General features: G+C 35.3%; 7 protein-coding genes across 11 annotated transcripts; 6 read left to right on the top strand and 1 right to left on the bottom strand.

Moving 5' to 3' along the window:
- Window positions 1-29,757: 29,757 nt before the first annotated feature.
- Window positions 29,758-39,116, top strand: bscl2l (BSCL2 lipid droplet biogenesis associated, seipin, like). Of its 2 annotated transcripts, none has more exons than XM_051127433.1 (8): window positions 29,758-30,597; window positions 32,681-32,762; window positions 33,164-33,307; window positions 34,348-34,449; window positions 34,635-34,732; window positions 35,699-35,828; window positions 36,597-36,678; window positions 37,017-39,116. In XM_051127433.1, exons 1-8 carry the CDS (start codon window positions 30,338-30,340, stop codon window positions 37,277-37,279), a joined length of 1,161 nt encoding a protein of 386 aa, XP_050983390.1. In that variant the 5' UTR covers window positions 29,758-30,337; the 3' UTR covers window positions 37,280-39,116. The 2 variants fall into 2 exon arrangements, with proteins under 2 accessions (XP_050983390.1, XP_050983389.1); XM_051127432.1 differs by having other exon boundaries at window positions 29,892-30,597; window positions 34,315-34,449.
- Window positions 39,117-39,249: 133 nt separating this feature from the next.
- Window positions 39,250-45,803, top strand: si:ch73-22a13.3 (inositol-trisphosphate 3-kinase B). The gene is made up of 8 exons (XM_051127427.1): window positions 39,250-39,611; window positions 39,924-40,813; window positions 41,293-41,377; window positions 41,529-41,742; window positions 43,595-43,799; window positions 44,058-44,159; window positions 44,562-44,633; window positions 45,387-45,803. Exons 2-8 carry the CDS (start codon window positions 40,373-40,375, stop codon window positions 45,603-45,605), a joined length of 1,338 nt encoding a protein of 445 aa, XP_050983384.1. The 5' UTR covers window positions 39,250-39,611; window positions 39,924-40,372; the 3' UTR covers window positions 45,606-45,803.
- Window positions 45,804-46,932: 1,129 nt separating this feature from the next.
- On the top strand, window positions 46,933-63,543 carry nxf1a (nuclear RNA export factor 1a). 2 transcript variants are annotated; one of them, XM_051127421.1, is made up of 22 exons: window positions 46,933-47,267; window positions 48,424-48,480; window positions 48,998-49,193; window positions 49,280-49,397; window positions 50,308-50,391; window positions 50,743-50,847; window positions 51,798-51,878; window positions 51,964-52,033; window positions 52,192-52,280; window positions 54,012-54,119; window positions 54,281-54,390; window positions 58,123-58,159; window positions 58,509-58,577; window positions 58,664-58,719; window positions 58,817-58,921; window positions 60,433-60,491; window positions 60,566-60,681; window positions 60,780-60,822; window positions 60,917-60,989; window positions 61,237-61,416; window positions 62,825-62,885; window positions 63,200-63,543. In XM_051127421.1, the coding sequence occupies exons 1-22, from the start codon at window positions 47,201-47,203 to the stop codon at window positions 63,236-63,238; spliced, it is 1,923 nt and encodes a 640-aa protein (XP_050983378.1). In that variant the 5' UTR covers window positions 46,933-47,200; the 3' UTR covers window positions 63,239-63,543. The 2 variants fall into 2 exon arrangements, with proteins under 2 accessions (XP_050983378.1, XP_050983379.1); XM_051127422.1 differs by lacking the exon at window positions 46,933-47,267 and adding an exon at window positions 47,381-47,516.
- Window positions 63,544-64,662: 1,119 nt separating this feature from the next.
- atg2a (autophagy related 2A) lies at window positions 64,663-97,776 on the top strand. Of its 2 annotated transcripts, none has more exons than XM_051127412.1 (42): window positions 64,663-65,202; window positions 65,825-65,987; window positions 66,085-66,234; window positions 66,928-67,030; window positions 68,904-69,042; window positions 69,291-69,491; window positions 69,676-69,778; window positions 70,373-70,546; window positions 72,496-72,638; window positions 73,078-73,153; window positions 73,256-73,508; window positions 73,596-73,737; window positions 74,751-74,849; window positions 74,930-75,097; window positions 75,229-75,493; window positions 77,936-78,023; window positions 78,161-78,329; window positions 78,425-78,567; window positions 78,775-78,929; window positions 79,610-79,764; window positions 79,896-80,046; window positions 80,166-80,350; window positions 80,455-80,535; window positions 81,808-81,914; window positions 81,997-82,089; window positions 82,172-82,242; window positions 82,327-82,403; window positions 82,655-82,825; window positions 82,901-83,027; window positions 84,936-85,162; window positions 85,394-85,623; window positions 88,233-88,368; window positions 88,448-88,660; window positions 88,740-88,841; window positions 88,934-89,018; window positions 89,919-90,072; window positions 90,166-90,235; window positions 90,421-90,503; window positions 90,587-90,708; window positions 90,903-91,057; window positions 95,671-95,823; window positions 95,952-97,776. In XM_051127412.1, exons 1-42 carry the CDS (start codon window positions 65,032-65,034, stop codon window positions 96,186-96,188), a joined length of 6,090 nt encoding a protein of 2,029 aa, XP_050983369.1. In that variant the 5' UTR covers window positions 64,663-65,031; the 3' UTR covers window positions 96,189-97,776. The 2 variants fall into 2 exon arrangements, with proteins under 2 accessions (XP_050983369.1, XP_050983370.1); XM_051127413.1 differs by having other exon boundaries at window positions 64,664-65,202; window positions 84,939-85,162.
- Window positions 97,777-100,453: 2,677 nt separating this feature from the next.
- On the top strand, window positions 100,454-102,065 carry trmt112 (tRNA methyltransferase activator subunit 11-2). The gene is made up of 4 exons (XM_051127436.1): window positions 100,454-100,679; window positions 101,120-101,221; window positions 101,421-101,513; window positions 101,719-102,065. The coding sequence occupies exons 1-4, from the start codon at window positions 100,605-100,607 to the stop codon at window positions 101,815-101,817; spliced, it is 369 nt and encodes a 122-aa protein (XP_050983393.1). The 5' UTR covers window positions 100,454-100,604; the 3' UTR covers window positions 101,818-102,065.
- Window positions 102,066-109,896: 7,831 nt separating this feature from the next.
- tgfb5 (transforming growth factor, beta 5) lies at window positions 109,897-123,993 on the top strand. The gene is made up of 7 exons (XM_051127431.1): window positions 109,897-111,641; window positions 114,093-114,256; window positions 114,450-114,582; window positions 114,687-114,797; window positions 118,029-118,206; window positions 121,280-121,430; window positions 123,244-123,993. Exons 1-7 carry the CDS (start codon window positions 111,293-111,295, stop codon window positions 123,400-123,402), a joined length of 1,245 nt encoding a protein of 414 aa, XP_050983388.1. The 5' UTR covers window positions 109,897-111,292; the 3' UTR covers window positions 123,403-123,993.
- Window positions 123,994-130,272: 6,279 nt separating this feature from the next.
- Window positions 130,273-143,490, bottom strand: kcnk4a (potassium channel, subfamily K, member 4a). Of its 2 annotated transcripts, none has more exons than XM_051127424.1 (8): window positions 143,394-143,490; window positions 142,187-142,310; window positions 141,587-141,815; window positions 137,589-137,703; window positions 137,347-137,507; window positions 136,991-137,177; window positions 133,801-133,937; window positions 130,273-133,307 (listed from the first exon to the last, which is right to left on the bottom strand). In XM_051127424.1, the coding sequence occupies exons 3-8, from the start codon at window positions 141,773-141,775 to the stop codon at window positions 132,480-132,482; spliced, it is 1,617 nt and encodes a 538-aa protein (XP_050983381.1). In that variant the 5' UTR covers window positions 141,776-141,815; window positions 142,187-142,310; window positions 143,394-143,490; the 3' UTR covers window positions 130,273-132,479. The 2 variants fall into 2 exon arrangements, with proteins under 2 accessions (XP_050983381.1, XP_050983380.1); XM_051127423.1 differs by having other exon boundaries at window positions 142,187-142,293; window positions 143,394-143,482.
- Between the last annotated feature and the right edge of the window lie 689 nt (window positions 143,491-144,179).

The following is a 144,179-nucleotide window of genomic DNA, read 5'->3' as shown; positions in this document are numbered from 1 at the left end:
AGATCCTGCAGGAAATTAATGGTTATGACGGGATGCCCCACAAGATAATCTTGTCCAATTGCGAAGGAGTGCAGCTGAATGGTTTAATTACTTGCCAGTGCTTATCAGCACGGTCCATCTTTTATCGCTCCTTTGTTCATTTCAGCTACCTCATTTAATTTATTGGAGTATCTTGTGTAAATTGGAACTCCAATTATTCAGACCAACTTGGTGATTACTTAAAAGGAAATATGAGGTTTTATTAGAAGATTTAGACTTGAGTAATCTCAGTTTTTTCCTCAGTACAGACCAGGTTGGTCAAAATACAGAATTTATGTAATTTATTTTCTCTTAATAAGCGTCCATCTGTACTGAATTGCCAACACACCCCACAAAATGTTAAAAGGGAACTTGGGTGTTAAGATTTATAAAGCTTAATATAACAAAACCAGCCAACCAACTTGACTGGTTTTAGCTGGGTTTTGTTTGTTTGTTTTGTTTTGTTTTGTTTTTTGTTTTGTTTTTTCAGCAGGGATATGTAAAACCCATGAAAGACTTATATAATGTTATTTAAAAAAATCTAAATTTTAAATATATATATTGGACTATGGGAGGCGCCATTATTTTGTTGATAAAATGGTTGCACTCTGTGAGCTACTGGTGCTACCTGCTATATTTACCGCAACACAATTTAGAAAATAATATACTGATACAATGACCACAGCTACTGAATGAGCTTACAGGGGGCGATGGATATAAGTGTAGGCTTAAAACCAAATGCCATACAATTGTTTTTCCCCACAAGGAGTCTAAACGCGCTAGATATCAGATATCATAAATTTGCACTGAGAAACTTCTTTAGTGGCTGTGGCGTCATGACAAGCATCAGCAAGTTTACATCCTGCCAGGATGGCATCTAGCGTTTCTTGTCTCTGCCATTTGTAAGCTCTTTTAGTAGCTGTGCTCTACTAAAAGCCTCAAAGGCATCAGGGCTAAAGTGGAGAGAACAAAAACGCGGGTTTATAGGACGTTTTAATCGTCCACAGGCATCTTCCCATTCTTTGCTCCTCTTCTTATTGCTAGGAGAGCAGTAAGGATTTACATCACTTCTCTTGCAAAAGCTGCACAATGTGGCATTGCATCAGTATTTCATTTTCCGAGTTGCTTATTCCGAGTTGTGTTTCATTAAAAAGAGCAACCGGTAGCACCAGTAGTTCACCGAGTGCAACCATATGACATAATCAAAATAGTGGCACCCCCCGTAAACCTAAATATGTTCAAACAATGTGGATTTTTTAAATAACCTTAAATCTTTCATGGGTTTTCTATTACATCTTTCAGTAAGAGACATCATTTACTTTATATTAAGCCACACAAATCCTACACTCTTAAAAATAAAGGTGCTTCAAAAGGTTCTTCAAGCAATGCCATAGAAGAACTATTTTTGGTTCCACAAAGAATCATTCAGTCAAAGGTTCTTTAAAGAACCATCTCTTTCTTAACTTTTTGTAATCTGAAGAACCTTCTTTCGCCACAAAGAACCTTTTGTAAAACAGAAAGGTTCTTCACATGTTAAAGGTTCTTTTTGGAACCATTTAGACGAAAAAGGTCTTTCTATATCATCGTGAAGCACCTTTATTTTAGAGTGTAATGCTCCAGGGTTCCTTTAAAGGGGTCATCGGATGCCCATTTTCCACAAGTTGATATGATTCTTTAGGGTCTTAATGAAAAGTCTATAATATACTTTGGTTAAAAATTCTCAATGGTTCTGTAAAACAACACCCTTTTTACCTTGCCAAAATCAGCTCTGCAAAAATCATCTCATTCTGGTGGAGGCTGCTTTAAATGCAAATGAGCTCTGCTCGCCCCGCCCCTCTCTTCTCTCTGTGGAGTGACGAGCCTGTTTACTTTAGCCACATTTAGCCGCGTTTACCTGCTAAACTTGCTAACTAGCACATTATTAGGAAAGATGATCGCAAAGATTCATAAAAAAAAAACCCTTACAGTATACTCACTTCTGCTGTAAGTGAAGCTAGATCAAGAATGATTCGCGCGAACATAGATGTATTTATGTAGATCGGGAGGCGCATTCCCTTCACAAACAAATGTAATCTACTGCATCTTCAGCGGCTCAGATGTCGGGAGTAAATGACAACCACTACGTTCATTTTTACATCCAGCAACACAACACCTCAATCGCTCAGTCGGAAATATTCAAAATATTCAGATTAATCAAAAAGCACTGCATGGATTTTTATCATTATAGGGTAGATTTGTACATACACTGCCAACACACATTAATGTTCAAACAACATGTAAAAGTGAACTTAGCATCTGATGACCCCTTTAAGGAGATGCTTGATCGCTTCTTTGGCCACCAGGACATACAATACTGATACGATCCATCTTCACACTTCTGGAACTTATTTCTTAACTAATATACTATGTTATGTTTACTAATGTATTATAATTAAATGTAATTATTCGTGATCAATAGTTCATATAAATTTGACAAAGAAAACATAAATCATTATTTAGACTAATAGAGCACTGGATCATTTCACTATTTGCACGTTACTTCCAACAGATGGCTCTTTATGGGTGAGTCATTTAAATGATTCGTTCAAAATACTGATTCATTTAAGACCAAAACACCTACAGTTAGGATGTTAGGCCGCTTTGGCTTTGTTTGGAGTTTTTGTCACTGGTTGAGCAAAAACAGACCAAGTAACTGACCGTATAGTGTCTAAAATGTAAGTTACTCAATATTAACTTCCTATTTATGGAACTGTTGCGTAAAAACAAGCAGTAAGTTTTTGACAATTGTGCTGTTGTTTGAATATCAAACACACTCTTGCTCTTGTGATATTACTCAAGTTTAATATTGTCAAAACAGATTTTGATTACTTTAAAATTGTATGCCAATGTGAAGCCATAAATTTAATTGTGCTATAACAATATAAGGGGATTAATCATACCTAACAATAATATCAGAAAAAAATACATCCGTGTGTAAATATTAGAATTCATTAAACAGAAGTTTTGAGAATTTTTAAAAATGTTAGATTTTAGTTCTGTTTTCTTAAAGGGTTAGTTCACCCAAATATGAAAGTTCTGTAATTAATTACTCACCCTCATGTCGTTCCAAATCAGTAAATTAATTTATTTTTGATGAAATCTGAGAGCTTTCTGACCCTGCATAGACAGCAACACAACTGCTACGTTTCAGGCTAGAAAGGTAGTAAGGACATAATTAAAATAGTCCATGTAACATCACTGGTTCAGCCGTAATGTTACAAGGCTACGAGAATACTTTTTGTGTGCAAAGGAAACAAAGATAACAACTTTATTCAACAGTTTCTTCTTTTCTGTGTCAGTCTTCAAAGGTCTTACAGGTTTGGAATGACATGAGGGTGAGTAATTAATGACAATGTGTAAAATCAAAGTGTAATGTATAATGGACTCCTATGGTGTCCTGATTTTGACCTTCCAAAATGCAGTTTGAATGCAGCTTCAAACAATCCCAAATGCGGTTGTAAACGATCCCAGCGGAGGAAGAAGGGTCTTATCTAGCGAAACGATTGGTAATTTTCATTAAAAAAAAAATTCAGTTTAAATACTTTTTAATCTTAAATGCTCGTCTTGCCTTTCTCTCCCTGAACTCTGTGTATTCTGACTCAAGACAGTTACGGTATGTCGAAAAACTCGTATTTGTATCATATTTTCTCCCTCAACTTCAAAAATTATTTCAAAATCATCCTACATCATTGCAGAAGTACCGACCCAGTCTTTACAAAGTGAACATACAAAGAAGATTAAACACCCTTAACAAAAAAGGTAAAACAGCGACTGTCACGAACCGGAAAAAAAAACAAACAGTCCAGGCAGAATAATACAAGGCGAGCGTTTGGCATTAAAAAGTATATAAATTGTATTATTTTTTATTAAAATAATCAATCGTTATGCTAGATAAGACCCTTTTTTCTCAGCTGGGAGCATTTACAATCACATTTGGGATCGTTTGAAGCCGCATTTAAACTGCATTTTGGAAGTTCAAAATCAGGGCACCATATCAGTCCATTATATGGAGAACAACCCTGAAATGTTTTCCTCAAAAAACATAATTTCTTTATGACTGAAGACAGAAAGACATGAACATCTTGGATGACAAGGAGGTGAGTGAATTATTTGTAAATTGTTGTTCTGGAAGTGGACTTCTCCTTTAAGTCACTTTGGATGAAAGCATCTGTCAAATGCATAAACATAAATGCATCTTTTTTGCTCCTTAAAACTCAAGAATTGAATTAGTATTCAATTAAATTTTAAATTGCCTAGAACATACACATCATGTACAACATGCACATCTCCCTGGTATTTGACAGCACTAAAATAAAGACTTTCTCCTGTGACTAAGGAATGGTTACAAATTATGATTGATCAACCTCAAAGCCCTCCATTTTCTAACCTATTGAGTTTGATTTGCATCGCCCAGCTTTCATTCACAGCTGTGACCCATGTGGAAATGAGTGGATCAGCGATTAGCCAAGCGTCCACGGGCAGTGGCCAGCAGGCACGGCAGAGAGGATGCTATGGGTGAGTTTTTTGGGTTTGTTCAATGCATTGCCATTCATCACCTCTCATTACAGGGCCTAGCGGCTGGTGACCCAGCGATTCAGTGCCATAGATACAGAACTCTTCATCCACCCCCATCTGTTCCAGTCCATTAGCCTGGAAGATGGGCCTGAGCCTGCGGTAAATGCTTTCCAGAACATTCTAATCCCACTCATCTCTGTGTCTCTCGTTGCAACGTACCAGATACACCACAGAGATCCATTCCATCCCCATGACAACAGTGACAACATCCCCGCTTCCCGGTTCCAGAGTCGGGTCTGTTCACACATACTGTCATGAATGGGGTGTTTAAAAAGATGTGAAAACTGCAACTTGAAAGCTGCACGCAAAACAGCACGAATTCATAATTATTCTGCAAAAGACCGTGACACGATATGTGACACCGTGGCTAAATCACTGCAGACTAATAAGTGGTATTTTCTAATGGGAGCATTGCTATTTTTGTTGCTCATACTTATGTTAGGGGTTCAAGTATTACAGTTTTAGCAGATAATGCGTCTTGCACAATTTTTGCAAAAGACATGTCTGACTTTAAAAGCTATTAGCAACTGTAAAAATGTTAATAATTAAAATTGTATTAAAATGTAATAATTACAATTTTATTTTAGTAATTTATAATTTAACACAATAGTTTAAAAAAATTAATAAGTTAATTTTTTTTTTATTTAGATGTTTTGTCATATAACAATGACGTATGAGTTTAGACATTGTTCAAAGAATTATACATTGTCTAAAATATATAAAATAAAATGAGAAGTTAAATTGATTTTAATTCAAGCATGGTTATTTCTGCTGCTCATGCCTATGATTATGGGTTTAAGTATTAAATTTTGGTGAATAGTTTGTCCTGCAGCATTTTTATGACACATGACTGACACATCATGCGTTTGCAATTAAAAATGTACAGTATTTTTAGCAGCTGTAAGAAATTAATTCAACACAATATTTAGAAAAAAAAATCTATTAATAATTGAAAATTATAATATTTATCTATGGTCTATGGTTGATTTTGATGTTTTTTTAATAACAGACATGAGTGTCTAAACATTTTTATTTATTTATATTTATATTTATTTATATATAGTATAAATAAATACTATATATATAACAAATATTTCTATAAATAATTGAAAACTAATAAACTTTTCAATTCTAATGTTTATTATGATTTTTTTTAATATAACAAATACATAAGTGTCTCAACGTCATTTTTATGTTTTGAAAAATCTAATTAAATAGTTGAATACAAAATTATGGTATTCTATTATTAAAAGATTATATTATTTATATTTATTATGTATTATAATATCATATATTACTATGTCATTGTATGTTATATATTATTATATTATATATTACTGTATTATTTAATATTAATAAAACTTTTTATTATTGTCCAATAATATAAAAGAGTCTGTTACTAATAATAGTGTCATAAAGTCTTAAGTGTCTAAACTTGTCATTTTTTGATAAAAACATCTAATTAAATAGTTTCATTAAAAAATATTGTTGTTTAATTATTAATAGATTTTTTTAATACTAATTAATACTAATTGAATATAATAATTAAAAACCACATATATTTCCAATTCTGCTGGTTATTTAAATGTTTTTTATATATATATATATAACAAAGACATAATTGTCTAAACTTATGTCATTTTTATATACATTTAAAAAAATTATGGCGTTTAATTATTAATAGATTTATTATAGTATATATATATATAAATTACTTGATATTATTATATCATGGTATATTATATGTTATGTTGTAAATTACTATATAATTTTATATTACTTGTAAGTTGTTATTGTCCAATAATATGTAAAAAAAAAATATATATATATATATATATTAATAATTGAACACATTTCAAAATTCATTGTCTTTTATATATAAAAATGACATACGTTAAGACGTTGCCAAACAATGGTACATTGTAAGAAATGTCTAAAATATTTTTCAATATAACAATACAATACAAATAAATATAAACAGTACTAGTAATGTTATTATAGCTTAAATAATTTATGCTGTAAAGATAATTATTTATTGTATATTAATTGTTCAGACATTTAGTCAATAACTATTAAGATACACAGGTAGAGGCATCATTGTTATATCTGTTTTATCTCTATTTTGTCTGTCCTCAGTTGCCTCTGCAAGGATACATTTTGTCGTCCTCTGAGGAACATGCTGGATGATTCATCTCCCCTCATGTAAGGTAAAACTCCTCAAATACATTCACACGCTTTTATCTATTAACCGAGAGCAGGTTTGGCATTTTCAATAGGCTGTGGCCGTTAATGACACCATTAAGACAGCAAATCTGCTCAGCCCACACTAATTTATTCATGAGCACACCAGGAACTCATCCTTTGAAATGTGCAATTGACCTTTCCACTGGCTTTCAGTACTAAAACAGCCGTTGTTCGACCACGGTCAAGCTTATTACATGTTTTAACACATTGGCTGCTGTTGTTTGGTAAGTGTTCATTCATCATGTGACCGAGCCCTCGCCAGGACCGTGACTAGCAGAATATGCCTGGGAAGGGAGTGGAAAATGATCTGGATGATCTGACTGCAGGCTTACAGATGAACTTTTTGAACAATGAACAACATGAGCACCCTAATGATGCTTTCAGATTGTGTTTGTGAGCAGAATACTTCCACTCAGCCACCCTCTCTCTTCCTGTTTAATCAAGGAGCCAAGTGAGGTGTGCACTTCCCTTTTTAATCTGCCTTCTACCCCAGATAACTCATTTGACTCCCTGCAGACCTTGTGTAGTTTTAGTATGAGCACTGAGAGTAGATTGAGCACATGGTCCCAGCTGGATAAATGCGTGTTGGCTTCTGTTTAAATAGTGTATTGATCATTTAGAGGCATTTTCATGGTTTTTTATCTAGGCGCTGTTTCAAAATCACTCTTCCAAAAGTAATTAGAAAAATATGGAAAAATGTGGTATGTTAATTTAAAACATAATAACTTTAGATTAGAGTTAGGTAGTGTGTAATAGTGCATTGCATTTGTTTAAGATTAGCTGTAGTTTATAGCGCTAAATATAGATAACAATGAGTGCTTCATTTTATGCTCAGTTTAATCAGGGCAATGTAAATGTGTACAGTGTTTGTGTTGCTTTAAAGGATTAGTTCACTTCCAGAACAAAAATTTTCAGATAATTTACTTACCCCCTTGTCATCCAAGTTGTTCAAGTCTTTCTTTCTTCAGTTGTAAAGAAATTGTTTTTTTGAGGAAAACATTTCAGGATTTCTCTCCATGTGGTGGACTTCTCACCCTCAGGCCATCACTTGCTCACCAATGGATCCTTTGCCGTAAATGGGTGCCATCAGAATAAGCCTACAAACAGATGATAAAAACATCACAATAATTTATAAGTAATCTACACCACACCAGTCCATCAGTTAACAGTTATATCAGTTCATAATCCATAAAAATGCTTCCTCCAGAGAAAAGATTCATCCCTTGTTGCCCTCTCACATCAAAATCCATACAACATATTTGTTTAAAAGAGAAGTCCACTTCCAAAACAAAGATTCACATATAATGTACTCACCCCCAAATGCGGTTGTAAATGATCCCAGCCGAGGAAGAAGGGTCTTATCTAACGTAACAATCTGTTATTTTCATAAAAATAATACAAATTATAAACTTTTTAATGTCAAACGCTCGTCTTGTCTCACTCTGCCTGAACTGTTTTTTTCCGGTTCATGACAGTTAGGGTATGTCGAAAAACTCCCATCTCATGTTCTACCTCAACTTTGAAATTGTTGAAGGGTGTTTGACCTTGTTTGCATGTTCACTTTGCAAAGTACTTCGGTACTTCTGCACTGATGTAGGATGATTTTGAAATGATTTTTATAGTTGAGGGAGAATATACGATTCGAGTTTTTCGACATACCTTAACTGTCTTGAGCCAGAATACACAGATTTCAGAGAGATAAAGGCAAGACGTGCGTTTGAGATTAAAAGTATTTAAATTGTATTTTTTAAAAAATGAAAATAACTGATCGTTTTGCTAGATAAGACCCTTCTTCCTCAGCTGGGATCGTTTGAAGCCGCATTTAAACTGCATTTTGGAAGTTCAAAATCAGGGCACCATATCAGTTCATTATATGAAGAAAAATGCTGAAATGTTTTCCTCAAAAAACATAATTTCTTTACAGCTGAAGAAAGAAAGACATGAACATCTTGGATGACAAGGGGGTGAGTACATTAAATGTGAATCTTTGTTTTGGAAGTGGACTTCTCCTTTAAAACTGTTTTGGATGATTTATGCTTGTAAATGGTGCATTTCTATGCATTCTGATCTGTACATATTTCTCTCCTGATTCAGGCAAAATGACTGTATTTTAACTGGAAGTGCCTGTTTGGAGTTAAAATATCTTGATCAATTTGTGATGTAATGTTACATTTCTCCAAATCTGTTTTGGAGATTGATGATGAGAAACAAACTCATCCTGGATGCCCTGAGGGTGAGTACTTCAGTAAATTTTCTTTTTTGGATCAATTATTCCTTTCATCAAAAATGTCCTGACTTGCTCTAAAATGACTTTCCTTATTGTTTGATGTACAGCATGGGTGGAGAAATTAGTCCAACATGTTTCAGGCACTCCTCTCCAGCCACCTGTCTTCTGTGAGCAGTAAGCGCCACATGGAGGTATGTATTTGGCTGTTTTCCTTCTAAACACGTTGTAGAGGTGTAATTATGAGAGAGGTTTCAGTTGTGTGCAGGGTATTTCAAATTTTGGAATCATTCAGGAACGAAGAAACATGAAAGGCAGTGTTCTGAAGCTCTGTGCTTAAAGGATTAGTTCACTCCAGAATTAAAATTTCTTGATCATTTACTCAGCTCTGTGTCATCCAAGATGTTCGTGTCTTTCTTTCTCCAGTCGAAAAGAAATTAAGATGTTTGAGGAAAACTTTCCAGGATTTTTCTCCATATAGTGGACTTCAGTTGGAATCAACGGGTTGAAGGTCCAAATTGCTGTATCAATGCAACTTCAAAGGGCTCTACACAATCCCAGCAGAGGCATAAAGATCTTATCTAGCGAAACAATTGGTCATTTTCTGAAACAGTAAAATGTTTTAAAATGTAAAAAAAAAAAAAAAAAAATGTCATTTTGTCTGCGTTGTCCATGAAATTAGTCATAGCCCACAGCTCCGCAGTGGACATGGAGTGGAGATTTATTTAAGATGAAAATAAGATCAACACTCTCGATCATGTCATGATCTATTCTGTCATGCAGCACTCAAAACTGTGGACAACCTAAGTCAGTTCCACCATAAAATAACTTCTGAATTGTTTTTGAACTGGTTAAAACAATATCGTTTTAACAAACCAGTTCAAAAAACCTTGTAGTGGAAACGAATCAGACTTTTAATCACTAGCGGGTGCATTCTCAAATGTAATGCTGCACCCTCAAACTCAGACGAGCTCAGTACAGACTCGTTTTCATTCATTTTATTTTAGTGAATCGACGTTCAGAGACATTTGTTGATTTAGCAGCCGTGTAGAGCCCTTTGAAGCTGCATTGAAACTGAAATTTGGATCTTCAGCCCGTTAATCCCCATTGAAGTCCACTATATGGAGAAAAATCCAGGAATGCTTTCCTTAAAAAACTTAATTTCTTTTTGACTGAAGAAAGAAAGACATGAACATCTTGGATGACATAGGGGTGTGTAAATTATCAGGAAATTTTAATTCTGGAGTAAACTAATCATTTGAAGTAAATATGAAATCAAGTGGCACTGTTTTAATGCAAATTCTTGATCATATTGTGCATGATTCACTGGTGCATGATATTCCAAATAGAAAAATTGTAATCTTTGTAATCTGTATTGAAAATATTATAACTTGCTCTACCTCTTAAATAACTTTCATTTTTGTTTGACTTCTTGCTTTTCAACACTTTATGATCCATTCATTTCTTAGTGATGTATATAGTAAAAATGTATTGTAGAAAAACAAATGAAGATACATGCCATAGGCTTTTTGTTTTTTTGTTCATGAATTTTACATTGACATTATATTTTTAGTAGGGCTGTCAAATGATTAATCGCAATTAATCGCATACAAAATAAAAGTTTGAGTTTGCCTAATATATGTGTGTGTACTGTGTGTAATTATGATGTATATATAAATACACACAAATTAATGTATATATTTAAGAGAAATATGTTATGTACAAAGTATTTTATTTATATATAATTTTATAAAAATTATAATAAATACATATACTTGTAAATATATACATGAATGTGCTTATATTTATATATACATAATAATTACACACAGTACACATAAGGAATAAAAACGTTAAAGGAGAAGTCCACTTCCAGACCAAAGATTTACAGATGATGTACTCACCCCCTTGTCATCCAAGATGTTCATGTCATTCTTTCTTCAGTTGTAAAGTAAAGTTGTTTTTTAAGGAAAACATTTCAGCATTTTTTCTCCATATAGTGGACTTCTATGGTGCCCCGAGTTTGAACTTTCAAAATGCAGTTTAAATGCGTCTTCAAACGATCCCAAATGCGATTGTAAATGATCCCAGCCGAGAAAGAAGGGTCTTATCTAGCGAAAAAATTGGTTATTTTCATAAAAATAATACAATTTATATACTTTTTAATGTCAAACGCTCATTTTGTCTTACTCTCCTTGAACTCTGTTTTTGTCCCGGTTCGTGACAGTTAGGGTATGTCGAAAAACTCCCATCTCATGTTCTCCCTCAACTTCAAAATCGTTCTATGTCACTGTTTTACCTGTTATGTTAAGGGTATTTGATCTTCGTTGCATGTTCACTTTGCAAACACTGGGTCGGTGCTTCTGCAGCGATGTAGGATGATTTTGAAATGATTTTTGAAATTGAGGGAGAAAATACGATTGGAGTTTTTCAACATACCCTAACTGTCTTGAGCCAGAATACACAGAGTTCAGGCAGAGCAATTAAAGACGAGCGTTTGAGATTAAAAAGTACATAAACTGTATTATTTTTATGAAAATCTGTCATTTCTCTAGATAAGACCCTTCTTTCTTGGCTGGACTCGTTTACAACTGCATTTGGGATCGTTTGAAGCCGCATTTAAACTGCTTTTTGGAAGTTCTAATTCAGGGCAACATATCAGTCCATTATATGGAGAAAAATCCTGAAATGTTTTCCTCAAAAAACGCAATTTCTTTACGACTGAAAAAAGAAAGACATGAACATCTTGGATGACAAGGGGGTGAGTACATTATCTGTACATTTTTGTTCTGGAAGTGGATTTCTCCTTTAAGGGCCAGATTTACTAAACAGGGCAAATTAGCATTAGAGCACAATTCCACGTTAGTAAACGTTAGTAAATCGCATTGCGTGATTCATTTTAATACTCGTAAATTTTGTGTCTGAAAGGGAAACTCCTACAAATGCATATTCAGTAAGGTCACGTGCAAAAATAACTCTGTCCACACCTTTTCAGCACTAATTCTTCACTGCATGTCTAGTAAATCTGCCCGTATGTGTGTAGGTACAATGCATATGCATATGTAAAATTGTTAAAATATCTAGTTTAAAAACAGATCTGTTTAAACACAAGCTGTTCCCTGGTGAAAAAAAACAGCATATGCTGGTAGGTATGTTTTGATGCTGGCTTAAGCTGGTCCTTAGCTGGTTAAAGCTGGTCCTTTGCTGGTTTAATGCTGGTCATGTTGCTAGTCAAGGACCAGCATAAACCAGCAAAGGACCAGCTTAAACCAGCATCAAAACATACCTACCAGCATATGCTGTTTTTTTCACCAGGGTTGTGAAAACAATGTGTTTATGTGGATTTCTTGACAAATTACACCACAGTGGTCAGCAAAGTTTGTAATCAATATTGTATAATTTCAGCAAAAACATTACCTGTCATAATTTTTAAAGCTCTGCTTTTTATCAATTCAATCAAAATTTCACCATATTAGACAGTGTAATCAAGCAACAAATTTCATATTAGAAATGATGCTGAATTCCATTTGTGTGAAGAGAGCAAAAGGGATTAGCATGTGCTAATGAGCGTTTGATGAGCCAAACAGGAAGAACTCAGGCCAAATCATTTGTGCTTGGCATTGGACACGGACGCCAAGCATTAAAACTTAGACGCATATCATTCTAAAACAAGTACAAACGGCCAGTTATGCCATCAGGTCTACTAAAGAGAGCAGAAGAGACAGACTCAGAGGACCCTATAAAATAATAAGTGCTACATGAGTACAGTACATGCCGCAAAATAATATCAGTATCTCCTCTTCAAGGTTTAGTGCTGCTTTGAAGGAGTCCAATCACTCACTCGCTCAGACTGCAACATCAGCTCGTCTATAGGACGACTTCTGAAGGATCAGATGAGAGACAGTCCTTCAGGGTTTGAATGAAGAGAGCGAGAGAGAGAGTGCAATCTGCCCCACCGCTGGTATCAAATGACCTTCACTGCGCAAACATATCCATCTGTTGTGTCTGCAAAGACGATGACAGACAGCCAAATAGTGCCGTATAATTAAGTAAAAATGAAGCAGACATCAAACACTTAACGATCCATCTCCATTAATGTCTGTGCAGGCATTTACAGGATTTTACTAGCAAAAGCTCTTGAAGGACAGACACCCAGCCAAACATCTTTGAGCATTAATAATGTATTGATTGTTTTTTAAAACAAGCCAAAGTACAAGGTGATGTTTATAATGATATATTGGCATGTTTACTATCACAAATGATGAATACAGTAATCTTTTCACATTCTAGCTGACAGTCATAAGAGACACTTTTTGAATAAAAGATTTTGACAAACGATTTCTATAAACAGAAATTCAACAGAATTACAGTTTCTCAGTTCAGCAGAGCTGTCCGTCAAAGTTTAATACAAAGTGAATTGTCTTGGCAAGCTTGAAAAGTCTTTTTGCTTTCACTAATTAGCCAAAAAAATATTGGTGCGGCATGCATTGGCTGATTGAAGTATTTTGATGTTTTTACACAACGATAAAAACACCAAAGAACAAGAACAATTGGCAGTAATTGCCAGGAAAATGAAAGCCACGCTCATGCTGTCAGGAAAGGTTTCACTGTCATTAGGTGGACGTGATGGACGCTCCAGTCAGAGTTGGCAGGGCATTTTATGAAACATGACATATGACCTTTAAATGGGAGCGTGTATTAATCAGAGGCTGAATGAATGCATGTAAACTCATTAACAACGTTTGGCCATAGCTACATATCTGATCCCTGAGCTATTTCTTCTCATATCCATAGGGGCGACGTGTAAACATTAGAAGAATAAATTTGTATAATTAATACCAAATGCACAGCAGTAGATTTTAATGTAGATTAAAGCAGAGAGTATAAGCACAACTCTCTGCATGATTCTAGAGTAGTTGCTAGGGTGTTTTGCCGTTTCTTAAAGGGAAATGAAAATTATGTCATTAATGTCATTAATTACTCACCCTCATGTCATTCCAAACCCGTAAGACCTTAGATCATCTTCGGAAAATTAAATTAAACAAATTAAAATATTTTTGATGAAATCTGAGAAACCCTTTCTGACCCTGCATAGACAGCAACGCAACTACCACATTCAAGGCCCAGAAAAGTAGTAAGGACGTTGTTGATATAGTCCATGTGACATCAGTGGTTCAACCTTAATTTTACAGAGTTATGATTTTTTTTTATAATACTTTTTTTATAATACTTTTTGTGTGCAACGAAAAGAAAAAATTACCGGGTTTCAAGTGCTTTAAGGCATTTAAGCAAATATGGAATAAGAATTATATTGATTAGCAAGTCTGTAACCACCTAAATCAATGATTTAAAGAAAGCTTTTTTGGCAAATACAGGTAATTTGCCATAGAAATATGATGGGTTTTTTATGTTTATGACTGTTATAGTGCCAGCTGTGGTCTGATCTCCTTAAAACTTTACATGCTTGTTGAGAATCACCTGTTACAAGTGCTCACCAGGCTTTGTGAAGTTTTGAGTTTTCCTTTTAATTATTTGTATTCACTCTCCAGAGAATCTTTCTGCACTGGTTTGGTTCCGATCGGATGAAAAACCTAGGAATAGTTCACAAAAGTAGATTTTTCCAAAAAAATGTGAAGTACCCGAAAATTTCACCAGGCTCACAGTCAAGTCTGAGACATGCATTTTGTCCGGTATGAGCCAAGTATTTCGACAACATAAGACACTAGAGCCTGTGACTGACAGTTAAGGAATTTTGAGTGATTTCGTACTTTTGATTGCTGTAGCGCCCCCGTTAGGCCGGGTGAGCCATGGTCACGTTGTAGACGGTGTGAGTAGTACCGTGCTTCCAAGTTTCAAGTGTCTACGACTTTCTTTGTTTGCTCTGCACAATCAGTTTTATGCGGAGATCGCTGATCCATGACCATTCTAAAAATTACAATAGAGTTTCAATGCTACGCGCTTGAACCCCTAATAAGATGTAGAACCCAGATGTGCCTTGTTTACCAGCAGAGGAATGCACACGCATACATTGTGGTACTCTCGTGAATGCACCGTGAAGACTGACATGGAAAAGAAGAAATTTTTGAATAAAGTGAATAGGTGTAGCGCTGAAACCCAATTGTAATTGTTAGAATGCAAACTCCACATTAAACTGATCGGGCAGATCAAACCTTAGTCATAGTGACTTGAAACTTGGAGGGATGGTAGTACTTACACCATGGGTGTCAAACTCCAGTCCTGGAGGGCCGCAGGCCTGCAGAGTTTAGATGCAACCCTAATAAAACACACCTGATCCAACTAATCAAGTCCTTCAGGCTTAATTGAAAACTGTATAGTATGTGTGTTGGAGCAGGGTTGGAACAAAACTCTGCAGGGCTGCGGCCCTCCAGGAACTGAGTTTGACACCCCTGACTTACACCATCTACAACAGGGGTGCCCAAGCCTGTTCCTGGCAATCAACTTTCCTGCAGAGTTTAGTTCCAACCCTAATCAAACACACCTGTCTGTAATTATCATGTGCTCCTTCAGATCCTAATTAGCTGGTTCAGGTGTGTTTGGTCAGGGTTGGAGCTGAACTCTGCAGGAAAGTCAATCTCCAGGACCAGGGTTGAGCACTCCTGATCTACAACGTCACCAATGCTTGCCCCAGTCGGCTTGAACAGGGTGCTACTGTGATCAAAAGTATACGAAATCGCTCATAACTATGAGGACATTTGCATATCACAAAAAACATTGCGGTCATAGGCCGATGAACTTTGAGCACCTATTAGACAATATTAACAGAGGTTAATCAGAATGAAGCTTGGTGGGCCTGTTTGACTTACAGCCCTAAAGGTCTGTGAGAAATTTAAGAGAAATCAGCCACTAGGGGGCGATATTGCATTTTTCAAGGGATTAAACCAGGGGTGTCAAACTCAGTTCCTGGAGGGCCTCTGCCCTTTACAGTTTAACTTCAATCCTAATTAAACACATCTGATCCAGCTAATCAAGTCCTTTAGGCTTAATTTGAAAACTAAATGGTTAGATAGATACGACAGACCTCTGAACAGCTTTGCCTCTAGAACCACTGCTGTCAATTAAAACTCTTTGTTAAATGAGTGAGAAAATGTAAAAAACTTTTGCGAACTAGTCCTATAGGTTTTTCGCTCAATGTGGGGAAAAAACACTGCAGTGCAATTCTGTGGACTCTCTCGACTCAAAATTATCAAAAAAATGTTGAAATTTACCCTTTGGGAGTCATTTAGAAAAGTGACCTGTCCAAAAATACCAAAAAGCCCATAAAGCCTAAATGAAAACTTGCTGGCGCTTATAACAGTCATAAACATTAAAAACATTCTTTCTGGGCCATCCTTTCTGGACCTTTGATTGTGGTAGTTTCGTTGCTGTCTATGCAGGGTCAGAAAGCTCTGAAAGCTCATCATAGATATCTTAATTTGTGTTCTGAAGATGAAGGTTTTATGGGTTTGGAATGACATGAGGTTGAGTAATTAATGACAGAACTTTCATTTTTGGTGAAGTATCCCTGGATATGAAGCCATTTAAGGTATATTTTCTAGACCTTCAGTCAACTTTGGAACCCATTCACTTTTATTGTATGGACATAAAAACGATTGAGACACTATTATTAAAACTATATTCTTTTGTCTTCCACAGAAGGAAGTCATACAGGTTCTGAACAACATGAAGGTGAGTAAATGGTGAATTTTATTTTTTATATATATATATTATGTATTATTTTATATATATATATTATGTATTATTAGTAGTCACAATAAGTGAATCCTATTAGATCAGATACAGAAGAGCGAATCTGCCAGCTCGTAATTTAGTAGATAAATCTACAGGTTTATTCCCCATAGCTGAAATGGTCTTCCTGATGCTTTGCATGAAATATATTTGGTTTGAATAAAGACTGAGCTGCTGGGCTCAACACTTATCCAGAATGATTGACAGCTGTGTTAGCACTGCCCACCCGTCATTTACATTTATTCACTCCCATTATGCATGCCTGTCACTATGCATCAGGCTACAATCAATGCTGTGTGTATGTGTGTGTTTGTTTGTGAGTGAGATTATTATGTGCAAGTATGCATGCATGCATTTACGTGTGTGTTTGTGAATGTGTGCGCACATAGACACTACTTCATCATCGCACAAAAGAGCAACGGATGACTTCTTTATTCAGTGGGAATAACCCAAGACTTGACATGATGTCATCCATCTGCAGGTGGGCGGCATTGCGTCGTTCTTTAAGGCTGTAGATTCACGTCTTCTCCTGTTATTGTCATTAATCCAGCACGGTGCACCGAGCCAAGCTTGCAAAGGCAGAAAACGCGTGTGTGTCTTTGTCTGAGCGTGTGAGTCAGAGCATGTGAGTGTGTCGAGACCATTCTAACCGGCAGATGGCCACCAGGAAGGGCTTCATCTCTGGCCTCATTGGCTGTTCACATCACAGGCATGCTGGGATATAAACACACCTGAGCCAAGATTCTCTCCCCCAGACTGTAGCGAGAACAATTATTGTTTTGCAAACCGCGTTTTTGTGTCAGTATTAGTATTTCTAATGCGCGCGCTTCACGGAATAACAACAAATAAACCCAGTAATCCAGTTAGATTTCTCGTATGAGGTTCGTGTACGTAATAAAAGCTCTAATCACAGATCAGTGGGATAAATAAAAAACCTAGAAATACCCAGGCATATGGTGTTGGCCCGATGTTTATTAGACTGGATCTGCTTGCCTATAATTCTCCTGGAGTTTACAGCACCTTGTTTTGCCTCCCAGACTTATTGTTGAGTATGGAAAGCCTGGTGACACCTGGTCTGGGTGTTTGCTCGCTGGGGCAGAAATAATCAGCATGTTGTCAAGCTGAAGCAGGACTCAGCAGAAAGATCAACATCTTTGGTGTCAGACAGGCGACGAGATACATGCTGTTCCCTTTAATTTGCTTTGTCTAGGGATCTTCTCGGTCTGAAAACCCCTCTAAAAAAAAGAAAAAGTAATCATATTTAATGTTTTATATTGTATTTAACATGACAAATATGTCAGATTTAGCCAAAGTGGCTAATTTCGATCGATAGTTTTGCTCTTTTGATTAATTTGAAATGTTTTTCTGTCTATATACTTTTTTTTTTTTATATATGTCACCCTGGACCACAAAACCAGCCATAAGGGTCAGTTTTTTTGAAATTGAGATTTATGCATCATCTGAAAGCTGAATAAATAAGCCTTTTATTTATGTTGGTAGGATAGGACAATATTTACAGAGAATCTGGAATCTGAGGGTGCAAAAAATCAAAATATTGAGAAAATCGCCTTTTGTCCAAATTAAGTTCTTAGCGATGCGTATTAATGATCAGAAATTAAGTCTTGATATATTTACGGTAGGAAATTTACAAAATATCTTCATGGAACATGATCTTTACTTAAAATCCTAATGATTTTTGGCATAAAAGAAAAATTAATAATTTTGACCCATACAATGTATTTTTGATTATTGCTACAAATATAAACTGCTTAAGACTGGTGTTGTGGTCAAGGGTCGCATATTGTTATATATATAATTAGCAAATTAATTCTGGTTGGATTCTGCAAAATAATTAATATAAAAATGACTACTAATTTGTAGCATCATACAGTATATGCATTTTTGAGATGAAACATTATTAATGATTTTTTGTAAGAAGTCTATTATGATTGCTAAGGCTGCATTTATTAGATCACAAATACAGTACAAAAAAAAATATGTAAAAAAAATGTAATGACTTTACAATTTTAAAATATCTGTTTATTATTTGAATATATTTTAAAGTGAATTTCTGTGATGCAAAGCTGTATTTCAGCATCATTACTCCAGTCTACAGTGTCACATGAGCCTTAAAAAATCATTTAGTTATGCTGATTTGCTGCTCAGAAACATTTCTTAGTATTATCAAAGTTGAAACAGTAGAGCTGCTGTTTAATATGATAGTTTTTTTTATGGATTCTTTGATGAATAGAACACCATTTATTAGAAATAGAATTCTTTTGTAACCTTTTAAATGCCTTTACTGTCACTTTTGATCCGTTTAATGCATTCTTGCTTGTGTTCATCTTTCAAAAAACAAAGTTCTGAACACTAGTGTGCCTTAAAAATGTAAATTAAAAGTTAACCCTAAATAATCTAAGCTTTGGGTTTCCATTTAATCCTTTTTTAAATAAATGCCCTTGTAGACCTGTTCTGTGTGCACACAATTTAATTATGTATTAATAAATATGATTTTAATTGCACTTTAAAAGTGTAAGTCTTTTGTTTAAAGTGCCCCTATTACGGATCATGAAAGGTTCATATTTTGGTTTTGGGAGTCCCTAACAACAAGTTGACATGCAGAAAAACACTTTCATTGTCTTATGATACGCATTTATTTTTACCTTATTTGCTCAACGACTCCCAAACGATTTGCTCAAAGGTTAATTTTTCCAAACCTTTCCTTTGCTTGACGCTAATCTGCAGTGATTGGTCCGATGACCCAGTCTGTTGTGATTGGTCTACTGCATGCAGCGCATGTCGGAAAACAGAACGCCCATCACCATTACATTAAACATCCAAACAGCCATGGTATATGGTATATGTGTTAGCCCAACGCAGAAACATATTGATAAAGCACTGCAGTTTGTACTCCAATGTATTGCTCTAATCTTTCTCATAACTCCAAGTAATAACAACAACAAACATTTAGTATTCATCGACACATTTCTAGACAAACAGATATTGCTGTTAGCCAGGTTAGTCAGAGACCTACAAGCTGCACGGAGCGAACAGAACACACACAACTAAATATGTGTTCTGCATGCTGAAAATTTACTCACCCCCATGTCATCCAAAATATTCATGTCTTTCTTTCTTCAGTCACAAAGTAATTACGTTTTTTGAGGAAAACAAAGGATTTTTCTCCATATAGTGGATTTCAATGGTGCTCAATGGAATGAAGGTTAAAATGCAGTTTCAATGCTGCTTCAAATTAGTCATATTAGTCTAGAATTAGTCTTCCCACAATAATAAGGATATCATATCACAGAAAGTGGCTGAAATCATACCATTTTATAGTATTATAAAAGCTATGTCGATTAGCATTGTATTATAAATATACTTTATCCTTATAAAAATACCCAAGATTGCTTGAAGAACAAGGACAAACCATATATTGTAGCAATCGTATGTTTGTTGTCTTTAAGTTTCCTCAGTTAATATTTCTAAAAATAGGAAAGATAATACTTTTCTCTAAAGAAACAGGGTTTTCCTGAATTATCGTCATTGATATCATTATCACAGTAAACACCAGAAATTGTCGTGATACATTTTTAAGCCCATATCGCCCATTCCTATTATCTAGCGAAACGATCTGTAAATTTATTTTTAAAAAATTATTCTTATTCTTATATAGTTTTGTCAGGCATTCACCACAGCCACCCTCATCTGACACACACCCGGTAGCTCCACCCACGCGTTCACAATCACCCGAATTCTAATCCTTATCACCTGTTGCTCGTTGAGCCACGCCCTATAAAACAGGACTCTCTGCCATTGTCACATTGTCTGGTCTACCGTTCACAAGCCTTGTTGCTCTCTCTGTCGATGCTGTGGCGTGGCTCAACTACTGGACTTTGGGACTACTACATCTGCCAAAACCACTCAGTTAAGAGCCTCATTACTTGTTCGATGCTGTTGTCTTTTTTAAAGACGTTGTTAAATAAATGGTTGAATAGTATTGCTACTCATCTCTCGTCTCTTCCATCCCCTTGTGTGTGCGTGAGTGTGACAAGTTTTTATTAAAGTTTCTGCGCATGCAACAAGTGGGCATGAAATATGCTAATGTTTCATGTTGACATCAACATGAAACAGCTTGGGATTTGTTTTAGAAACGACTCGTTTAAATGATTCAGTGAACTCTTTCTTTTGAGAGACAATACCTTTATGCACGGTGCACTTTCAGATTTAAAACTTTGCGGGATGTTTTTATTCACTTAGAGCTGTGTTACACACTGCATGAAAAGTAATTTTCAAAAATCCATAATAGGGGCACTTTAAGAATCCTAAAGAGCCTGTCAATCAGTGTTTCCAACACTCTGTTCTATTGCACATTTTGAAATATTGCATAAGAAACTAACGGTGGAAACGCCATATTTCAAAAGAAAATCCCTTTATTCGCAACAAGTTTTTGTGCTTGCTTGAGGTGGTTTTTGACTTGTGTGAAAAAGAGTTAATGCGAATAATGGGAGATGGAAACGCATTTACCGAATAAATTCCTCCATGTGCATCAAAAAAGTAATTTGGCTTTGCGCTAGGGGATGGCACAACCTACTAACCAGTGGACTGGTCTCGTTGCACAGCATCTGAAATGTTATGGTCATTCTGAAATGTCTGAGCAAAGTCTGCCGTCAAAGTATATTTGTATAATTGCCTCCCAAAACTGTCTTACATGACTGCGTTCCCACACAGCAGGCATCCACCTCCGAATGACCGCATTTATTGTTTCATCTGTTCTCTCTGAGGAACTTATTATATATAAAAATAATTGTATTCAGTGGCTTCCCCTACTTTTCTTAGTGATATTTATTGCCAGTTTTTGGAAGTGATGATTTTGTTCTCTTTGACTTGTTGGATGGAAACGGTGTTTATTCGTAAATGTTTTCTGCAATATTCCTGGCAGGACTATTTGTTTGGCTGACCAGTGGCAGACTAGTTAGTGCTTGAAATTATTGCAAATCCATTTGAAGCCACTAATGGCAAAAACACAAAATGCGCTTCATCTTTACAGAACACTCCTGTTGAAAGTCCTTTGGTAACGAGAGCAATTGAAGGTTTTGAAAGGCCCAGGTAAGGTCTTATGTAAATGACCTGGCAAGAAATTGCCACCCTGATTCAAACTGATCAGAAATGGCGAAATTACCTCCTTAGGCCCAAAACATACTCTATGCAAGTACGTGAGCGCGAATGCTTCTAGCTATGCAAGCTCAATTTCATGCACCATTGAGTTCTGAAATGTGTCAGAACGCAGTTTATAATGCAACACAAGTACACGTTGCATTCACAGCTTTGCCTCAAAGGTGGCTATTGTGCCGTTTAGCATTTGCGTAAACCGCCTGCTGCTATGGTCAGATTTCTCTTTCAAGAACAAAGTACATTTTAAGTACATAGGATAAGTGAGCTGGCAATACTTCGGGCATGCATTCACGTCTGTGTTTGCTTGAGTGCTTCCTTGCATTTGTGACCCTTCTGATAGCGTTCCCTTCATACAGTGTCCTCCAAGTGCAAGAAAATGATAAAGATACTGGGATTTTGAAATGCAGTGCATTCAGAACAGTAATTGAGCAGATAAAATGACAAAATAACATGTTTTTGCAGGGATTTGAACACACTTTGTTCCCCAGTGTCACGACAGCACAACTGTCAGACAAGGGCTGGTTAATACAGAGGACGGACAGGAGAGAGAGACGGATAGAGAGAGATTATGAGGCGTGGTAAAGAGAGTAGAGGTCACTGATGGCTTTATTACTGTAGTGTAATAAGAAATCACCCGGATGGAAAGAGGACACCTGCCATGGTCTCGTATAAAACCTTCACAAATGCTCCTAAATTACAGTAGTGAATCCAATGCAATGTTGCTGGAAAGAACTTTTGAATAGATTATTTATTTTTTAATTTAAAGAGCCAGTTAAATTAAGTTTATCTGTACTGCATGAAGAATTCGCTGTATCTGTTTTCCAAATGTATGTTATAGATATTGTTGTGAATGATTCATCCATGCATATTGTGTTTCTAAATTTAAATGACCTCATAGAGTTTAATCAGAATGTCATAGCTGGACCTTCTGGTGAAAACAAGCTAGCTTGTTTAATCATTTAGGTCGCTCCTTAAAGGGATAGTTCAACCAAAAATGAAATTACACTATGATTTATTCACCCTCAAGCCATTTTAGGTGTGTATGATTTTCTTCTTTCAGACAAATACAATCAGAATTTTATTCAAAAATGTCCTGCCTCTTTAAAGATTTATAATGTCAGCGAATGGCTGTTGAAGTCCAATAAAGTGCATCCATCCATCATATAAAGTGCTCCACACGGCTCCGAGAGGTTAATAAATGCCTTCTGAAGTGAATTAATGCATTTGTGTAAGAAAAATATCTAATATATCTCTCTATATCGCTCTATAAAATATCTATAATATATATCTCATGAATGTGGGTACGGTAGTTAGCGTAAGCTAGAGATAACGGTATCTAAAGTTGTAAATATGGATATTGTTTTTACGCAAATGCATCGCTTCAGTTCAAAAGGCCTGTATTAACCCCCTGGAGCCATGTGGAGTACTTTTTATGATGGACTGATGGACTTTATTGGACTTCAAAATAGGGCTGTGCGATTTTTTTTTTTCCGATTTTATTGATTCATTCGAATGTAATGCTTTGCCACAGTTTCGCAATTTTGAATAGAAAAATTACCAAACGTTAGAATTAGACACTTCCACAATATTCCAATGATGACAGTAAAGAGAAAAGAATGATTCAACCGCATGTCAGTGCACGTGATTAACTGCTCACGTGTGTCGTGCTCATATCGTTAGGCATGTGCAGTGCGCTTTTGTGTTGACAAAGATGTGATGCAGGCAGTGAAATAGGAAAAACATTCAAGGAGATTGGGAGTGAACTTCGTTTTACTTGAGCGTCGCGTTTTTATAATGCCGTTTCATGCGTGAGACGCTGCAAGAGACGCGAGTGCAACAGTCAGAGGTGTCCATGTTTACATAGAAAAAAATGGAAAAGCAGCACAATTGATTAAAAAAAACCTGTGAAGAACTACTACTGTATGTCTGATATTTCATGTTTGCATCATAGTGACAGTCTAATTGCAGCTGTTCATTGTTTTACAGGAGATTTATAGTTAATAATAGTCTACTGTTCTTATACCTTCAGTCATTTTGAATTTGAATTACCTTGACTTTTAAGATTTTTTTTAAAAGCATTTTCCTTGTATTATTTCTTAACATGTAATGTGTATAAGACAGGTTGTACAAGATGTAGTTGTTCATGCATCTTTTCTGCAAAGATATTTAACAAGTGATTTGTTTAACATTTACATCATTTTGACAACTTGTGGGTTAATAAAGAAAAAGTTACTTCAATCATGTTGTAGTTACATTTTCAAGTTGACTATTTAAAAATTGTAAAGAAAAAAAAAAAACCTTCTGAAAAAAAATCAAGATTTTAATTTTTTGCCATATCGCCCAGCACCTACTGCAAAATCTCAACAGCCATTCACTGCCATTATAAAGCTTGGAAGAGCCAGAACATTTTTAATATAACTGCAATTGTATTTGTAAGTCATATACACCTTGGATGGCTTGAGGGTGAGTAAATCATTGGGTAATTTTCATTTTTGGGTGAACTATCCCTTTAAAATCATATACTTTCATATTCACTTCATATTCATTCATATACTTCAATCACATACGTCACCCCTGCATATTCACATTCATCTACATACATTTTTTATGTGCAGTGCTGACATCTCACAATCCAGCTAAACATTGATGCATAGAACAAAGACTTTTTCAAAAAACGGTTCACTCTGATGTACTCAAAAAAAAAAAAAAAACCCACAATTTGTACAAAAAAAAATACAATTTGTTGAGTCAACATAAAATAATTTGTTACCCTGCAGCCTTAATTTTATGTTCAGTCAGTTTAGTCAGCTTGACATGGTAAGTTGTACTAAGAGAAAACTTAGATATTTGAGTTGACTAAACAACAGTTTGGTTTGTCAAACTTAAAAGCTTGGCTTGTTACCCAGCTGCCTTAAAATTTTAGGTTGAATGAACTCAAATATCTAAGTTGTCACTTAGTAACTTAACATTTCTAATAGACTAAACTTTTTTGAGATGAGTGAACTTAAAATCTTAAGGCATCTAAATAAATTATTTTAAGTTGACTCAACAATTTTTTTTTTTTTACAGTGTAGCCTTCATCTAAATACAGAACAAAAGGTCTGTTTCATTGTGATTTTAAAAATATAAAAATTTATCTTGTTGATTTTTTTAATTGCAGAAAGACATCAAAAAAGAACACTGCATTTGTGAAGTATTACCTGTGCTTTTTGAATTTCATTGTGAAAATTTTGGGTGTAACAGAGACCTCTACAGGTTAATAGAAGTAAAATACATCTGCTTTGTTATAATGACTTTCAAATGAAGGGAGACAGATGCCTATTTTTAACATCTGAGTGCATCAAGGGTGAGATCAAACAGGAGGTACGCTTTGGGTGAAAAGAGTTAGCTAAAACTGATAACAGCGCAGACACCTGTCAATCAAAGGGTCAGATCCACATGTGCGGAGAACACCTGCAGCCGCTACCCTTCAGTTCATCTGAGCAGAACTGTGGCTCTGTTCTAACACCTAGCTGTCTAATGCTTGTAGGCAGCTACTTTATAAGGCAGGATCCTAACCATTTGTTGCTGAGATAATAATGCACTCTAATAGACATTTAAAGGTCGACGTTAAATGGAAAATGCAGTTACCTTGTCTTCCCTATTGTGATGTATGTTTAAGTTTTGAAACAAGAAAATTTGTAAGTTGAGACTTGATTCATAACTGTACAAAAATAATATGAAAATGTTACTTTGCTCATTTTTTATGGATACCTTAAAGGAGAACTACACTTCCAGAACAACAATTTACAGATACTGTACTCACCCCCTTGTCATCCAAGATGTTCATGTCTTTCTTTCTTCAGTCGTAAAGAAAGTATGCTTTTTGAGGAAAATATTTCAGGATTTTTTTCCATATAATGGACTGATATGGTGCCCCGAGTTTGAACTTCCAAAATGCAGTTTAAATGTGGCTTCAAACGAGCCCAAATGCGGTTTTAAATGATCCCAGCTGAGGAAGAATGGTCTTATCTAGCGAAACGATTGGTTATTTTCATAAAAATAATATAACTTTTTAATGTCAAACGCTTATCTTGTCTTGCTCTTCCTGACCTCTGTTTTGTTCCAGTTCATGACAGTTAGGGTATGTCGAAAAACTCCCATTTCATGTTCTCCCTCAACTTCAAAATCGTCCTATATCACTATTTTACCTTTTTTGTTAAGGGTTTTGATCTTCTTTGCATGTTCACTTTGCAAAGACTGTGTCGGTACTTCTGCAGTGATGTTGGATGATTATGAAATAATTTTTGAAGTTGAGGGAGAAAATACAATCAGAGTTTTTTGACATACTTGAGCCAGAATACACAGAGTTCAGGCAGAGCAAGACAAGACGAGCATTTGAGATGACAAGGGGGTGAGTACATTATCTGTAAATTGTTGTTCTGGAAGTGGACTTCTCCTTTAAGACAGTGGTTCTTAACTCCAGTCCTCGGGGCCCACTGAATCTGACACGCTCGGTTCAGTTAATAGATGTTCCTCCTAATGAGCTGATGATCTGAATCAGGTGTGTTAAATGAGGGAGACATACAGAGCAGTGGGCCTCGAGGACTGGAGTTGAGAACCACTGCCTTAAGGTATTAAAATGAAATAGTTATAATAGACATTTCTCTCACTACTTCCTTAAAATCTGTTCAACTGTTTTCTGGAACAGCCTTTGCATCGGTAGTGCACTTAATTTCCCTTAAAATGGTGCCTATGAAGACAGATCACAGTGTGTTTTTCTCCGTTTGAGAATCTGTTACGTGATACCACGAACATTTTGGATCAGAAAAATGCTGCGAGTTTCCTTCATTTCTCAGTCTGAGGGAAGGTTTTTGACATTTTACTGTTACTTTGGCATTTGAGATCTTTGTTAGGCCCAAGACCTTTTTTTCCACCGTGCTGATATTTGAATCAGGCCTATGTTGACTGATGGGAAAACAGAACATGTTCGGCCTTGTTTCTACATGACCTAAAGCGGCTTTGCTGTGCTACCTAGATCTGACATGAATGTATATTGTGTGTCTCTCATAGCTAGATAACAAATTAAAGGCATAGTTCACCCAAAAATGTTCGATCATTAATTACTCACCCTCATGTTGTTCCAAACCCGTAAGACCTTCATTCATCTTCGGAACACAAATGAAGATATTTTTGATGAAATCCGAGAGCTTTCTGACCCTGCATAGACAGCAACGCAACATTCAAGGCCCAAAAAGGTAGAAAGGACGTTGTTAAAATAGTCCTTGTGACATCAGTGGTTCAACTACTGTGCAAAACACAAAAATAATGACTTTATTCAACATTTTCTTTGCCCGAGTCAGTCTGCCTCCACATGTCACATGTACTTGTACGTTCTTACCACATTTCTGTGCCTTGACCATGGTGGGACCCTTGCTGTCTATAGAGGGTCAGAAAGCTCTCAAAATATTGTAAATTGTGTGTAATTTGATCTTACGGGTTTAGAACGACGCGAAGGTGAGTATTTTTATGCCCTTAAAGGCATAGTTCACCCAAAAATGAAAACTTCACCTTCAAAACCAAAACTCACCTTCAGGATATCTAAGATGTAGATGTTGTTTCTTCATCTGAACAGATTTGGAGAAATGTAACATTACATCATTTGCTTATCAATGGATCATCTGCTGTGAATGAATGGGTGCCATCAGAACAGCTGATAGAAACATTAATCCACACAACTCCATTCCATCAATTAACGTCTTGTGAAGTGGGTGGGTTTGTAAGAAACAAATCCATCGAGACATCTTTAAGATTGGAGTATTTTTTTCCCCCAGCTAAAATATCAGACCTCTGTCCACAAATATTGCTTTCTCCAGTGGAAAAGTCATCTCATCTGAATCAGGAGAGAAATATGCACAGATCAAGCACTGTTTACAAGCCCAAAACACATGTGAGTGGACAACAGGGGATGGATTTTTCACTGGTGGAAGCTTTATTATGGATTATTTTGGCCAGGAGCGACGGTTTAAAGTTGTAATACCATAAAGACTGATTCCTTTTATATATAAACAGAGCTTTTCACTTCACAACATGTTAATTGATGGACTGAAGTCGTGTGGATTACTTGTAGATTATTGTGATGTTTTAATCAGCAGTTTGGACTCTCATTCTGACGGCACCCATTCACTGGTGAGCAAGTGATGTAATGCCACAGAGAAACAAACTCATCTACATCTTAGATGGCCTTAGAATGAGTACATTTTCAGCAAAACATATTTTTTTGGGTGGAATATAGCTTTAAGGTAGTCACTTACTGGGCTTTGCCCTTTTGGAGCTTTTTGTACAAATACAAGTGACCTTTTATTAAATGGTCAAAAGCAGCATGAACAATCTTTCTGGCATCTTCTGTTGTTGGTCAGTTCAAATTTCAAACACAACATTTACAATGCAATGACTGACCAGTCAGAATCAAGTAAGAATGATCCATAGAATGACAGTGATAGAACAACGTAATTTCTGTAGTGTAGCAGTAACAGTGCAGCAGCATACTATAGATTTACATAGCTTTAGCACAGCGTATGATTTGCAAATGAGTCATACCAGCATGAGGGAAGGAGGAGGGGATGAAGAACCCTCATCTGCAGTCCAGTTCAGCTACACCTCACTCTATTTTTACAAATTTAATTCCATCTCCATTTAAGTTTCGAGGAGTCATGCTTTAAATTTATCTCGCTTTATCATTCCATCAGAACAAAAGCACTATTCCACTTGCTGAAACAATTTGATTCACCTGCGAGATCCTTTTTTAAATATGTATGTAGGCCAGCAGTCTCTCTTTGGCAGGTCATTCGAAATCATCCACAAAATTTCTATCATCTCTCGCTCTTTCTCTGGCATGTGAAAAATCAATCCAAACATGGCACCTTTTCAAGTGCTCCTCATTTTAGAGAAAAACACTTGCTTTAGGGAAAAAAATACAGACATTTGATACCAGCGTTCATGCTGCTGATGGTAATATAAACTACTACAGTAGATTTTTATATTTTCTGAAGGAAATGCAAGTGCTGTTTGCCATGCAAAACTCACCGCCACAATGCTAGAATGTTGTGAGAGGTTGCTATGACATTGCATTGCAGTTGCTAAGGTGTTTTCGCTTTGTTGCTAGGTAGTTATTTACTGTTCCTAAGTTAAAAGAGCCAATTTTAGGTCTCAATGATGTAGCTTGTGTCCTTGCTTCAATAGCAGACATCACAAATGTATTCCATTTGTCATGATAGCAACGCCACTTTTACTAAAACCAAAAAAAAAGCTTATTTAAATAATAAATTACAATAAAATCTTTCACCATGAACTCTTAATGAAGCTGCTTTACTGTAATACAGTTTGAGTTTGCTCACAAATGCTACTGAAAGGGTATTTAGTGCCATCTAGTGGAAATAGTCACATTACAAAAACATTTAATGGCGACAACAGAGGGCTGTGAACAAAATCTCCTTTATGTTTTTACTTTTGTGTGCAGATATAGGAGTAATTATGTGGGATAAGTTCAACTGAGCTGTAAACCTAAGTCTCATAATAACATGGTGCGTGTGTGTCCTCAAACAGCTAATTGCCTGCAATTTTAAGCATTTATTAAAAACTTTCATTGCCTCGCATTGACCTCGGCTATATGTTCAGCAGCTTCTAAAGTCGCATGTGTCTTGTGTGCATCCAATGGATTTGTGGTTGAAGTGGTTGTTGTGTATACGGCCTTGCAAACCAGTTACATGCATGTGATTCTCACAAAATGATTGTGAGACAACTGTTTTTGCTTGGTTTTATAGCTGTTGCTAATCATGCTGCATTCTGTTTAAGGTCATCCAGACTGAAGATAGAATGATTTGTCTTGGATATTTCATACCCTTTGTATTTCCCAACAGCATTCCTTGTCCTGTTGCCTCACATGCTGGTCATGAGTCCCAGCGTCGTCCCACTGGGGTCCAGCTGTTTCTTTGGACTGGCCGTTTTTTCCAGGAACTGACATTGTCACAGTCCATTACTGCAGAAAGATTCATTAAAAAGGGCTTTTTCATTGATTCAGAACATTTTAGATGAATCAACGTCAGACATCAGTGCTTCAAGGGCAGAGGAAGAAACTCACTCCAAAATTGAAAGATGAGGTTGTGAGAAATTGGCAGCATTTTTATGAGGAATGAGGGAGGTTTGGGTTATTGTGTAGATAAAACAAAGACACCAACGAGAGCTGAAGGAGAACGAGAATAGGCTGTTGAGAAAGACTCTTCTGAAATAGCAGCGCAAGAACACTGGACTGCTTGGAAGAAATAAATCTCAGTAATCATGCAGAGCACAATGGAAGATTTTGATTCGGAGGATTGTGGTGTTCAAGATGTGGGACCTCAAATTTGCGGGCTGGTGGTCCAGATCCTGGAGACGATGGCAGCGCTGCTGGTGCGGGTCAGACAGAAGCTTCTGGAAATGGCGATTCTGATCTGTGTGATTCTGCTGGTGTTCTGGGTGTCTTTATTCCTCTATGGCAGTTTCTATTATTCCTTCATGCCCACAGCCAATTTTATTACACCTGTCCACTTCTTCTACAGGTAAAGTGTTTACAGGTAGCCAACAGAATATGCTACCTTAATCATTTCCTTTTTTTCATTTTTAAACAAGCCTTTCTGAAAAGCATAATTGTGTTTTTTAAAGCATAAACCTCATTAAATTCTTAAATTAATCTTCTTAAACTGAGAAAACTCATTTTTCTTGCCCCATTCACAGAATCTTAATTTATGACTTAAGCTGAACCGCATTATTTATGCGTCAAACAAAAATATATATATTCTTAAACAGAGCTGGGTAGATTACTTACAAATTGTAATTTGTAAGTAATTCCTGTTACTGATTCCAACAGGGTTGCCAGGTTGCCAACAAAACCTGCCCAGTTGCTATTCAAAACTAGCCCAAAGTAGCCCAATTGTGTTTCGAGGGGGGTCCCCTGGGAAAAATTGCTTGCCAGGGGTAAAATACATGTTTTTTTGGCAGGATTTCCCTGGAAAAATTAGCATTGCAGGGGCTAAATATTACATTATTGAGGACCCGCAATTCTTGGGACTTGGCAACACTGGATTCCAAGTTGACAAAAATTGTAGTTAGTAAAGTAATCCATTACATTACACATTTTAGGTAATATAATCAGGCTAATTTTGACTACTTTTTTACTTTTTGTGACCATTACCAACGTCAGAGAACCAATGAACATGCAAATGTGATGCTTAATTATTAAAATATTATTACTTCGAGTAAATATAGGTGAAAGAGGGTCAGATGACAAAAAAGTTTGTGAATTTGTGCATTTTAATGTGTTTGAAAGACAAAAGCCTTCCAATGACATAGAAATACAGGGTTAAATAACCTGATAATTCAAATTAAAATGTATGTTCATCAGCAGTTGATGCAATGTTGAAACACTTCTTAAACCTTAAATGATTTTTGTAAGTCAGTGGTTAAATGCTAAAGACTGATCTTTGTGTGAATGTCCACAAAACTGGAACACTTTCTGAATAGGCAGTACACTCTTAAAAATAAAGGTGCTTCACGATGCCATAGAAGAACCTTTTGTGTTCAAATGGTTCAAATAATCAATCAATTATAAATAATTGTTATTTTGTGAACATGTAATCATGTAATCCTTAAAAAGTAACTGTAGTCTAATTATGAGTATTTTAAAATGTAATCAAATTACAAGTACTTAATTTTTGTAATCTGATTATGTAATCTATTTTACATGTAATCAGTTACTACCCAGCTCTGTTTTTAAAAACACCCGTTGCCTTTTTCCCTATCATGTTTTAGAAATCATAAGAAATTATATATCAGTTCAAAGCTTAAAATCTCAAAATTCATCCTTTGAAAGGCATTTTAAAATCAGACATTGCATTACCACGGAAAATGTACATTAAATTCATATTACAAAATGTTTTCATTTATGAATTATAAAAATTTAAATCTGGATAGTGCATTTTTATGTCTGTGGGAGTGACAGTTAATAGGTTAAACCAGTAAATCGGTCACAAAAATCTTTTTTTTTTTTAAATAGATTAATTTATTGAAACATGAGACATAAGGATTTGCATATGTGTTTTTTGTTGTTGAGCATTTATTTTAAACTTTTTATACTTTTATAGGTAAGATTACATTTAAATGTTATTTTTATTACTTAGATTTTTATGATTTTAAGCACTACATTTTATTGTAGGGCAAAACATATATACTGTAATGCAATACAGCAATGATTAAGAAATGAACAAATAAAAATTCCTCAAAATCCTGATGGATCATATTTGATATTAATATTGTCTTAGAAAAAAAATAGTATTTAAGTAATTTTTTGAATTATACTAAAAAGCCTTTTACTTGCTAAAAACTATCAATCAGATGACAGAAGGCATGTAGCAGATTGTGTAAAACAGTTTTTCAGCAACTTTTTGTTCATGTTGATAATTTGCATGCTTAAATACAGTTAAACTGAGAATCATTGTTAAAAGACATTAGACTTAGATGGTAACAAGATGTAAAATATTAGGACTAATATCACAGAATCAGTCTACGTTCATGAGAGGTTTGACTGAGGTAGTTCTTGCTGTTTGTCACCTGCTTGTTCATGCTGAATGTGTTTCTGACCAGCAGGACTGATTGTCCATCTCCTCATCACTCTATGTGTTCTTTCCTTGTGGCTAATGTCTCTCTACTGAAAAATGGAAAACATCAGGTGACCATCTTTGATCTCATTCTTGCTTAGTTCCTTAACTGAAATTTTCTTTGAAAGAAAGTTTTTTTCACAAGGAAGTTGTCACAAGAACTCACTACATGGCATGTTTATTTCTGCAATTGGTGTCAGTTCTGTTATTAACAAATACATATTTATTTAGCATCTATCCAATTGTTGATGGTCTGATCAAACAATTTTGGAAAAAAAAGATGCTACAAATCTAGGTTGACATCTCTTAGTGTTCTACATTGAGGCATACATATTGTGCAGTCAACAGAATATTTATGTTTAAACAAAGAATATTTGCATACTATGCACAGTGGACATACTTGGTTCAGTAGTATATTATTGCAAGTGCACCCATGCTGTTTTTTTGCTTTTCTCTTTCCTGCCTACTACAGGTAATGACATACGGTCAGCCCTATCAGATCTCACTAGAGCTGGAAATGCCCGAGTCTCCAGCCAATCAGGAGCTGGGAATGTTCCTAGTAAAAATGACTCCCTATTCTAAAGCTGGTCAGACTGTTGACGCATCGTCACGTTCTGTAAGTACACAAATGAGGAGGCAGATACACATAAAAAGCATTTTATGTTAAAAGTGTACCTCAAATGTTTATTTGTATCTGAAATAAGTTATTCAAACAGTTTTCAACCATTTTTTCCTCCAACTTTAAAATCACCCTATATCGCTGTTTTACCTTTTTTTGTAAAGGACGTTTGATCTTCGGTGCATGTGCACTTTGTAAACACTGGGTCGGTACTTCTGCAGCGATGTAGGATGATTTTGAAGTTGGAGGAGAACATGAGATGGGAGTTTTTCGACCTACCCTAACTGTTTTGAACCGAAATATACAGAGTACACGCAGAGCTAGACAAGATGAGCATTTGAGGTTAAAAAGTACATAAATTGTCAACATTTTTTAAAAACTAGATAAGACCCTTATTCCTCGTCTGGGATTGTTTAGAGTCCTCTGAATCTGCGTTTAAACTAACTTTAATTATGTTCAAGTTCAAACTCAGGAGAACCATGGAAGTCCATTATATGGAGAGAAATCCTGAAATGTTTTCCTCAAAAAACATCAATTCTTTACGACTGAAGAAAGAAAGACATGAACATCTTGGATGACAAGGTGGCGAGTAAATTACCTGTAAAATTTTGTTCCGGAAGTGAACTTCGCCTTTAAGTTACAAAGAATAGTTCACCCCAAAATGACATTTCTGTTAGCATATACTCACTTGTACTCACATTATTTATATTAAATTGCTTCAGGAGACTTGGAATATAGCACAAGTCAAATAATCCACTTTTATGGTGCTTTTCCATACAGAAGCAAGTCACAAGTTTTGAATCACATAATAGATTTTTCATTTTCAGACTGCCTATCCTATTAAGTAACTGTTGCAAAATGTAGGTTCACAGAGGCGAGCTTTGTTATCTTTCTGAACTCGTTTAGAACATTTTGTTTTCACAATGCAGCTGCTGTATCTTGTCAGATCAACTCTCTTTCTCTCTCTCTCTCTCTGTCTCTCTCTATCTCTTATTATCTCTCAGGCAATGCTCCATTATCGCTCCTCTCTTCTTCAGGCTCTGGGCACAGTGGTCTTCTCCCCCATGCTGTTAACAGGAGCGTCGGAGCAGAAGCAGTCAGTCATAGTGGAGTTGTACTCTGAATTCAAAGATGATTCTGTGAGTGATGATTCTGAACACCCTAGCAACCACATAGCAACACAGTAAAACACCCTAGCAACTGCACAGAAACTCTATGAAATCCACACAGAACATCTTTAGCAGCCTCATCTACAGTATATGAGCATTTAGACAAAATTTTGGAGCTCAGTTAGCATTATTGTCTCTCTCCATTCTGTGTTCAGTACAAACCCAGTATTGGAGCCATCATTGAGATCCATTCCCAGCATATTCAGATCTATAGAGCTCATCTCTACATCTTTGCTCACTTTACTGGCATCAGGTTTGTGTGTATTCCTTTCTTTTTGCTGTTTCCATATTTGTTCACATATAATGTACTCACCCCCTTGTCATCGAAGAAAACATTTCAGCATTTTTCTCCATATAGTTGATTTCAATGGTGCCCCCAAGTTTGAACTTCCAAAATGCGGTTGTAAACAATCCCAGCCGAGGAAGAAGGGTCTTATCTAGCGAAACAACCGGTTATTTTCATAAAAATAATACACTTTCTATACTTTTTAATGTCAAATGCTCATCTTGTCTCACTCTGCCTGGACTGTTTTTTCTGGTTCATGACAGTTAGGGTATGTCGAAAAACTCCCATCTCATGTTCTCCCTCAGTTTCAAAATAGTCCTATTTCGCTGTTTTATCTTTATTGTTAAGGCTGTTTGATCTTCTTTGCATGCTCACTTTGCAAAGACTGTGTCGGTACTTCTGCAGTGATGTAGGATGATTTTGAAATGATTTTTGAAGTTGAGGGAGAAAATACGATTGAAGTTTTTCGACATACCCTAATTTTTTGACATACCCTAACTGTCTTGAGTCAGAATACACAGAGTTCATGGAGAGCAAGACAAGACGAGTGTTTGAGATTAAAAAGTATATATTGTATTTTTTAATGAAAATAACCGATCGTTTTACTAGATAAGACCCTTCTTCCTCGGCTGGACTCATTTACAACCGCATCTGCGATCGTTTAAAGCTGCATTTAAACTGCATTTTGGAAGTTCAAAATCGTGGCACCATATCAGTCCATTATATGGAGAAAAATGCAGAAATGTTTTCCTCAAAAAACATAATTTCTTTACAACTGAAGAAAGAAAGACATGAACATCTTGGATGACAAGGAGGTGACTACATTATATGTGAATCTTTGTTTTGGAAGTGGACTTCTCCTTTAATAATGTGCTCTCTGTTTGAGATAATCAGCCCACTCAAACATTCATCAAATTTCTCTGATCTGCACAGGTACCTGCTGTATCACTTCCCCCTGATATCAGCACTGACCGGGGTGTTGAGTAACTTTACTTTCCTCAGTTTGATCATCGTTCTCAGCTTCCTGCAGTTTAATCTAAGCCGTCGCACGACTCTTGGAAAGGTGTGCTACTCTAAAATTGAGCATTTAATATTCAATATACAAGACACTGGCTAAGGACATACACTGCAAAAATACACGCACATATGAATGCTTGTAAATACATAATGCATTAATAATTAATTAAGCAATTTAAACCTCCGTACTAGAGTATATATGAAAGCTTGTTTCTGCCACAGGATAAAAAAATTATAATTGTTATTTTTATCTCATAATTCGAACTTTGTTCTCTCAATTCAGACTTTTTTAATATAAACTCAGAACACTGAGATATAAACTTGCGAGATTTTAAATTGCAAGATAAAAACCTACCATTACATTTTTATTCCATGGCAGAAACAAAAAACAGAATTGTAAGATCTAAGTTGCTATTACCATTTTTATTTTTTCATTCTGTGGTGGAAACAAGTGTCCATACAAATGCCGGTACCAATAAGATGTGTTATTATTTAGGCTGATATCCAGTTGACTTGTTGTTGTCAAACTCTTGCTCTGCCATTACAGATGTTGAGCTGAAAAAGAAAACTGACAATTATATTCTAATGCATTATATTCACACCTTTATAAACACTGATAAAATGTAACACGCATTTGCTTTGTCTTACGAAATTACACTAGCAAATATATGGATTGCACTGTGTGAAATCTAGCTTGTGTATTTGCGTTCACAAGTATGCTTTAGCCGTTCTAGTTTTGAAATAGTGGCTTTGTGTTTCTTCTGCGGCTATATAACTACATTTTTCATACTGTACAGTGCTTTCCTTGTTTCAGGCTGTCATGCAACAAGAGGAGAATAATGAACCAGATGACCTGAGTGATCAGTCTGAACCCCAGGATGAAGACAAGGCAACAGGTGAACTCTGGTTTATGCTCTATACTTGTTAGAATCAATGTAGCAATAAAAAGCGTAAAATCAAAAAAATTAATTTTGAGAATTTAGTTTATACTGGAAGTAATATGCATGAATTTAAATGTTATTCATTAAAATTAATAGTTCAGCAAAAAAAGTGAAAATTAGAGCAATGCACAGTGAAACTGAATCAATTTTGTGTTCCAGGTTTACGCACAAGGTGTCGAGTAAATGACAGAATTTTCATTTTTGATTTACCTAGCTCTTTAGGCACTTGCTAAACTAGCTTTTGATAACTTGTTGTTGTTTTTTAATGTGCATTGATCATATTTCCACTACAGCACACTTTTTGGATCCCCCCACTATTACAGAAAATATCGACACCATGGAGTGCAATTCAGCAGAGATGGAAGAATCCATTCCTGACATGGGGGTGGACGAGAGTGACAGTGACTTTAGAGAACTTGCTGAAGATGAACCCATCTGTGAGCCTAGAGATGGAGAAATGATTTTGAGGCACAGGCATTTATCACAGGGCATGCTACAGTCAACAGATGACATAGACAAAACGTACTACCGTGTTGGTATCTGTTCAAGCTGCTAGAGAGGGAATAGAGCCGTCCTCTAAATTAGGGTAAAGTTTATGAAAAGCAAAGGCCACTTGCTGGACTTCATAGATTTGGTAACAATGTCCTTGTTTTAATAATATGAACTTCATGCTAGCCATTATTACTTGTGTCATTATTGTAAAAATAATCAACCACAAATATAGAGTATGATTTTGTCTCCCAAGTATTGACATTTATGATGTTACAGCCTTATGTTAAACTGCTTTAAATGACTTCTTTTCCACATCAGTCTACGCTCCATACAACATAATGGCAAAGCACAAAACAGGTTTGTAACAACTTTGCAAATTTATTAGAAATTAAACTGAAATTATTCCATTGCATAAGTATTCATACCCTTTTCAGGGACACTTGAAATTTCGCTCAGGAGTACTCATATCGCTTGTAGATATTACTACACTTCAAGAGCAGTTCAAATGTGGCAAATTCATTTGAATGAGTATGATCTGGAAAGGCGCATACTTCTCAGAAAAGGTCTAACAGCTGAAAATGCATATCAGAGCATAAACCATGTCCTGAGGTCAAAATAACTGTCTGTAGAGCTCAGAAACAGGCTTGCGTCCCCAGGCACAGATCCGTAGAGAGATGTTCAGCAAAAATTCTACTGCATTGAAGGTTCACAGAAGCATGTAGCCTCCATTATCCATAATGGAAATAAGTTTGGAACAAGTAGAACTCTTCCTAGAGCTGGCCTCCTGGCCAAAATGAGCAATTGATGGAGAAGGGGCTTGGTTAGAGTGGTGACCAAAAAGCTGATGGTCACTCTAGTTGAGCTCCATAATCATATATGCAGATGGAAGAAACTTACCGAAGGACAAACATCACTGCAACACTCCACCAATCCGGTCTTTATGGAGGTGTGGGCAAACTCAATCCACTCTTCAGTGAAGACACATGAAAACCCACTTGAAATTTGCAATAAAGCACCTAAACAACCAAGCATCATGTCAAGGAAACCAAGCACTGCTCATCACCTGCAGAGTACCATCTCAACAGTAAAGTGTGGTGGTAGCAGCCTCATGCTGTGGGGCTGTTTTTCAGCGACAAGGACTGAGGGAGTCGTCAGAGTAGAAGGAAAGCACAATGCACCAAAATATTGTGATAGCCTTCATGAAAACCCAGTCAAGAGCATTCAGAACCTCAGACTGGGCAGAATGTTCACCCACAGCCTTGGCTTGAACGCCCCCATTCAAACTGGCAGAGCTTGAGAGGTGAAGAATGGCAGATAATTGCCAAATGCATATGTACAAAACTTGTCGCATCATACCCAAAAAAGACTTGAGGCTGTAAAAGTGCTTCAACTAAGTACTGACTTAAGGGTATGAATACTTATGCAATATACCCATTGCAGTGTTTTATTTTTAATAAATTTGCAAAGTTGTCACAAATCTGTTTTTGTTTTGTCATTATGGTGTATGTAAACTAATGTGGGGAAAAAGTAAACACATAACAAAACATTAAAAAAATGAATACTTTCACAAGGCACTGTATATCCAAAACTGACTTTTCTAGTCACAGTCTTTGTTGTTATTATTATATTCCACAACACTGAAAACCATGAGACTGTGCCAATAAGTAGCCAAAGGGGGAGAATGTCATTTGTTTGTGGTTTATGTCTGGAAAATAACATTATTCATTTGCATTCATTTACATGTATTCCACTTTTCAAAACGCAGAGACTACTATAGAAATACCCACTTACTGTTGTAAGTAGGAACTAATTACTGAAGGTTATTTGTGGACATTTATAATTATGACTTTAACATGGAAAAATAAATAGAATAAATAAAATTCGAAAATACTTACACGTCATGATATTGGCTGTAGTTTTCATGCACTTTGTGTGTTTCTATACTCATTTTATAAAAAATGTATAATAGTAGAGAGAATTTAATAAGACTCAAAATTAAATAACAATTTGGGGCAAGATGTATATCCACAAGTTTTTTTTTTTTTTATTATTATTATCTGAATCTGTTTACTGTAAATAGTATAGCAATACCAAAGTCGCTGGGTTCAATTCCTGGAAAATTTTGCATGCTGATAAAACAAAATCATCACAGCTGAAATCATCTACCAAATGGAAACACATAAATGACGCGTTGTAATTCTCGACACTAGAGAGTGTGGGCCAGCCTCCGAAAGAGCTCATTGTCAACTATGTTGTGGAAACCATGATGTCACATTATGCAAAGCACTGCTGGAAAACGTTGACAGCAAGACTTTAAACTGGCGTTGAGTCTTTGGCGCTGAACTGCTGGTGGGTTCAGCTTAACACACAGGAGTAATGAGAGATTGGCGACTCGGGTACGTGGGAGTTGGTGATTTTTCCCCCTACAAGTAATTGTTTTGAACTTTGTACCACTTAGCATATGTGGGCTACTTCCTGGACGAGATAATGCTTATTTTTATCTATTTCTATAGGAAACCACCAGTAACGGCAATGTTTTTTACACTGTGGCTTTATATATTTCCAGGAAATCCCCCACATGATGCGTCTCTTTAAATAACAATACTTAATTATTAAGATATCGAATATTGTATTATGATGTCAACTGTCTATTTATATATCTTCTGTAAGTATGATTTATCAACTAATGATTTTGTTTATCTCCTCAGACTCTCTTCTTCTAGAGCTCATAATAAGAAAACCAGAGTTTCGTCCATTTCTGATAAAAATTATTTTCTGAGCGGCTTCATGAAAAACTTGGATTCTCCTCCAGAAGGAATGAGCACATTATCAGAACAGAAGAGCAATGGAAGTGATGGGGAGAGCATCAGAGATGTCATCGAAGAAAGAATTTTTGATTTCTCACCATCCTCGATCAATCAAAGTAGCCATATTAAAAAAACTGGCTTCAGAACCAGACCTAAACTGGCTTCTGCTCACGCCGTCCTTTCATCCAAGCTAGAAGATCCAACAGAAATGGAGACAAATGCTTATGAGGAAGCAGAGGATATGAAACCAGAACCTCCAGAAGGTGTTTTTATGGATCCCCTACCAATACCTGCTGGAGAAACATCCAAGGACAAAGACATAGAAGAGCAGAAAGTGAAAAAAAAGAGTGATGGCAGGTGAAAATCTTGTTGAAGAGGGTTCAAAAGTGGTGCTGAATGCAGCAACCAGGAAAAGCCTGTGGAGAAGCAAGATTGAACTGAGGGAAAGACTAAAGGAAGGGATGAGGGAAAGGCTGGGAGCAAGTTTGGAGAGTATCGATGAGAGCAACGAGGGGGATTTCAGCAACAAACGATTGCACAGGAAGAAGAGTTGGGGTTCGAGACAGAGAAACACACAAACGGTTGGGTCATCACGGGATGGAGAACATAACATGGAGGGAAGTATAGAGAAAGATGGTGCGGAAGAATTAGTCCCACACCCTGTTCTCTCTCGGGTTCTCTTTCACTCCTCAGCTTCGTCCTCTTCTTCCTTTAACAACTCTTCAGCAGAAAGCGATGAGGTTTTCAGTGAAAACGAGGACACTGTTGCCCGCAGGCAGACCATGAAGAAGGTAAGTTGCATTCTGGGAAGGCTTAGAAAGCAGTTTATCTAGATTCTGCAGAATCTCTCAGGTTGGTGTCAGGTTCAGTCTGACCTGTAGACTCACAGAAACGTTCTCTATTTTTTCGGTGCACTGAAATGTATCAGACCATTTGCATGATTCTGAAAGTGTACCCATAACATTGTGTATTTGAATACGCTATTTGCATAGTGCTGTAGACCAAGATAGGGATAGAGTAGCATGGTACTGTCACATTTGCAATACTCCCAAAACAAATTCAGCTCATCTTCAAATAACACACTGAATAAACATGCAATATACCCCATAAAGGACAAGTAGTGAGCAAGTCTGTGGGACTAAACCATTTTCACAATGGGTAGGGTATAACTGTAACCATCAAGGCTAAAAAAAATGGTGCTATTTTATGAACAATTTTGGAAAATGAAACCCAAAAAACTGTCGCTAAATGACTCCCATTTCTTTCCCAGTGTCGATCTTGGAGAACGTTTTTGACCATGATGCAGTGGTCCAAACGTACACAAAGCTCATGGATCCAGCTAGCGGGTCACCAAGGTACGCAGCTCAAATGCACTTTTGACCCCATTTTGACCCTGGCCATATCATTTTTTAGAATTACAATAGGTTTGAACATTTACTTTTGTATCCGCCGTGTCCATCAGCAGTATTTTGAGGACTGAAAATGAGTTTTGTATGTTCTGTCTAGGTAACGTGAGGCTGAGTGAGGGTGGTGAGGTCCTGAAGAGGTTTTGTGAGGTGGAGGCCATCTGTCTGCAGGCCCTCATGTCTGATGCGCTCTGTCAGTTCGTGCCTCATTATTTCGGGCACATCAGTCAGGACAGCGAGCAATACATTCGTCTAGAGGACCTGCTTAGTGGGCTCAAAAACCCTGTCATCATGGACTGCAAAATGGGTGTTCGGTAGGAACCCAACAGCTTTCCTCTAATACTGATTCATTTTTTATTTTATATTTTTAGTTGTGACAATAATCGTTCCTTTAAATGTATAGTTCACCCAAAAATAAAAATTACCCCATGATTTACTCACTCTTAAGCCATCCTAGGTGTATATGACTTTCTTCTTTCAGACAAATACAGTCAGAGTTATATTAAAAATATCCTGGCTCTTAGAAGATTTATAATGGCAGTGAATGGGTGTTGAGATTTTGAAGCCCAATAAAGTGCAATCATCCATCATAAAAAGTACTCCACACAGCTCCAGATGTTTAATAAAGGCCGTCTGAAGAGAATCGACGTGTTTGTGCACCAAAAAAAATCCATATTTAAAACTTTATAAACCGTAATCTCTAGCTCAGCGGTCATCAGATCCGGTCCTGGAGGGCCGGTGTCCCTGCAGAGTTTAGCTCCAACCCTAATCAAACACACCTAAACCAGCTAATCAAGGTCTTACTAGGTATACTTGAAACTTCCAGACAGGTGTGTTGAGAAAAGTTGGAGGTAAACTCTGCAGGACACCGGCCCTCCAGGAACAAGTTTGGTGACCCCTGCTGTAGCTTCTGCTAACTGTTGTACGTAGGACGTTGGTATAGCGTAAGCTCCGGTAAGAAGTGACGAACGCAACTTTGCTATGTGGAAGTATCCTGGATATACAGATGAACACAAAACTAGCATGTTCTCACCAGAGCTTGCGCTACGCCTACATCCTACGTCATTCGCTGGAACGCCACTTTCTTGTGAACACGTGCACGACAGTTAGCAAAAGTTAGAGATTACGGTTTATAAAGTTTTACATATGGATATTTTTCTTACACAAACTTATCGATTTGCTTCAGAAGGCCTTTATAACCCCCCGGAGCCTAGAGGAACACTTTTTCTGATGGATGGATGTACTTACCTGGACTTCAAAATCTCAACACCCATTCACAGCCATTATAAAGCTTGGACATTTTTAATATAACTCTGACTTTATTTGTGACCCTGGACCACAAAACCAGTCATAAGGGTCAATTTTTCAAAACTGAGATAAATACAGCATCTGAAAGCTGAGTAAATAAGCTTTCCATTGATGTATGGTTTGCCATGATAGGAAAATATTCAGCCGAGATACAACTATTTGAATATCTGGAATCTGAGGGTGCAAAAAAAAATCTAAATATTGAGAAAATTGCCTTTAAAGTTGTCCAAATGAAGTTCATAACAATGCATATTACTAATCAAAAATTAAGTTTTGATATATTTACAGTAGGAAATTTACAAAATATCTTCATGGAACATGATCTTTACTTAATTTCCTAATGATTTTTGGCAGAAAGAAAGTCATATATACCTAGAATGGCTTGAGGGTGAGTAAATCATGGGGCAATTTTCATTTTTGGGTAAACTATCCCTTTAAGCCACAATGTTTACCTTAAAGTGAGAGACAATACTTTCAAAAAATGGAATTTGTGGGTATGTTTTATAAAATAGTGATACATTTGCCTGCAAGACTTAATATCAGTGCATGTGCAACATGTATAATCTACAATAGGTCAACATGTCAGCAGTTTGGACACCAACTGGTTTAATGTATTACCTAAGAACACAACATACTGAGTTCAATTACCCATTTTCCAAATTTAACTTAATTTTCTCTGCTTTTCGGCTAAATGAAAACTTGATTTTTGGTTTCAGTGTTTCTGTAATAATTCATTTCAGCACATCACTAGTTCTGATCAACCACTGTGTCCAAATACCATTTTAGTTTGCTACACTACATTGACCTAATATTTGAACAATAATGCAGTATCATCTGAACCTATGGCATTTCTTGCAGGACTTACCAAGAGGAGGAGATCATTAAGGCCAGGAGCAAGACCAGCGTACGCTCTGATATGTATCAAAAGATGGTGAAAGTAGATCCGACAGCTCCCACTGCAGAAGAACATGTGCAGAAAGGTGTAACCAAGCTGCGTTACCTGCAGTGGAGGGATGACAGCAGTTCCACCTCGTCACTGGGCTTCCGTATTGAAGGCATAGTGGTATGAAATAACAATAACTATACATTATAACCATGAATGTACTGCAGTTCTGTTGTCTACAGCTTTAAAGGGATTCCAACAATATCATTCCAACAATATCAGTTGTGGTGTGGGCTCTGAATTTTTTATTTTTATTTTAGAATGATTTTTAAAACTATATTTCATAGTAATCATTCTTGGTGTGAACAGGTCTTGAAGGATTTACAAGAGACCAAGAGAAATGGATGACCATTTATGTTTCTCACCATTTTTTCCCAGATGGAGAACGGTAAAGTATTACGAGACTTTTACAAGACACGCACAGAGGCTCAAGTTACAGAAACACTGTTAACCTTCACCAGGAGGCAGGTTCACATTCTAGTAAGTGCACACCATTTCATACGTGTAGTTTACTATTTATTTTATTCTCAAACAGTCACACAGATATAAATATTTATGTCAACTTTCAGAAACAGCTTCATCTCTGAAGCAATTTTCCTTTCTGACCCTCTTATTACCAAAATAAATAAAACAACTGGCTATTCAGTGGGTTCCTAGATAAAATTAAACCCACATATCCCATGTTTGCATATCTTGTTTTACTCTACTTAAATTTCACATGACATGAAGTAAACTGGGTTGTGAATACGGATTCATGTTAACTTTAATCAGTATATTTCAGTATGCTCATATGACTTCATTATTCTACACAAAATATGCCTGCTTGACAATATAATTGCAATATATCACTATATCCTCCATTTGTCATTTTGTGTATCTCAGGAGGCCTATGAATCCCGATTACAGGCACTGAACGAAGCACTCAAGGAGTCTAACTTTTTCAACAGACATGAAGTTAGTACAAAACTTTAATTTGGTTTCAGTTTTCTTCTATACTACATTACAGTATGTTCAGTTTAAAGCCTTAAAATCAGAAGTGGATTGCCATTTTGAGCTGAGAGACTTTACGTTTTACAATATAAATTATGCACATTTACCTCAAACATAAAATTTAAAACTGTACAGCTCTGTTTTAAAGGGATAAAATTCTGTCATTAATTGCTCACCCTCATGTCATTCCAAACCCTTAAGACCTTCATTCATCTTTGGAACAGATTTTTAATGATTTTTAATGAAATCCGAGAGTTTTTTAATCCTGCATAGACAGCAATGCAACTACTACATTCGAGACCCAAAAAGGTAGTAAGGAAATCATTAAAACAGTCATTTTACTCTTGTCAAAGGCTGACACAGAAGAGAAAAAATTGTTGAATAAAGTCGTTATTTTTGTTTTCATGCACACCAAAAAGTATTCTCGTAGCTTTATAAAATTATGGTTGAACCATGATGTCCTTACTACTTTTTTGGGTCTTGTCAGTTGCGTTGCTGTCTATGCAGGGCCAGAAAGCTTTTGGATTTCTTCAAAAATATTTTAATTTGTGTTCTGAAGATGAACAAAGGTTGTACAGGTTTGCAACAACATAAGGGTGAGTAATCAATGACAGAATTTTCATTTTTGGGTGAACTATCTTTTTAATCTCAGGACACATTTTATGGGAATGTTGTTTCCGCTCTGCCTCTGAACAAACATCATCTCAATTCTCACAGATCATAGGCAGCTCTTTACTTTTCGTCCACGACTCCAACAGCAAAGCAAACATATGGATGATAGATTTTGGAAAGACCATCCCCACCCCAGAGGATGTTCATCTGAGGCACGATATCCCATGGGTGGAGGGAAACAGGGAGGATGGGTACCTCATCGGCCTGACGTCTCTCATCACTCTGCTGGGGGAAGCCATCAAGCAAGCAGGGGAGCAAAGCTGAGAGTGGCCTTATATATATACTTACATGTACAGATGATTTCTTGTTGGATCTCTCAATAGACAACCATCTATTGGGCATTGTACATCTTTACAGGTCTATAAAGCTTTAACAGTATTAATAGAGCACTTGCATTACTATGGTTCTTGTGGAATTTGTTACTGTTTTTTACAATTAAAAGCTGGTCTATTAAATGTTTGATATGCTAAAGGTGTTCCTTGTGTATCTTTCTGTTTGTTTCCCAGCTAACGGTCATCTTAAAGGAGCAGTTCAACCAAAAATTTTAATTAAGTCATCATTTATACACCCTCAAGTTGTTCCAAACCTGCATGAGTTTCTTTTTTTTTGTTTAACACAAAAGAAGATATTTCGAAAAAATGTTATTATCCAAACAGTTGACGTTAGTCATTGATTTCTATGGTATTTGGTTACCGACATTCTTCAAAATATCCTTCCCTTTAATGAGCATCATTATATTTCTTATATTTTGCTACGATCATGCATAATACCTTAAATTGTGCAGCTTGTTGAAGAGAGATGAGAATTTAACAAGCAACTGAACTTATGATTTTTAATTAGCAGAAAACTGAGAACACTACTTAGATTTATTTTGCACACCAATCCCTATCTAGTGACCAAAGTAGCATTTACACTTTAAAGCAGGCTCTTTGGACTTGGATATTTCAGCAACCACCATACCACGTGCTAATAACACTCAAAGACATATTAGCAACCACAGCAACGTCCAAGCAATTAGCCACAACACCTAAAAATGTACTTAGAAAATGGACCATTTTTTAAACGTCAATGCCTACAAAGATGGTTAGTTTATAGTGTTTTCACGACACATCGTCAGTCGGCCATATTGGTGGCACTGTACGTAAACATTGCCATAGAACTGAACTTGAACTTGCAAATTTTGCTGATTATTGCTGTTGAAATTGGTCAATTATTGTCATGTTTTGGGCTATACTAATCGGTCGGACTGGGAAAACATTTGGAGTACTGTCTGAGAACAAAAGCCGTTTGTGGTTTGCTAACCTGAACCAGGATTTACAGGTCAAGAATCTTGACAACATTCATGTTTGTTCTTATAATTTCCAGTCGGGTAGGTGAAATATTAGGCTAATATCTTAATATGTGTATCTTTACCGCTTATTTAGTTTGTCAAACTGTGCTCTTTTCTGTTACTAAGTCCTTCTCTACATGATTTATCAGCTTCCACACGTTTTTTCCGTGGTTTAAGCAGCATAAATTAGCAGAACAACGTATTCAGTAGTACATTAACCATACAATCAATGCTGTCCTTTAATCCGAGCATCGCCAATATGGCCGAGCATCCGGGTAACAGACCAAAACGTGCAAACCCTTTATTAACCCAACTAAACAAATTATGCATGTTATATATTTTAAGATGTCTAATTTATAGATTGGTTAAAAGATGCAACTACGTTGCTTGCTTGTGGATCCACGCGAACTTATGTCTATTTGCTCCTGCCTGTTACAACGCACGTTCCTGTTGAAGATTAAGCACATTTGCACGTGGAGCAGCTGAACGCGTCGCGCTCAATCTTCCAAAACTGCTGAGTTGGTAAAAGATGACTCGATACCGGGAATTGTACCCCAACCTGTCTGTCATAACACGGGTTTGCTCCAGTTCTTCAGGTACTTTGGTAGTTATCATGAATTATATGGTTATGAACAGATATGGTTTACTCTCTCGCGAAACAGAGCTGAACAGAAGTTGCACACCACATGGTATTGATTATGGCAGACTGATTGACACGTTTGATCGTGGTCAGCTGCTCGTCTTCTTTGCATTTTCATTATATCGTCGAGTGGTTTTAATATTACTAACAAACCTTTAGCAAGTCCGTTGGTTATTCGGTGCAAAAATTGAAGCATATGATGATGGTGAGTGATGTCTATGATAGTTTCATGCAAATAACGTTACTGATGAACTGCATGGATAAAATTAAACCTAAATGTTTTAAACAGGATGAATGTGCCAATTGAACTGTTAGAACACATTTTAAAGTTGCATGTAGGAACATGTTTTTCTGGTCATGTAGTATTGTTATTTTACACCACTTTGCGCCAAAGATGAGAAAAACAATCTTTATGTAATATTTTAATGTTGTTGTTATTATCATTTACATTTACATAATGCATTTAGCAAACGTTTTATGCAAAGCTACTTACAAAAGAGGAACAAAAGCAATTCGTCATGGAGCCAGCGGTATTTGTAATATGCAATGTACTGTACAAACGTAATATACAACGAGATTAGGAAGCAAGCTAGAGGAAAAATGTAAAAAAAAAAAAAAGTTTTTAACTATTCTGAAAAAATTATTTTGGACCTACATAATTATCTGCCAAGGCGGTAATAGTCTACCATACGTTTAAAAATATTTTATACACACTGCTAAATATAATTAATCCTTATTTGAATTCGTAGTGTTAAATTAGAAGTAAGAATTCAATTTAATTTTTGGCGTGGAGAAACCTGAATATCATTGCATTTTGGGAATTGTAGTTTTTTAGCAAATTAATGGATTTTCAATGCATTATCGGTAGTATAGTTCAGCAAGATTCAAGAACTGAACTATGACAATGTGATTCTGAAAGCATTTAATCACATTCTGCTATTTATATTAAACACTTAGCATGTTCCCTAAAAGTTCCTTTAAATAATTTTCTTTTCATTAACAAAAGAAAAACGAAGTAATTTTGTAGTTATTATGATTGACGCTGTTACTGCACACAGTACATGAACAACAACAATCTCTGATGCTTGAATTTTTTCCTCCACTTCCCTCAGATCCGAGTGGCTCTGCTGTGGTGAGAGAGGTGTGGAGCACTGAAAGCTCTTTCACAGGTAAAACTGCTCCTTGCTGCTATCTGAACTTAATATATAGACATATATACCCAAAAATATAAGTATTTGGACAATTTAAGTTCAATTTAAGACCATTTTTGTCCATGTATGTCCACAAAAAAGCAATGTATGATAAACAAATGAAATGTTGCCTTTGCAAACATGACCTTCACTGTTAATGTTGTGCATTACTACTTATTTAAATATTAAGATGGCAAATATTGATTGTAACTTAACATGTTATATTTATAATTTCATTATTAAACAAAATTAATTGACTTATAAATATAGTAGGTGGTGTGCTACATTCAAGAAATGTTTTATTTTTGTTATCAAAAACCTGTTTTGTCAGCCTGAGCCAGAGGTGTGTCTTTATTTATTTATATATTTTATTTAATTTGCATGTTTTGTATATTGAACACTGAACTGATACATCTTATGAAATATATGCTGGCATGCTGCTATTTATGGAAAGCCTGTGAGTTGTGTTTGTATGAGTTGTGTGTTTGTGTTTTAGATCATGATGGCCACTGGTTGGGGGTCCGTCAAGGTTGGAGGTCCATCAAGGCTAGTCTACACAATGATTCAGTTCGCTTTCAGCATCGAGGCGCAGCCTCAGGGCAGCTCGGACCGGGACCCCGCATCAGGTGTCAGGACGGCAGTGTTGATGTGTCTGTGATGGGTAGTCAGTATGGGACGTCCCAACAGAGATTGTAAGTGTTTTTGCAAATTATTTTTCTATGTATCCATGTAAGGAATGTTTCATTTAATTCCAAGCCATGTTGTGCTTTTCCTGCAGTATTCCGTATGGACGCTCCGCTCGGAGAGGAGAGATGCGAATAGAAAAGATCAAAGGGGGAAATGCACACAGATATGGAGCAGAAGATGCAGGAGGGAAAGATTGGTTTAAAATTACAGTAAGAGTTCAATTTTATTTTCTTAAGGGAATAGTTCACCCAAAAATGACAGTTTGCGGAAAATCTGCTCGCCCTCAGGCCATTGAAGATGTAGACTAGTTTGCTGCTTTATCAGAGCAGATTTGGAGAAATTTTGCCTCACTTACTTAGTAATGGATCCTCTGCAGTGAATGGGCACTGTCAAATGAGAGTCCAAACAGCTGATAAAAACCGCATAATACACCACACCACTCCAGTCCATCAATTAACCTGTGAAGTGAAAAGCTGTTTTTTGTAACAAATCCATCATTAAGGTATTTTAACGGTTGCTTCCAGCTACAATACGTATCATAATCCATAAAATGTAATTATATTTGCTTAGAATATAATAACATATTAATTCAGAAAGGTTTTACACTGTTTTAACAGTTACTCATCTGAGCATATTTCTCTCCTGATTCGGATGAGACGACTTTTTCATTGGAGAAAGCCATAAAGAGCTAGCGTCTTCTACCCATATATTGGCCAAATGTGCAGTTTACAGTTAAAACACCCTAATGATTTTTTTTTTTTTTGGTTACAAACACACAGCTTTTCACTTCACAAGATCTTAAATGTTTGACTGTAGTCATATGGATTATTGTGACGTTTAATCAGCTGTTTAATATAATTAAGTGGCTACTGTCTGTTTGATTGCCAACATTCTTCAAAATATCTTCTTTTGTGTTTAACAGAAGAAAAAAACTTATGCAGGTTTGAAACAACAAGAGGGTGAGTAGATAATTTTTTTTTTTTTTTGGGTGAACTATCCTTCTACAGCAGACATTTGTATGATTTTTTTTGCATTTGAATAAAAATGGCGTGAAAAATACATGAAAATGTATTTTTTTTTACGTTTATTGCCTCTGATATATTTACTTTTATTTCACAGATCCCACATGGAAAAAAGTATGATAAGAAATGGCTCCTAACATCACTACAGAATCTCTGCCCCATTGCATTTATTCCATTACACGTAAGTGATCGTGTCTCTTTTTTTAATATGGCATACTTAAATTTTAAGGGGAATCTCTTGTATTTATTTATTTTGTTGCACAAAATGAAGTCTGTTCTTAGGACTATTATTACTTTCTGCCATTTCTTAATGACAAAGCACGTTTAACAAAGAAAATGGATTCTTTCTTTCTTTTTTTTTTTCAAAATGAAAAGTATTATTCTTTTACTTTTGGTGTGCTATATAAATACAAATTCACAAAGACATGAGTTAACCTTTTAACTAACTTGTCACTGAATTGTTAAATCACTGAAATACCGGTACATTATTTTCAACTTATGTGTCACATCTGTGTCTCTTGTTTTTGTCTAGTACTCCACAGAGGGACATAAAGTTCATTTCTATGTGGAGGATGCTGCTGCTGCCAGCGCTCTGTGCAAACTCACACGCAGAATCACGGACAGTGAAGGGAACAGGGTACGTTGCTGTTTCATCTATTGTAAAACATCCATCTTGTTCTCATTCAGTGTTAATTTCGTTAACAAATAATTTTCATAATAATGTTCATCAACAACATTTTTTTCAGCAACGAAAGCAAGATTATAACAAACCCTTTTTTAATGACAAAAACTATGACTAAAATCTATTGACATTTTTGTCAACGAATAAAAATGAGATGAAAATGTTAGGGAGGAGCGATTTGGGGCAAGATTCATTCAGAAGAGCAGACATATGAATAAATTTGATGTTGCAAAGAGAAGTCAATACAATGCGTCTCATGAGCGGATAAATACACAAATTATGTTGATATTATTGAGAGAGGTGTGGAGTCACACAAAATTATGCATATGTGAGTATTTACGTAAATACGTTTGGTTACGTCTTAGGTGAACGTAAACAGTTGGGAGAATATCAGATGTGTATCAGTACATTGCATTGTAATTTAGTCTGTGGCATTGATGTTAATCAAGCAACAAAAGAAAGACTGAAAATCACTCACTGCTCTTGACTGAATCACTTTAGTAGCCCTAATAAAGATTAATCTAAATTTACTTCTATAAATAAATATGTCTGCTTGAAAATTAAAAATGTGGTAAACATGATGTTGAAAAAAATGCATAATTAGCCTATATAACCATTGGTATTTCATTGAAAAGAGCATGTTCTTGTTTCTTGATGAGAAGGGGTTTCATTTCATTTTAATATGAAGGCATGTTGTGTGTCACAGCAGTTAAATCTGCGTCTATCATAATAAAACCTTAATATCAAACCTATACAACGAGTTAATAAATGAAACTAAACCCATTCGATTTTAGCAAACTAAATCTACCGTACATTTAGTTGGCTAAAATCTTATGATATTTAGTCAATTCAGATGACTAAAATATGACTACAAAAATATGATATATAAAATTCTTGTTCTCCAGGTGGTCGTGCTTATGAACTGTTGTTCGAGTCTCCCTTTCCTGCAAAGTGAGCTGAAGCCACAAGATCTGGAGCCTTTAAAGGTTTGACCTACAGCTGTTGCAGTAACACTTGTGGTCTACAGATGGCAGCTGTTGCATTTAACTGTTACTGTTCTTTTTTGTGAAGCATTGCATGTCCAAACGCTTTGACGCTTCCCAGAAATCTCTCGACCTGAACAGCATCCGCAGTGATTCAGGTAAAACTACACTGTTTAAATAAACAAAACCCTGACACTACAAAATGCCAGTAGATAATAGATTTACCAAGTCAAAATGACTGCAGTTACCTGTCAGAAATCCAACTGGGAGCTTTTCAAAATTGTTTTTTCTTATGCATTTGACTCTTTTCCATCAGACTTGGTTTCCCATAATATTGAGATGATCTTAAATCAAAAAAACTGCATGCAGGCTGTGATCAAAATCATACAGGAGAATATCCCAGAGGTAAGACTTAAAGCTTTGCTTTGCTTTTTTGCAAATTATTAACCTAAACATAAGTAATAATGAATCTACCCTCAGCTGAATGAAGTCCACCAGTTGTTTCTTACAAATTTTGGGTGCTGATTCCAAAAATAGTGTCTGGTTTACTCGAGCATGTCACACTTTTTCAATAAATATGATGTGCATTTCGTAGTATTTTTACTTTTGACAACCATTTGTAAGGTGAGGAAGTCTTGAAATATAACATAATTACTGGGTCAAATTGGGTAATATTAGGATTTTCCAAGATGTAGGACTGCATTATCTTGGCATTTAGGCATTAAGCTGAATAATAGTAGCTTTGTGACATATTAGCTTTAAGATCCATGATGGTTTACTTTGGTCATTTGAGAAGTGTGTCAAAGGCCGGCTCATTGCTTCATGACCGTGAAGAATAAATATAGAAACTTCATCTAATCCAACAAAGTTCAGCCACAGTGTCTGGACAAAAATAGGAAATCAAAACATCCAGCTGGTGGAAATATTAAACTATGCAGTTTTATTTCTAGGGTAAACAGCTGTGGGTAGGCCACCAGACACTGATTCCACGAAACACTTTTGCAATTTATCTTATTAACACATTCCTAATAGTAGATGAAATAATATAGTTGTTAATCAGCTATAGAGTCACATGTGATTCTGTAAACAAGACAAACTGACTTTCAAAAGATTTGGCAGAGAATATGGCATCAGTAATTACCTTATCAGGTTTCTGATGGATTATGATGTTTAGAAATATGATATTGTCTAAGTTTAAGTGTTTAAAAATTTTGTTTTTTTTTTTTTTAAAATGTATACTGCCAGTCAAAAGTTTTTTAATGTTTAAGAAGTCTCTTCTGCTCACCAAGCCTGCATTTATTTAATCCAAAGTACAGCAAAACAGAACAATTTTTAAATATTTTTACTATTTAAAATAACAGTTTTTTTAATTGAACACTCCAGTCTTTATGATCCTGATATGCTGATTTGCTGTTCAAGAAACTTCAATATTTAAAACTGCTGAGTAAATTTTTTTTCAGGAGTCTTTGAATATAAAGATCAGCATTTTGTAGCTTTTGTAACATTATTTTGTAGCAAGATTTCTATTTTAGATAAATGCTGTTTTTCTTAACATTCTATTCATCATCATGAAAAAAATAAACTCGGCTGTTTTCAACACTATAATAATAAATGCTTTTGAGCAAATCAGAATATTTGAAGATCCTTTAGAAATCTTTCAAAAGTTCTTTTAAATCTTATTTTTTGTACTGTTTTTGCTGTACTTTGGATCAAATAAATGCATGATTGGAGTGCAGAAGACACATATTAAAAAAAAAAATAATAATAATAATAATAATAAAAAAATCTTACTGTTCAAAAACTTTTGACTGGTAGTGTATTCTTGTTGGAACACTCATGATTCATTCCAAAACTGAATTCCAAAATTCAGAAAATTCTAAAATCAATTAACAGTTCTTAATATGCAAATGGAGACTATTGACAAAATATTGACAATCCATATATGAAAGCAAAAGTGACAAAAAAAAGTCCCATAAATGATGAAGTGACTTGTGTCCTATATGTCTATATATATTTCTATATTGCTATATTTTTATTTTAATGTAACGTTTTATTTATTTTTTTTTTTTTTTGTAAACAAATAATGAAGAGTTTAAAGTAACATTTCTCTCTGTCTCTTTCTTTGATCCTTCTTAGCTGTTGTGTTTGAATCTGAGTAACAACAAACTGTGTAAGCTGGATGACATTGCAGAACTTGTAAACGCAGCCCCTAATGTGCAGTCACTGAACCTGTCTCATAATGAGGTGAGAGACGCTCAGGCTGCTGCTGTTATCACCTGTTATCACTATCGTCGCACAATATTAGCCCAATTCTTCAGTTTCTATTTACATGACTACAAGCTCCACAGAATTTCCTCTTAGTATCTGTTGTGTTGCCATATTGTCTTGTCGTTCTTGGTCTACAGCTGAAGTCAGAGCGAGAGCTGGATAAGGTGAAGGGGTTCAATCTGGTGGAGCTGTGGTTGGACAGGAACCCTCTGTGTGATGACTTCAAAGATCAGACCACATACATCAGGTCAGTGCCAGCAACACTGCAAGGGTAAAGGTCAAGGTTGGTATAGCTGGAAGGTATACTAAAAACAATCACGGTTCTGTGTAGAAATGATCACAGACCTGTTGGTAAAGTAACTAAAGTAAATCATTGTAGTTCTTCTTACTCACTGTCATAATGTTTCAAACCCGTAACCGGTCTTACGGGTTTGGAATGACACGAGAATGACAGAATTTTCATTTTTGGATGAACTATCCATTTAAAGATGGTATTGAAAACCCTGAATATATGAAGCAGCCTAATTTTAAAAGTGATTTATAGGCCTGAAAAAGTTTTTATAGTGAATTTTTTTTTTTTTCTAAGTTCTAAAATATTTCATTGGGTAGGATTTGTGAGTAAAAAAAAATATTTAAAAAATACTTATAATGGAGCTTTTAAATACCGTTGTGAGCAGTAGAGGGCCATGAAGTCGAAAAGTTTGAGAACCACTGGCCTAAAAGAAGATGGGTTGTTTTCAATTTATCTAAATGGCATCCATGATGTTTTACCCTGTCACAGAAGAGCCCACTAGAGTCTTTTACTCCATAAAGTCTCATACTACAGATGTGTGGACTCATACAGTCCCATTCAGGCCCAAATAGTCTTATAGTACTTAATATACCTGGAACATCATCAAAAGTAATCATCAAAACCTGCCACTGCAGATGTTAGCACATGAACACACATTCATACTTCAGTTAAGTTTTTTCATCCACTTCAGAGTATCTGTCATCATTTAGTTACTGTAGTTTAGAACAAATTATGAGTTGTCTGAATAAATTACAGTGTTTCTGTCTCTGTTCATTTGTTATAAGTGCATTCACATGTACAAGTGTGTGACAGACTGACATGTCCAGAATTTCTTTCTTTTCGGTTGGATTTTCTTTCTTCCTTCTCTCCAAATCACAGCAGCAGCTGCATCCTGTCTTGATTCTGGGGCTTTCCAAACCATCACTCTTCTTTCCTCCATAAAGCAGCATTGGTTATGCATGAAGTTGATCCCAGCCTTCATAACAGAGAACCGAATAAATAATAATAAAAAAATATGTAGGCTGTTTTTCAAGATAGTTAAGTTTAATTAAAAACATCACTTTTTTTCTTCAATATCAAGACATCCACAGGAAATAGTTTTGGTGGCATTTCATTTCAAGGGAAATCAGTCCACATTTATTGCTTGCAAAATGTAGTAAATGTTTTTGCTCATATTCATCTTTTTCCCGTCGCTGTATTCCTGCTCCAGTCAGACTGCTGTTTTTGGCCCGTGTGGAAGGCTGGATAGCCAATGACTGGAAAGATCCCACTCTCTGTCTGCAGAGAGACTGCTACAAAGAGCCTGCAGTGGTGACAATGAAGAAGGAAGTTGATGGAAGGAAGATGGCTGTTCCAAACCTCCAAGTTATTGTATTAAAATGGCTTGGGGACAAATTTTCATGCTGGAGATTGGGAGTTGGGAAAAGCTCCTGAAAACAGGAATAAATGTATCCTACTAAAAGGGGGAAAAATTGAAAATAAAAAAAATGAGAAATGATGGTTTGTTTAAGTCTGTGTGGGAAGTCAGAGAGACAACACTGTTTTGGAGCTGCTGGGATCAGCTTCATTGTATTACTTTCTCTCTCATAAATGTAAACCTCTGTCATGAAACTCTAGCTGGTGCAGGTTGATGGGTCCTTAACACAAATTGGTGATATTCACAGCGCTAAACTACTAAGCACAAGTTGATTGGTTCATGTTGCGTATGTAGCCAGTGAGCTTGCTGCTTAACATTTAAATGGCTGGTTTGCATTCACTATAGCAGTTCATAGCACACTTTTAGAGTTTATCTGAAACCCTTCACCCGTATAGATCTGCTACAGGTAATTATATATGCTATTTGTGCAACAGCAGGATGTCTTAAATACGTACAGCACCGTATCAGCGTATGCACACTACCAGTCAAAAGTTTTGAACAGTAAGATTTGTGATGTTTTTTAAAGAAGTCTCTTCTGCTCACCAAGACTGCATTTGATCCAAAATACAGCAAAAGCATTAATGTTGTTAGTTAAGGTAAATAGTACTTTTACTGTTTATATAACTAATATAATAAACAATATATAACATTTTTGGGGAGGGGAAGATATTACAGACATTAATACATTTATTTAGCATGGATGCTTTAAATAGATCAGAAGTGATGATAAAGACATTAATAATGTAACAAAAGATTCCTATTTCAGATAAATGCTGTTCTTCTGAACTTTCTATTTATCAAAGAAAACAAGTCTGCTTGACTGTTTTCAACAATAATAAATGTTTTTTGAGCAGCAAATCAGAATATTGGAATGATTTCTGAAAGATCATGTGACTGGAGTAATGATGCTAAAATTCAGATTTGAAATTGCAAATAAATTACATTTTAAAATATTTTCAAATAGAAAACATTTATTTTAAATAGTAAAATATTTTAAAATGTTACTGTTTTTGCTTCTCTTTAAATAAAATAAATGCAGGCTTACTGAGTAAAAGAGACTTCTTTAAAAAACATTAAATCTTACTGTTCAATAACTTTTGTATGGTAGTGTGTTCATTGGCTGTTTCTCTACAAGATACTTTTTAATGGTTATTAGGGCATCAACGCCCAGACTTTATCTCGAGGCTATTAAGCTTCATTTGAGGGCCAATTATCAAACTGAAAATTTGAGGAGGGCCAAGGGGGTGGGAGGCCTATAAAATGAGAAATCAAAGTTGCATATTCAGCCGTAAAATGAACTGATATTAACAACAATAATGTCTATAAAAAGTTAATACCTGGTTTTTATAGGGGTAAAGTATTCTGACTGTGTGGCCACAGGAAAAACCATGTATGCCTCCTTACTAACATGGTTAAATGTAACTATGATTATGGTTAAGATTTCTATAAAACTATATTTGTTTAAAAAACAATAGTCTGAACATTGGTAAAAATGGCACACTCACACAAACACACACACACACAAAAGAAACTGTCATAATTTTATAATCAACATTACGTTCCCTTACTTCCCTAATTTAATACACGTCTGTGGTAATAATTTAGTATTCAATGTAAATATACCACAGTTCTGTCAAAAAAACATGGTTTACAGTTGGTGCTACTGTAGTACATTTATGGTAAATGTTTATAAGGGTGGTGATTTGGGGATTTCAAACTCTTCTCTCGGATAAAGATTTATTTGATAACATATTGAATCTGCAGTCATCAGTTATGCTTGAATACACTCATATGCATTCATAAATGTATTATGAAGCCACAGCTCCAACACAAATAATTTATTTTACTGATCTTAAATGGCTTTCATTAAAGTTATTTGAGAGCTTGTCTGTGTCTGTTGAGGTAAAAATACTTTATCCTTTTCTAGTTTAATATTCAGAGAATGTTCCTATAAGCCATTTCTAGGTGAAAGATTGTTTTTTCTTGTGATGATAGTGTAGGTGAGTAACAGCAATGGGAAATTTGGGATTAAAATCTAAAAACTGAACAAGTCCACACAGAGAGAGTGTTGCAATTAGGATTAAAGCTATTTATTCTGTGCTGAACCTGGTTTATAACGCTTTAGAAATCATTTGTTGTTTGCATACACAATAAACAAATAAAATTCAGGAGAAATGGCTCGGGAGTGCACCAGTGATTGTGGTGTGTGTCCCTGCTGTAACGATCAGGTGCATTACTGTTTTCCTCTTGTTTTTCTTGTCTTGTGACAGTGCTATTCGGGAGCGATTTCCCAGGCTTCTGAGACTGGTGAGTGTTTTTTTTTTTATTTGTTTGTATGTTTTGAACTAACAGGACTCAATGTACGGTACAGGTATAGTGTTTGTCAGAAATAAAGTCAGTCAATCATTAATTGGTCAGGGACAGGAAACCTGATTCTAGGCTGGCTGCCAAAAGAACACATTGCTGAAGTATCATTGGACATTACAGGAATTTATAACCAGCAAGAAACTAGAATTCATCTTATGTACTTGTTAATGTGCATAATTAAGCAGTGCATGTTATTTTAGAGAAACAGTCTTTGTATTTATAGTCTATCATCAAAATGTGAATGCTAGCAGTTGCAGGAGTGAATCAGATGTGTGTGTTATTTCTGTAGGACGGTCATGTGCTGCCACCTCCAATCTGCTTTGAAGTGGAAACACGCACAAACATCCCTCCTTGCAAGGTAACCTAAGAGTCTGCGGTGTTGTATCGACCTGAAGAATGTTAATGTGATGTTTTTGACTGGATGTGTCTGTGTAACTAATTCAGGGCAGCCGCTTTGTATCAGATGAAATCCAGGGTCTCATTCAGCGTTTTCTGCAACAGTAAGTGCATGTGTGGAATAGTTTTCCTGTAGGATCGTCTTTAGTATTCCGCAAAGCATGCCTTTGTCAGCAGTGATGTGTGTTTGTTTTGTGGCAGTTATTACTGTGTGTATGACTCTGGGGACAGACAGCCACTGCTGGAGGCGTATCATGATGGTGCCTGCTTCTCTCTCAGCTTGCCATCCATAAACCATCCCTCCAGGTAAAACACCACTCATCTGAGCTTGACAGCATTCCGCTGTCTTTAATAAGCTATTATTTGGGTGAATCTTACAACCTAACAGGGTCATGTTTTCTCCAAAAAAAAATAATTTTATATAATATTAATAATAATAAAATACATTTATTTTCTTTTTGGAGGAGTGAATATGAATTTGGGGAAATGCTAAAACTTCAGATGAAATAGTCATATATAGTCAGTAGACAACAGTCAGTATACAATATCAATAGACATATGGCGCAGTTGTGCTTCGGGTGTCCCGAGATTGAATTCCACCTTGTGGACTTTTCCCGATCCCACCCCCCTCTCTCTCTCATACCCACTTCCTGTCGTACCTCCACTGTCCTGTCAATAAAAAAAAAATGCCAAAAAAAAACTTAAGATACAATAAAAATTAATTATATGTGTTTGTGTATGTATATACACAGACATGTGATTTATTTTTACACTCAAATAATATATAGTACTCCAATAATATATAACTTATAATTATTTTTAATAATGGCATTTTTATTATATTTTTATTGTTATAATGGCATACAGTGATTTTAAATAATCTTAGTATGCCATTGTTTTTCAGCATATATTTTTTTAAAATAATAAAACTTTTTTTCTGTATTACAGTAATGAGAATGAGATATAAGAAATATATAAATATAAAGTCAACTAAAACCCAAAGTTAAATTAAACCCATAAAAAATATGCATTACTTGCAAATGAAAAACACTTTAACTGAAATGAATGAATAAATAATAAATAAAGGAATATATATATATATGTATATATATATACATACACACACACACACAAATAAACACATATAATTTAATTTAACACACATATAACCAAAAACAGTATGTTAATAATACTCAAATAATATATTACTCATTATTATTTATCATAATTTCAACTAAAACCCAAACTTTTAATCATTAAAAAGCCTTAATTCCATTAAAATAGACTTTAATATATATATATATATATATATATATATATATAAATTAGCAAAAATGTGTGTGTGTGTGTTTGTGTGTGTGTATATAAGTGTTAACTGAAATAAATATTTTATGTAAAATAAACGTTTTGTGTAAAATAAAACAAATTGTGTGTGTGAGTGTATATGCATATACTCATTATACATGTATACACTCATTATTATTTAGTATAATAAAACATTTTTTGACCAAAAAAAAAGCCAAAGTGAGAAAAAGGGAGAGAGCCTTACTGGTCCTTAAAGTAGGCTTTATTTGTTTTTACTGTGTTACATAATTATGTATTAAAATATAATTAAAATATATAAATAAATATAATTTTAATAATTAAATTTTTATAATTTATTTATTTTTTATGAAATGTGATTTTTTTCTTGGTGGGCAGAGAAATAAATTTACATGTAAAAAAAAAAAAACTAAGTTTTGTTTGTAACTGTTCAAAATTGTATATCATATACAAGTTAATTTTCGGTCTCATTTCTTTTTCCTATAATTTTGCAGGTGCAGGTTGAAAGATTATCAGGAACACAGCCGCAACATCAAGAACGTCAAAGATCCCTGTATGTTTCTCACATGAAAAGCAAGCAAAAAATAAAGATCAGTATCTGTCATGTAGTCATCTTCTTCTTTACAGCCACACGGTTCCACTTGCTAAAACGCTCCCGCTTGACTGTAGTCGCCTTCCTCAATGACCTCCCGAAGACCCAGCATGACATGAATTCAGTCACTGTTGATGTCAACACATACTCCGTTAGTTCCTCAATGATTTTAACACTGCTATCACTGGAGCTCTTGTTTTGCAATATACATTTTTTTGACATCTCGTTGTTTTCCTGTCTTTTCCACAGAGGACTTTATTAGCGTTCACAGTGAGTGGAGTGTTCAAAGAAGGTGAGTCATGCCTGAACGCGGTTACACGTGTCAGCATAACAGTTGATCAAATAGCGCTCTGTATTCAACTCAGTGTTTGTTTTCCTCTCTTCAGCTGATGACAAATTGAGACACCGTGTCAGGGCGTTCTCTAGAGTCTTCATCACAGTTCCAGCTCAGAATTCTGGGTAGGAAAAGCCAGCAGCGAAATAAAAACACTTTCTGCTTTGGGCTGTTTCTGTTTTCTTTGGCTTTTGCTGTCAGTTTATTACTTAATATGGTTATCTTAGTTTACTGGCTTTCCCCCACGGACACGCTGAATTTCCCAGAGTTTCAGCTGACAGATAAATCATCCTTAGTTACTTGGTCAAAATAACCTCTGCGTAACACAAAGTTGATGGATTCATGTTTATTGGTGTTTGTCGCTTTCTTCAGTCTGTGTATCGTGAACGACGAGCTCTTTGTGAGGAACGCCACCAGCGAGGAGATACGCTGTGCGTTTGCAGCACCAGCCCCCTCGATTAGCCCAGTGCTGCCCAACCTCAGTGCAACCCAGCAGGAAATGCTCTCCGCTTTCTCCAAGAAGTCTGAAATGAACCTGGAATGGTCTCAAAAGTGAGTAGACAGGAGAAACCGTGGCCTTATACTTGCAACTCTTAAAGGAGAATTTCACTTACAAAACAAAAATTTACAGATAATGTACTCACCCACTTAGCATCCAAGATGTTCATGTTTTTCTTTCTTCAGTTGTAAAGAAATTATGTTTTTTGCGGAAAACATTTCAGTAATGTTCTCCGTATAGTGGACTTTCATGGTGTGCACAACTTTGAACTTTCAAAATGCAGTTTTTCTCATTTTCTCCAACTTCTAAATCGTCCAACATGGCTGCAGTAGAGTGTAGTATTAGCAAGACCACTTGCACAAAAATTAGGTACTTTTCATTTTAAATATGTTTATTTTGAAATTATTCAGAATATAAAACATTTTTCATTGAATTTCCATTGAAAATGACTATATGTTGTTACTTTTGATGTAAAGCTAATGCTGTCAAATGATTAATCGCATCCAAAATAAAAGTTTTTGTTTATATATGTGTATACTGTGTGTATTTATTATGCATATATAAATACACAATGCATGTACAGTATACACTACCGTTCAAAAGTTTGGGGTCAGTAAGACTTGTAATAGTCTTTAAAGAAGTCTCTTATGCTCATCAAGGCTGCATTTATTTGATTAAAAATATAGAAAAAAAACAGTAATATTGCAATATGTTTTTACAATATAAAATAATGTTTTTTATTTTAACATACTTTAAAATAGAATTTATTCCTGTGATGAAAAGCTGAATTTTTATCAGCTGTTACTCCAGTTTTAAGTGTCACATGATCCTTCAGAAATCATTCTAATATGCAGATTTATTATTAGAATGATTAATGTTGGATAATATCAACAGTTGTGCTGCCAAATATTTTTTGGAACCTGTGATTTTTTTTTTTTTCAGGATTCTTTCATGAATAACAAGTTTAAAAAGTACAGTGTTTATTCAAAATATAAATATTTTATAACAATATAAATTATTTATTATTAACTTTTAATAAACTTTTAATTATTAACTTAATACATCCTTGGTGAATAAAAGTATTAATTTCTTAAAAAAAAAAAGAAAGAAACAATAAAAATGTACTGACCCCAAACTTTTGAACGGTAGTGTATATTTTGAAAATATTTACATGGAAATATTTATATTCATATAAATGATATAAATAAGTATTTTTAATATATAAACATAACATATTTTTCTTAAATATATACATACATGTGTATAATATAATAATATACGCAGTACACACACATATATATATAATGTAAACAAAAACTTTTTTTTTGGATGCGATTAATCACGATTAATCGTTTGACGGCACTAAAAGTTGCCCTTATTTTTATATAAGATTTTGGTCATACTGTCCACCTCTAGTCAATTTTATCCCAACCCTGTTGGTAACTTTTGTATTGCTGTCAGATGTCTGCAGGATAACGCGTGGGATTTTCACCGAGCTGCTCAAATTTTCACAGAACTCAAGGTATGAATCTGCTTGGCTAATTGATAGAAATGTAGTATGTACACTATGTACTCATTTCAGCAGTTCTGTTTGCTCGCAACAAATAATCAGAAATGAAAGATGTCGGCAGCAACCATTGAAAGCCCCACTAGTTTATAAGCTGGATAAGATGAAGAATTTATCTGAATTTCCTCTGAGATCAGGTGATTTGTGAACATGTTGTAAATCATTACTGTTTGTTTATGTTAGACAATTTGAGACCATGTGCTTTTAAAATCTAATTGCATCCATTTTGAGACTTTGGGACTTAAGACTTGTCATTTTGTCTTCTTTAGGCTCAAGGAAAGATCCCAGAAGCTGCTTTCATAAAATGAAAACAACAAACAGAAATGCATATGTATGTACATAGTTTTATTTGTTGTTTAGCAGGCATTTAATTATGATGTGTTAAACTGAAATGAAACAGAAACTTGTTTTATATTAATTATAGAATTTTATTTGAGTTTTTTCTTTCTTAAAAGAGTTATACCTCATGTTTATGCTTGAATAAATTACAGCACTGTTTCTGTATTAATTTTAAAAGCACTTTTTCAGTTTTAATTGTGATGTCTGAAGTATGTGCTGAGCTTTTGTTGGTGTTGTGTTAAATGTGATGTTTTCACAGCAATAAAGTTTGTTTATTCAGGCTTTTCTTGGCAGGATCAAGAAATCAATATCTTATCAAGTTGTCACTGTATTACAGTAACAATTCTGATTATTGCTAAATATATCACACTAAATCATGGGTATTTGGCCCTTACCAGGTAAAATTCCAGGCACATGTGACTGAATTTATGTACACTACCAGTCAAAAGTTTAATGTTTTTTTTTTAAAGAAGTCTCTTATGCTCACCAACCCTGCATATATTTGTACATAAGTGCAGCAAAAACAGTAAAATGTTAAAATTTTTTAAAATGTAATTTATTTCTATGATTTCAAAGCTAAATTTGAGCATAATTACTCTAGTCACACGATCCTTCAGAAATCATTGCTGCTCAAAAAACATTTATTATTATGCTGAAAACAGCTGAGTAGAATTTTTTCAGGTTTCTTTGATGAATATAAACTTAAGAAGAATAGAATTTATCTGAAATAGAAATCTTTTGTAATATTACATTTGTCTTTGTCATCACTTTTGATCAATTTAAAGCATCCTTGCTAAATAAAGTATTAATTTCTATCATTTCTTTCCTTAAAAAATATTAAATAATAATAATAAATATACCGACTCCATTTCAGATAAATGAAGGTGTACTTAACTGTTTTAAATATTGATAATAATAATAAATGTTTCTTGAACAGCAAATATTAGAATGATTTCTGAAGGATCGTGACAATGAAGACTTAAGTAATATTGCAGAAAATTTTGCTTTGATCACAGTAATAAATTAAATTTTAAAATACATTAAAATAAAAAAATTTAAATAGTAAAAATATTACTGTCTTTACTTTGGATCAAATAAATGCAGGCTTAAAAGAATTAAAAATCTTACTGTTCAAAAACTTTTGACTGGTACAGGACTATTAACCAATACAAAAGTAGTAGTAGTGTTAAATTGTTACTATATACCAGTGGTGGTATTATATGGCTGACACGATACTTAATCGAATCTTTATTACATAAGGCTGTACACATTAAAAAATAAAGACTGGGTACAGCAAGATCGAGTAATATGTCGATGAAGTGTTCAAGTTGACCGTCCCAACATGGCGGTTTGACGCATCCAACTTCCGGCATCTTCTGCTACGTTGACGTCATGACGCACACTCGTTCAGTCAGAGTATGAAAACAATAAACAACCCGTTGGCCAGAGGAACCACAGAGGACCTGTCGCATATTTCAGTGACATTATTATTAAAAGTAAAACCGGAGTAACCCGTATCAACACAAAGGTCCTTTTTTAAACGCTGCTTTGGACAACCTGACGTCCAAAAACGAAGAACCGGGGGATTTTGGTGTCAAAGGACAGGAAGTTAGACGGTTTCTTCCCTGCTTGTCCATCGTAGTACGCTTGTTTTATTGTGTTTTCATTTTCACACACTACCAAGGGGGTTTAAGTCTGTTATGCAGGACTGGTCTCTTGTTCCGCCGCCTCTCTGCTCCCTCTCCCCGTCTGCTCTGGCCCTATGTCTCGGTGGCTCTTCCCCTGGTCGGGCTCAATAAAGAAACGGGCCTGTCGGTACCTCCTGCAACACTACCTGGGCCACTTCTTGGAGGAAAGACTCAGTTTGGACCAGCTGAGCTTGGACCTGTACAATGGCAGCGGGGTCATTAGAGAAATTAACCTGGATGTGTGGGTAAGTGTGGGGTAAGACATGCCCAGGCCAGTTTCCTTGTCCAATTGGCCCATATTTGCAGTATTTCGCAATATCTAGTCTTGAGTATGAGATCAACACATCTTGTTAGTCGAAGGAGCACTCATGTTTCCAAGAGTTTGATGACTTGTGCAGAAAAGGCCGCATCTTAGATTCTCTTCCTGGTCTTGAGTCACAGTGATCACTGTGAACTTTTGCTTTCACATTATGAGTCTAATTATTTCAGTTTAATCAGTTTTTGTGGTGTTGTCATTTTGTTTTTCAAAGTTGGGCTTGCAAGGGAGTGCTAAGATGTGTCAAATTTTAGACAAAAAGTGTAAAACAATTCTTAAATAATAACAATCATAGTTAAATTTAACTCAAATTAAAATGTAAATAAAATGTTTACAATAAATCAAACAACGCAGTGCTATATAATACTGTAAATGCTTTTTCAAATAATATTTTACACTTTGCTTACATTATAAATTAGGTCTTTCTACATATAAATATAGCTGTCTTTTCAGTTTTAGGATGGGATGATTATATTTAGAAAATCTTCTGTTCTTATATGTGATCACCTGACCTTCAGATTTCCTAACTATACTCTGAATCCTCTATTCAGGCGGTGAATGAGTTGTTGGACTCATTGGGAGCTCCCCTGGAGATTGTTGAAGGTTTTGTGAACAGCATCGCTGTGACTATTCCCTGGGCGGCGCTTGTGACAGAACATTGCACCCTTGAAGTCACTGGACTGCAAATAACATGCAGGCCCAAATACAGAACCAGTGAGTTCTTTGTGCACCCATTTGGTTTGATAAATATAACCATATTTCACACAGGACTGACTTATTGTTTAATTGCGTTTTATCTGACCTCTTTTAGATGGAAACTGGGATTCCCAAGGGTGGTCGTCATGCATGACGTCCAGCATGCAGCTGGCCCAGGAGTGCCTGAAGGACCCACCCGAGGCGTCAGAAGAGCCGCCTGCTCCTCTGGAGGGGCTGGAAATGTTTGCACAGACCATCGAGACAGGTGTGTAGCATTTCTTGTGTATAGGAGTGTGATTCATGTGCGTTTTGAATTCACAGTGTTGGGAAGATTACTTTGAAAATGTAATGGATTACAGATTACAAGTTACTTTGAGATCGTTCTGAGGTTACATACAGATTTAAAATCATAACAAGATAATAGCTATAACACTGTTTTTAAAATCAAATCGGTACATAGCTATGACAGGAAACACTGGCAGCTAACAGTGCCTTGGAATAAAACGGTTAATCTTAAAAAAAATAAAGCATATACATAATCCTAGAATAGGAAATAGAACAGTTATCAAATAAACGTGTCCTATTCTGTGTCCTAAACTGCTGAAGCATTGGTGCCTCATTGTTTAGAGCAGTCAGTGCTATTTTGGAAAGAACTCTCTCAAATCTGTATGTGTGTGTGAAAGTACTCAGATGTGACTCCACTTTGTAAACATTTTTATAAGTAACTGTATTTTAATTACACATATTTTCTCAGTAACTGTAACTGATTCATTTAATTAAATTATGTAATTCCGTTACATGTAACTGGTTATTCCCCATCACTGTTGATTTATTAAGTAAAACTTTTAAATGACCCCCTGGGTGTATATTATCACATACTTATGAACCTATACACACTGGATAGCATTCACTTGGCATATTTAGTGTATTTATTTTTGGCCTGTTTGTGTGTTTGCAGTCCTACGTCGAATAAAAGTCACCTTTCTGGACACCATTGTGCGAGTAGAACACCATTCCCTGGACGCTGAGACTGGGGTTGCCTTAGAGATGCGCATTAAACGGTGAGGCCTTGAATTACATCTTTGCACATTTATGGATGTATTATGATGTTTTTCAGTTTATTTTTAAGTAGGATGATTTAATGGTGAGCCAGATATGGTCACTCCAGTAGATGTGTCATTAAACAATGGCATGGATTTAAAAAACTTGTATTCTGATTACTCAAAAATACAATAATGCTAAAAATACAGTAGAAACAAATCTTGTGAAATGTTTTTGCACTTTAAAAGAACTGATTTCTATTTTAATATATTTTAAAATGTAATTTAGTCAATGCCGATAGCCATGTGGGCAGTGCGGCGACATATGGTGCAATTGCACCTCGGGTGTCCCGAGATCGAATCCCACCTCGTGGACCTTTCCCGATTCTACCCCCCCTTCCACTCACTTCCTGTCATATCTCCACTGTCCTGTCATCGAAAAAAAAGTAATTTATTCCTGTAATGCAAGGCTGAATTTTCAGCATCATTACTCCAGTCTTCAGTGTCACATGATCTTCCACAAATCATGATAACACGCTGATTTGCTGCTCAAAATAAATTCTTTATATTATCAACTCTAAAAACATGATTTTTTTTTAGAATTCTTTAAATCTCAATAGAATCTTTTGTAAAGTCATAAAAGTCTTTACTGTCACTTTTGATCAGTTTAAAGGAAAAGTCCACTTCCAAAACAAAGATTCACATATAATGTAGTCACCCCCTTGTCATCCAAGATGTTCATGTCTTTCTTCAGTTGTAAAGAAATTAAGTTTTGTGAGGAAAACATTTCTGCATTTTTCTCCATATAATGGACTGCTGTGGTGCACCGATTTTGAACTTCCAAAAGGCAGTTTAAAATGCAGCTTTAAACCATCCCAGATGCGGTTGTAAACAATCTCAGCCGAGTTAGAAGGGTCTTATCTAGCGAAACGATCGGTTATTTTCATTAATATAAATACAATTTAAATACTTTTTAATCTCAAACGCTTGTCTTGCCTTTCTCTCCCTGAACTCTGTGTATTCTGGCTCAAGTGTATGTTGAAAAACTCCAATCGTATTTTCTCCCTCAACTTCAAAAATCATTTCAAAATCATCCTACATTGAAGGAGAAGTTCTGACCCATTCTTTGCAAGGTGAACATGCAAAGGAGATGAAACACAGCGATATAAGACGATTTCAAAGTTGAGGGAGAACATAAGATGGGAGTTTTTCGACATACCCTAACTGTCATGAACCAGAACAAAAACAGTCCAGGCAGAGTGAGACAAGATGAGCGTTTGGCATTAAAAAGTACATAAATTGTATTATTTTTTTTTATTAAAATAACCAATCATTATGCTAGATAAGACCCTTCTTTCTCGGTTGGGATCGTTTACAACCACATTTGGGATCGTTTGAAGCTGCATTTAAACTGCATTTTGAAAGTTCAAAATCGGGGCACCATACCAGTCCATTTTATGGAGAAAAATGCTAAAATGTTTTTTTTTTCAAAAAACATAATTTCTTTACGACTGAAGAAAGAAAGACACGAACATCTTGGATGACAAGGGGGTGAGTACATTATATGTGAATCTTTGTTTTGAAAGTGGACTTCTCCTTTAATATGTCCTTGCTTAATAAAAGTATTAATTTCTTAAAAAAAAACTTTGTAATGACCCTAAACCTTTCTACAGTAGTGTGTGTTATTGGAAAAACATATTTTTCAAAGTCAAAATATTTGAAAGTCTTTACATTCTTTTGGTCGATTCACAGGTAAACTAAAAATACTCATTGACTCATAAACATCAGTCATATCCTTCAAAACAAATCTTTCTTGCATGAGTTTACTAGAGTGCATTCCATTGTTTGTGACCGATCTGTGTTCTGTCTCTGGTGGTAACATGTGATACTGCAGGGTGGACTATTGTGATGAGGCTGTGAGAGACTCAAGCCAGACAGTGCCTGTAGACATCCACCAGCCACCAGCTTTCCTGCACAAGATCCTTCAGCTCAACTCCGTACAGCTGCTCTATGAGACTCTCGGAGGATCACAGGTCAGAGAAACTAGACAACCTTTGCACATTTTATCTGCATTTCACTTAAACGCTAGTTTGTGTATTAATATTTGACACTGTGTACTACAAATGTTGTTGCCTCTCATGATAAATTGCTTATTTATGGTTTCTTATTTGTAAGTGGCTTTGGTTAAAAGCATCTGTTAAATGAATAAATATAAATGTTGCTGTGGAAAGCATAAAGTTTCGGTCTGTAATTAGCAGTGATTTTCAATTCATCCATTTAGGGGCTGGTTCATTCTGATGACATGGTGAGCAGCAGGGATACAGATAAGACGGATGAAAATGATAGAGATGATGTCTCCGATGCCCCTCAATCATTACATCCCACCCCGAAGCCTCCTGAGCCACTGCTGATTGGACAATGCTCTGGATTCATAGAGACGACGGTCAAAATCAAACAAAACGAAATGCTGCCTGGGCCCAAGGTTTGTGTGCAATAAAAATAAAAAAAGACTGTATGGGAATGTTTTATGGGTGATCATAAATCTTCTGAAGCAGTGAGGTCAAATGTTCAAATCATTTGGCTTTTCAAGTTTTGTTAGTGCAAAACAGGACATTTATATTCCTCTTATTGTTAACTGATTTTTGCTTCCTCTTTTTTCCTTTTAGTTTGAGTTGGATGGTAAAGTAGGGTGTCTCCACCTGCTGCTATCTCCGAGTCAGATCACACACCTGACGGACCTCCTGTCTGCCCTCTGCATCGAGACATCAGGTAACATGAGCACTCTTTTCAATGTTTGCTCATCACTTTTAATATGCTTTATGTCTCATGTCTTGTTTCCTTCCTTTTCAAATGAGACACATCAACAGTCATCATGTGGCTGTTTGCAGCAGCTTGAATTTAAAGTCTTTTTCAGAATCAGAATGTGCTCTAATTGCCAAGTGTGCACAAACACACAAGGAATTTGATATGGTTTCCAGAAGCTCTAGGCACTTACATACACGTATATGCAAAAGAGAATAGAAAGAAAAAATTAAAAAGTATACTACTTTGTTTTTCTACCTTAATTCTACTTATTTATTTTAGATGTGTATAGATGTAGTAATTAAATATTTAGTATACTGTAAAAAAATACTTTAGGAGATAAATATTGTATTATTTAAATTCTATTATTATTAAAATGATAAAGCATATTCTGCTCTCTAAACTAAAAGTTATTGATCTGAAAAACAACTAGATAGTGGTGGGTGTGCTTGCTGTTCAAAATGCAGATCGCCTGTGGAAAAAACTGTTCTTGTGGCTGGATGTTCTTGTCTGATTGACAGTGTCCAGTGTGACTGTGCCCTTTCTCTTTCTGTTTGTCAGGTGGTGGTGGTGGTGGTAGTGTTGGTGTGTCTGGTGGGGGTGTTTCTAGGCCTCTGGGTTCTGATGATCTGCGATTGATCGAAGAGGATCTTAGTAAGCAGCTGAACTCAGAAATGTATGAAAGAGATCTGGAGCTGGATGCAGAGCCCTATGTCAACAGTTTGGAGAACGGAGGTGAGATAAGAACAGTCAATATTTTGTTGAGATTATTTAAGAACATTGATTATAATTATGGACCGGCACTATATTACTATTTTTGCAGCAAGTAAATGCAATTTTATCATGTGTGACCCGCAACTATGTAGTGTGCAAACAGAGTGTGAAATAATGTATTCCACAAAGCAGTATGCTCAACCTGACCTCCAGTTTCATTTTTGACAACATCAATATGCCAGAAAGCAATAAGAGTTAGGATGTTTAAATTCTCTCTGTAGATACTTTTTTGATGAAAATATAAAATATTTTTAAGATGATAACTGGATGCCACTTGCTAAAAAACACACTATTTCACATGCTATTTTTCTGTAAAAAGTAGGCAGTATACAGCGATTTCTCCAGGGGCCTCTTTATAAAGTAAAATGCGTAAAATGATCCTAACTGTATATGTACAACAGTTTCCAAAATTTGTTACAAACAGTTTTTAAAACGTCAGTATGCACAAAAGAGAATAATGTAGAAATTAAGAGAATAGAGTGGAATTATTACAAGAATAAAGTTGAAATATTTTTGAGAATAAAAACTAAATTACAAGAACAAAGCCAAAATGTTTCGAGAATAAAGTCAAAATTCTGAGAATTAAGTCATAGCTATTAGAAGATTAATATTATTATATTTTGAGAGTGTATTCTAGCCTATTGCGCAAACAAAAATCAAAATATTGAGAAAGTCACCTTTAAAGTTCTCCAAATTAAGTATTTAGCAATGCATATTACTAGTCAAAAATTAAGTTTTGATATATTTACAGTAGGAAATTTTCAAAATATCTTAATGGAACATGATCTTTACTTAATATCCTAATGATTTTTGGCATGAAAGAAAAATCGATCATTTTGACACACACAATGTATTTTTGCCGATTGCTACAAATATACCCGTGCTACTTAAAACTGGTTTTGTGGTCCAGGGTCACATATTTGTAGTATTATAAAGGGTTTAATAAGAGAGCTGCACCGGTGGCCTGTCAACTTCTCCCGGTGCTCTCAATCCGGGCCATTTGCATGTGCAATATAGGCTATACTCTCAAAATATTCTGACTTAAATTTCTACTATTTAAATTCTCGAAACGTTTCAACTTTAAAGTTGAAATACTTTGAGAATAAAGTTGAAATACTTTGAGAATAAAGGCTAAATGTTTCGAGAATAAAATTGAAATACTTTGAGAATATTCTCGAAACATGTCATATTTCAACTTTATTCTCGAAATGTTTCGACTTTATTCTCAACATTTCAGCTTTATTCTCATAGTATTTCAACTTTATTCTCAAAACATGTCGACTTTATTCTCGTAGTATTTAAATTTTATTCTCAAAGTATTACGACTTTATTCCTGTAGTATTTCGGCTTTATTCTCAAAACATCTTGAGTTTATTTTCAACATTTCGACTTTATTCTTTATTTTGAATTTTATTTTTTAGCATGGCACTAAACCACCATCTCAGTTCATCTTAAATTCAAGGGCAGTGTGCACAAGCACATCAATATCTAATTATCTTATTTTATGTTAGAAGTGCCACACTCATTATCAGTGGCCAAGGAATCACGCTCTCAAAGTTGAATGTGATTACCTATTTATTTACCTATTTATTACTGTGATTACTAAATTACATTTCCATAATGTTGAATTAAATTAATAACTGTTATATGAATGGCAGAAAGTTTGTACACTTGTTTTTCAGTTGGTGTATACGTAAGAATATTCAATTTCTCCCTTGATGAAACCTGGTTTGTTCCTCGTTTTTTGACGTTGACTGAAATCAATGAAGTTTAAGTATAAATAAGTGAGGCTTTAGGCTCTTGACGAAAAGTGCAGCGTCTGGTTTTGTTCTCCTGTTCTGTCTTTATTTTCTGGAACTATTTATAGTTCAGTATTTTGCCAAAATTTAATTTAATCTCTTCTGTCTCAGAGATGTTTTATTCAATGGGTCCTGGCTGTATGACCAGCAGTGTGTTGTCAACACGCTCTGGGAGTGAATTATCTGACAGCGATATGGAGTCGTCCATTCATAGCCAGAGCAGCCTGGCTCAAACAAACCCTCTGTCTCCACAGGTCAGTGCTGTTATAAACTCAAATGTGTAAAGGTCTTTTCTCATCTTGTTCATTATATTTTGTATTTCTGTTGTTCAGAAACTGGGCAATTCATTCAGGTGTGCAAAGGTTTTTCAGAGAACGACAAAAAAAATCACATCAGACTTTATTTCAATAGCTTGCAAAAACTTTTTTGTCTTGTAAGACACATTATATTTGCTGTATAGCATGTCAGTTTAAACTGTATATTGCTAATTGTTTTATCTTTTATTCCTAGTATTACACATGCACTTTTTCTGACCACATATTAATTGATAGGCTACATTTATCTTAAATACACACTACATTTATATATGTTTTAACTTGATATATCGATTTTGATAGTCCATAGACTGGTTATGCATCAGTTACCAATGTACAGTGTATATGATTGGCTTGAACTTTGGTACGTCTGTTACAGGGAGTGCTCAACTGTCCTCGTCGTTATCCTGTACCAGGATCCTTAACTAGTTTGCCTCAATGTAGCAGACCTCCCAGTATGTATCTAAACCTGTTTTAAACAACACAGGTTGTGTGTGTCACTGCATTCCATTAACATTTTCTCTTGCAATCCGTCATCTTTCTTTTTCTCCCAATAGAACGGTCGTCTCGAAGGGGTCAATCAGAACCGCTGAAACCTGACTCGTTGCTCCGCCTCTCTCTGGGCGGAGTCACGCTTACTCTGTTGGAGCAGGACCCGCCTCCAGGGTCGGACGGGCTCTCCTCATTGGCTGAGGTGTCACAGTTGTTTTTCCGTGAGCTTGCATTCTTTAAGGACAGTATGTTTGGTGAGAGAGACTTCCACAATCTGAGAGGAAGCTTTGCTAAAGCATGTCCCCACTCCCACATCAGGTACAGCAGGAATGACCTGCTATTCTCACCTACTGTATATGCATGTCCACACACTCTTTTTGACTCTCTGTGACCTCTGGTCTTCAGGGTGACCGGTGCAGCAGTGCAGCTGGCATGTGAGATGCGTAGCGCAGGGCGGCACACCCGAGCCGCGACCACTGACCTCTCCTTCAGCAGGCTGGAACTGCTGGAGTGCCTGTGGGACTCAGGCGGTCCACAGTACACAGAGGTACATGGCACACTTGCAAACTCCCTTACACCCAAATGTTATTATTTATCAGGCCTTTCTGGGTTGCTCTTTTGAGCCTTACAACTCCGTACTAAAATTTGTATGATTGTTTTTCTTCACCCTCATGTTGTTCCAAACCCGTAAGACCTTTGTTCATCTTCAGAACACAAATTAAGATATATTTGATGAAATGTGAAAGCTTTCTGACCCTGCGTAGACACATGGACTTTTTTAACTACCTTTCTGGGCCTTGAACGTGTCACTTGTGTTGCTGTCTATACAGGGTCAGAAAGCTCTCGGATTTCATCAAAAATATCTTAATTTGTTTTCTGAAGATGAACAAAGACCTTGCAAGTTTGGAATGACAGTAAATGATGACAGAATTTTCATTTTTGGGAGAACTATCCCTTTAAACTGATTGGTGAGTCACTGAGGTTAACCTTGTTGTAACCTTTTAGCTTTTTTGATCATTTCCGCCCTCTCTCTGACCCTTAAAGTTATTATTATTTTAGGGTTGAATAGCTGGATCTTGAGGACTACATGCAAATGACCTCTGCTGTGGTTGGCTGGCCTCCACATATTGGACAAATGCTGAATACTATGTAACTTTTTGAACTGTATAATTACTGTATTAAAGCAAAGGTCAAGTAAAGTCCTGTTTTTCATTACATTCTCCTGAAACACTTTTGTTACATCATTTTGCACAGTATTTTGTTTCATTTGTAAACTCTAGACCACAGTCTGCACTGCCAAAACAGTCAAGCGGCCCTTATTATCAGAAAATTACCAGTTGGTCACTAGATTATTAAAGTGCTGTAATGGTGTAATACAGTCACACATCCAGCTTTGCCAACTGCTTAGGGAGAATTTTAAACAGATGTGAATACAGTGTTAGTTATGACAAATCAGGCAGCCAAAAGCTTGCACATCCAGCAGGGTACGTCATGCAGGCTGATGAAGGTTCTGGAAGAGTTCCTTTAAAATGAGCATGTGAGCACATTTTCTTTTTCCAGCTTTTGCAGTTCCAGTCAGCCGGTCTCTTCACAATGGGTACCACTGCCAGACCCTGTGCCCAGTTCCACCACAGTTTGTCTGAGAAGCACATGCGTAAGGTACTACAGCTTCAGACAGAGCCCTTTGGCATTGATTTGTGAGATTAGATCTGTATGATGTGTTTCCTGTTCTCCTATAGAGTGGAAGCAGGCGTCGTGTGATACGCAGGGACAGCTCTCTGCGGGTCGAGCTTGCAGAACTTAGCTCTGAGTTGGACCTGGACATCATAGGCCGGCTAGAGGACATCCTGCAGTCCTTGAGACACTGTCCAGCACCACCTCAAAGAAAGACAGCACAGGCTGCAGAGGTCTCTAACTCTTCTGATCAAAAACAACAACATAATACCTCCTACCTCAGCAAAAAATGTTTGATTTTTGAACCTTACACAACAAAATTGGATGCCATGCATGGTTTAATCCTCTCTCTTTTTCTCTGCAGTCTCATTTGTTGGAGCTCCATTCTTCTCTCGTGCTTCAATCTCCTTATGCCGTGTTGAAGGTCCGGTTCCCCATCCCTGACCTTCGACCCCCGGGGCTGAGGCGGCCCCTGAGCCAGCGTGCAGTACGCAATGAGATCTTGAGCCTGCAGATCTCTAACCTGGAGTTGAAGTCTCAGCAGGGGCCAGACGTTCAGCAGGATGGCCCCTGCAGCCCAGGGGCCAAACTCACTAAACTACTGGAGGCCTGTTTCACTGATTTGCATGGTGAGGCATCTATTTATGTTTTTTGTTTTTTTTTTTGTTTTTTAAGTTATCATATCTACCTTATTTTTCAATGCAGAAGCTGTTTTCTAGTAATGTAGGGAAATGACAAGAAGAATAACAAACTGCAGTAAACTGGAAAAACAGTTTGCACTACAAACAATTGTGTTATAATATGGTATAATATGGTAAAACTCACCAGTTTGCAAAATCAAGCAGCAAAGCAAGCTATTTTGTACAACTAAAAACTGCTGGAAAAGAATGAGACTGGAAGCCAGACATTAAATTTACGAATGGCCATGACCGCTTGTACAGGAAAATTAAGGTGGATACACTAGCGTTCAGTTTGAGGTCAGTAAGGTGTTTTTTAAGAAGTTAATACTGCAAGGACACATTCAATTAATTAATAGTGACAGTTTATAATGTTACAAAAAAAAATTCAAATTTAAACAAAAGCTGTCCTTAATGTAAATTTATATTCATCAGAGAATCCTGCTCAAATGTATCATAGTTTCACAAAAATATTAATCAGCACAATTGTTTCAGCAGTAATAATAATTAAAAATATTTCTTAAGCAGCAAATCATCATATTAGAATTACTAGAATTTCTGAAGGATCATGTGACACTGAAGACTGGAGTAATGACTGCTTAAAAATTCAGCTTTGCATTACAGGAATGAATTACATTTTAGAATATATTCAAATAGAAAACATTTATTTTTAGTTTATAAACATTTTACAGAATATTACTGTGTCTAGAGTTTGTATGTATATATATATATATAGGGCTGTGAGTTGAATGCGTTAATTAATTAGTTATGAAAAAATAACGCAATTTTAAATATTTTAATTTGGTTAACGTGCTGGCCCAGCCCCCAGACCTGTACATTATCTTATATGTCATATAGTTGACTGCTGACAAATATGATGCAGGGCAACAACTCCATAAATGCAGTTATGCCCTAAAATTTAATTTATTGGTGCAAAAATTCCTCATATATATATATATATATATATATATATATATATATATATATATATATATATATATATATATATATATATATATATATATATATATCGGAGATATATATATATATATTAATAATAATAATAATAATAACAACAACAATAATAATAATAAAAACATTAAAGGGATACTTTACCCAAAAAAATTTCATTCTCTCAGCATTTACTCACTCTCATGTCATTTCAAACCTTACTTTTGTAGAACTTAAAAGAAGGTATTTTGAAGACTGTTGGTAACAGAGCTGTTTTGGTTACCAATGACTTTCATTATATGAACAAAAAATACTGAGATTTTTCTCAATTAATCTTCTTTTATGTTCCATAGCTTAAGTTAGGCCATTGCAGCCTGAATGTTTATGTAATAAATTTTATGTTGAATCAAGTAAAATATTTCTTTTTAAAGCTACAATATGTAATGTCTACTTGAGTCTACTTGATACTTTCTCATTTAAATACTTGTCTCGTTTTAAATAATCTTTTGTGGGTATTTTCACAGTCAAATTTTTTTTGCGATTAATAAATCTACACATCATGTAATAAATTAGATTTCATATATATATATAAATATAAATATAAATTCCCGTTTATATTTTTTAAATAAATATTGCTAGTCAGTGCACATTGTTGCAAAGGGAAAAGTCTTTCATCAAAATGTAAAAACCTTATAATTTTAACCAAAGCAAATATATATATTTTTATTGTTATTGTTATAATCAAGTTTTAAAAATGATCATAAAACTGATCATATCAGCTTAAAGAGATAGTTCAACCAAAATTGAAAATTGTCATCATTTATTCACTCTCATGTTGTTCCAAATTAGGGTCAACCAATATGTGTTTTTTTTTAGGCCGATGCCGATTATTACAAATCAAGTACACAGATGACCTATATATATATATATATATATATATATACATAATATATATCTGGTGTTAAAATGAAAATTAATGTCAAAATTAAAAATAACAAGGACTCTGACAAAAACTTTCTTTAAATGCTTTTAAATTATTTTATCGGAAAATCGGTTTTGTAAATGACCATAAAAGTACTTAATATCGGCACCGATAATCGGTTGACCCCTAGTTCCAAACACAAACACTGAACACAAAAGAAGATAATGAGGCATGCTGGTAACCAATTAGTTGCTGGCAGCCGTTGTCTTCCATAGTATTTTTTTCCCCATATTATGGAAGTGAGTGGCTATCAGCAACTGTTTGGTTACCAGCATTCCTCAAAATATTCGTTCTTAGCTATCTGTTTAATAATAATGATTTGATCAAATCCTGATGAATAAAATCAAAAGTATTTTAGCTGTTTTTATTAAATTCAGCTTGTTTCAGTCTGATTCATTTTAAGGACTATTGTTCAGGGTACAGTGGTATTTTCCCTCCAACTTAACTTGTCTGTGTTTTAGGAGTGTATGAGGGCTGGGATGGAGAGGCATTTCCCTGTATCCGTGTGCAAAAGAGCCCAGATCCACAGAACCCTGATGGCATTCCCAGGTGAGTTAGTGAGTGCATGTGTCTTAGATTTGATACAATACAATGTGTTATACAGAGATTTAGTTGGATAAAAACAACAAATCTTAGGAAAGCATTCATAGTTCCCTCTCTTAGTTCCCTCTGTTTTCCATCTGTAGGATTCAGGTGCGAGTGAATGAAGGAGCGGGTTCTGACAGTATGGGCGTGTGTGAAGGTATGAACAGGGATCTGGGGCTGGGCTCCATGTCTCTAGAGAACCCCTGTGAACTCAGAGAGAAGAACAGCTCTCCTTTCTCCTCCAACCGCACTATGTTTGAAACAGAAGAGGTATGTCCACTACCTCTGGCTGGCTGGCTGGCTGGCTGTCTGTCTGTCTTTCATTCCTATACTTGACTCATTCGTTGTCTCTGTCTCTGTCTTAGATGGTGATCCCAGCAGACCCAGAGGAGATGGATGAGTTTCAGACTCAGTGTATATGTCAATGTCAGTATGTGGTTGATATCACATTTCCTGTAGCCTACATTCTCCTGCCCAGTAAAGACGCTTTTCTGAGCATCTATAACAGGTATTGCGCAACACTCACATTCAAGAAAGTGAACTTTAAAAAAAATCTCCAAACACTGATTTTTAAAAGCCCTTGTTTAGCATAAATTACCATTTCAGATTATATGCATGTTGTGTATATGCATGTTATATGCATGTAATTAAAATAAATAAATAAAATAATGCCATATTTGTCTGATGTCAAGCTCTACTTTCACCTTTTGCCCAGGATTAATAATGATCTGCTGATGTGGGAACCTCCTCCACCTCCTCCGTCCCCTCCTCCTGCTCCTCCATCTTCTTTTCAAAGTTCTCGTAGTCCCTCCCACCAGTACAGACCTGAGGACGATGATTTTTACCTCTGTAAATCTGCCTTTAGGCTGGGTCAGTCATGTTAATCTTTTTCATACTTGAAGTTATCAACATTTTGACTTGTTTTATATACTATTTTTGCATTTATTAATAATCTGTACTAGCTTTACTTTTATATTTTCATTGTTAATTTTATTTTAATTATAATTAAAATAGTTGTATTTAAGGGTTATAATTTTATTCTATTTTATTCTGTTTTTTTTATTTTATTTTTACAATCATTTTAGTTAACAGTAACACTATTTTGGCTTCAGTTAAAGATTTATATTCAACGTTTCAAAAGATGTTATTGTTTCGTCTTGATTTTTTTTTTATATTTTTTTATAATCATTTTAGTTAACAGTAACACTGTTTTGGCTTCAGTTAAAGATTCAAATTTAAAGATTCAAAGATTTAATTGTTCCATCTCATTTTTATTCTATTTTATATTATTTTATTTTACATTATTTTATTTTATTTTGTTTTTATAATTGTTTTAGTTAACAGTAACAATACTGTTTTGGCTTTAGTTAAAGATTTAAATTCAAAGATTGAAAAGATTTAATCATTTCATCTGATTTTTATTTTATTCTATTCTATTTTATATTATTTTATTTTATTGTTATAAACGTTATAAACGTTTTAGTTAACAGTAACAGCATAGTGTTTTGGCCTTAATTAAAGATTCTTAATCTTTTTAATCATCATTCCAGAATCTGACTCTGAGGAGGACGAGCCTCAGTTTTACTCAGCCAACCAATCAAAACGAAGGAAACAGTTAGAGCCTCAGTCTGGCCACGCCCTCAGTCTGCTCTGTTTAACAGTGCTGATTGGCAAAGGTCGCCTCCAAGCCATGACAGACTGCAAGGTAAAAGTGAAAAAAATTGTATGATACATTAATGTAGCATTGTCACAATAGCAAAATTACAGAAGTCAACAGCAGTGCCAGTAATATTTCACTTTACTCTCATCAAATTTCGATACCATTCTCCTTTGAAGAATGAAGCTGGACATAAAAAGGACCTCTGTCATGGAGAACTCATTTTGGACTTGGAAGGAGGGAAAATTTTCAGTGTGACGCAACACCAGAACAATCCTAATCTTAGCTTCCTGACCATAGAAAGCAGAAGAGTTGAGCTGTACCATAAAGGTGAACTGTTAAACAATTTAAAATGACATTTCACCTCGTAGTGTTTGCATGGGGAAAAAATGATTATTCTGTTCCGAACGGCAAAATGATCTTATTTTTGTCTTTGGCTCTTTATACAGCTGAGGTCCCAGACTCCCCTATTCCTGCGAAACTGGAAATGCCCAGGTTCACTTCCCCAGGTCATCTGGACCCTACCATTTACCCCACTGAAGTGGGGGTGAGCAGTGTTGGTGGCCGAGAAACCGGCGTTCAAATGCTATCGACTGCCATCAAGATCACATTAGATCTTGAGAGGAATGTAAAGGTGTGTGTGTTATTTCATCTGGGTGTCACCTGTCATTTGGGTTAATTATGGAATGATTATCGTTTGTTCGTCATGTATAAGCATTCATCTCATTTTCTTTGCAGGAGTTTCTGGTCGCACTGCGACTCCATGGTGCTACTTTACGACATCACATGGCGTTGACCAATCATAGCTGGCATGAGCAGGTACCTGTTGGTAATTAGATTAGATGTGAACATTAAATAGGCATGTGGATCTATCATGAATATCTGGCTAATGTGGATTTTTAGTAATATACGAAGGCTTTATTTGCAAAAACCGATCGTCACAATGGTAAGGGACAAGCTGCTACCTGAATTGTGTGTATCACAACCATACAGTCTGCGATCACAACAACAATGTTTGTCAGGCATCTACACTATCAGCTAATGAGATTACAAAGATTAAAAAAAACATGATTTCTAAAAAGAAATAAAAATTTAGTTATCTGTTTTTGCAAATAAATTCTTCATATGTTTTTGTATTTCTATATAGCTTTAATCTATTTTTAATCTATTTTTATTTTAGTTTTAGTCATTTCAGCTGACAAGTATTTAATGTTGTAATGTTTAGATTTATTGTTTTTTTTTTAAATATATTTTTATATTAATTTTGTAGTTAGGTTTGTATTTAACAATAGCAACAATGTTTTGGCTTCACTTGTGTCTTAGTAGTAATAGTAATTATTTATTCCTAATATTTTTTTTTTCTGCATTCTTTATCAATTTTAGTTTCATTGAGATACTATTATAGGTTTTATTAATATTCCTAATATTTTTTTCTGCATTCTCTATCAGTGTTATTTTATTGTAATTTAGATACTGTTATAGGTTTTATTAATATTCCTAATATTTTTTTCTGCATTCCCTATCAGTGTTATTTTAGAATAACAGGGATACTATTTTAGGTTTTATTAATATTCCTAATATTTTTATGCATTCTCTATCAATGTTGTTTTAGTATAATTTAGTTACTTTACTATTATAGGTTTATTAATATTCATAATATTCTTTTTGTATTTTTTATCAACATTATTTTAGTATGATTGAGATACTATCATAGGTTTTATTAATATTCCTAATATTTTTCTGCATTCTCTATCTGTTATTTTAGCATAACTGAGATACTGTTTTAGGTTTTATTAATATTCCTAATACTTTTATGCATTTTCTATCTATGTTATTTTAGTATAATTGAGATGCTATTGTTTTATTTATATGTTTATAATTGTTTTTTATTTTTACATTTTTATTTTACTTCATGTTTTAGTAATTTTGTTGTGTTTTTGTAATTTTTAGTAGTATTTGGATTAAATAAAAATAAGTGTTAGATTTCTATATTCTATTTTATCAACATTTATTTGAATGCAAATAACTAAGATGCTTTTTATGGTTTTAGTTTCAACTATCTATAATAACACTGTACTGTATTCTGTACAGATCGTTGATTTCCTTGATGTCATTGATGACGACATTTTAGGCTACACCCCTCCTGCCGTCATCACAGTTCTTCACACTCACCTGGCCACCTGTGCAGTGGACTACAGGTATTGTAACAACACTAAATGTTTGGTGTCACAAATACTCTTAGTTCATTCAATCACCTTTCTTTATCATTTCTCCCTCCAGGCCACTTTATATTCCTCTGCGAGTTTTGTTTACAGCCGAGTCCTTTTCTTTATCCAGCAACATCATTGTGGACACTGCAACCTTTCACCTCAGGTACTGCTCACTGTGGTGTGATCCTAAACAGTTGCGCTAAAGTTAACTGATAGGACCTAACAGCTCTGAAATCTTCTTTCAGGTTTATCTTAGATGACTCTGCGTTGTACCTGTCCGATAAATGTGAAAGTGATACTGTGGATTTGAGGCGAGGTACAGAACAAGCACCGCTTCTAAAATATTATTTTGCATTAATGTCAAAAAGGCCACCTCTAATCATATTTTTGTCTATCTCAGACTATGTGTGTGTGTTGGACATTGATCTGCTGGAGCTGGCTATAACAACATGGAAAGGAACTGACTCAAGTAAACTGGTTAGTTTCAACATAGCATTTAAATTATATTATTTGCAGAATATTTTTTTACAGTGCATTATAAGTAAATTAATTTATATAACTTAAAGTGTTAAGTACGTGGCTGACCAGTGACAGGTCCAGATTTATATTTTTGAACATCAAGATTTTATGTTAATTGCTTCAAAGTAATAAGACTATGCAGTATGCAGTTACTCTGTTTTTATGTTCCATTTTAATACCCATCTGTATTTCTTTAATGATACTTCCAGACTCAGCCGTTGTTTGAGCTTCGTTGTTCGAATAATGTCGTTCACGTGCACACCTGTGCCGACTCGTGCGCTGCTCTGGTTAACATGCTGCAGTACCTGGTTTCCCAGGGCGATCTTCACCCTCCCCCTCGCCACACGTCCCCCACAGAGATCGCCGGGCAGAAACTCCCGGTATGATTTCTTCTACAGTTATGGTATAGCTTCTTTCTCCCGTTGGTATTCGACTCTAAAATCTCTGTCTTTTAGCTGTCAGAAAGCCCTGCCTCCCTTCCGCCCTGCCCACCAGCAGAGACAGCGGAAATTAACCAATGTGACCTCACAGATGCCTTGATTGACACTGAAAGAATCCTACAGGATGAGATACAAGATTCTGGTGAGACTTAGGGAAATTGTTTATGCTGCAGGCATATCTCTAACAACAAAATCTGTAGCATTAAGTTAATGTTGTTGTTTTGGACTAATTTTTTATAAATTTGAAAGTAGTTCATTTTAGGTTTTATATAGGCTGATGTTTAAAAGTTTGGGGTTGGTGTGATTTTGAAAGAAGTCTCTTATGCTATCCAGGGCTGCATTTATTTGATCAAAACTACAGAAAAATCAATACTATTGTGAAATATTATTATAATTTCAAATAACTGTTTTCTGTCTTAATATATTTTAAAATGTAATTTATTCCTGTGCTTCCAAAGCTGATTTTTCAGCATGATTACTCCAGTCTTCAGTGTCAAATGACCCTTCAGAAATCATTCTAATATGCTGCTTAAGAAACATGTCAAAAACAGAAAATATAAAAGAACAGCATTTATTTGAAATAGAAATCTTTTGTAAAATTATAAATGTCTTCACTGTCACTTTTGATCAGTTTAAAGGATTTGTTCACTCCTGAATTCAGATTTCGTGATCATTTACTCACCCCCATGTCATCTAAGCTGTTCATGTCTGTCTTCAGTCGAAAAAAAAATTAAGGTTTTTGAGGAAAACATTCCAGGATTTTTCTCCATATAGTGGACTTCAATGGGGATCAACGGGTTGAAGGTCCAAATTATAGTTTCTGTTGTAGTGCAGCTTCAAAGGGCTCTACATGATTCCAGCCGAGGAATAAGGGTCTTATCTACTAAAACAATTGGTCATTTTCTAAAAAAAAATACAAACTTGTATATACTTCTTAACCACAAATGCTTGCACTAGCTTGACTTCACACATTACATACATTTTTGTTCTTCATCTGTGTACTTTGGTTCAGAAAGATAGGGTAGGCCTGAAAATCTCATTTTCTCCTACAACTTAAAAATCGCCCAATATCGTTGTTTAGCCTTTTTTTGTAAAGGGCGTTTGACTTTCTTTGCACGTTCGCTCTGTAAACACTGGGTCGGTACTTCTGCCTACATCATGCATGACCTTTCCAACGTGACGTAATGTGTGAAGTTGAGCTAGTGCAAGATGAGCATTTGTGGTTAAAATTATATAATTTTTTTTTAAAAGAAAATTAACGATTGTTTTGCTGCACTCTAAAAAAAAAAAAATGCTGGGTTATTTTGACCCAGGTGGTTGGGTTAAATGTTTTACCAAACATGCTGGGTTATTTTAAGTCAACTATTGTTTCAAATTTAATATATTGCTGGAACTTAGTAAAAAAACACACAGAATTAATAGAGGCAACAGAAATAATCACAAGATGAACATTTAGTATTAAGCAAGAATACAAGACAAATTGAATTTGTTTTTAGAAAAAAATAACCCAGCGTTAAAAATGTCCCAGCATCCGGGAAAAAAAATATTTAAAATAACCCAATATAATTACCCAAGAAGTTCAACCCAGCATTTGAGTTAAATAAAAAAATAACCCAGCACCTGCATAAAAATATTAAAAACAGCCCAATAAAATGACCCAACAGACTGAACCCAGCATTTGGGTTAAAAAAAATAACCCAGCATTTTTTGAGTGTAGATAAAACCCTTATTCCTCGGCTGGGATTGTGTAGAGCCCTTTGAAGCTGCATTGAAACAGCAGTTCGGACCTTCAACCCATTAATCCCCATTGGAGTCCACTATATGGAGAAAAATCCTGAAATGTTTTTCTCAAAAACCTTAATTTCTTTTTGACCAAAGAAAGAAAGACATGAACATTCTGGAAGACATAGGGGTGAGTAAATTGAGGAAATTTTAATTCAGGAGTTAACTAATCCTTCAGTGCGTCTTTGCTGAATAAAAGTAGAACCAAAAAGACACCAAACTTGAGTGTTAATAGATTAATAGTTGTTTACTTCTGTGTTTTTGAAAGCAGGTTCTCCCTCCATTTGCCGAGCCTCACCCGTTTCAGTCTATCTGTTTCCGGGAGAAGCCCCCAAGCTCCGCCCCTCTGTTCTAGAAGGGGAGGAGTCTGATATTGATGGACTGGTCGCCACAGCTATGGAAGCTCATGCAGATATGATGTCAGAGGAAGGATCAGAGGGTTCCACAGACAACGACGACTTCTGCATCCTAGAGGCTCCTGGGATGGGCATCCCAGTATGTACCAGTAGTTTTCATATTCTTCTCTAGCTTAATTAATACACTACCAAAAAACAAGTAAATTTCACAAAGAATTACAAGAAACAGGCAACTATCACATTTAATGAATCATGACGACGACTTTTTTTTTTTTTTTTTTTTTTGCAAAACATGCTTCAAGCAAAACCTGTGTTATTTATAACTTCGAAAAATAATTTTTACAGTGCAATTTTTCTCTCTCTCTGAAAGCCTAAAGATGGTGAGCCTGTTGTGACGGTGCTCTCCCAGGGTCCTATAAAGGTGCGGGATGGATACTATTCTAGGCCGCGGGGCAGTTCAGATCTGCTGCGTGCCCCGGCCCGCTTCCCAGTGCCTCAGAATAGAGTGGTTCTCCGAGAAGTGTCTGTCGTCTGGCACCTGTATGGTGGCAAAGACTTTGGAGGCAAACCCAGTTCGGTCCACACACCACACAGCCACAAGTAAGTACTGCAGAAGCCAGAGTTTGAGGTTGTCTGCAGATTGTTAGCTTTGTGTACCAAAATATGGAAATCCATTTTATTTTTTCCCAAATTCTGTTTTTTCCATATTAAGGTTTTCTAGATTTAGTTAAAGTTAAAAGTATTAATCTTGAAATCATGACACTTACACAGTTTAATAGCAATTTATTAAATGTTTAACATAAAACATTTTTTTAAGGACCTATGAAATGTTTTTTGTTTAGTTTTTCTCAAATTCAGTTTTATTTTTACGCAATTCTGTTTTCCATTAACTTTTATGGATTCCATTTTCATTCCATTTTAATTTTTCATCACTTTGCACTTTTCCTGAACGCGGAAGTCAGCCTGACTTTAACCTAAAGAATGCTTTGGATTTCCGGTGTCCAGTGTTTCTGGTCAAATTAACGTATATTCCGAGTTAATAATCTAATGTTAAACCTATTAAAATGTTTTGGCTTTTGTCATTTGTCAGTGCATCGCTCCTCAAAGTTTTAAAGTAGAAGTCCACTTCCAAAACAAAGATTCACATATAATGTATTCACCCCATTGTTATCCAAGATGTTCATGTCTTTCTTTCTTTCTTCAGTCATAAAGAAGTTATGTTTTTTGAGGAAAACATTTCAGCATTTTTCTTTATATAGTGGACTTCTATGGTGCCCTGATTTTGAACTTCCAAAATGCAGTTTAAATTAAACAATCCCAAATGTGGTTGTAACCACCGATCCCAGCCGAGAAAGAAGGGTCTTATGTAGCGTTACAATTGGTTATTTTCATAAAAATAATACAATTTATATACTTTTTAATGTAAAACGCTCGTCTGGTCTTACTCTGCCTAAACTGTTTTTTTTTTTCTGGTTCGTGACAGTTAGGGTATGTCGAAAAACACCCATCTCATGTTCTCCCTCAACTTCAAAATTGTCTTATATCACTGTTTTACCTTTTTTTTTTTTAGGGTGTTTGATCTTCTTTGCATGTTCACTTTGCAAACACTGGGTCGGTACTTCTGCAGCGATGTAGGATGATTTTGAAATGATTTTTGAAGTTGAGGGAGAAAATACAATTGGAGTTTTTCAACATACCCTAACTGTCTTGAGCCAGAATACACAGAGTTCAAGGAGAGCAAGACAAGACGAGCATTTGAGATTAAAAAAATATTTAAATTGTATTTTCTTTATGAAAATAACCAATCGTTTTGCTAGATAAGACCCTTTTTCCTCAGCTGGGATCGTTTACAACCGCATTGGGATCGTTTGAAGCCGCATTTAAACTGCGTTTAAATGCAGTTTACACTTGGGGCACCATACCAGTCCATTATATGAAATGTTTCCCTCAAAAAACATAATTTCTTTACGACTGAAGAAAGAAAGACATGAACATCTTGGATGACAATGGGGTAAGTACATTATATGTGAATCTTTGTTTGGAAGTGGACTTCTCCTTTAATGAGCGTCTAGATGACATGAAGCTGCCAACGTTATCTACATTAAAAACAGATGGGCGCTATTTGAATGGGTTCCTATGGAGACCGGAACAGAAGAGCATCCAATTGGAAGTTAGAATTCGTAATAGCGGTGCTCATCGTTTACTCAGGAAAAAGGTCTATAACATATCTTTAACATATTTTCCCATAATATATACATGTATGTGTGGGTATTTATATATTCAGAATGAATATACACATTACACACATATAGTATGTGAACAAACTTTTATTTTGGATATCACGATTAATCATTTGACAGCCCTATCCGTGTCTTCTCGTCATCTCCGCATCCTGCTTTTCTTGTTTGTGTTTTTACATGTAGAAAAAAAAAATTACAATATGATGATCTGAGTTGCTATTGCAATTCTCGATGCAGCATGAATGACAAACAATGATGACATTTTTCACAATCACGGAAGAAAATCAAAATGCTGTCCTTAACTCAACAGCGGAACGGCAGTGCAAACCTCCCAGAGCTCAGCTTCACATTTTCTGTATCAGGGGTGCTCAACCCTGGTCCTGGAGATCGACTTTCTTGCAGAGTTCAGCTCCAACCCTGACCAAACACACCTGAACCAGCTAATTAGGATCTGAAGGAGCACTTGATAATTACAGACAGGTGTGTTTGATTAGAGTTGGAGCTGAACTCTGCAGGAAAGTCGATCTCCAGGACCAGGTTTGAGCACCCCTGCTCTATATGATACGATGATTCAAAAGAAACAGTAAAATGCTTATGAAGTGATTCTGAGCAGTTCTAGAGATTGTTTGTGTGTGTTCATGTACTCGTATATTGAGGCAGCAGAGGCTGAAAACACCGCAAACGTCATTCACACTTCAGTATGTGTGTAGTAGACAAAACCGCACATCTGCGCCATTCATTCACACAGAGACGCGCGGAACATGCAGGATTCATATTTAAATAACGTTTTTGCAGCTTAATATTCACAAACACTAGTCCATATCGCATTTTGATTTAAGTGTGCTGACATACTTTTGATTTATACATCCAAAAGTTGCCATGTTCATATATGCCTAAACGCTCCAAAAGAGCCAGGTGTAAAAATGCAGTAATGTTAAAATCACATGCTATGAAATGTTTGTCTCTCAGGGTTCGTTCAGCTGCTCCCGGAGCCCGTGGTTCTCCCTCTCGTTCAGCGGGGCCTTCGCGGCCCCAGAACTCTTGGCGATGGGTTGGAGGAAGTGGGCGGCAACACACACTGCTCATGGAGATACAACTGACAAAGGTATAATCTATTGTAATCAGTGATTTGAAAATTTACAAAGCCTTGTTTCTAGTTCTATAACCTCTTTTTCTCTCTTCAGGTCAGTTTCCAGCATGAGACGTACCCAGTGGTGGCGCCTTCTGCTGCAGGACCCGATGCAGAAGGGCCGGGCCTCGGAGAGCAGCCTATTTCCCGCCAAGTGTTTATCGTCCAGGAACTGGAGGTACGAGACCGTCTGGCTTCCTCTCAAATCAACAAGTTCCTGTACCTGTACACCAGTGAGAGCATGCCGCGCAGAGCCCACTCCAACATGGTGAGTTATAGAGCTGGATAGATAGTGAACAAGTTTCTATATGTGTTTGGGTACTTACTTATCCCAATTGTTGCTGCAGTTGACAGTGAAAGCGCTGCAGGTGATGCCTGAATCGGGTCTGGGTGGACCGGAGTGTTGTCTGAGAGTCAGCCTGTTACCACTGCGACTCAATATTGACCAGGTACAGATTATGTGTTAACCATTTTTTCGGCACAGAACAAATAGTGTTTCATATCAGGCTCAGTAAAAGCCACATTTGCTTTCATTTTCTAGGATGCACTTTTCTTCTTGAAGGACTTTTTCAGTAACATGGCTGCAGGAGTTAATCCTTACTTAGCCGTCGACCCTGCAGCTGAGGGTAAGTCTGCCCCTGAAATGAATGAATTTATTTATTTGTTTTTTAAAATTTTAAAATGGCTTTTATATTTTTTATTAATCTGTGGGTTTTTTTTATTAGCCCACTTATTTATATATATATATATATATATATATATATATATATATATATTTATTTATTTATTTTTTATTTTTATTTTTTTTTTTATAGGTTTTAGTTTAGGTTTATTTAGGTTCACTAATTTTAGTGCATCAGCTTTATTTATATCAATTTATTGCTAAGTCAACATTTCTAATGTTCTTATACATACAGTATACACACACAGTTTTATAACATTATAACAGTTTTATTGCTGTTTTGATTTTATTTTTCATTATACATGTTTTAATATAACTTTTAAGAAGTTTAGTATAAAGCCTAAAGAGTTATAAAGAGTTTTTTTTTGTTTTAGTTTTAGTTTTTAATTAGTTAGTTGCCAAGGCAACTTTTCTAATGTTTTTCTACACACACACAGTTTTATAATGTTACAAGTTTTATAAAGTGTTTTTTTTTTTTTTTTTTTTACTATTTTGATTTTATTTTTTATTATAACAATTACATTTTTATAAAGTTTAATGTGGTCAATTTATGTGCATTTGCAATTTTTTTTAAATTAATTTTCTTTATTGAAATATTACCATTTAGTCTTTTATTTATTTATTTATTTATTTCAGTTTAATTTTTTAATTTTAGTTTTACATTTAGTTAGTTGCCAAGGCAACATTACTAATGTTCTTACACATGCACACATGGTTTTATAACATTATACGCTTTATAACGGTTTTATTTTGATTTTATTTATTTTTTAATTACACACATTTTAATATAACTTTTTATGAAGTTTAGTAAAAAGCTTTACGCAATTTATGTGGTTGTGCCTAGTGAGGACTGACGTTCCTCAGAAGGCTTCAGACGACACAGATCCTGCCTCTGGACTTGGTCATGATCTCGCTGCTTCTGTAGAAACAACCTATAGTGAGCAGAGTTCCTCCTCTGCTGGCTCCTCGTCCTCCTCTGACCAGCCCATCTACTTCAGGTAGAAGATCTTGCCATTGATACACATGACAGCATCCAATAAAACAAATGTGTTATTCATAATCAATGTCCTTTCGTACTCTTTCTCTTTAAGAGAGTTTCGTTTTACCTCTGAAGTTCCCATCTGGCTTGACTATCACGGGAAGCATGTGGTTATTGAGCAGGTTGGTGATCATCTATATAAATTATCTGGTGCTTTATGTTCATGTGGTCATAAAGTCAGTTCATCTGTGTAGTTTGAGTGCTGAGCTTAAACACAGCAACAAAGCTCTCCAAGTTTTTCAGAATAAGATCAGTGGTTTGTTTTAGATCATCTGCTGTTATAATAATGTATATAATCTTTTTATAGGGAACGTTTGCAGGCATCCTGATTGGTCTGGCCCAGCTGAACTGCTCTGAACTAAAGCTGAAGAGATTGTGCTGTAGACATGGGTAAACATTTCTTCATCTTTACTTTTTAAGATCTGCTTTACCTTTCAATCTAGATCTGAAGAGTGGTTGTTGTTTTGTTTCAGGCTTTTGGGTGTTGATAAGGTGATTCAGTATGCTGTGAATGAATGGCTTACAGACATCAGGAAGAACCAGCTGCCGGGAATTCTGGGAGGTGTTGGTCCCATGCACTCTGTCGTACAACTCTGTGAGCATGACATATCACTACTATTACTTGGGTGCAGTGCTGTCTGTCTTTCAACTGCTCAGGCTACTTCAAGGAAAGCAGTGAAATTAGATTAATAGTTATTTTTGTTTCTCCAGTGATGTTGGAATTTAATGACCACGAGGTTAATTTTGCATATTCAGATTGAATGTAATCAAGATTTCTATTCTCTGCAGTCCATGGTGTGCGTGATTTGTTCTGGATGCCGATAGAGCAGTACCGGAAGGATGGGCGTATTATCCGAGGCCTCCAGAGGGGGGCGGCATCGTTCGGCACCTCTACAGCCTCTGCTGCCCTAGAGCTCAGCAACAGACTAGTGCAGGCAATTCAGGTATGTACACTCAAACGTATAACCATTTATATACTGAGCCATACCAGTAAACTCACTTTTATGTGTGTGTGTGTGTATATCTATATATGAAGAGTTCGTTTCCAAAACACGATAAACCCCATTTTTAACAAAATTGAGTTCCTGCCAAAATCAGTATTGTATCTGTTCGGTATTGAAAAGGCAGTTTTTAATTCTACGCAAAGTGCGATGCCCGCCGTGTTATTCTGTCATGTTTTCCCCCCTATCTTTCCAAACCACGACAAACGCCAGTCTCCCTTCTCTGCAAAATGCGATACATCCGCTCAGCCAATCACAGCGCACTATTTCATGCATTGTAAACAGTAAAGGCGACTCTTTGAATACACGCCGCATCCTAGTTTTCAACGTTGAGTAATGTATCACAGACATATCTGACAAATCCTTTCATAAACAAAGTGTAGAGACAGTGTAAATAAGAGATTCATTTTGCTGTATTTTGTCGAAACAAAGTCACAACTGAGCGACTGTGCATCTCTATTCAAACACAGCTGTTTCCTTTATGAATGAACTTGCGTTTTTAAATGAATCTAGTGAGTCAATGAATCAATTACCCATTCATAAAGACAGTCACTTGCCTTATTCCTGAATGAATCAGCCGTTCGAAGGAATCAAATGAATATGATTCAGTAATTAAAACCACCTACTACCACCTACTATATACTTAAAGTATCTTCTTTTCAGTTAAGTCATTTAATATTTCTATATTCAGAATTTTATACTTAAAACATTAATCTCAACATGAATTTATGAATTAGATTGCACTCATGCCACCTCTGAGCCTCATTAAACCTATGCAAATACACCTACAAGCCACTTTTGTGTTCTTCTGTGCCACCTCTGTAGTACAAATTAATTTTGTTAATACTGATTTCATTTGATTGGTAACTTATTCTAATTCTGTTGTTTTAATTAGAAATTTAAAAAAGCTTATAAAATATATATATATTTTAAATTTGACATAAAAGATGACATACTTTTAATAAAATTAAAAAATGCCATTACAAAGGTAAAAACAAAATTCCCCTCTAATTCACTTTGAGTCAAATATCACCTCGTAATGGGAAGGATAATTTTTGATCAGATTTTTTGATTATTGATTAGAAGGTGCTTCTAAAATTTTGACTGTGCTCCTAATTTTTTTGTATATATTTGTATATTTTTCTTTATCATGGTGTTTTACATTATATTTATTTTTATTATATATAATTTTATTCTTTTTACAGTTTAGTTGTATTTTTAGATTTCAATATTAATATATTTCTTGCTGGTTTACCATATTGTTAGATATTTTGAATATATTATGAATTATTTTACATTTTATTATTGTTATTAATCATTTTATTATTAATTGTTTTAATTCATATTATTTTTTTATTTTCATTCATATTATTATTTTTTATTATTTTATATTATATTATTATATTATATTTTTATTCATCATATTTGTATATTTTTCTTTATCATGATATTTTACTTAATAATAATTTTATGCTTTTTACAGTTTAATTATATTTTTTAAATTAAATATTAATATATTTGTTGTTATTAATGTTTTTACATTATGATTATATTTATCTTTTGTATTTTTTCTGTTTTCTTACTTTGTAAATTTATATTTTATATATTTTTATATTTCCTGCATTTTATTTTTATCACAAAAATTCTATATTATTTTATTTGTTGCTGGTTTACCATGTTACTAGATATTTTGAATGTATTCTTAATAATAATAATTAAATTATTAAAAATGTATTTTTGTATTATGTTCATTTATCATATGATTCATATCATATCATATGATTTATGTTCATTTTTTCCTTTATGATTTCATTTTAAATTATATTTATTTTGATTATGCATAATGTAATGCTTATAGTATGATTATGTTTTTAATAATATATCATTATAGTTGTTGCTTTTTACCATGTTACTGGATATTTTGTTATTGTTAATTTTTACATTATAATTATATTTATCTTATTTGTACATTTTTCTGTTTTGTTACTTTTGTATTATTTATATTTTTATTTTATATATTTTTATTTAAATTACATTAATGCATTATTGTTATTAGGGACCAAGCACCGGAGGTGCGGTGGCACCTATTGTATCCGTTGGCGTTATTATTATTCCGCTTCTCCTTCTTCCTCTTCCGCCGCAAGTCTATGGCAGCCCATAGAACCGCTTGCGGGAAAGTTGTATAATTTTGCACACTGATAGAGGACAGTCCCAACATTAACCATAGCAAGTTTGGAGTCTCTAACTCAAACTCTCTAGCGCCACCACTTGTCCAAACGTTCAAAAGATTTATGCTAATAACGTTTGAACCGTAAGCCACACAACAAAAATTCTTTTTTCCTCTGATTCCTTGGCTTATGCCGAGTCGAATGAACACCAAAATTAAAAAATCGTAAGGTTTAGTTTTTTTCGCTATTCTCAATTGTTCGTAAAACCTACTTTTTCGAACTCGTCCTAGGCCGTTGCACCCATTGTCACAAAAATTGATCCAGATCATCTTCAGACCACGCTGGCAAAAAGTTATGGAATTCAAGTCGATTCGTCCAGCCGTTCACGAATAACACGCGAAAGAATTCTACGAAAAGCTAGCAAAAATCAATGTGACGCTATATCTCCGTAATAGTTTGTCATATTGACACCAAACTTGGTGTGTGTTATAACAAGCATGACCTGAGCCTACCTGCAGTGTTTCGGTGCAGTGCCCCCTAGTGGTCAGGAGATACGAAAAATGGCTATTTTTCTTTATAACGTCTGAATGATTTGTCCAAAAATCACAAAACTGGTCTCTTTAGATTCGGTGTGTCATACCGAGTTGAACCATATCCAATTTTCCCATGTCAGCCATTTTGGGTGTCGCCATTTTGAATTTAGTTTTAAAATGCTGTATCTTGAGAACGGATTAGCGTATCGTTTCGACATTAATTACAAAAATGTCCGGCACCATGCCCTGAATGTACATAAAAATTTTGGGGCCAGCGCCACCTTGTGGTCAAAAGTTATAACGAAATTTCAAAAAAATGCTAATAACTTTTGCGTACATTAGCCTATTGAAATGAAACTGATTTTGATAGATTCCTTCGGTCATGCTGAGAACACCGATACCAATTTTGCCAATTTTGGTTGAACTTCCTGTCCGCCATTTTGATTCATGTTGAAAACCTACTTTTTCGAACTCCTCCTAGACCGTTAGTCCAATTTTCACCAAATTTGACTCAGATCATCTTCAGACCATGCTGACAAAAAGTTATGGATTTTGTGTCGATACGCGAAACCGTTTTCGTTTAACGCATCAACGAATTTACTGGAAAGATGCCAAATTGCATCCGAGTCTGTATCTCTGCAAGGCTTTGACATATTGACACCAAATTTTATATGTGCTATTGTCACCACACTCTGACCAAGCCACATCAATTTGGTAACAGTGCCACCTATGGGTCAGAAGTAATACGCCATTCACTAAACATTAATAATGAAATTTACAAAAATGCTAATAACTTCTGTTTACATTAGCCTATTGGAATGAAACTGACGCCAATAGATTCCTTGGGTCAAGTCGAGAACATTGATACCCATTATGCCGAAATTGGCCAAACTTCCTGTCCGCCATTTTGATTAATGTACAAAACCTATTTTTTCGAACTCCTCCCAGACTGTTAGTCTGATCTTCACCAAATTTGACTCAGATCATATTCAGACTATGCTGGCAAAAAGTTATGAATTTCGTGTCGATATACGAAACCGTTTTCGTTTAGCGCATCAACAAATTTGCTGGAAAGATGCCAAACTACATCTGAGGCTGTATCTCTGCAAAGCTTTGACATAATGACGGCAAACTTTGTGTGTCATTGTCATTTCACACAGAACACGTCACATCAATTTGAAAACAGCACCACCTGTTGGTCAAAAGTGATAAGCCATTAAATTTTATTACGATTGGTTGTATTTATGATTTTTCAGCCATTTCAACTGATATCATCCTAAAATGGCTTAAGTTACTCACTGTTGTAGTCAGTCTGCTGCTACTTGCCGTGCTTAACTCCTCATTCTGCCTCTTTTGTGCTTGGCCCCGCAATTGCTGCTTGCAGCTATATTTATCATTATTATTATTACTAATCATTTTATTATTAGAAAATGTATTTTTGTATTAGATTTTTATTTATTTTTATAGTTTTCTTTATCATGTTACTTTAAAATATGTCTTTTTATTATGCATAATTTTATGCTTATAGTTTTATTATACTTTAAAATTGTATATTATTATATTTGTTACTTTTTGCCATGTTACTAGATATCTTAATTTATTGATATGTTTGTTGTTGTTATTTAAAATGTTATATTATAATTATATTTATCTTCCCTCAATATTTTTCTATATAATATACACTTTTTATATTTTTGTTTGTCTTATACATTATTATTATTATTATTATTATTATTATTAGTTAATGTTTTTTAATTATATATTATTATATTTGTTGGATTAATCATCTTTTTGTTTTCATTTCTAATTTGTAATTATGTTTATATATTAAAATTTTTTTCCTGTATATTTCCAGGCCACTGCGGAGACGGTGTATGACATCTTATCTCCGACTCCACCTCTGACACGTTACATCACTGAGGGACGTCCCGCTCCCCGTCCCAGACGCACCCCTCAACCAGCTGACCTCAGAGAGGGTGTGGCCAAGGCCTATGACACCGTCAGAGAGGTACATCCCTATATTATTAACAACATGTGACTGTTAAGTTTAATAAATGTATAATATCAAGGGTTAATGACTAATCCAACTCCTTATAGTTCAATTTGATATCCTCACGTCATTTTCCCCTTTCTCAGGGAGTGATTGACACGGCTCAGACCCTGTGTGATGTTGCGTCTCGCGGTCACGAGCAGAAAGGTCTTCCTGGAGCGGTAGGCGGGGTTTTGCGCCAGATCCCGCCCACTGTGGTCCGTCCACTTATAGTTGCCACAGAGGCCACTTCGAACCTCCTGGGAGGAATGCGAAACCAAATCAAACCAGACGCGCGGAAAGAGGACTTCTTAAAATGGCGCACCGAAGACGGCCAAGAATGAGATTGACAGGCGTTAATGAAGTCTGCTTTTTGTTAGTATGAATGCGAAAGTGCGAATGTGAATTCATCTGTGAGTATCAATGCAAAAACAAAGGACAAAATGAACCATTTTTAAGTGGCTTCAACATAGTTGCACACATTGTTCCATGCAATGCAAATGTTTTCAGTCTTGCACTTTTGCTAGAAGTGCAGCTCAGTCTCATCTTGTCGTATTGAAACGTATGCAATCATATCAATCTGTATCTCTGTTTACCTGTGTGCTCAAGACCAGATGTTTCTTTCCTTTCTCTCAAACACTCATTTAACATCTGATTGAATCGCTATTCTCCCTCTGAAGTATTTCGAACATAATGTTGAAGTTGATTACTGATTTAGGTAAGGTGAAACGCTCATTAAATACATTGAGGTGGCCTTACCATGCTTTTCATTTAACACTAGGAAAGTGATTCCTCTCTGTCCTCTCTATCCTGATGTCTTTGTGCCATAATTCTACTTCATTGACATTTAAAAATCTTGTTTTAAACTCTTGAAGCATAAAATAATGCATTCTTTGTATGGGAGGGATCACTTTTTTTTGTTCATCTTCTCGTCTCCGAAACTGATGAAGAATTATAGTCTTGTCCTTTTTGGGTGAATCTTGCAAAAAGTCCAGGTCATATTTCACCTCAAAATCAAAAGATAAAAGTAAGTAATTAGATTTTACATAAAGAAAATGAAGCCTGTTTTTGGATTTTCTGCTGTGTGACATTATTTTCTTGATAATTGCACATATTTGCATCTGCAAACATGCAGATATTGTACATTAAAATCTTAATCTCATTACCAATAGTGATTTTCATTTCTGTAATGCAGTATTTTTTATTTAAATCAGCATAAAGGCAGTACAACACACCCACACAAATAATTACACTATAATTATAAATAAATACTTTGCTATTTTATTGCATTATTTTTTTTTTTTTTTACAATAATGGGATTTGTGGATCAAAATGAGATTAAATTGTAATAAGCAAAAAGACTGTGCAATGCAAGCTTTATTTTCTTCATGTAAAATATAATATTTCTTTTATTTTTGTGGTGAAATGACCCAGTTTTTGTCAGATATCTACCATTTCTCCTAAATCAAACATGCTTGCTTTCGTCTCATTAGTTGCCTCCCTGTATGTTTTAAATATTTTATTTCATATGTGTAATAATGGCTAGTGAAATGTAAAAACTCTTGTTGAGCATTTGATGTCTGTGGAGGAAGACACGGTGGGAAGTGGGTCGGTTGACAAAGGGCTTATGGGTAATGTTACATTCACTTTTTTTGTTAATTGCATAACAGTGTGAGGGAAGTGAGTTTTGGCGTGTGTTTTTATTTTTGTCTAAGTATGTACAGTGTGTGTTTGAGCGAGTGTGTCCGGACATGCATGTTTGTGTATTGATGGTTGACTGGCTGGCTATGGGATTCATAGCTGTCAGTGTGCGTTTGTTTCTTCTGTAATTACAACTATATCATACGCTGTAAGAATTACCTGTATAGTACCAAGACGATGTGTAAACAAACAAATTAATACAAAAAAAGGAATAAAAATGTGCATTTGAAACATATTGTAATTTACTTTTGTAAATGCTGCATTCACAGAGGCAATAGTGTGGGTTAATAAATCAATTTTATATAGCTTGATAAGATTTTTATTTCTGTACCATCCTAGAAAATTACATTAATAGATTCAAACTAATTATGCAAATTTGATATGGGCCATTTTCCAGAACTGGTTCAAAGTCAGAGCTGGTAACTTCTTAGAAAAAAAAAATTCACAAACTTCGAATGTATGCAAATCATATAATATCCAAGGTACACATTTCTAGTAACTGTGCAGTTAACTCTCATGTACTTATAAAAATGTTTGGAATGTTTGTCCTCTCCCCAAATTTGTCACTACTGAAACACAGTCATCTACCAGTTAATAAGAAGGGTTATATTGACCTATTAAGATTTTGCTTATATCTTCCTTGTAAATATATATTTTTTCTATTTTATTAAAAGATTTCAGAGGTAAATTAATAACAATTTTAACAATATTTCAAGTGTGATTCATGAGATTTGTTGTATTTTGGATCCAATTTTCCTTTGTAAAAGGCAAACTTAAGGATTTATTAGTTTGATTATACATTGAACCAAAAACTTTTTCCCCAAATAAAGATTTATGTGTTGATAATTGACAGTTTTGGGTCCGACTTTATTTTTTATGGGATAACATCCCTTGTTTCAGGCATGACTGTTTTGAGTGACAATTTTATGGGAAACACTACTAAAACATACTGAAATACTAAAAATTTGCAGAAAAATGATGATTTATGACATGATGACATTTTTTACAGTGTTATGGTAACACCCAGAAAAACAAAGATGTCACTACTTTCATGGGATAACAATTTTATGGGATAATACCCAAAAAAACCAAATGTCACTATGTCACTACCCCCAAAAACTGTCACTACTTCAACAAATGTTTGGGTCATGACTGTTTTGGTAGTGACAATTGTATGGGAAACTTTACTAAAACATACTAAAATACTAAAAATTTGCATAACTGCACTAAAATTTTATTTCCCCAAATAAAGATTTATGTGTTCCCTTTTGTCACTACCAAAATGATGACATATTTTGGGTCCGACTGTTAGAGTAGTGACAAAGATGTCACTACCGAAATGTCTCAACACCCAAAAAACAAAGATGTCACTACCGAAACTTAACCAAATGTTTCAGGCATGACTGTTTTGGTAGTGACAATTTTATGGGAAACACTACTAAAACATACTGAAATACTAAAAATTTGCATAACTGTACTAAAATTTTGTTTATTTCCCCCAGATAAAGATTTATGTGTTCCCTTTTGTCACTACTGAAATGATGACATATTTTGGTTGCTGTTACAGTAGTGATAATTTTATGGGATAACACCCAGAAAAACAAAGATGTCACTAACCGAAACGTCACAACACCCAAAAAACAAAGTTTTGGTTTACCAAATGTTTTGTTATGGTAGTGACAATTTTATGGTATAATACCCAAAAAAAACAAAGATGTCACTACCGAAATGTCACAACACCCAAAAAAACAAGACGTCACTACCGAAATGTCACAACACCCCAAAAACAAAGATGTTACTACCGAAACTTCAACAAATCTTTGGGTCATGACTGTTTTGGTAGTAACAATTGTATGGGAAACTTTACTAAATCATACTAAAATAATAAAAATGTGCATAACTGTACAAAAATTTTATTTCCCCCGAATAAAGATTTGTGTGTTCTCTTTTGTCACTACCAAAATGATGACATGTTTTGGTTGCGACTGTTAGAGTAGTGACAATTTTATGGGATAACAAAATGTCACTACCGAAACTTCCCAACACATAAAAAAACAAAGATGTCTCTACTGAAACCTCACCAAATGTTTTGATTGTGACTGTTTTAGTAGGAACTATTTTATGGGGTAACACCCAAAAGACAAAGATGTGGCTACTTAAACTTCCCAATATTACTTCTGAAGCTTTACAATACCCAAAAAAAAACAAAGATGTCACTACCGGTCACTACTAAAACTTCACAAAATGTTTTTGTCATGACTGTTTCGATAGTGACAATTTTAGATACTGCTGAGCATAGCTCAAAGATGTTAATCAGCACATGGTTAGTTAGCACAGTTTTGTACAGCGGTACACACATAAAAACTAAATGCTATGGAATAACTCCAAAAAAAAGTGTGCTTAATTAAAGAAAAATGTTGTTGTGTATTGATATTCTTTAAAGCTACCCAAAGATTTCTCATACTTTTGAACACAATTACCTCAAAATGATGGGACATATCTACTCACCACGTAGCTATGAAAGAGAGTGACATACATATTTCCTAATCATAAATGTAGGTGTGTAGAATAAAATATAATTTTTATAAGTTGAAATGTAGGGGTTAGGGTTCAGAACAGCCACCTCTAAATTGCAAGTACTCACTAAATAATGATTTTATATGTACTGATATTTTAAATATAATTGTGTGTTTCAATATATAATAAAATGATATTAGTAAACATCTAAGATTTAAATACTTAAATGCTTTTTAAATGTGTTTTTTGGTTGTGGGACAGCAGTTTACACCAATTCTGTAGAATGGCCCATCAGATGTTGTAATTTATTATTTTAGTACATATAAAAATCTGTGGGTTTACTTGTTATTCGCCAACTAGCTAACTCTGAACGCGGAACCAAAAACACCGCGCTTTGTTTCTCAGGGTGCTTGTTTTAGCGGTTGCATACAGACATCGCAAAAACGCATGTGGTTGTTATGCTTATGTTTGTAACTTAACGTTTCTATAATCATCAATATTTCGTGCTCTGTCTTTGAAATACATAGCGACATACTGCCGAAATGAAGCTTTTAACTCATAACATGTTAACATCCCACGTGAAAGGTGTGACAAAAGGATACCCACTAATTATCAAGGTGAGATTGCACAGTTTTCGTTAATAATCAAGAATTATTTTTGAGATACACATTAATACAGCGTTAATACAGCACTTTTACCTCTTCTGCGAGCTCACCGTTCAAAAATCAGATTATCAGAAAGTTACAGAGAAGCTGCTTGTCCATTAATTATTTTACTACCATGAATATTTTAATTTTAGATTAAAAATACGTGACAGAATGAGGGAAAGTGTGTATTTACGTCTTGTATTTGAATCCTTTTTAGTCCTGCTGTGTGACAAATTAATGTTTGAAAGTGCAAATATTACATGATGTCTCTGAATTACCAGTTTTAGATCTGGAGATGTCAACTGCCCAAGATAAATACATAATAATATTATTATGCACCCGTAATATGTGTGTAATATATGTTTTTAACAACAAATCTGACTCTTTTCTGTCTTGGCTAATGAATAAAGGCAACAGAAGTGAAAGTGAGTGAGTTGGAGTTTAATGCTCAGTTTGTGAGCCGAATGATTCCTAAGCTGGAGTGGAGCGCATTGATCCAGGCAGCAGAATGGGTGAGTAACAGATCATGTGTTTCATGCCATTTTAAAGATATTTATTAAGGAGGGTGAATCTGTACAGTATTCCGGTGAGTTCTGTTTAAAAAGCAGGAGGTATTTGCCTTTTTGTTTTTGCATGATATATCGATATTAGCATGTGTCCTATTGCTTTAAACTAGTGGATTGAGGGATACTCATGAGGTGTTTTTAACAGCTTGGACAATCTCAAGACCTGCCCAGCGCACTCATACCAAACTATGAAAGCGATGAGGAGTTCCTGCGTAAAGTTCACAGAATTCTTCTCGAGGTGAGATGCATCAGATGACTTAGAGAATTTTTGAGTTCCCATTTGCCTCAATAGCAAAATAAAAATCCAGCATAGCGTTTTGTTGACTTTCTAAAAGAGGGAAAAAAGAAAGATTGTTTACATTGGTCAGAAGAGAGAAAGGTGTCAAATTTGAATTTTACTGAAGTGAATTGGTGCTAAAAGGCGATGTTCTCTCTCATCATAGGTCGAGGTTATAGAGGGATGTTTACAGTGTCCTGAATCTGGCAGAGAGTTCCCCATCTCCAAAGGTGTTCCCAACATGTTACTCAATGACGGCGAGTAGATCAAGCTGCTACACGTGTCCCAGAAGAAAAGATACTGAATATCAGACCCACAGTTGTTTTAGAATTTTTTGGGGTGCCGTTTGATGATGCAGAGAAATACAAGACCATAATTCAATAGTTGTTCTGATTTACGGTCATTTTCAACTACTGTCTCCAAACATGTGGTTGCTTTGAGAATTTACTTTTTGTTGATTCTGTCATTGTATATTGTGCTTTGTAAAATATAAAATAAATTTGTATTGATTAAGTTAGGCTTTAGTAGATTATTTTTTTCTATGCAAATCATCTTCCATTGCTTGTTAATGCAACCTGCAAATAATGACTATTTTTATTAATAACAATACAGTAATACCTCTGTGTGTGTGTGTGTGTGTGTGTGTGTGTGTGTGTGTACTTGTTTTTGCTACATTGTGGGGACCAAATGTCCCCACAAGGATAGTAAAACCTGAAATTTTTGACATTGTGGGGACTGGCTTGAGGTTCCCATGGGTACAAAAGCTTATAAATCATACAGAATGAGATTTTTTGAGAAAGTAAAAATGCAGAAAGTTTTCTGTAAGGGTTAGGTTTAGGGGTAGGGTTAGGGTAAGGGGATAGAAAATACAGTGTGGAGAGTATAAAAACCATTGCGCCTATGGAGAGACCCCACAAAGATAATAAACCAGACTGTGTGTGTGTGTGTGTGTGTGTGTGTGTGTGTGTGTGTGTGTGTTACTTATTTCAGTTGCTTATGTCTCCTTAAGTTATTTTGTGGAAATTAATATGAAAATACTGATCTGTCTCTAAATTGTGAGATTTTAGTTTATTTTTACTATTTGGAGTAATTAATTATATTTTTAGTTCAGTTTTAGTTTTTATTTTATTAGTAATTTTGGTGCGTTAACTAGCTTAATGTACTTAAACTTATTTCAGTTAGCTGTCAAGTTAACATTTTTATTTTTTTCATTTTGTAAGGTTTTTCATCTAAAATGTATAGTTTGTATTTTTATATTTTAATTAACAATAACATTTTTAATAGTTTTACACTAAAAAACTCTGGCTTAAAAACAACCCAGTGCTAGGTGAAATATGGACAAACCGAGAAATTAGGGTTATTTTAAATCAGTGGTTGGGTTAATTGTTTATCTTTTAAACTCTTCTTTTAAACTATTGTTTAAAAATGACTATATGGCTGGCTTAAAATGAACCCAAAATAGGTTGTAAATTAAAAATCAGACACACAATTACTAGAGGCATCACCAGTTTTCAAAATGTGAACATTTATTAATAAGCAGAAAATAATGGGTGTTATAATTTATTCAACTTATTGATAAATGTTTATTTCCAACCTACTTTGGACCATTTTTAATCAAGAAATATAGTAATTTTTAAGCAGTAGTTAAACATTTAACCCAACCACTGAGTCAAAACAACCCAGTTGCTAGATTTGTCCATATTTCACCAAGTAATGGGTTGTTTTTAGTCCAGCATTTTTAGTGTGTAGTTACAATAAGACAATAACCCATTGATGATAAGATAACGAAGCTGTTGTGGTCTCGTTAGCTCTCAGTGTATGTGTCCGTGTAAGCACTGCTTTACTGTAGTCATTGTGTTTGCTTGAAATTATCTAGGTCAGCTGTAGTAGTTTCTTAAAACAAACTCTGCCAAGAAACTCTTCTCATATCGCACAGAAACCTCTGAGAGCAAGATGACGTGGCAAGGCAGCGACTATATATAGTTTGAGGGAGGTTAAAAGAAAAAACCCCGGAATAAGCTGTTTTCGAGCTCTCTATTTTTACATCTTATATTGCAATACCGCAACGAACCACCAGAGCGGCCTTGCGGCCTTTCATCCGTCCGCGCCCGCCTGATGGCGCTCGAGGCTCCGCATCCACGTCAGTTTAAATTCCACGTTTCCTCCGGTTCAGAATCAGAGCTCAAACGCTGAATTCATGTTTAAACAAGAAAATCGCCGTTCTTTGGAAATGATTTCCGCCCTTGAAACATTCCAGCCCTCTGGTGCCTCTTTTTTGGTTTCTAATATCTCTCTTTTCTTCAAGGCTTTCGGTGTTTTGTACCTTCTGCCTTCTCTTGAAGTTCAATTACAGCCCTCTTGGCCAAACTATAATAATGTCATAATGGAGAGGTGGAGAGAGCAGCTATAAAGCTGTTTTTGAAAGATTAACGATCATGTAGATGGTGAACTGTAATTAACAATGAGAAGAAAGATAGGGAGTGGAAGTAAAGTAAGGAAGGGTGTACCTAAAATGAAAGGATGGGAAAGCTTAGATTGAGGCCTTGGATTTCTATCGTTTCTCTCCAGGAAACAAACTGAAAGGTGAAATTAATATCCAGTAAATCTATTTTAAATGTGTCCAGTGGGTCTTTTTTTGAATGGCTCTGTTAAATGCATGAGGGAAATATTGGATTAGAAAAGCACATTGTCTTATTTCCAAGGTAAACAAATTAAGAAAGAGTCAGTCAGTAACTTCAGCCTGCTGTAGTCGATATTTGACTGTTTGTAAAGATTTTTGTTAAATATCAGGCTGCTGCTTGGAAACACGGCGGCCAAGAAGAGATTCCAAAAAAGTGTCACCATTGTTATGCAATAATGCCATCTGGAAAAGTCTGTGAGAAATACTAACATAACATTTCACTTGTTAAATAGACTTCTGCAGCTTTGTTTTACTGACTTTTTATGATAACACTACCAAATATTTTACTTGTTATATAATGCTTCACAAAGCTTCTATTAAGATCTAAAGTTTTTCAAAGCGCATTAAAAGGCAATTCATATAAATTAACAAAATAACACCTCTTTATATGTTTTACATTTCTGAATCAGCTGATTTTGATATTTTTATGGTGATTAATAGGTGTGAAAAAACATCAGATTAAAAGGCTTAGTACAATTTTTGAGAAACAAAATGTTTCTATGCAGTTTGGAGTAATATTTTAGAATTATTTCTTTCATATAACAAACAGAAAGGTTAACATTTGCAGACCAAATCGCAGTCAGTTTGGCATAACCAACATGCATTGAAATGAAAATTTTATATTTATATTAGGGCTGTCAGTCAAATTTTTAATCTAATTAATTACATGATGTTTCGATTCATTTGTCTAATTATTCACAAAATGAGTTTGAAAATACCCACAGACGATTATTTAAAACTATTAAGAAAGTATCAAGTAGACATTACAAACTGTAGCTTTATAAAGAAATATTTTGATTCAACATAGAATTTATTACACATAAACATTTAGGCTGCAACGGCCTAACGTAAACTATGGAACGTAAAAGAAGATAATCTGAGAAACATCTCAGTATTTTTTGTTCATATGATGAAAGTCATTGTTAACCAAAATAGCTTTGTTACCAACAGTCTTCAGAATACTTTCTTTCATTCATGTTCCACAAAAGAAAGGTTTGAAACGACCTGAGGGTAAGTAAACGATGACAGATTATAATTATTATTTTTCTTTTTTAATGAGATTCTGTGAATAAGAAACAAAATCTGCTAGCAGGTGGCGGTAAATGTCTGAGTCATTCATTGATTCATGCGAGATGTTCAAACGGCTGACCCTGGTGAAAAAAACAGCATATGCTGGTAGGTATGTTTTGATGCTGAGATGCTGGTTAGGTAGGTTTTGATGCTGGTTTAAGCTGGTCCTTTGCTGGTTTATGCTGGTCCTTAGCTGGTTTAAGCTGGTCCTTTGCTGGTTTTTGCTGGTCATGTTGCTGGTCAAGGACCAGCATGAACCAGCAAAGGACCAGCTTAAACCAGCATCAAAACCTACCTACAAGCATATGCTGTTTTTTTCACCAGGGGATTCATTGAGCAAATGGCTATCTTTATGAATGGGCCGTTGAATCATTGCTTTGCACGATTTGTTAAAAACGCAGATTCATTCAGAAACTAAACACCGCTGTGTTGCTCTGAGACACGCAACAATTCTGCAATTGCTTCAAAGGTAATATGCTCTCCGCAAAATTGAGCAAAAACACATAATATATGTTTAAAATATAACACAATATCAGCTTCTTATTTACTGAACTGTTGTATAAAATCATCTTTAAAAGAGAACTCCAACAATTCCAACAACAATTTACAAATGATTTACTCACCCCCTTGTCATCCAAGATGTTCATGTCTGTCTTTCTTGGGTAATAAAGAAATTATGTTTTTTGAGGAAAACATTTCAGCATTTGTCTTTATATAATGGACTGCTATGGTGCTCCGATTATGAACTTCCAAAATGCAGTTTAAATGCGGCTTCAAACGATCTCAAATGTTGTAATGGGTTGTAAACGATCCCAGCCATGGAAGAGGGTCTTATCTAGCGAAACGATTGGTTATTTTCATTTAAAAAAATTCAATTGATGTACTTTTTAATGCTAAACGCTCATCTTGTCTTAGGGGCTGTTCACATATGGCGTCTTTTGCGCGCTCAAGTTCATTATTTTAAATGTAGATGCGCACCAGCCGCACTCTTAACGGAAGTGACGCGGTCGCGATGCGCACGCGGTGCGACGCGTTTGGTTTTTCCAGGCGTGTCCGCGCCACATCGAGATAAAAACATGTCAACTTTTCAGAATGCCGGAAGCACACCGCAGATCATGTGACTTAAAAACCAACCAATTAGGTTCATTCTTTTCCTGTAACAACACTGAAAGCTCAGCCAAGACAGTTGATCATAGCAGTACAGGGATAGCCATATTTACATACATTTAATACCGTTTTTAGGCAACGGTAAAACTTTCGTCACCACAATGGAAGGCCCGCCTCTCCATTAATTCTATTGGACAATGAAAAAAAACGCGATGACGTAGGCCGCTTTTCCGCTCAGAGTTGCTTTTTTTTCAACTTCAGGCACTCAGAGCGCTTCGGCAAAAACACGAGGCGCAGCAGGCGGTTAAAACTCGAGGGGCCCGCAGCGCATAAACAGCGTGCATAACGCTCACTGCCAATAGAAAACAATTTTAAAAAAGGCGCCTCTCACTGCAAAAACGTGTTCGGTGTGTTCGGGGCCTTAGGGCCGTTAATTGGTTGGTTCTTGTCACATGATCCGCGGTGCACTTGCGGCATTCTGAAAAGTTGAGATGTTTTTATCTCAATGCGGCGCGGACGTGTCTGGAAAACACATCGCAACCGCGTCGCTTCCGTTAGGAGTGCGGCTGCCGCGCGTCTACATTTGAAATAACGAACTTTAGCATGCAAAAGACGCCATATGTGAACGGCCCCTTACTCTGTTTTACCTTTTCTGTTAAGGGTGTTTGATCTTCTTTGCATGTTCACGTTGCAAAGACTGAGTTGGTAGTTCTGCAGTGATGTAGGATGATTTTGAAATGATTTTTGAAGTTGAGGGAGAAAATACGATTGGAGTTTTTCAACATAACTGTCTTGAGCCAGAATACACAGAGTTCATGGAGAGAAAGACAAGACGAGCGTTTGAGATTAAAAAGTATTTAAATAGTTTTTTTTTTTTTTAATTACCAATAATTTCACTAGATAAGACCCTTCTTCCTTGGCTGGGATCATTTACAACCGCATTTGGGATCGTTTGAAGCTGCATTTAAACTGCAAGTTCAAAATATATGTGAATCTTTGTTTTGGAAGTGGACTTCTCCTTTAAGCTTGTGAGATAGATGGGACAAAATCAGCATTGGTGTCTTGCTCTTGCTGCCTGTGTGATATTGTGTGATATGTGACATATATAAATATGAGACATAAGAGAATATTTTTTGCACTAATATCTTAAATTGTAGTGCATAACTGCATTTGTGAAGTTGTAGCCCTTCATCATATTTGTCAACAGTCAGCTATATGAAATATAAGATAAAGTACAGATCTGTGGGCGGGGCCACCCAGATAGCAAGCAGACATTGATTCAACGTTGATTTTTGGTTGTAAAGATCAGTGTCGGTCAGCAATCAAATTTCCATGTTAAATCAATGTTCATTATTTGGTCGGTACATCAGAACGTTATTACGCCAAAAATAGAACATTGATTCAATGTTGAAATCAAGTTGGCTTATCAACCGATACAGCCGTAGCACGTTAAATGCGTTAAAATATTTTAATTGTTTTTTTTTTTTTTAATAACTATTTAATTAAGTTAAATACTAACAGCCCCAACATACATATATATATATATATATATATATATAAATACACACAGTGCCCTCCACTAATATTGGCACCCTTGGTAAATATGAGCAAAGGTGGCTGTAAGAATAAATCTGCATTGTTTATCCTTTTAATCTTTCATTCAAAAAATTCACAATATTCTAACCTATCATTTAAGTAAAACCATGGAAAGCAGGGGGAAAATCTCTTTATGAAATAAATGTTTTTTCTGTAGTTCATGTTGACCACAATTATTGGCACCCAATTATTGCAATGTCCTTTATTCACGATAACAGCTCTGTGTTTTCTTCTTTAATGCCTGAAGAGTTTGGAGAACACCTGACAAGAGATCAGAGACCATTCCTTCATACAGAAACTCTTCAGATCCTTTAGTTTCCCAGCTCCATGCTGGTGCTTCTTCTCTTCAGTTCACCTCATGCATTTTCTATAGGGTTCAGGTCAGGCAACTGGGACGGCCATGGCAGAAGCTTCATTTTATGCTCAGTGACACATTTTTGTGTTGATTTTGATGTTTGATTTGGATCACTGTCCTGATGGAGGATCCAACCACAGCTCATTATAGAACTTCTGACAGATGCAGTCAGGTTTACATGTTTTATCTGCTGGTATTTGCTAGAATCCATTATGCCATGTATCTGAACAAGATGTCCAGGACCTCTGGCAGGAAAATAAGCCCACAACATTAAAGATCCAGCAGTATATTTAACCGTGGGCATGGGGTACTTTTTGTACCAAACCTATCTTGAGTGTTTGCTGCCAGACAGCTCTTTTTTTTTAGTTTCATCTGACCACAGAAGCCAGTCCCATTTGAAATTCAAGTTGTGTCTGACAACTGAATATGCTGGAGTTTGTTTTTGGATGAGCAAGGAGGATTTTTCTTAAAACCCTCCTGAACAACATGTGGTGACGTTTTTTTTAGTCTTTTGGCCCCAAGACTCAACTAATCTCTGCAATTCTCCTACTGTGATCCTTGGAGAGTCTTTGGACACTTAAACTCTCCTCCTCACCATGCATTAGGACAATATAGACACACATCCTTTTCCAGGCAGATTTGTAACATCTTTAGTTGATTGGAATTCTTAATTATTATCCTAATGATGGAAACTGGGATTTTCAATGCTTTAGCTCTTTTCTTACAGCCACAAAATTTTGTGAAGCTCAACAATCTTGTTCTGCACATCAGAACTATATTATTTGGTTTTATTCCTTGTGATAGATGATTAAGGAAATTTGGCCTTTGTGCTCCTCATATTTATAATCCTGTGAAACTGTAAGTTATTGCTGGACAATATCATACTCCTAGTCATTCTAGTGTGCTAAATAAATGCAAATATGAATGGGAATATACTTCAGAGATATTTTACTCATTATAATTTCTAAGGGTGCCAATAATTGTGCCCAACATGCATATGAGAAAAACATTTATTTCATAACGTAAGTTTCCCCCCACTTTTAATTGTTTTACTTCAAATGAAAGGTTAGCATTTTGTGAATTTTTTGAATGTAAGATCATAAAGATAAACAAAGCAGATTTATTTTCATAGCCGTCTTTGCTCATATTTACCAAGGGTGCCAATATTAGTGGAGGGCACTGTATATAGTTTAAGTGGTTTAAATGGCAGATTTTAATGACTCAAAAATTCATGATATTTATTAAAATATTAAATTGATTATAAAGTTGAAAAATGATACATTTGTGTAAATATATCAAAATATATTCAAACCAGTTGACTTGAATAAATCAAATGTTTATATTCTAAGAACTTGACATGTTTAAAAAAAAAATTCCAAAAGAGTGCTCCTTTTCATCATTCCAGGCATCTTATTTAGTCATTTGCCCATGTAGTTCTCTATGCTTCTCTTGTCCTTCCCCCTCTCTCTCTTTCTCTCTCTCTCTCTCTCTCTTCTCCCACACACAGTTGCTGTGTTTTTTTCTTCCTTTCAAAACTTCAGGAAACTTTAGGGGCTTGTTTTGTTGAAGAGATGTTTCTGGTAGCTCTGAAAGCCAAAGAGGTTTGTGTTTTTAATTATAGCAGAGTAGTCAAGTTCACACCTTCAAAGGCTTTCTCTGACATCTGACATTTTTCTTGATGCTCTTGTTGTTGTTTTTTTTCCCCTCTCTCCTTTAAATGGATTACTCTTCGCAAAAGATGTATTCTGGTAGGCCAAGCCTAGACTAGCATTTTTTTCATATTGTTTATATTAAATCCAGTTCAACTTTAAGCCGCTGGAGACAGTGAGTCTTTGTCATGGGATAATTTTATTTTCCTAAAGCAACTTCAAGAGCTTGATTGAACATTTGGATGGCAGATCTGCATCTTGACTCGAGGCTGTAAGAAAAGAGAATAAAATCTGACCTGATCTCTTATAGCTATCATGGGAAAGGAGCTGGAGAGTCACTTTAAAAGAAAGTACTAGCGGTCCTCGCTAAAGCTCCAAGACAAACCACAAGAATTCAAAGCAGCACTTGGAGTTTTTCTCTGAATCATTGGATACCAGACGAGCATGAGGAGCTGTTCCATTTATTACCTTACCGGTAAATACTTAAAACTCGGGGAAGCGTGATGGAAAGGCTGTGTTTATAGATTCCATACAGATTCCTATTATTGCGATGGGCTGTAATAATGGACTCTTGTATTGTGCTTGTCATCACAACATCCACAGAAATCTGGCCAATATTTAACATTTGTTTTACCTTAAGTAGCTCAGGCAGGGCGTGAATTACTGGAAGGATTTGAACCGTAAACAAACGGTTGGGGGTTTTAGAAAAAAAAGAAAAAAAAAAAAAAGTCGTAGCCTGAGGAGGTTACTATAGCAACAGTACGCTGCGATCGATTTCCGCTTTGGTTTGCGACAAAACAAAACGAAGTACTAGTTTCTCACTTTATTTTACAAGAAGAGTACACTTTAAAAAGCTTTTAAAAGACAACTGTCGTTTTCCTAACTCTTAAGGACGCTAAAATACGTTACGTAAGAGGTACCTTAACGATAATTACCTTTAGGAAAAACTGATCTCCTTTAAGTTACTTGGAATTCACACATTGAGCTCAAGCAGTGTATTTTGCGCAATCTTCTTTTTTGATTTTTCTTAACCCTAAATCGTCTACAAGAGTGCGTAAATTACATGTCAGGCAGTGTATGAGGAGGTAAAAGCTCGCATCTGACAGCAGAGCGGCTCATTCACCTGGTGAACACAGAGCGCAAGGAGCGCAGCCTACGCACTTTGGGTTTGTCCCATTGCAAGAGACGCGCTCAGTGCGCGCTCCCCGAGGACATCCAGCCCAGCGGACCGGGCGTTATAGAGGAGCGCATCCATCCGACCCCTCTCATCTGTCAATCAACCATGTGGTTCATCAATCTAACGTTGCTCGTGCTCAAGCTGTCCGTGTCTGCGGAGGGATTCTCCACGTGCCAGTCCTACAACTTGGACGATCACAAATCTAAAAGGATCGAGGCGGTGCGCGGACAGATTTTGAGCAAGCTGCGCATCCGGAGTCCTCCGAATCCCGAAGCCAGCCCGCCACCGGAGTCGGTACCGGTGGAGGTGATGTTACTTTATAACAGTACGAAGGAGCTGCTGAAGGAGCGCGCGCGTCAGGCCGAAGCCGCGTGCGAGCGGGAGAGCAGTGAGGAGGACTATTATGCCAAAGAGGTGCAGCGGATCAATATGATGCCACTGCGCACTGATACGAGTGAGTGAGATGGATTTTTATCTGCCAATGCTTTATTAAAGAATGCAATTTATTTCTGGATGTGTGATTAAATCTAGCCTAAATCTACTGCAAAAATGAGCTTACCCATCCGTATTGATTATGTGTGTGAGAAAAAAAACATTAAAGAAAATGATTATTTATTAGATGTCTTACAGTGCTAAAGCAATCTCAAGAAACTTTTTAAGAACACGTCTCGGTTATATTTCACCCTCAAACCAAAATAAATAAAAATAAATTAAATAATTATATTTTGTTTAATGAATAAAATAGTCAACACATTTATTTTCATGTCATTATATATATATCGATTTGACAGCACTACATTTTATATATCGATTAATCGCGATTAATCACACCCGAAATAAGTTTGTTTACATAATATAATGCGTGTGCTGTGTGTATATTTATATGTATATACACAAACGTACATCTATTTAAGAAATATTTACACTTATATTTGTATTCATATTCATTTATATTATATACAAATATATATATATATATATATAGAGAGAGAGAGAGAGAGAGAGAGAGAGAGAGATAGATATATAGATATATTACATTTATTTCTTAAATATGCATGTATGTGTGTGTGTGTATATATATATATATATATACACACACATATAAATATACACAGCACATGCACATATATTATGCAAACAAACTTATTTTGGATGCGATTAATCGCAATTAATCTATTTGACGGCACTAATATAATTATTATTATTCTATTCTGTTTAAGTGGTAGTATTTATTAGACAAGTATTGTCATTTTATGACTGATATGATGCGTATTATTTGTATGCCTGATAACCAACATGCAGGACTGATTTTATTTATTTTTTGTTTATTTCTGCTTTTTAAAGGGGTCATCGGATGCTAAGTTCACTTTTACGAGTTGTTTGAACCTTAATGTGTGTTGACAGTGTATGTACAAATCTACACTATACTGATAAAAATCCATGCAGTGGTTTTTAATTAATCTATAAAAATAATATTCCCTTTTTCAAATCGAGTCATCAAATCGAGCCGCTCCCACGATAGTTGACTGACATGAGCGTTTTACCTCCGATCAGCTGTAACATCCGCCCTCTTTGTTTTGCTGCCATAGAAGGGATGTAAGTTAGACAAGAATATCTCCGATTTAGCGATTGAGGTGTTGTGTTGCTGGATGTAATAATGAACATAGTGGTCGTCATTTACTTCCGACATCTGAGCCGCTGAAGATGCAGTAGATTACTTTTGTTTGTGAAGGGAATGCGCCTCCCGATCTACATATATCCGTCTATGTTTGTGCAAATCATTCATGATCCAGCTTCACTTACAGCAGAAGTGAGCATAAGGTTTTTTTTTTTATCTTTGCGATCGCATTTCCTAATAAGGTGCTAGTTAGCAAGTTTAGCAGTTAAATGCAGCTAAAGTAAACAGGCTCGTCACTCCACAGAGAGAAGAGAGGGGCAGGGCGAGCAGAGCTCATTTGCATTTAAAGCAACCTCCACCAGAATGAGATGATTTTTGCACAGCTTATTTTGGCAAGGTAAAAAGGGTGTTGTTTTACACAACCATTGAGAATTTTTAACCAAAGTATATTATAGACTTTTCATTAAGACCCTGAAGAATCATATCAACTTGTGGAAAATGGGCATCCGATGACCCCTTTAACACAATAATAACATGATCATTAGACAGCAATAATAAAAATATAAAGTGTTTATTCCATATTTGTGGGGGAAAAAAAGTTATTTTTCTTTTGAAAAAAAGAAAAGAGTGAGAATATCAGTATAAAATATCAACAGATTTCTGGTCAGTCTCTAGTTTTTATTGTTTTGTAATATAATAAAATACATCTGTAATGTAATTTTTCTAATTTTCACAAATCATGTATTGCAGAACTAAAAATCAATTGAAAATAATGCCAATTGCCAAAAAGTACATTGTGGTAATGACATTTATTCAAAATTTCCTTATTTGTTTGTTTGTTTTAAATAATATCACAATATGAAGCAATCATTGCTTGCCATAAACAGTATGCCACCTTATGCAAAATAATTATTGGTTTTCTTTTGATGTTTGGGTGAATTATGACAAGGATATGCTTTTGTGGCATTCCCTTATATACATAGTTTATATGTACACTCACAATAACAGTATCAGTTTTGAAAAATGTACAGTGCTTAGCTTATATATTTGATGTAACAGCTATTATATATATATATATATAGTGTACCTATAATATACAATTTTGTTGCTAATAATAAGGCAGCTTGAGTTCAACGAGGCCTCTGAGAAGCTGAAAGGGGTTAGTCATTACATCTGCTGCTTTGGCACCAAGGCAAGTTTTATTTCCTTGAGGTTGACCCTCTGAAAACCACGCACAGACCACAAAGTGTAAATAAGGCCAAAGTGAATCCTGCTTTTGTTCCTCAGACTCAATCAACCCGGTTCCTCAGAGCCCGTACTTCAGGATAGTGGGCTTCGACGTCACCAACGTGGAGCGAAATTCCAGTACTTTGGTCAAAGCAGAATTTCGCATCTTCAGAGCGCCAAACCCACAGGCGCGCACCACAGAGCAGCGTGTGGAAATATACCAGGTGAGAGAATCGCATGTGGTTTTTCCAGACAAAAGGCTTGGGTCGTTCCAGAGATGAGCAGCGAGTGACGGCAGCTGAAAGGGTTTGGTTCCTCACGTGTTTTTTCATGGTGTGTAGCGCAAGAAATAGACCAGCAGATGAATGAATGGGTAAGTCAAATAAGCTTGTGGTTTTTTTCCCTTCACACCCACAGATTCTCAAATCTGACGACGTGACAGCGCCGTCTCAGAGGTACATCGACTCCAGAACGGTTGAGCCTCGAGCCAAGGGAGCGTGGTTGTCTGTCGACGTCACAGAGACTGTGAAGGAGTGGATGGCGTTTAGAGGTCAGGGAGTTCATCCGGAGGTTTGAACATATATTTACTGCTCGATGAAGCAGAAGAGCGAGTAAAATGAGAGCTCTGAGAAAAATAATCCTTTTCTCTTTTAGAGAGAAATCTCGGCCTCAAGATCAGTGTTCACTGTCCCTGCTGTACATTCGTCCCTTCCACAAACAATATCGTTCCTAACAAGAGTGAAGAGTTGGAAGCCAGATTTGCAGGTCATTTTCTCATCCATCATTATTATTCATAAAAAGCAAAAAAGGCAATCAAGTTGTAGAAAATGTAAAATATGGGGTAAATCGTTAAAAATGTTTCATTGACTTTTAACAGCCTTTCTCAGTGTCCAAATCCATTGCGTATGGAAACAATTTGTATCACTTACAATCACTGCAAAAACAGAACAGCTGGTTAGCAATTGAGAGTGGCTACAAACATTCAACTCATTTCACTGCATTTATGCATTTATTTGATCAAAAATACAAAAAAAACAATAATACTGCGAAACCTTATTAAAATATAAAATAATGGTTTTTAATTTAATATACTTTAAAATATAATTTATTCCTGTGATGCAAAGCTGAATTTTCATCAGCTGTTACTCCAGTCTTAAATGTCACATGATCATTCTAATATGCTGATTTATTATTAGAGTTATCAATGTTGAAAACAGTTGTGCTGCCAAATATATTTTTGGAACCTGTGATTCTTTCTTTCAGGATTCTGTGATGAATAACAAGTAAAAAGAACAGCATTTATTCAAAATCTTTTCTGACAGTGTAAATCTATGCTATCATTTTTTATTAATTTAACACATCCTTGGTGAATAAAAGTATTAATTTCTTTCAAATAAAGAAAGAATAAAAATGTACTTACCCCAAACTTTTGAACAGTAGTGTATATTGTTAGAAAAGATTTTGAGTTTAAACAAACGCTGTTGTTTTTAACTTTTTATTCATCAAAGATTCCTGAAAAAAAGTATCACAGCTTTCCCAAAAAAATTAGGAAAACACAACTGTTTCCAGCACTAATAATAAATCAGTGTATCAGAATGATTTCTGAAGGATCATGTGACACTGAATACTGGAGTAATGATTCAGCTTTGATCACAGAAAAAAAAAAAAAAAAAAAAAAGTTTTTTAATGTATATTAAAATAGAAGAATGTTGTTTTACATCGTAATAATATTTCACAATATAACTTTTTTTGTGTATTTTTGATCAAATAAACGCAGCTTTGATGAGCATTACAAACTTATTTAAAATACATTAAATTGTACTGATCCCAAACTTTTGACCGGCAGTGTGTGTATATATGTGTGTACACACACACACACACATATATATATATATATATATATATATATATATATATTTTTTGTCTTATATTTAGAGATTTATCATGACAATTCTCAGAGGATTTTAGCATAGAAGTATTCCGTCTTGGTGGAATACATCTGCTTTGCTGAACTGCTGTAGTAGCTTATTGCTGCTGCAAAACAAGTACAGGAACTTGCTACTGCTAATACATACTGTACTGTTTGCTGTACTGTGAGATTTAAGACATACTGCTGCTGCACGAATAGCATATATTCAACTTGTAGCAGATCTATACAGGTGGAGCTGGGGAGGTGGAGGGTTTCAGAGGAATTCTTAAAGCATGCTGTCAACTGCTCTAGTGAATGCTAACCAGCCATTTAAAAGTAAAGCAGCAAGCTCATTGTCTGCGTATGCAACATGAACCAATTAGCTTGTGCCAAATAGTTTAACACTGTGAATATCATCAGTTTGCATGAATGACTAAGGGTCAACTGATTATCGGTGCCAATATTAAGAATTTTTGCGGTTAACGGTATCGGCCATTTTCAAAACAGATTTGCCAATAAATTAATTTAAAAGCATTTAAATAAAGTGTTTTTTTTTTTTTGTCAGAGCCCTTGTTAATCTTAATTTTGACATTAATTTTTAATGTTTACACCAGACATTTGACAGTTGAAGTCAAAAGTTGCAGACATACACTTTGCAGAATCTCTTAATTTTAACCAAAATAAGAGGAATCATACAAAATGTTATTGTTTGTTTAGTACTGACCAAAATATGATATTTCACATAATAGATGTTTACATATAATTCACAAGAGAAAATAATAGTTGAATTTATTTGTAAGTGACCCTGTTCAAAAGTTTACATGTGCTTGATTCTTAATACTTTGTTGTTACCTGAATGATCCACAGCTGTGTTTTTTGTTTAGATCACTAAACAAAAAAACACAAAACTCTTTGTTCACAAGTCCCTTGTTTGACCTGAACAGTTCTTCAGAAAAATCCTTCAGGTCCCACAAATTCTTTGGTTTTCCAGCATTTTTGTGTTTGAACCCTTTCCAATGATGACTGTATGATTTTGAGATCTGTCTTTTCACACTGAGGACAACTGAGGGACTCATATGCAACTATTACAGAAGGTTCAAACGCTCACTGATGCTTCAGAAGGAAAAACAATGCATTAAGGGTGAAAACGTTTTGAATTTGAAGATCAGGGTAAATTTAACTTATTTTGTCTTCTTCTTATTTTGACACGTAAGCATCTTCTGCGGCTTCTGAAGGGCAGTACTAAATGAAAAAATATGATATTTAGGCAAAATAAGAAAAATGTACACATCTTCTTTTTGTTCAAAAGTTTTCACCCCCAGCTTTTAATGTATCATGTTTTTTTTTCTTCTGAAGCATCAGTGAGCATTTGAAACTTCTGCAATAGTTGCTCATGAGTCCCTCAGTTGAAAGAATGGATCTCAAAATCATACAGTCATTGTTGGAAAGGGTTCAAATACACAAAAATGCTGGAAAACCAAAGAATTTGTGGAACCTTAAGGATTTTTCCTAAGAACAGCAAGCAGTTTAAATATTCAGGACAAACAAGGGACTCATGAACAACTATCACTAAACAAAAAAACACAGCTGTGGATCATTAAGGTAACAACACAGTATTAAGAATGGAGTCATTTTTATAAATTCAACTATTATTTTCTCTTGTGGACTATGTGTAAACGCTTTTATGTGAAATATCTTATTCAGGTCAGTACTAAATAAACAACAACAACATGCATTTTATACGATCCCTCTTATTTTGGTAAAATAATTAACATTTTGCAGATTCTGCAAGATGTATGTAAACTTTTGACTTCAGCTGTATCGGTTCAAAATATTGGTCTACTTGCTCTGTAATAATCGGTATTGGCATTGGCACTGAAAAAAACATAGCGGTCAACCCCTATTAACAACCCATCACCAATATTTCATAAAGAAAGTTTCAAACTTTAGAAAAATGTGCAACACTCAATATACAAACATAGAGTTGACTTTAATTCTTTTATAACAGTGGCGTTTTGGTCGACGTGTCATAAGAAATGCATTGCCACATATGTTGTTATTGATATTTTGGATTGATTCCCTCCCAGGCATTGACGACGACCTTATAAAGCAGAACAGAAGACCAGGCATGACTAAAGGACAGATTGAATTCAGCACAAAAACTCCCCATTTGATACTAACCCTGCTGCCCACTGACCGTCTGGAGAGTCCCACCAAGAAAAACCGCAAGAAGAGATCAGCAGCAGACACATCTATATGCTCACGGTACAGAGAGAAAGAGTGCTGCAGTGTGTGTGTGTGTGTGTGTTTGAAAATATTATTTATTATTAATTTCTCTGGAATACTTGATTTTTACTGAGAATCTGTTATTTTTGTACAATGATTGCTTAACTGTATGTTCCATGCCAACACACATTAGAAAAGCTAAGTTGCGGCTTAAAATGAATGGTAGTACAAAAACAGATGTTAAAAGCTAGTATAAATAGCTTTGAAGGATTTCAATATTATGATTAATATACAGTATCTTGTCAGATCACCATTATTTATGTAGCACTTTATACAATACATATTGTTTCAAAGCAGCTTCACAGAAATAAGCAGGAGAATAACAGAATCAGTGATGCAAACGTCATCAAATATGTCGATTCAGTTCAGTTAAATAACTGTGTAAAGTTCATCAATTGTGAATCAAGTTCAGTTCAGCTATAAGCAGCTCTATGGAAGCCAATGGTGTCCATCATATATCAAACATCTTGCAAGAAGTTCAGACGTCCTCAGTTAATGCAAGAACACAAAAGCATTGCATGAAAAAACAGTAAGGAGCCAATAACGTGACACTCGGGGCTGGATGTGATTGATCCTAATGTGTCTAGAGGTCTAGATTGTGTTGCATCACACACCCACAAAACACATGCAGTGACTCGCCCAGGGAGTGTCACGTCTGATATGCAGTCTGCATCTCGTCTGTCCTGGGAGTGTAAGATCTTTTAATGTGTATTTGTTATGTGGAGTAGTTCCTCTGTGCTAAGCAACATAGAAATTAGTTAGAGTCACATTCAGGTCAATTCAGAATTTGCTGCTGGAGTCAAAACTGGGCAGCAATTATTTAAGGGTTAGTCCACCCAAAAATGAAGAATCTGTCATTATTTACTTACATAATTAGAGTTTGTTCCAAACTTACATTAGAGGGGAGTGGGGTAAGATGAGCCTTTTTTTTTTTTTACTTATGTGGGCCTCAAGATAAGGGAAAATGAGGCAGACGTAAAATCAAAGTATTTAAAACAATCTCAGATGTTTCCTATCATTTTAAATCATTGGAAGGTATTCATGACGAAGGGTTCTAAAAATATGGATGTTCCCGTGGTTCAATTTGCCCCGGGTTAGGAGTAAGTTGAGTTGAATCAGTGAGTAAGATGCACCAAGATCACTGAATCCCCCAAAAAAAAAACAATGTAATAATCTAATTTCTTTTTAGAAACAGTCATATTTCTTGTTTTAAGGCTAACTCAAACCACATAAAAACAAATGAGGTTTGAATTTTGAACTTTAATTGTTTGCATTTCTGAAGCAATATGTTGAACATTAAAGTTGCAACCTTTCCCCAAAACAGACAGTATTAAATAAAACAGAAACTGAAATAGAATGAAGGAATAAATGTCACTGAAATTAATAAGCATTTTAGTCAAAAGATTCTTGGCATGTTAGCTTTTCTGCAATGTCAAACAGGTGGAAAAATATTGGTATTATTATAACGTGATGAAAAGCATCTTCTGGTTCTTATTAGTTTATTTGTCCCTATCAAATAAACTGCAAATAACTACAAATAATATTTTTTATATGAATGATAAACTAGACCAGTTGCATAATATCACATTAAAATTCCAGTTAACAGATTTAACTTCATTGCCTTGTCGTGGGGTAAGTTAAATGCTGGCTTATTTACCCCACAGCATTTGACTCACTTTACCCCATAGCTAGCTAGCTTACCAATTCAGGCTAATATTTAGGCTTAATATTTTATACATCACCTATATTCATCATAAATATTTTTAGACCTTGATAAAATGTGCTTCGCTGTAACAGCCATTACATCTGTTATTCTAAAAATACAAAATACATGGTCACGTGATAGTGAAAGTGTATCGTTACCAAGATACAGGGGGTGGCTCAACTTACCCACTGGCTCAACTTACCCCACTCACCCCTGTTTTTTCCCATGGTGCACAAAGAATGCATTATGTATTTATTTATTTATCTATTTACCTATTTATTTATTATGTATTGTATTTATTTATATATCTAATTATTAATTGAAATAAAGCTGAAATAAAATAATATTTAAATATTAGATTCAAAACTTAAACAAGTTACATTTAGTTGAAACAATAAAATAGGAAATTAAATAATTAAATAATAGTAAAACTAAAAACAAAGGCACGTAGCACAAATACATTTTAGTCTGTTGCTCTTATAAACAGTGTTGGAGAAAGTTACTTTTAAAAGTAATGCATTACATTTGCGTTACTCCCTAAAAAAGTAACTAATTACGTTACTTAGTTACTGTTTATGGAAAGTAATGTTTTATGTTACTTTTGTGTTACTTTTTAAATCTGGGTAGGGCTTGCTTCTTTGTTTTTTTTTTTAAAAAAAGTCTAATTTTGCCAAACATAAAACCCCTTTCACACCAAAAGTGAAATTAATTCACCTCAGACTGAAAGAAAAGTATATTCATGCAGGAGAAGATCACTCTTCAGCCATAAAAAAACATAAAGCACAAATGTTAGTTTATCAAAAGTAGTTTTTGCTTATTCATGTGGCTAAATTTGACCATTTGAAGGTCAGCAGCAAAGATACTGGTTAATAAATGTGATTAAATACAAAAAGTATATTTGTATTAATTAACATTTTCAATTATTGCAGGAATGCATCATATTCTGAGTTTACATTTCACTGTTTTTATTCATTTTGAGGAATACTGAATCTGTTTTTGTGAGTGAGATGAATTAATGCATGTTCGCATTTAACCTAGAACTAGGCTACAGTAACATCACGTTTACTCCTGATTTCCAATTTGTCAATCAATTAATAGGTGAAAAAAGTAACTCAAAAGTAATGTGTTACTTCACTAGTTACTTGAAAACAGTAATCTGATTACGTAACTCGTGTCATTTGTAATGCGTTACCCTCAACACTGCTTATAAAGCATCTGACTTCGGAAGACTTGGAATATAGTGCAAAAGTTATGCGTCTCTTTAAAAAATAACTTTACTCAATTTTAGGGAAACTTCTCTTTTAGCACAGCATTATGCACTGAAGCAAATCATTTTCCCTCCTTTAGGGCTGATCAGGGCTGCTGTCTGAGGTCTCTGTATATTGATTTTCGGCGGGATTTGAACTGGAAGTGGATCCATGAACCAAAAGGATACAAAGCAAATTTCTGTGCGGGTAACTGTCCTTACCTATGGAGCGCCGACAACCACTACAACATGGTAAATACCGAACAGGCTGAGCATGTTTGAGAGTTGGATGTTAAAGGATTCAAAGATTACACCACTATGCATCATATTTACTGAATGAAATCCAGCTCGTTTCTTACTCATTTTGGGTTGCTGACTGCAAGAATGATGGCTGTACACCTTCTCACTAAATATGATACAGTGCCTTGCAAAAGTATTCATTTTTTTCACATTTTATCTTGCAGCCTTATGTTGAACTGCTTTAAATGACTTTTTTCCACATCAGTCTACGCTCCATACACCATAATGACAAAGCACAGAACAGGGTTGTGTCAACTTTGCAAATTTATTAGAAATAAAACATTGAAATGATTCCATTGCATAAGTATTTCTGGGACACTTGAAATTTAGCCCAGGAGCACTCATATCGCTTGTACATGTTATTACATTTTGAGTGGAAATAACCTGTGGCAAATTCATTTGAATGAGTATGATTTGGAAAGGCACACATCTCTCAGAAAAGGTCTAACAGCTGAAAATGCATATCAGAGCAAAAATCAAGCCCTGAGGTCAAAGTAAGTGCATGTAGAGCTTAGAAACAGGCTTGTGTCAAAGCACAGATATGGGGAAGAGTTAAGAAAAACAATTCTGCTGCATTGAAGGTTCACAGAAGCATGTAGCCTCCACTATCCATTATGGAAAACACTTGGAACAACTAGGACTCTTCGTAGGGCTGGCCTCCTGGCCAAACTGAGCAATTGATGGAGAAGGGGCTTGGTTACACTGGTGACCAAGAAGCTGATGGTCACTTCAGTTGAGCCCCATGATCATATATGCAGATGGAAGAAACTTACAGAAGGACAAACATCACTGCAACACTCCACCTATCCGGTCTTTATGGCAGTGTGGCCAAACTCAGTCTACTCCTCAGTGAAGAAACATGAAAACACACTTGGAATTTGCTAAAAAGCACCTAAAGGATCCTTAGACTGTGAGAAACAAGATTCTCTGGTCTGATGAACCTCAATTCCAAGCATAATGTTTGAAGGAAACTAAGCACTGCTCATCACCTGCAGAGTATCATCTCAACAGTAAAGTGTGCTGGAAGTAGCAGGGACTGAGGGACCAAAATATTTTGATAGCCTTAATGAAAACCCTGTCCAGAGCATTCAGAACATCAGACTGGACAGAAGGTTCACCTTCCAATAGGACAATGACCCTAAGCACACATCAAGTGTGGCTTATAGACAACTCTGTGAGTGTCCTTGAGTGGCCCAGCCACAGCCTTGGCTTGAACGCCCCCATCCAAGCTGACAGCGCTTGAGAGGTGAAGAGGTGAGGCAAAGAATGGCAGATAATTGCCAAATGCAGATGTGCAGAGCTTGTCGCATCATACTCAAAAAGACTTGAGGTTGTAAAGGTGCTTCAGCTAAGTATTGAAATAAGGGTATGAATACTTATGCAATTTACTTATTTCAGTGTTTATTTTTACTAAATTTGCAAAGTTGTCACAAATCAGTTTTTTGCTTTGTTATTATGGTGTATGGAGTATAGACTGATGTGGGAAAAAAAGTAAAGCAGTTTAACATGGAAAAAAAATTAAGGGGTATGAATACTTTTGCAATGCACTGTATTTTATATATAGCATTTTTGCTGTTGACAGTCATTTGTAAAGTGAAGAAGTCTTGTATTATCCCATAATCACCAGATAAATTGCCACAAAAACATAATTCTTGTCTTCCTCTAAACTAGATTACAACTGTTCAATTCTCACCCCTTTTTCAAGTGTTGTATTTATATGTTGCCTTCCATGTCTGCTTACAGTGTTCATCTGTCTTCCTTTCAGATTCTCCCGCTGTATAATAAAATGAATCCAGAAGCATCAGCATCTCCGTGTTGTGTTCCTCAGGACCTGGAGCCCCTCACCATCGTTTACTTCCTGGGCCGAACGCCACGTGTGGAACAGCTCTCCAACATGGTGGTCCGGTCCTGCAAGTGCCGCTGATGCAGTGGAGAGAGAAGACATAGAGATCTCAGACAGAGAACAGGAACCAGGTGGATTAGAGGAGAGCAAGCTAACATCTCAATGGACGGCATAGGGACAGTCCACCTAAAAATGAAAATCGTCATCATTTACCTACCCACATGTTGTTCCAAATTAGTATGCATTTCTTTCTTCTGACAAACACCAAAGAAAACATTCTTAAGATTGTAGGACCCCATTGTGACACTAAGACATTTCTCAAAATATTTTCTTTCACGGTCTACAGAAGAAAGAAGTGAGTTTTTATGTTTGGGTGAATTATACCTACAAACTTGTGGGATGAGGAATAACGTATAATCATACATCAAGCATCTTCAATACAGGAGCGATAACAGTCTCCTGCATTGGTAATAGTCTAATAAATAAGCTTTTTTGACTAATATCTCCTCGCATTTTCAGTATCGCAACAGTGACACACAAAATATACGCCCGCAGTGCATCCTTTTTAGATTTTGTATGAAGTTTACTGTAGATCGGTTTCTATTTTTGCAAATGTAAATAGTATTTGGTGATGTTTATATGTGTTTATGTGCTAAATACAATAAATTTTGATTATATAATAATACTTTGTGGCCTTTTCATTTGTAAATTTTATGCGTCTAGCTTTTACTGTACAAAGCAGGTGGTTTTGCTGCTTGGTATTGCAAATTGGTGTGTCTTACTATTTTATTTTAATGTATTATCTTATCTGGTTTGTAGTGCCAAAGGTTTACCGTTTACTGCACTTTGTTATTCTTCTTGTTATTTCATAGCGGATAATGAACCGGAAGTCTCACACATAGGCTTACTTATCGCGCTGAAGAAAAAGCTGGATAGAAGTTTCTAGAAGTAGATTATCGGCTGTGGCTTTGCATTTATTCATTATACAGCTGAGCGAGTGGCCTATTCTCAAGGTTTCCTTTTTTTCTTCAAACGATAACTGTGTGGTCTGCACTCGCTGAAAATGCAGATTTGACTAGTGGACTCACCAGCCAAATGCGGTTCGAGGTTAGAAAATCTCCGACGTAAACAGGATGTGAACAATTTCCAGACACCGACCACTCACGAAACGCCAAATTTAAACGCTTGGGTTCAGGGTTTGTGGTGACACGGCAGAAAGAACAGTGGGCGAAAAGCGGGCCGACCCACAGAGTCGAAATCGCCCGTAGGACGCGTTTCAAACGCTCCACGTTACGGCTTTGATTTGTATAATCTGGCAGTGCCATCCACACCCTATAATGCTGAGCGATATAATTTTGTCTGATCTGTGGGAAGTCGGAAGGAATGTTGACTTGGCCTACATATCGCCTGTTTGTTTTCGTTCTGCCTATAAAGCCTCAACGTGTCCTTTAAAACCCTATAGCTGCTGGCATGGTGTTAAAAGTTAGTTTTTGAGTGAAAAACACCGCTTCAATGTTTATCTGTGGCCGGTGAGAACGATCCGTAGGGAATGACAGGGTTTCTGTGTTTGGCTGCCAGAGCTAAAATGAGCAAATTCCTCTCTTGCTCAGTGAAAACAACTTTTTTATGACTTGATAGGAAATGGGGGATGCAAAGGGAGAGAGGGAGAGCGTATTGTTACATAACAGTCCTTAAAATGAATCGACAAAAATACTTATTGTCGCTTACGCAACGTTGACTCAGCGTCCTCCGCAAAAGGCTGATTGGTGGAGTGTGAATTCGAAACCTCAGGGCACGAGAGAGGACAATCAGCCGTCTGAGGGACATGTGGTTTGGGAAGAGCAGTCTGGGTGTGAGAGCAGCTTCGGGACACATGGAATTGATGGGGTGTGAACGTGCACAAGCGTCGTGAGAGTTGCATAGGAGTCTAGACACAGCACACTGTGATTTTAATTATCAGCCATTGGTTGAATCCTTTCTGTAGATCAACATTTTTAGGAGAATTTTATATGAAATTCCTGTAACTCAAACCTGAATGCAGTCTATGTCACTTTGAATAAAAGTGTCTGCAAAATGCATAAAAGAGAAGCAAGTGCTACATAAAATAAGATTATTGTTACTGAAATATGTGCTTTTTCAGTTAAAGGTATGCTCATGCATACATTATTTTAAAACTGTAGCAAATCATTTTAAGTCATAAATATTTAACCCTGTTGAAAAAAGAAAATGACATATGCTGGTTAGATATGTTTTAAAGTATGGCTGCTGGTTTGAGTTGGTTTAAGATGGTCCTTAGCTGGTCATGAGCTGGTTTAAGATTAACCCTCTTACACAACCTCAAACCAGCAGCATATGGGAAGCATCAACAGGGAATATTCTCCAAAACCAATATGACCGTCTCACCCTCTGAGGGCAGTTTTTTTTTTAGTATCACTGAGATACTACAGTATCTATAGTTTTTTTTACTTTTATATATTTTTTTTATTTTATAGTTACAACAGTTTTATAGTAATTTTTAATAGTTTTTTGGGTATGTTTATATAAATGTTATTCATTTTAATTTAGATAAAGTTTAGTTAATTTACATCAAATTAAAGCTAAATTAAAATGTAAAATGTTGCTTTGGCAGCTAACTAAAATAAAGTATATTTTACTTAATGTTATTTCCTATATATGGGCCATTCTACAGAACTGGTGCAAACTGCTGTCCCACAACCAAAAAACACATTTAAAAAGCATTTAAGTATTTAAATCTTACATGTTTATTAAGATCCTTTATTATCTATTGAAACCCACAATAATATTTAAAATATCAGTAAGCTTAATATAAATAAAATCATCATTTATTGGGTACTTTCAGTTGGGTGGCTGTCTTAAACCCTAACCTTTAAATATCAACTTAAGATTTATATTAAAGTATTATAATTTTTTTTTTTTTTTTTTTGCATTTTATTTTTTATTTAGTTTTTATCTTTTTGATATTTTAAAATTGTCATTGTTTATAATTCTCATAATTCTCATAACGTCATCGTTTCGGTAGTGACAAAAGGGAACATGTAATCCTTTATTTGGGGGGAAATAAGCAAATTTTTAGTACAGTTATGCAAATTTTAGTATTTTAGTATCTTTTTGTAGCATTTTAGTATGTGAGTTAAAATTCTGTACTGTGATGTGGTCGCTACCAAAACATTACCACCGAAACATGGGATGTTTTGTCAAAAATAAAGTATACTGAATTATCAACTAAGATATTATGATAGTGTTTGGTCAATGTATATTCAAACTAATGAATCCTTAACTTCTAAAATGAGTATGATCAACTTTTTGCCTTTTACAAATAAAATTATGATTCAAAATGCAACAAATGCCATAAATCACACTTGAAATATTGTTAAAATTGTAATTGTTATTGATTTACCACTGAAAACTTTTTAATAAAATAGAAAATATATATATTTAAAAGGAAGATGTAAACAAAATCTTAATTGATCAATATAACCCTTCTAATTAAATGACATATGTGACCCTGGACCACAAAACCAGTCTTAAGTAGCACGGGTATATTTGTAGCAATAGCCAAAAATATATTGTATGGGTCAAAATTATTGATTTTTCTTTCATGCCAAAAATCATTAGGAAATTAGGTAAAGATCATGTTCAGTGAAGATATTTTGTACAATACCTATTGTAAATATATCAAAACTTAATTTTTGATTAGTAATATGCCTTGCTTCATTTGGACAACTTTAAAGGTGATTTTCTCAATATTTAGAATTTTTTGCACCCTCAGATTCCATATTTTGACATAGTTGTATCTCTGCCAAATATTGTTCTATTCTAACAAACCATACATCAATGGAAAACTTATTTATTCAGGTTTCAGATGATGTCTAAATCTCAATTTCGAAAAATTGACCCTTATGACTGGTTTTGAGGTCCAGGGTCACATATTACTGTGTTTCAGTAGTGACAATTTTTGGGGGAGGACAAATATTCCAAAACTTTCTGAAAATACAATATGAAAATTAACTGCACAATTACTAGAAATGTGTACCTTGGATATTATACAATTTACATACATTAAAATATAAATTTGTGGAAAAATAGTTAGAAAGAGAGATATTGAATATTGCTTTATAAATATGCAAACTGAGCACAGATGCAGTCCAAAGAAGCCAGGATCTTAGATGTGATATGTGAAGTCTAGACTTTTATAGTTCACCATGGCCACTTATCTTCATCAAGGACCTGAAACAATGACAGATTTTAAATAGTACTAAATATTTATAATGTCTAATCACTAATAATTATTTTGCAAAAGATCTCTTTTGGCATGACTGATTGAATCTTTGTTTGTCTTTGTCTGAAGCAGTCTAGATGGAGTTCATGGCTTTAAACAGGAAGATTCTTGGCCATAGCAGAGTGTGTGAGTACTCGTACAACAGACGTTTATATAACAAAATCATAGAAAAGCTTTCATGGAGAGGATGTCAAGCCAATTCTTTAACCTTTCAGCATGCACCAGTAATTACAAAAACATATGCTAAAGATAAACACCCAGTGCAGCAGTTACAAAATGGCTTCTGAATGCATACATGCACAGAAAAACCACTTATTTATAGTTTGTTTATATATTTTTAGAGGCGAGAGAGGACGGTGAATATTGCTTCATACTTGCATGATATATAAAGCTAATGTAAAATAGCTTTCCACAGATATGGCACAAATTAGGACCTGATTTGACCTTATTTTAATGTCAGCTCAGGATGCCAGCCTATGCAAACTTATGCTAGGTTATTTGTGCATCTCATGATGATTTGTGCATCTCATGCTTTTAGCAAAGTATGACAGTGTGTTTGTGGAATGTGCCAAAGATTACTGCACTTGCCAACGAGAAAAAAAAGAACAGAGCAAGCATTTAGAAAAGCTATAACTGATTTGAATTAAAGCATTATGTCATTTAGGGTGTATTGGGTTACTGACATCTCACGACACAAACAGAGGTTAGTGTTATTGAAATGTTCGACCCATAATGCCCAGAAGCAAAACTGTGGATGTGAGCTCCAGCCAAAAATGAATCAGGTTTTTAAATGTAAACCGTAGCATGGAAACACCAATTAAGTGGTTAAGAAATGACCTGATGTCATCTTAGACAACTTCATAGTTAGATTTTGTTTTCGACTCATAACTGTTGACGGTGGAAATTTCATTTGTTTTGACTTTTCTAGCCGCGGCCTATGTAAATGTGGTTTTTAGCTAATCAAGAACATGATATTGACCCTTCAAAAGTAGAATGTTGTGGTCTCGCTCACTGTTTGAAAGCATAAACTTTGATTTCCCCTTTTGCACCGTCACATACAGTAATCCGTATCATTCCAGAACGTTCCTCTAGATACAAACCAGCACCCTGCCAAGGTTGCCAAGGATTTTGTATTCTTTCACTTCAGATATCTCCAACCACACTGAAAAGGAACAAATGGAATATATGATCTGATGTCAAGTTTTGGATGCGCTGGGCTTTTTAGAGGTTACTTGAACATGTCTTGCATCCTGTTTTTACATCAACTCCCAAGACAAAACAGATATTTGAGAACGCAATTAGTAGAAATTTCTCTGCCAAAATATCTAAAAGCAACAACTGTTATTAGTTATAGTTGCACTGTAATAAGTGGAAAGTATAGAGTAAGTGTACTAGAAGACTTTTCTGGCCAGTTACCTCTATGAGATAATCTGACCTTAATACTGTACTTAATACGTCTTATATATTGTTCGATGACACCATGTTATGGTTTGTGTTTCTGTCTCGATAGACGTCTTTTACTGCCTGGAGTGAACTTTCAACATTCAGTTCTGCTCTTTATAAATATACTGATGTTTGTTATTCATTTTTCCAACTTGGTTTGAACTGTTTGGGAGTTTTGACAGGTTTCAATTTAGGTTCCTAACCCCGTATTTAATTCATTCCATGATTATCTTACTCTGCACAAGAGGTTTTATTCACAAACTGTTTTTATCCCCATTATAATTTACATAATTACACAGTTGAATACTTATTTCCATTAACACTACACTGCTTCTCGTGTTTTCCGAGACAAACACGTCCAAGACCAGGTGCGTCACCGGCCGCTTCTGAAGCACGACATCGCTAAACATTTTTCCCTCAGAAATCGATTACAGTCACGCACAGACAGCAGGTTACGAAACGGCTTCCGGTTCGAGGCATCAGTATTCTGGGTGAAGAAGTCGTGTTAGGTGGGGCTGAAGTGCAGAGGTAGAATTTAAGGGTGCTTTGGAAGCCCTGCGGAAAAGCTCCTCTGTAAACCGCCACCATGTGTTTGTCCTCTTCCCTCTAAATACCCCCTTCACTCTGCAACCGGCATTTATCCCCACAGCCAGGGCCTTACAAAAGCCATTCCTGGATCTGTCTCACGCTGGGACATACTCGCTTCCCTCTCTCATTCGCCTCGTCTTCCCACACCAAGGGCATTTAAAAGCTCATCTAGATCCTGCTGTGCAAATTCGCAATCGAAACTGCTTCTTTTCTGTAAACATTCTGTTTGTGTACATGCTGTAAAATGTGTTTGAGTGAATAAGGAAGCAGTGTGTTCAGAACGGATCTCTGTGTGTGTGTGTAAGCCGCAAGCTGCAGGGCAAATATAACATTTGTACAAACATCCGACTGATTTATGCTCTTTTAAGCATTTTCATCACAGGATACAACTTTGATTTGCCCAGTTCGGATAAACACAAGAGGGCGCCTACTAATGGGTTTGTGTTAACCAGTATAAACCTTGATAATATGGAGCTGGTTAGCCCCTACTGGCCGATTCTGTAACTACAGCCTTCAACCAAAAACAAATTTCCATGGATGGACCTTCAAAAGTAGCCATGCACTCTGCTCATGCAGAAATTCGTAATAATAGGCTTGCCATTTTTTTTTCAAGGTATTTTAGATATCCTTTGTCTTGAAATGACAAGAAGATTTTAACCAATTTGGCACACAAATAAAATGACATTTCAATAAACAATGTACATCTTACAACAAAAATGTCTCCTGTTTGCTCAAAGTACTTCACGCAAAATATAAACGGTAAAGTATCACTCCTAAAAACATAACATTTACTTGTTCGTAGTTTTTCTTGTGGTTACAAAGCAGAACACAACCTATTACACTGACATCATTTACTGTGAATGCTATTAAATACTATAAGCAATAGCAATAGCAGTGACAAATTAAACATTAAAACACCTGGTTTGCTGAATAATCATGTTGCTAAAATGTTCTCACAATTGCTATGTTCAAAATAGAATAAATATTAAAATTTAAAGCATATCCTGGTAATGCTGTTAATGCATGACTTCACGAAGCATGTTTTATTAAAAATCGTCATTTTGCATTTGCAAAAATCATTTAAATTAAAATATATATATATATATATATAATAAAAAAAGATGTTTACCGTGTATGGTTACTTTAGATTTATGTGGAAAAGCATGGTAAAGGTGATCAAATTGCATTGATTCTTATTATCATAACATTGATAATAAGAAATGTTTCTTGAGCAGCAAATCAGCATATTAGAATGATTCCTGAAGGATCATGTGACACTGAAGACTGGATTAATGATACTAAAAATTCAGCTTTGCATCACAGGAATAAATGACATTTTAAAATGCATTACAACAGAAAGTCATTCTAAACTGTATATTTCAGAATATTACTGTTTTACTGTATTTTTGATCAAAGAAAAACACAGCCTTCACTCTTAAAAATAAAGGTGTTTTACAAGGTTCTTCACAGTGATGCCATAGAAGAATCATTCAGTCAAAGTGTCTTTAAAGAATCATCTCTTTCTTACCTTTTTATAATCTGAAGAATCTTTTCACCACAAAGAACCTTTTGTGAAACTGAAAGGTTCTTCAGATGTTAAAGGTTCTTTATGGAACCATTTAAACAAAAAAGATTCTTCTATGGCATCGTGAAGCACCTTTATTTTTAAGAGTGCTGGACACTTTGAATCAAATCTTGGACACCAAATCTTACCCCAAACTTTTGACACAAGTAAATACCGCAGAAATGGTAGTATGCTATTCTGAACAAAGCCACTGTATGTTTGTCTGGGAGGCATGAATTGTTTTTGTACAATGTGCAAATATTCATTTAAGCTATATTTACATTTGGCTGGGTACTGACACAGATTTCACAATTCGATTCAATTTATATTATACTTCACAAGTTTGCAATATCTATTTTGGATATATATCAGGTGGCAAATTTTCTCAAGAAAAAAAAATCTCTCAACTAACGCTGTAAAATATACATGAGAGTCAGGTGGTACAGTATTGAAGATTAAAATTAACTGATTTGCATACAAACACTTAAATTACACAATTAAGTTTTTATAATAATAAAGTAATAATACTAATTTTACAATTACATTATATTTCTATTCCAATTCGTTTTTGAATCAAACATTTAAATGGCGGCTTTTTCATTTTTCTAGCTGACTAACGAGTTTACGGTTACCGAATATGTTTTTTCTGAGGTAAATGTGACGTTACGTGACGTAAACAATGTCACGATGTAGGATGATTTTGAAATGATTTTTGAAGTTGAGGGAGAAAATACGATTGGAGTTTTTCGACATACCCTGTCTTGAACCAGAATACACAGAGTTCAGGGAGAGCAAGACAAGACGAGCATTTGACATTAAAAAGTATTTAAATTGTTTTTTTCTATAAAAATAACCGTTCGTTTCACTAGATAAGACCCTTCTTCGTCGGCTGGAATCATTTACAACCGCATTTGGGATCGTTTGATGCCGCATTTAAACTGCATTGTAGAAGTTCAAACTCGGGGCACCACAGAAAACCACTATATGGAGAAAAATGCTGAAATGTCTTCCTCAAAAAACAATTTCTTTACGAGTGGAGAAACAAAGATGAACATCTTGGGAGTACATTATCTGTAATTTTTTGTTCTGGAAGTGGACTTGTCCTTTAAGAATCAATATAGTTTCGGAAAAGATCGAGAAATCAATAAAAAAATGTTACCCAGCTCTAATTTACATGCATATTTGCAATGGTCTGCATCAGTCATGTTTGACATCTTCGAAGTGTGATGTGAAAGCTTATAACCCTTGGTCAATGCTTATTTGTCAGGTTTGAGGTGGAGGTGTTGGAGGGTGTGATGGAGGTTGTAGTTCATTACTGATCTCCCTCTGTAGTTCGACAGGATGTGAGTGGGGAATCTCTCTCCTCATGCTCCTCCTCTTGGCTTTGCGTTGGCGGTTCTGTCCTGTTGGTTTGACCCGGTCGCTAAGAGCATCTGAAGACTCATCGATGTACGCCAGGTTCTCGCCAAAGAAGTCCAGAAGGGAGGGATGAGGTGGGCTGTAGCTGTCAACCACGACGACGGGAACATCCTTCTGACTTTGCAGCGATCTGAAAGACCCTTCAGATTCCAGGTCCTGTGAGTTACGTGAATTTGAATCATATTCATATTCCGACCAGGATTCCGAAGGTGTCTCGGATCCAGAGACCGATGCCGTTCCACATTCAGAAGGGGACCTGGAAATGGCTCTGGAACCGGGTCTCGATGATGGTTTCAGGTCTAACCTTGAAACCGATCTTGAAGCAGGTCCTACCGTCAGCTTCGATCCTGTTCTTGCCTCATACGCCCCATCTAACCTACACAACGACCTGGATCGGGACAGCGCTTCAGACCCTGGGGTGTATTTGCATGCAGGCCATCCGAGAATCAGGTGTCCATTCTCTCGGATAACATCGGCATCGAGGGAGATCCCATGAGCCAGGGCTGCCGTGCTCAGTCTTGGGTGGCGATGATGGCGGTGGCGCTTACGTTTACGTCGGCGTTGGAGCTGAAAGGGATCGTTGAGATCCAGTGGCACGGGAATACGGAAGTCCATGGACATGTTCTGGATGTTCTGAGTCCAGTCTGTTGCATGAGCTCTCAGCTCCTCCATCTAAAAAAAAACATAAAGTGATTTTTTCTTCAATACAATAGTAAGAAGGTGGTTAATAACAGCCTAATAATTCCTTGTTGTGGTACTCTTGAGTTTGCATGTCAAAGACTGACACAGAAGAGAAAAAATGATTGAATAAAGTCATTATTTTTGTTTTCTTTGTGCACAAAATTATTCTCGTAGCTTCATAAAATTACAGTTACATGGACTATATTAACGATGTTTTTACTACCTTTCTGGCACTTTAACATGGTAGTTGCATTGCTGTCTATGCAGGGTCAGAAAGCTCTCGGATTCCATCAAAAATATCTTAATTTGTGTTCCGAAGATGAACGAAGGTTTTACGGGTTTGGAACGACATGAGGATGAGTAATTAATGACGGAATTTTCATTTTTGGGTGAACTTGTGTGAACAAGTCTCTTGTTTATTAAGGCTGCATTTTGTAACATTATTAATGCTGCCTAATGCTGCCATTATTTCTGCCTGCCTCACCTCTGCACGTGTCTTCTTTGAAAGCACTCTAAGCCAGTTCCCAATCATCGTGAGGATGGATGCAAAATACGCCAGACCAAACACTATCCACAACCACACCAATGGCTTGTACAGGGGCGTTCCATCTCTCCTGTTCCCTGGAATAGAGAAAAGAGAATGATAATCACACAGGGTTTGTTCACAGGGGTGGTGTGGCCTGGTGGTTGAAAGCTCTGGGCTGGTATAACGGGAAGATTGCTGGTTTGAAGATTGTGCCATGGGCAAACACCATTGTTCAAATGAGTAAAGCACTTAAAGAAATATTCAGAGTTAAATACAAGTTAAGCTCTAACAAAAATATGCACTACCACTCAAATGTTTTGGGTCGGTTTTTGGTGTTTTCGAAAGAAGTTCCATATGCAAGGCTGGATTTATTCAATCAAAAATACAAGACAGTAATATTGTGAAATAATAAAATAAAAAATAAAATAAAAAACCTGTGTTTTATTTTAATATATTTAATGTAATTTTCAGCATCATTACTCCAGTCTTCACATGTCACATGATCCTTCAGAAATCATTTTAATATGCTAATTTGCTGCTCATTAAACATTTCTTCTTATTATTAATGTTAAAAACAGTTGTGCTGCTTGTGGAAAGAGTGATACATTTTTTTCTTTTAAATATGTATGTATTTACAGGGGTTGGACAGTGAAACTGAAACACCTGGGTTTAGACCACAATTAGTATGCCGTTTGGCCTCCTTTTGCAGCCAATACAGCATTATTTCATCTTGGGAATGACAAATACAAGTCCTGCACAGTAGCCAGAAGGATTTTGAGCCATTCCTTTCGCAGAACAGTGGCCAGGTCACTATGTGATGTTGGTGTATGAAAACATTTCCTGACTCGCTCCTCCAAAACACCCCAAAGTGGCTCAATAATATTCAGATCTGGTGACTGTGCAGGCCATGGGAGATGTTTAACTTTACTTTCATGTTCATCAAATCACTCTTGTCACCAGTCTTGCTGTGTGTATTGGTGCATTATCATCCTAATACACAGCACCACCTTCAGGGTACAATGTTTGAGCTATTGGGTGCACAAAGTCAACCTTCACACTCTGCTCTTATTGGTGGAATGTGCGATCAGTAAAGACTGGCCACCAGGCTGCATAAATATAGCCATGAAACCTCCAACACTATATTGGCCAGTGTTTCAGTTTTCATTGTCCAACCCCTGTATATATACACTGTCGTTCAAAAGTTTGGGATCTGGAAGATTTGTAATGTTTTTTAATATGCTCCGCTTCGCACTGTACCTAACAACGCCCCTTAAGCTGTTATAAATTCACTGTAAATCACGGCTTCTTGGGGCTTATTGCTTTATTATAAAACGGATATTTCCGGTCCTTGATTCTGATTGGTTGAGCCACGTTCAAAGCTGTTGTAAATTACTCTACAAACATGCACCTTTGTTTACATTTGTGTGTTGCTCGGCAACCACACTGATGCAACAACAACAGTTTCTGAGGAACTACATTGTTTGGCGGAAGAATAATATTTTTATTAAGGACACTTACACTTTATTTGCAATGTTTTATTTTGTAAAACCTTACTACTTACATGGAATAACTGTTTTATAAACGCAATAAGCGCCATGAAGCTGTGGTTTACAGTGAATTTATAACAGCTAAGGGGGTTTTAGGCACTCCGCTTCGCATTATGCCTAACAACGCCCCTTAAGCTGTTATAAATTCACTGTAAACCACAGCTTCTTGGGGCTTATTGCTTTTATAAAACAGATAGTTCCGATCCTTGATTCTGATTGGTTGAGCCGCGTTCCAAGCTGTTGTAAATTACTCTACAAACAAGCAACTTTGTTTACATTTGTGTGTTGCTTTAAACTGTTGTACATTGTTTGGTGGAAGAATAATGTTTTTATTCTGTAATATATCATTACACTTTATTTGCTCTAAAACCTTACTACTTACTTTTATAATAACCGTTTTATAAAAGCTATAAGCCCTGTGAAGCCGTGGTTTATAGTGAATTAATAATAGCTAAGGGGGCGAACTGCTTTAAAAAAATACAGAAAAAAACAGTACTATTGTGAAATATTATTGCAATTTCTAATATTGCTTTCCTATTTTAATATACTTTAAAATATAATTTATTTTTGTGAGGCAGCGCTGAATTTTCATCAGCCATTACTCCAGTCTTCAGTGTTAGAAATCATTCTAATATGCTGATTTATTACTTTTTTTTATCATTGTTGGAAACATTTGTGCTGCTTAATAGTTTTCAGGATTCTTTGATGAATAAAAAGTAAAAAGGAACAGCATTTATTCAAAATAGAAATCTTTGCTATCACTTTTTATCAATTTAACAATCCGTTTCCTTGGTGAAAAAGTATTAATTTATTTAAAAACATGAAAGAATAAAAATGTACTGACCACAAACTTTCAAATGGTAGTTTATATTGTTACAAAAGATTTCTATTTTAAACAAATGCTGTTCTGTTTAACTTTTTAAAGAATCCTTAAAAATTATCATAGGTCCCAGCACAACTGTTTCCAGCATTGATAATAAATCAGCATATTAGAATGATTTCTGAAGGATCATGTGACACTGAAAACTGGAGTAATGATGCTGAAAAATCAGCTTTTACAGTAATAAATTACATTTTAAAATATAATAAAATTTAAAAACTATTATTTTAAATCGCAATAATATTTCACAAAATATTTTTATCTGTATTTTTGATCAAGTAAATGCAGCTGTGATGAGCACAGAAACATCTTTAACTAGGCTGAGTTTGGAATTTGATTATTGATTAAATAAAATGAAAACACTAGGATGATTAAATTTAAAATTGAGTCGATGAAACTTCATTTATTAGGTCTAAAGAAAGTCTGTTAAATGACAAATTACTAACATCTTAAAAGATTCTCATATATAAGAGATAAGTGCCTGCACTGGTCTAATATTACAGCTATTACAGTTAGTGTCTATGGCTTTAAAAACGATAATTAGATGATGTAAATGTCTGCAGCTTCATGGCTGTCTGGATCCAATGTCCACAAAACATCCTGCAATTCCAGGCCTAATATAATATTCAGTTCCTTAACAGAATTATCATCCTGTCACATGACACAGTAAACCAAATCAAATGTAATGATTATTGTATGTAGACATTATATATCTGTGCACCTGCCACATAGTCCCCAAAGCCCACCGTGGTCAGGGTGATCACGACAAAGTACACCGCTTCCAACAGGCTCCAGCTCTCCACTTCCTGAAACACCATGGTCGGCACAGCGATGAAGACTAAGCAGCCAATCAGGATGGAGAAGACAGCGGAGATTACGCGGACACTGGTGGGCTTTACACCCTTACGCTGTTCAGCAGGAAAAAAAAATCTTGCTGAAAATCTTTAAAAAATTATTTTCAACATGACAGCACTTACATGTTGCAAATGCGCTTTACAGTGGGTTGTTAATACAATATGTCATCACTTACGGTTTTATCTGATTTTTTAATGGTCTGAATATTGAGAAGTCACTTACCAAGAACAGAGTCTCTACCTTTGCCACCGCTCTCCTCAGCAGGGTGCCCAGGTGATCTCCGACCCCTGCTAACAGTATCCCAAACATGGGGATCCCCACCAGAGCATAAAATATACAGAACAACTGACCGCCTTTCGTCTTGGGCGAAATGTTTCCAAACCCTAGAGAAGAGGAGAACATGTGAAGTCAAGCTCCTAAGATGATAAAAGTGATAAATGAAATTCTAAAGTAAAAAGTCTTACCGATAGTGGTTATGATGGTACCACAGAAGAAGAAAGCATTGGATGGATCCCATCTGCTGGTATAATTTGATGTGCTTCTGGCATCTACACCAGCTTCAATAGCATCAACCACTTTCTAAAGTGAAAAGATGACAGATTTATCATTTATGCCGCAGTGTAAGAATACCTGTTGTTATTTTCGTTAAATAAAAAATGTTTAACATGTAGAATGTTCATTCTAATAAAGCTCAAATAAAATTAAATATTTTAAAAACAAAAATGAAAATCAGAAATGTTGTCTTGGGAAGTAATTAAAATAAAGTAAGTAATAACTAAAATAAAATAGAAAAATTATACCAAACAACAACAAAAAAAGGACAAAAGCAAATCAGTAAAACTAAAATTTACTATAGTATTTGAATGTATTTATCTATACTGTTATTTGCCTTTATTTTATATTTTCAGTTTCATATTTTTTTGTTTTTAATTTTTTATATTCTCAGTTTTTTTAAGTTTTAGTAATATGCTTTTGTCATTTCAATATTTTTATTTCTATTTAGCTTTTTAAAATTAAAAGTAATTTTAGTTAGAACTTCAACTTAAAATTTCAGTTATTAGCCAACACATTTCTATTTTTAGATTTTCATCTAGCTTTATTTTAGTTAACATTTATTTATTTAATAATTTTTAATAGCTTTACCTGGACAATTATTGGTTATACACAATATAAAGTATTACTTTACAAAGTTGTAAATAAATAAAGATTATTGGAGTAAGTTATACAAAAAAATATATTTTGGTCTTTCTACTTAATAATTCAATGTTTAAATAATTGAAATAAAATAAGTAATAACTAAAATAAAATACAAATATTATACACCAACAATAAAATTAATAAAAAGGACAAAAGCACATTACAAAATCAGTAAAACTAAAATTTACTATAGTATTTGAATACTATTGTAGTATACAGTCATGTGAAAAAGTTAGGACACCCTATTGAATTCCATGGTTTTCCGTATCAGGACATCATTAAAACAAAACTGGTCCTTGGCTGGTCTTAAAATTTCATTATTCATTAAAGTGTCATTATTCACTGAACAAAAATAAAGCCAAAATGGAAAAGCCATGTGTGACAAAGTTAGGACACCCTTACTGTTAACACTGGAATTAAGAGGGTAAATAACAGTCAAGCACTGATAATTAAATACCTTTAATTAACTGATCATCAGCAAGTCTGAGCGCCTCTAAAAAAGCATAAGCTTTGGCAGTTTCCTGGTCTGGAGCCTTCAGGTGTGTGTTAACACAATCATCTCAGAGAAGCAACTGTTGTTGCCACCAGTCTGAAAAGAGTAATAGGGCCATTTCCAAACAATCTGAAGGTTATTCACAAGTGGAAAACATTTAAAACAGACACCTCTCCTGGACGTCCCAGAAAATTCACCCTAAGATCAGACTGTGTAAAGCTCAGAGAAATGGCAGACAACCCAAGAACTACACCTCAGACTCTACAGGCCTCAGTTAACATGTTAAATGATAAAGTTCATGACAAAACCATTAGAAAAATATGGGACAAAAATGGCATGTTTGGAAGGCTTTGCAGAAGAAAGCATCTTCTATATAAAAAAAATCAATGCAGCACAGTTTAGGTCTGCATAATTGCATCTGAACAAAACACAAGTCTTCTAGAATAATGTCATTTAAACAGACGAGACCGACGTGGAGATGTTTGGCCATAATGCACAGCGCCAAGTTTGGTGAAAACCTAAAGAGAATATCAGCACAAACACCTCATACCAAAAGACAAGCATGCTGGAGGGGGGCTGATCATTTTGGGCTTGTTTTGTAGCCACAGGACCTGGGCACCTCACAGTCATTGAGTTGGCCATGAACTCCTCTGTATATCAAAGTATTCTAGAGTCAAATGCGAAGGCATTTGTCCGACATCTAATGTTGGGCCAAAATTGGGTCATGCAACAGGACAACAATCCCAGGCACATCAAATCTACAACAGAATGGCTGAAAAGAAAAGAATCAAGGTGTTGCAATAGCCCAGTCCAGAGCTCATCCTGACTCAAATGCTGTAGTGAGAGCTGTGCATAAGCAAATGCCCACAAACCTCAATAAACTGGAGCAACGTTAAAAAGAAGAGTGGTCCAAATTCCTCCAGAACTATGTGAGACTGATAAAGTCACACAGAAAATTAATGCTTCAAGTTATTGCTGCTACAGGCAATCGACTCATAGGGTGTCCTAACTTTGTCACACATGGCCTTTCCCTCTTGGCTGTATTTTTCTTAAATAAATAATGACACAGTGTGATATGTCATGTGATGATGTTTAACTGAGGATTTGTTTTCCAAATTTTAAGACCTGCCAAGGACCAGATAATTTTTTATTATGTCCTGACACAGAAAACCATGAAATTTAATAGGGTATCCTAACTTTTTCACATGACTGTATATTAATATTCATTTGCCTTTTATTTTAAAGTTCCAGTTTTATATTTTTAGTTTCAAATTTTTTATATTTTTAGTTTTTTTAGGTCTTAGTAATTTTATGTGCTTTTGTCATTTTATTTATTTATGTATATATTAATTTATTTTGTTTTTAGTCATTTTAGTTAATACTTCAAATAAACTTATTTTATTGCAGTTACTTGCCATGACATTTCTCAAGTTTTTCATCTAATGATTTATTTTTAGCTTTATTTTAATTAACATTTGATTTTTTTTTAGCATTTTAGTAGCATTCCCTAGACAATTATTGGTTATATACACTGTAAAATATTATTTTTCAAAGTTATAAATAAATATTCAAAGTTATAAATAAAGATTACTGTACTATGTTATACAAAACAAATACTATTTCAGTCTTTAATAAATTCATGTTTAAGTAACTGAAATAAAGTAAGTAATAACTAAAATAAAATATAACTATAAATAATATATAAAACAACCACATTAAAATGAATAAAAAGGATAAAAGCACATTACAAATCAGTAAAAATAAAAATAGTGCTATAATATGTTATGTGCTTTTAACTTTTTTATTATTATTATTATTATTATTATTATATTTCTACTTAGCTTTATTGTAATTTTTTATGTTTTATTTTTCGTACTTCAACTTATTTTATTTAAGTACTTGCCAAGACATTTAATTTATTTTAGCATTATTTTAATTAACTTTTTTTTATATAATTCTTATTAGCGTTACCTACCTAGTCAATTATTGGTTATATACACTGTAAAAAAAAAAAATAAAATCAAAGCTTTAAATAAATGAAGATTATTGAAGTATAATATACAAAAAATATTTCAGTGTTTCTGCTTAATAATTTCATGTGTAATTTGGTGTGCTTGTCATTTCCTTTAATTAATCGTGAAACTAATTATTGTTTGATATTTTATCATCTATTGCAACAATATTTATTTATTATTAAGAGCACACAAGTATACTTGTGTATACAGAAAAAATATAGAATAATTATTTACTTTATCAAAGAAGTTTTTCCAAACCCACCATTTTCTCAGTATTTTTAGTTTTTTGGTTTGTTTTACATTAATATTTTCAGTTTTTTAATTTTAGTATTTTTGTTATGTGCTTTTGTCATTTTTTTCATTTGTGTTGTTTTTTCTATTAAGCTTTATTTATTTATTTTTTTGGTAATTCTGATTAGTACTTTAACATAAACTTATTTTATTTCAGTTATATGCCAAGACATTTCTATTTTTAAGTTTAGTATTTTATTTTAGCTTTATTTTTATTAACATTTTAATTTCTAATTTCTTACCTAGACAATTATTGGTTATTTACACTGTAAAGAACTATATTTCAAAGTTCTAAACAAATAAATAAAGATTATTGGAGTATGTTATACAAAAAATACTATTTGGGTGTTTTCTACTTCTACTTCATTTGATGTGTTGCTTGTCACTTCTTTGTAATTAATTGTGAAACTAGTGTAATTGATTCTAATTCCATTTTTTTTTTTTACATTAAAATTTTCAAACTGACCTCTGTAAACTCTCTCAGACTGTAAGGAGTGACGCAGCTGTGATTCTGTAGGAAAGTCATTCGAGACGTCAGCAGTTCACGGTGAGCCCGCTCCTCCCTGGAGGACTCCAGCCAGCCAAACACCAGAGCCCCCAACACCAAATACAGCAGCACAGCTGCCAGGATGGTCAACAGCGTTGTGTACCGCATGGCTACGAGGTGCTGATGACGTCAAACAAGATGCCGCATACTGTGGCCGAATATTTTGGAAACAGCGATAATCGTGTGTCCATCAGGTTAGGTGGAGCGAAGAGAAAAACGTCAAGGGAAATAGACACAATAATAAAATAATCTCTGGTTAGCATGGCAAATGAAGAAATGCGAGTGCGTTTTGACTATTTGACAAACAGTGGCCCCAAAAATATTTAGGATCACTTAAAAGCAAGTGATCTGAAAGCCATTCCAAAACAAAGTCACATTTTGAACAGTATCACTTCATTTTGTAAAACCTTCATCTTAAAAAGTGTGTTTGATATTGCAATGACATTCATTTATTATTAAGAGCGCCTAAGTAACAATGGTCGCTGTGTATGTAATAGAAAACAGAGATTAATTACTTACCTTATCAAAGAAGTTTTTCCAAACCCACCATTTTCTCCATCTCCTCCATATCAGATGATTGCTGTAGTCGTTTATACGCTCTTCTTGTCTCTGCACAGCCTCTTCCCCTGACGTGCACAAAAACCTGTGAGACATAATGGCCACAAAATGTCTAAACACCCTGAAACTGACTCCAGATCAGCTTTGAGCTTCAGGAGGTTTGACCCAGTCCAGACACATAACAGGAGAGGGGTGAAGGCACAGAGGTAAGAAGACAACACATGACGGCATTGAAACAGAACTTCTGGCAAAGGTCTATATAAACAAATTGTTCTATGGCCCTCTGACAGGATCTTGATGCACACCAGGGCTCTCTAGGACTTGCTTTGTAGATGCATGGTTACCGTATATTATGGTATATATATTGTTGTCACTTCTGTCTTTGCAATCATTTGTTTCACTTTACAGTGCTATGTTTTACATTGCATTTATTTTGATCATAAATATGCACAACTTCCACATTTTTTTTTTTTTTTGCGTGCATTAATTTTTAAGAATTACTTTTTTCTTTTTGCAAACATTAAATGGTGATGAATCTTACAAATTAACAAGTATAGATGGACACAACACAAATAATATATATATATAGGAATAAAAAATTGTGTTGCTCCCAAAATCAGATTTAAATCTTTCATTTATTAAATTAAAATGACATATTACAGACTTCAATAGATGTTTCTCAAATCAGACCTTACTTTATCAACCAATTCTATAATAAATAGACTTTCACATTATACAATGTCTCTGTATGCTTAAGATTTAAAACATAGCAAGTTCATAATAATTCATCTTAACTCAGAAAAAAAGGTACAAAAGCTGAGAGTGGGATGACAGGCCTACTTTTTCAAAAGGTACACCTTGTTTACCTCTAAGAGGTGTGTATTAGTCTATCAAAGGTACATATTAGTACCCAAATAATACATATTAGTATCTTTTTAAAAGGTACTGCCCCAGAGACAGCTTTTGTAGCTTTTTCTTCTGACCGTGTTCCAAATGTAAAGGAAATTGTTGTTTCATTTTTTGATTATTTGCGATGCAGCAGGCACTTTGGAGTAACTGTTCGCCTTAATACCTACTTCCAAATGTTTACTATTCATTTAATCGGTGTAATTCTGTACAAAACAGCATGAAAACACTGTGTAAAGTTCGTGAGGGAGCGTCACCTTACCTTAGCGCGGGGTTCCGTCGGGAGTGGGTGACGGTGAGGAGTTCCCTCTCTCCTGCAGACCACTGTGAGGACACATGCACTCATCAGGACTTTCCCCATTCCCAAGTCATACGTGAACCTGCCAACATGAGAGAAGAAAAGGAGCAGAGAAGAGACGGAGAGAGGAGGGGAGGAGAGAGGATTGTTTGGCAGAGAGACAAATGAAAGCTGACAGTTTTTTCTGTTTCAGGTTATCTGAAGTGTTTTTGTTGAGCGCTCTGCTCTCATCTTTCATCTTATCTTTGAATGTAAACACACTGGGGTTATATCATGAAATCTCAGGAAACACTTAGCTAGGTTATTTTCTGAGAACCAATTCTAAACGTTCTTAGAACGTTTTCCGAAGGTTGAAGCGCGAAGGTAAAGTTCTACGGATTTAAGAATGAACCGCTCGTTTTAAAATCTTCCCGCCGTACTGATATTTCTTATGACATTCGCTTCGAACACGATAACGTTCGTTAACTCTGAAGAAGCCGTGCTGTAATCGCAAATATAGCCAACTTACTGTAGCCTAAATAAATGTTTCTCGTTGAATATACAGTATATGGGCCATTCTACAAAATTGGCTCAAAGTCAGAGTGGAAAACGTCTTAAAAAATGGATTTTTCCACAAATTTTGCCTGTATGCAAATTATATAATATCCAAAGTACACATTTTTAGTAAGTGTGCAGTTAATTCTTATATTGTATTTTCAGAAAGTTTTGGAATAGTTGTCATCTTCCCATATTTGTCACTACCAAAACACA

Source organism: Labeo rohita, chromosome 14, assembly GCF_022985175.1.
Source record: "Labeo rohita strain BAU-BD-2019 chromosome 14, IGBB_LRoh.1.0, whole genome shotgun sequence".
Lineage (NCBI taxonomy): Eukaryota > Metazoa > Chordata > Actinopteri > Cypriniformes > Cyprinidae > Labeo > Labeo rohita.
This window is presented reverse-complemented; position numbering and strand designations above follow the sequence as displayed.

Excerpts from the sequence above, each read along its gene's own strand:
- si:ch73-22a13.3 (XM_051127427.1), top strand. The coding sequence starts at position 40,373 with ATGGCAGGTGAAAATCTTGTTGAAGAGGGTTCAAAAGTGGTGCTGAAT. Across the intron at positions 41,378-41,528 it reads CCAGCTAGCGGGTCACCAAG|GTAACGTGAGGCTGAGTGAG; the intron begins GTACGCAGCTCA and ends TGTTCTGTCTAG. Across the intron at positions 44,634-45,386 it reads ACTTTTTCAACAGACATGAA|ATCATAGGCAGCTCTTTACT; the intron begins GTTAGTACAAAA and ends CAATTCTCACAG.
- kcnk4a (XM_051127424.1), bottom strand. The coding sequence starts at position 141,775 with ATGCGGTACACAACGCTGTTGACCATCCTGGCAGCTGTGCTGCTGTAT. Across the intron at positions 137,508-137,588 it reads TACCATCATAACCACTATCG|GGTTTGGAAACATTTCGCCC; the intron begins GTAAGACTTTTT and ends CCTCTTCTCTAG. Across the intron at positions 133,308-133,800 it reads CAAAGAAGACACGTGCAGAG|ATGGAGGAGCTGAGAGCTCA; the intron begins GTGAGGCAGGCA and ends GTTTTTTTTTAG.
- tgfb5 (XM_051127431.1), top strand. The coding sequence starts at position 111,293 with ATGTGGTTCATCAATCTAACGTTGCTCGTGCTCAAGCTGTCCGTGTCT. Across the intron at positions 114,257-114,449 it reads AGCGTGTGGAAATATACCAG|ATTCTCAAATCTGACGACGT; the intron begins GTGAGAGAATCG and ends TCACACCCACAG. Across the intron at positions 114,798-118,028 it reads GTTGGAAGCCAGATTTGCAG|GCATTGACGACGACCTTATA; the intron begins GTCATTTTCTCA and ends ATTCCCTCCCAG.
- bscl2l (XM_051127432.1), top strand. The coding sequence starts at position 30,338 with ATGCAGAGCACAATGGAAGATTTTGATTCGGAGGATTGTGGTGTTCAA. Across the intron at positions 30,598-32,680 it reads CCTGTCCACTTCTTCTACAG|GACTGATTGTCCATCTCCTC; the intron begins GTAAAGTGTTTA and ends TCTGACCAGCAG. Across the intron at positions 34,733-35,698 it reads GCTCACTTTACTGGCATCAG|GTACCTGCTGTATCACTTCC; the intron begins GTTTGTGTGTAT and ends TGATCTGCACAG.
- nxf1a (XM_051127421.1), top strand. The coding sequence starts at position 47,201 with ATGACTCGATACCGGGAATTGTACCCCAACCTGTCTGTCATAACACGG. Across the intron at positions 60,492-60,565 it reads CAAGAACGTCAAAGATCCCT|CCACACGGTTCCACTTGCTA; the intron begins GTATGTTTCTCA and ends TCTTCTTTACAG. Across the intron at positions 60,990-61,236 it reads GTTCCAGCTCAGAATTCTGG|TCTGTGTATCGTGAACGACG; the intron begins GTAGGAAAAGCC and ends CGCTTTCTTCAG.
- trmt112 (XM_051127436.1), top strand. The coding sequence starts at position 100,605 with ATGAAGCTTTTAACTCATAACATGTTAACATCCCACGTGAAAGGTGTG. Across the intron at positions 101,222-101,420 it reads TGATCCAGGCAGCAGAATGG|CTTGGACAATCTCAAGACCT; the intron begins GTGAGTAACAGA and ends TGTTTTTAACAG. Across the intron at positions 101,514-101,718 it reads TTCACAGAATTCTTCTCGAG|GTCGAGGTTATAGAGGGATG; the intron begins GTGAGATGCATC and ends CTCTCATCATAG.
- atg2a (XM_051127412.1), top strand. The coding sequence starts at position 65,032 with ATGTCTCGGTGGCTCTTCCCCTGGTCGGGCTCAATAAAGAAACGGGCC. Across the intron at positions 85,624-88,232 it reads CACACACCACACAGCCACAA|GGTTCGTTCAGCTGCTCCCG; the intron begins GTAAGTACTGCA and ends TTTGTCTCTCAG. Across the intron at positions 95,824-95,951 it reads CCTATGACACCGTCAGAGAG|GGAGTGATTGACACGGCTCA; the intron begins GTACATCCCTAT and ends CCCCTTTCTCAG.